We start from the raw sequence: 143,851 nt of genomic DNA, 5'->3' as shown, positions 1-143,851 counted from the left end.
TGCCCTGCTATAGAAATGTCAAGCATTTTCCAAATGACATTTCAGGTGGAGTCCATTGAACTGCATTTCTGAGAAAGCACTTAAAACCGAACTTCAGAAGCAGATGTCAGCCTTTTGGATCCTCCTGACATGATTAAAGGTGCAGGTGGCAGGTGGCACCTGGCGCTGGGGAGGGGACAGGGCGGGAGCTGGCACAGGCCAGAAGGCAACACGGTTCATCATTCCCCCTAAAACCACCAGCACAGTTAAGGAAGCTGGGGAAAGAAGGGCCATAAACTTGAAAACACACATTTTTACTTAAAATTAGGTGTGAGCTCCCATTATAACAGGTAAACAAATAATCCCAGGCTGCCACTGCTCAAGAACTTTCCCTCCCTCTGCCAGCTCTGTGCTGATGGAGCATTGACCCTCTTGGGCTACAGCAGATGAGCCCATGTCTGCCACTCTCCCTTGGGTTGGTCTCCCAAATCTGGATGATGTCCAGGGACCTCAAGCTCCGATCATTCTCTCTGGATCACTGGGTCTCAGACAGAATGTGTGGTGGAGCCGCAAAATGGTCACCTGTCACCTTGGGTTGGGGAAGACCCAGGGTCCCAGCCTCCTGGTGTCTCTGCTCACATTTTAACCCCGGCTGCCTCCATGGGCTGTCCTGTCCCCTGACAGTGCTACCGGCAGGGGGCACATCCTGCCTGGAACAAGGGGCCACTCTGTAGATCCCGTTTCAGGAAGAAACGTGGCCTCTCCCCTAATTGTAGGGGTGGAAGAAAAGCAACCACAGGCCTTTTGTTTGCCAACAGAAAGGCTGAAGTTTGGTTCTCCCTGGTTGCATTTCAAAGAAGTCTAAAAAAAAACACCCCTCATTTTGCCTAAGTGCTGCCTTCACATCGTGAACATGGACACTTTTATTTGTCTCTGCCCACTGGTTTCTCCACCCTACCTGCTTCTGAGGTGGTCGAATGGGAAAATTACTCATGTCCTGCTAATCAGTTCCAGGGTCAGGCACAGGACGGTGTACAGGGCCAGTTACCGCAAGGGCTGATGAGCGCTTTATGACATGCTCCTCCCCGACAGGGCCGTGAACTTGGGGCTGCTCTTGGCTTCCAGTTAGGGCCTGGGCTGCAGCTGAGTGCCCACTGGGGAGCTCTGATTCTGGGCTCACTTGGAGCTCATTTGAATGAGAGCCCCTAGAAGAGCTTTCTACTTAGGCCTGCAATTGGTGACCGGGGTCTGATCTGGGGAAGGAAGAAGCCGTTTCTCACTACCCCCATCAGATGCTGGTGAGCACGGCAGGACCACGGGGTGGTACATGACTCAGCTGGATTATATGTTCAAAGGAGTATCTGATTTATTAAAGTTTGAAAATGTAAAAACCTAGTCTTTCTTACGCTTTTAAGTTGAGCTAACAATAAATCTAGCAAATGATAGCATTCATTTTCAGCTTCAACTGTTTGATCCCATTTTGAGCTGTCATCTCACCCAGCTGGTCCATTTAAGGGCTTGGAAGCCTTCGTGGCTCCTACCTAGTATTCTTAGCTTTCTCTGCAGTTTGGTCCAGGTGGCAACTCGCCTCTCTGTCTCCCTCTCCGGCCGAATGCCTCGTCATCGTAGGGGAAGATAAATGGCTTAGGAAACGCTCAGGGTTCAAACGTGAAGTTACCTCAATTGTAAATATTGAGGCTTGGTTCTCAGTAATTTCCAGTTGCCATGTGTGCTTTGACTACGTGGCAGATGAGTCCAGGGAAAGGTGTTTCTCTCACCATGCCCGGCAGAACGTTTCGGGAGAGCTCCTCTCTGTCTCTCTGTGTCTCTCCTCTTGGCTCACTCTTCATCTGGAAGGCAGGTTAAGGTGGGCCACAGACACTGCACACTTTGTTCTTGGAAGTCCCACAGCCCATCCAGGCACCCACGTCTGTCCATGGCAGAGCTGACATCAGGGTCCAGCTCTGCTCTAGGTGGCCCCAGTCTCATCTCAGGCCTGGGTGCAAAGTGACTTGGCCCACTCACCTGCTGCTCCGCTGTCTTCTACTTCTGAGCCTCCCCATCTTGACCCTGACTCGGAGCTGTCATTTGGAACTTATCATCAGCACACAGCTAGTCTTTTAGGATTCCTCCAGTCACATATTATATATTTTTGTATTGACAGATGCTTCCATGAAAGGTAATTTTTTCGGGTATAACTTGGAAGAGAAATTTATTGCTGGAAAATTGGGAAACCTTCCAACTTTAAACACACACACACACACACACACACACACACACACACTTCATGAACTGTTTCAATAATAGATGATTAAAGAAGTCCATGGAGTGTTCCTAATGAGCCCCTTCTATGTTGTCTAGGAGCAGTGATTGTTAAAACGATCGGGGGGAATTGAATTATAAATTAAAGGCATCCAGGGTGTCCCTGACCATTTACGGGCCTGAACCCCACTAATAACACGGGGCTGGGGCTGAGTGGCCTTCATCCAGCTTGTTGAAAACCAGTAGTTGTGTAAGACTCTGACTAGTTAATTTGAAAGCTGCCCTTTGGGATCGATAGATTTAATTTCAAGACCTTAATTCATGAGAAAGTTTATTCATTGAGGAACAGGTACGGGCCACTGAGCAGACCAAAGAGAAGTGTCCACCAGGCCCACTGCACCAACGCTGCGTCTTTGACAGCTCCGGTGCTGGGCACGGCATGGCTACAAGAAAACGCGTGACCGCTTCCCTGTTTGGTTTGGTTTGTGTTGTGTGTCAGGGCGCAGGGGTTTCTGCTTTCACTCAAGTTGATTTATTTTCCTTTTCCTTGGTAATTGTGAAAAAACAAAATAAAACCTCCTGTGAGCCTTTGGGAACCTCTGGAAAAGTCCCTTTGCTGTGAACCGCTGAATCTGAGAAGAGTTTTGAGCAGGGCTGGAAACCATTTTTCTGCAACCTTTTCTTTCCTGGGGTGTGTCTGGGTGCACACAGGCTCCCCACGAGGCAAAGGCTGTCCCTGGATGGTCGGCAAAATGCATCACACCAGAGTGAGTTTGTGTTGGCAGGAGGCATGAGAAAACCTTGCTGATGGCAGGGGAGGACGGCGACACCACAATGGGAACAAAATCCTCCTCCTTACCTCTAATTACAAAGAGGAAAAAGTCACTGAAAAAAAAAATTTTAAATGTCTTAATGTAAGAGTCACATATAATCCAAAGCTACCAAAGGCCACGTGTTTAGGAGGAAGTTTCTGGTGGTTAACCCCACTTCAGGGGGATTTAACATGGTTGTGGTGAGGATCCGGTTCCAGATATGCGTCCTACCAACCTGGGTGGGTGTTCCCTTTGGTGGAACCTCTTAAAAAACAAGGGAGTGGCCGGGTGCAGTGGCTCACACCTGTAATCCCAGCACTTTGGGAGGCCGAGGTGGCCAGATCACCTAAGGTCAGGAGTTCAAAACCAGCCTGGCCAACATGGTGAAACCTCATCTCTACAAATATACAAAAATTAGCCAGGTGTGGTGGCAGGCGCCTATAATCCCAGCTACTCGGGACGCTGAAGCAGGAGAATCTCTTGAACCCGGGAGTTGGAGGTTGCAGTGACCTGAGATTGCACCACTGCATTCCCGTCTAGGCGACAAAGCAAGACTCCATCTCAAAAAAAAAAAAAAAAGTGAGTGGCTGGGTGCAGTGGCTCCTTGCCTGTAATCCCAGCACATTGGGAGGCCAAGGCAGGAGGATTGCTTGAGCCCAGGAGTTCCAGATTGGCCTGGGCAAGGTGGCAAAACCTGGGCTGTACAAAAACCATAAAAATTAGCCAGACATGGTGGTGCACACCTGTAGGTCCAGCTACTTGGGAGGCTGAGGTGGGAGAGTTACTTGAGCTAGGAGGTTAAGGCTGCCATTAGCCACGATTGTACCTCTGTATTCCAGCCTGGGTGACAGAGCAAGACCCTGTCTCAAAACAAAACAAAAACAACAAATGATGGAGAGTTTTTACTAGGGTTGGTCTGATCAGGGTAGACACTGTGCCTTCAGCCTCCCTGTCTGGCTCACTGCCAGCGTGTTTTTGGCTCTCTGATCTGACTCCATCAGTGACCCCCATGGACACCCCGCCTCCTTCTGGGGCTCAGATCCTAATGCCTGTCGGACGTTGGATGCTGCCCTAGCGGGACGGCCTTGCAGACTCATTCTCTCTGCAGAGCTCTCTGGGTCTGCTTGGGCCATGGAAGGCATGCAAAGCCCTTGTGATGTGAGGGAGATTATGGCTCAGAGTCTTCTAGACACTGAACTCTGCATGGCTCCCCGAGTGCAGAAATTTACCATTTCTTTAGAATTCCTATCTTTTGTTTTTCTACATTAGTACAGTTGCACAGCCCTCAGCCAGACCTTGAGAAGGCGGGAAGTGATGGAAGAAAGCTCTTCCATGGAAGCTCTGCGTACTACAGGAGGTTAATAAATGTCACTCCACATCAGCATGTACCTCTTAGGCAGGTAGGAGAGATCTAAATGGTCCCTTGGCCCTCTCATTGCAGTGTCTACGACATCACCTTGACCATCCCAGAGCTCTCATCTTCCAAGTCCTGCCTTGTCTGTTGTCATAGCTAGCTGTCTTAGTGGGCTCTATAACAAAATGCCATAGGCTGGATGGCTTGTAAACAACACAACTGGCCTGCATGGTGGCTCATGCCAGTAATCCCAGCACTTTGGGAGGCCGAGGTGGGAGGATCACTTGATGTCAGGAGTTTGAGACCAGCCTGGCCAACATGGACAAACCCCGTCTCTACCAAAAAATACAAAAATTAGCTGGGTGTGGTGGTGTGCACCTGTAGTCCTAGCTACTGGGGAAGCTGAGGTGGGAGGATAGCTTGAACCCGGGAGGTGGAGGTTATTGTGAGCTAAGATTGCACCACTGCACTCCAGCCTGGGTAACAGAGTGAGATCCTGTCTCAAAAACAAAGCAAAACAAAACACACACACACACATGGACACACACACACCACACCACACGCACACACACACAATTTATTTCTCATGATTCTGGAGCCTGGGAAGTCCCAATCAAGGCCCCAGCAGATTCTATGTCTGGTGAGAGTTTGCTCTCTGGTTCATTGACAGCTACCGCCTTCTTGTTGGGTCCTCACATGGTGGAAAGGATGAGGTAACACTCTTTTTATAAGAGAACTGATATAGTTTGTCCCCTCCAAACCTCACATTGAAATGTGATCCCCAGTGTTGAAGGTAGGGCCTGGTTGGAAGTGGTAGGTCCTGGGAGCAGATCCCTCATGAATCACTTAGTGCCCTCCTTGCAGTAATGAGTGAGTCCTTGTTCTATTGCTTCATGCAAGAGTTGGTTGTTTAAAAGAGTCTGGTGCTTCCTCCCCGCTCTCTCACTCCCTCTCTAGCTGTGTGACACACCGGCTCCTCCTGAGCCTTTCACCATGATTGGAAGCTTCCTGAGGCCTCACCAGAAGCAGACACCAGCACAATGCTTCTCATACAATCTGCAAAGCTATGGGCCCAAATCAACCTCTTTTTTTTTTTTTTTTTTTTGAGATGGAGTCTTGCTCTGTTGCTCAGGTTGGAGTGCAGGGGTGCGATCTAGGCTCACTGCAACCTCTGCCTCCCGGGTTCAAGTGATTCTCCTGCCTCAGCTTCCTGAGCAGCTGGGATTATGGGCATGTGTCACCATGCCTAGAGAATTTTGGTATTTTTACTTGAAACGGGGTTTCACCATATTGCTCAGGTTGGTCTGGAACTCCTGACCTCAGGTGATCTACCACTTTATAAATTACCTAGCCTCAGGTATTCCCTTATAGTAATGCATATAGATGGATACAGACCAAATCTCTTTCATGAGGTTTCTGTTCTCATGACCCAGTCCCCTCCCAAAGGCTCCCCTTCCTAATACCATCCCCTTGGAGGTTGAATGTCAGCATTTGAAGTTTGGGGAGACACAGTCATTCAGACCATGGTGCTACCACTTGGACAGTTTTCTCATGGGATCTGGCACTGTCTGGGGACTGTCATATCTTTCTATGAGACCATGTCCTGTTCATTTTTTTGTTGTTGCCTCACCTTCGCTTCTCAACCTCATAAGACCTGGTCCAGTCTTCTGCATACCCACTTCTAGAAAGCACGTAAGGTGATTCCTAAGATACAGAAAATAGAGTGAGATGAGATAAATAATTTTCAGATTAAATAAATTCTAGTTCTTTCTAGATCTGAGAACCTAAGAGTTGATGCCTACAAGATGCCTTCTACATAGAAATACACACATGAGGCTGGGCACAGGGGCTGACGCCTGTAACCCCAAAACTTTGGGAGGCTGAGGCAGGTGGATCACTTTAGGTCAGCAGTTCAAGACCAAATTGGCCAATATGGTGAAACCCTGTCTCTACCAAAAAAATACAAGAATTACGTGAGTGTGGTGGCAGGCACCTGTAGTCCCAGCTATTCAGGAGCCTGAGGCAGGAGAATCACTTGAACCTGGGAGGCGGAGCCTGCAGTGAGCCAAGATTGCACCACTGTACTCCACCCTGGGTGACAGAGCAAGACTTTCCATCTAAAAAAAATTCAAAAAAAAAACCCAAAAAACAAGAAAGAAATACACACATGAGTGCATCAAAATCTCAGAAATCACCACTAAATAATTTTTCCATGTAGCCCCAAACCACCTGTTCCCCAAAAACTATTGAAATAAAAAATTTTAGAAATGCAATTACCAGAACAGCATCAGGGTTTGACATGATTGACTCTGATGTTGAAAGAAGCTCTACCATGGGTAAAATGCTATCAGACAGTGTTACATGCTACAGGGAGAACTTTCACGAAAGGAAGAGTCAATTGATGTGGCAAACTTCATTATTGTCTCATTTTAAGAAATTGCCACAACCACCCCAAACTTCAGCAGCCACCACCCTGATTACTCAGCAGCCATCAACATCGAGACAAGACACCCCCACCAGAAAGAAGATTACAACTTGCTGAAGGATCAGATGATTGTGAGCATTTTTAGCAATAAAGAAGATCCAGGGTCTGGCACTGCACACTTGGTTAAATGGAGATGCTTGTTTTTCTCCAGTTTCATACATGCGCATCTTTTTCACTCACTGGATTGTTTATATAGCACTTAGAGAGGTGTCGCGAGCTACATTTGCATCCATCATAGGGCACACCAAAACTTGGGCCTACGGGAGGTGTGCAATCCAACCTTTGGCCTGATGGAAGCCCTGTCTTGAAAATAAAAGTTGCCCAGAAAGGTTACAGGAAATACTATAATGTTTTCATTACTCACTCCCTTGCTGCATGTCCTTAAGTCTTTTACAATGTTTGTAGTGTTTTATGGAATATCCAATTTCTGCACCAGTTAGGGATCTGGATTCCAAGTGCAGAAACTAACTCTGGTGAGTTTATAAAGAAAAGACATTTAATGGGAAGATGTGCGGTGGCTGACAGCATCTGTGGGAGGCGTTGAGAGCCACACTCTGGAAATAAGCAGCAATGAGGGGCTGGGGGAGCAAGTTCACTCCACAGGGACTTGGTCCTGTTGCGGGTGTTCATTTCCACTAGCGGGTCCTTGTCATAGGCATCCTGGAGTCACAAAACTGCCATTTCCACAGCACTTTCTCAACTGGCTCAGCGGTGGGGCTCACCCCTTCAGGAGTTAAACCTGGGGCTTCAGTCAATGCCTTCAGAAGCAAACTTAGTGGCCGGGCACGGTGGCTCATGCCTGTAATCCTAGCACTTTGAAAGGCCAAGGCAGGCAGATTACTTGAAGTCAGGAGTTCGACATCAGCCTGGCCAACATGGTAAAAACCCATCACTACTAAAAGAAAAAAAAAAAAAAAAAAAATAGCCAGGCATGGTCGGAAGCACCTGTAATCCCAGCTATTCAGGAGGCTAAGGCAGGAGAATCACTTGAACCCAGGAGGCGGAGGTTGCAGTGAGCCAAGATCGTGCCATTGCACTCCAGCCTGGGCAACAAGAGCAAGACTCTGACACACACACACACACACACACACACACACACACACAGGAGCAACGTTAGTGATTTAACTTTGTTTTCCTCTCACATAAACTGTCCAATTCTATTACAGGCAGCCACCTCACCCTAGAATCCCTGAAATCCTTTGTGCCCTGCACATCATTCGATGGCAGACTCAGCCCAGTCCCCCAAGCCCTGCCCTCAATAAGCACTTCAGTTCAGATGACCTCAGGTCATAATTTAGCTAGCTATTTCCCCACTGGACTTCAGAATCCCATCTCAGCGTAAGGGAATTTTTCTGCCCTCAGCCAGATAACAGTCTGGCTTTCCCCTGGAGTTGGTTATGGGCAGCCCACTCACAGTTAGCAATGTCTCTTCTGCTAGATTGTGAACTTCATGGGGCAGGAAGTTTATCAGTCTTGTTCATTAGTGTGGGTGGTACCTTTGGCTAGAATATTGTGAGACAAGCAATAGGTATTTGATCAATGTGTTGAATAAATGATTTGAATAGCATTCTGCATCACAGGACTATGCTTAGGAAATTATTTACTGGAATTCTAAAATCCTCTATGTATAGCCAAATCAAAAGCACATACATAGTTTGTTTGTTTTTTTCTTTCTTTTTTTTATTTTTTGAGACAGATTCTCACTCTGTCACCCAGGTTGGAGTGCAGTGGTGCGATCTCAGCTCACTGCAATCTCTGCTTCCTGGGTTCAAGTGATTCTTGTACCTCAGCCTCCTGAGTAGCTGAGACTACAGGTATGTGCCACCATACCCTGCTAATTTTTGTGTTTTTAGTAGAGACAGGGTTTCACCATGTTGGCCGGGTTGGTCTTGAACTCCTGAACTCAAGTGATCCACCCACCTAAGCATTCCGAAGTGCTGGGATTACAGTCATGAGCCACTGAGCCCCGCCTCAAAGAGCACAGATATAGTTTCTTCTCTTTCTTTTTCTTTTTTTTGAGACAAAGTCTCGCTGTGTCACCAGTCTGGGGGGGCAGTGGCACGATCTCAGCTCACTGTAACCTCCACCTCCCAGGCTCAAGCCTCAGCCTCCTGAGTAGGTAGGACTACAAGTACGTGCCACCACGTCTGGCTAATTTTTGTATTTTCAGTAGAGATGGGGTTTCACCATGTTGGCCATGCTGGTCTCGAACTCCTGACCTCAGGGAATCTGCTTGCCTCAGCCTCCCAAAGTGCTGGGATTACAGACAGGAGCCATTGCACCCGGCATAGATATAGCTTCTAAGGGAGCAGTAGCATCATAGGCAAGCAGGACCCATGGTTCTCTGGTAAAGGCCGTAGAGTAGCCATCCCTGGCTGTAATGTCTAGACCCACCACTGCTTCATATAGGTGATAAAAGAAAAGGTGGATTTGATTGCTTGAACCCATCCATGCTAACTTGGGCAAAGAGGTCCCATGATCTGGGTTTCTTGGTCCTCAGTGAAGTGGATTCAGGCATGGCCTGGGCCTGTTCACTCAGGTAGAAACTTTTCATACTGAGTTGTGTCCACTGAGTGACCAACTGAAATCCCCAAAATATTCAAGTCTGTGAGTATTTGATACAGCAATTACTTGCACGGCATTGCTTAGAAGTTTTTGTAGATAAATGATGGACTGAAGTGTTTTGTTGAGTCTTTGCTGAATTTACAGGGCATTGCTTAGAAATTATCCTAACAAAATTCCACCAGTTCTGAAGACACATTTATTTGTCTGCTACTGAGTACTAACAATTCAAACAACGTTCACAGTAGTTTATTTGTTGTTACTCAACTTCTTCATTTCTGGGGAAACGGTGAGTCAAGTACTATTCAAGGGAGTTAGTATATGTTAACGCATCACCATAGAAAGATGCTTATTGGTCAAATGGATCACAACCAAATTTAGAGAGTCTCAGAAAGAGATGACCCGAAAGGGAATGATATACTTAGGCTTTGTGTCCCCACCCAAATCTCATCTTGAATTATAATCCCCATAATCCTGGTAATCCCCACGTGTCAAGGGAGAGACCAGGTGAAGGTAACTGGATCATGGGGACAGTTTCCCCCATGCCGCTCTCGTGAGAGTGAGATCCCATGAGGTCTGATGGTTTTATAAGGAGCTCCTCCCCATTTGCTCGGCACTTCTTCCTGCCGCCTTGAGAAGAAGGTACCTTGCTTCCCCTTTGCTTTCTGCCATGCTTGTAAGTTTCCTGAGGCCTCCACAGACATGCTGGACTATGAGTCAATTAAACCTCTTTCCTTTATAAATTGCCCAGTCTCAAGCAGTTCTTTATAGCAGTATGAGGACGGATTAATACAGGGACCTTAGAGATCATCCATTCCAACGTCTTCATTTAAGAGGATACTGAGTGGCTCACACCCATAATCCCAGCACTGTGGGAGTGCAAAGTGGGAAGATCAATTGACACCAGGAGTTTGAGAGCAGCCTCGGCAACATAGTGAGACACCATCTTTACAAAAACAAAAAAAAAATTGTTTAAATTAGCCAAGCATGGGGGTGTGCACATGTGGTCCCAGCTACTCGGGTGGCTGAAGCAAGATGATCACTTGAGCCCAGGAAGTCAAGGCTGCAGTGAGCTGTGGTCACACCACTGCACTCTAGCTGGGCAATGGAGCAAGACCCTGTCTCAAAAGAAAAAAAAAGATAAAAAGAGGAAGTTGAGGTAACGCTACTTACTGGCCTTTGCTGGACTGGAACTTAGATTCGTCACTTCTTAGAACTCTAAGACTGTTGGTGTAGGTTCTGGCCAAGGTAACTGGGAAATTAATAACATGAGCGGCCTCTTTGAAGCCTAGAGCCTGGAGAGTTCTCAAGCCTTTCTGACGGCTCTGTGCTTTCTTCCCTTTAGACTCGCTGTTTGCTTTACCAATTGCCTTCTTCCATAATGCGCTAATGCTGCCTTCATTTTGAGGAGTCCCACAGGGCTCTCTAGACTTGGCTGGGCCCTCTTGGTGTACAGTCAGATTTCTGCATCTGGCAAAAACCCACCTGCTGTCTGTGGTGGTTCCCAAATGCCCTAGCATTAGGAGGGAGGAGTTCTTCCCCCAAAGTGGGATAGAGGCAGTCAGTGACCAGCGCTGCACAGCTGGGATCCATTCAGCAGGAGCCTGAGGCGGGTGGGCCCCACCCTAAGTGGAAACTTGTTCTCTGTCAAATACAAGCCAATGGCATCTGCCCCACACCTTCTTTACACGAAATGTTCTCTCGGTTTCTTTGGAAAGTAACTTTACATTAGCCCATCCAAGCTGAGGCAAGGAGTTGAAATCTTAGGATAGGCCCACTGGGAAGCAGGAACAAAACTTAAACAGCCCAAGATATTATCCTTTTTGTCCATTCCAACGCTGATTACACGGCCTCCCGCTGGGATGTGGAGCATGAACCGTGTAGCACAGACTCAACAGCTGGAATTTATAAGTGGACCCCATATTAACCCATTGATTCCAGGAGCTGGGATTTCCTGAACCCAAAGAAGTAATTTTGCAATTTTTTACCTTTCCTTTCCATCTTTTAAGGAAGCAGGGAATGTGTGTGGGCAGAGAGGTCGATCTGGGTAGCAACAGATTACCTTTCCATGTGCTTTGTGAGTGAACTTAGGAGCTGGGAGAGAAAGAAAAATGAAATTAGAACAGCCCACTTGTGTATTGTTCCTGGCTCACAGAAGGAGGCCTCTCTGGTCCTAACTTTGCTTCTAGCCTTTGGAAAACAAAACCCTGAATAACATCGACCCTCATCATCCCTCCTTGAAGGGATGAAATAGACAGGGGGATCTTGGCCTGGAGAGGTGATATTCCCTGTCTCCTAGGAGGGGCACAAGGATGGAGTACCAGGAGAGCGAAGTTCCGCTTTCAGATGGGCCCAGCACAGGCCACGGCAGAGGAACAAGAGTCAGTGGGTGCATGGGCTGGGGGTGGGCTGTAGGGCTGGGTGTTAGAATAGTCCAGAACATAGCAGGTGGACTTCTAATCCCCTGTCTCCGTCGGCCTAATGTTCCTCTTGCCCCCTCTTCAGAGAGCTGCGTGGAGCTCATCCCAGGTACTTGCTGATGGTGGGAATATAAAAGGAAACTAAATTTCAGCAAGGTGGAAAGTGAATTCCCACCCTCACCAGTTAATCTGCTTCCACATCTGCTAAACAGCTATAGCACCCCTGGCTCATGGGGCCCCGGGGTGGGTAAGTGAGGGAACACACCAGACACTCCCAACCCAGTGTGGGCACGGGGTCCAGGCCATGGCAGTGCCCATAGCCAGGAAGGAACATGTGCATCTCCAGCAGAAATTTCCCTACTAAAGCTCCCATAAGGTGCATACAGGTTGGTAAAATGGCTGGAGAACAATCCCATGGGCATTTCTCAGCAAGTTGCGAATATGGCTCGGAGCTCCATGGGCAGAGTCCTGTGCACACAGACACTTGTGTTGCCTCCTTTGACTTCCCTGTGGCTTTCCTGGCCACTCTACCTCATCTCCTGTGGCTCCCTGTCCTGGTCCAGGAGGTCCGAGGCCTCTGTTATCAGCAAGCTCACCAGCTAAAAGGGGCTGCCTGTGAGACACTGGTGACACTCCTCCAAAGTCCAGAAGAGCAGGTGAGGCACCCAGGGTTTGACAGGTTATAGCAGGGGCCACAGTACTGGCCTTGTGGAGTAAGAGGGTCGGGGAGGAGTGGTTCTCTCGCAAAGGATGGTGTTCTAGACACTTCTCTGGGGTCTTAGGGTTGCAGTGCCCACATGTGTGAGAGGTCACAGCTATCTGGAGATAAGGACCAAGGGGAATGTGGTGACCCCATCTTCTGGCTGCAAGTCTGGGATAAGGAGGAGGGAGAACTGCAAATTCCCTGGGGAGGGTGTGTGATCAGGGCCGATGAGTTTAAAGACCATTTCCTCTGAAACAGGAGCCCTGGGGTGCTGATATGGAGGAGGACAGAGAGGAGAAAGAAGAGTGTGCTGCCATAGTTTATCTTCTGTACATTTATGCCCTGGGCAGCCCAGGGAGCAGATGGGAAACCCGTTTTTTTTTTTAAAAAAAAATGTGAATAAGAAAAGGAAGGCAGGAAATCTAATGCTCTTGCCCTTAGATCTGTCTTTCATTTGCTTATAAGCACCTTAAAGACAACCTAGATTTATTTAGAAGACCAGGATAATATATAAAGAGGTAGAAAAGCAGGCAGGAAACTAGCAGGCTTGCCAGTGACACAGAGGAAATCAGAGGTTGTCGCCGCTGTTGGGGGCTTTGCTCCAATCCTGCAGGGATGGACTCCATCTCTCTGTGGGGACACGAGACAGCAGAGGAGACTCCCCATAAGATGAAAGGCTGGCCTCACCACTGACACCCAAGTGTCGATAAATTAGACACCGGGCCCACACCCTCATCACCAGGCTTAGCGCACGGCTTCAGGTAAAGCCTGTGAACTTGACACCGGCACTGTTCGGAGAGCTGCTCTGATCATGAATACAAAGGAAAGGTAGAGAATATTGAATTTCTGATTAAGCTACTGCTAGATGCTTACCAGGCCCGCTCTGATTTCTCATGGGCCATGGATCATTTTTATGACTGGTGAATAAATGATTATAATATCCATCACATTGCTTCTGCAAAAAAGGGCTCAGCCTGCAGCGAGTCTAGCCCTGTCCTGCAGTGAGTGGGAGGTGGGAGGTGGGCTGGGTGCTGGGAGGTGGGCTGGGTGCTGCAGGCGCTTTGTGCTCCGTGGTGGCTCCAGGGCTTCCCGACAAAGCCAGACCAGGGAACGCTGTGGATGCAGGCAGCCAGGGCCTTGGCTTCTTTCTAGCCTGGCTGGGATGGGCAGGGTCTGACTGAACAGGTAGAGGGGTGATGACCACTGTGCTGCTCTCTGTGGTCTGTAATTGGCATTGAGCCTGCCTATCAGGGACAGCTCTGCCCACGCCTCCCAGTCCCACAGAGGAAGGCGCAGCCACAAAATCTGTTCTGGGAGGAGGAAACAAAAAGCCCTAGTCTGTACCAAGGAATCGCCCATTTTTGCCTTAGCAGAAGCCAGGCTCTCTTCCTAGCAAGCGTCCAATCAATCTCTGAGGCGCCTCCTGCAGGCTAAGAGGCAGGGCCTCATTTGAGTTGCGTTTGGAGTGATAAGGGACTGCTTGCTGTTTGATAAGCGGATGGGCAGGCACCTTCCTAAATGGGCGTCTGTCACAGCATATTCCGGTCCTGCTGTCCCTCCGGTGCTGTCACTAGACCCAAAGGCAGCAGAAGCCGCCGGCTGCCCGCTGGGACCAGATAATGCCGGCACTGTGCTGCAGTCGCATTTAATTTTCGTGAGCTGTCACATCTCATGGGTCCTCAGCCTTGGGAAGGTTCTGCTGCCTGGAGAAGATCTCAGCCTGGCCTCCACAGTCCCCCTTCTGGGCAACAAATGGGTCCAGCTCCTGACTCCTTCTTGGAGCTGACAGCTCGCTGGGGGAAGTCAGAGGACGGACTGCCAGCCCGCAGGCTCACTGTGCCTTCCTCAGTCTACAATTTCATCTGCAGAATGACCAAGGGGCAGCCTGAAACGAAGAAAAGACCCAGGAAGGGGCTTTTAAAAGCCGACACAAGCTCCATGAGCCTTGGCACTGTCTCCCAGAAAGCAGAGCTTCTTGGTCCCTGTTCCCCCTTCCCGCCCTGCAGTTTTCTTCCTTTGGTTTTGTTATCTCTGTTCATCGCCAAGGCACTTTTCGTTGGATGTGACTTCATCGTGGACATAAGGCTCTGTCAATTCGTCAAGTGGGATCCAAGCCAAATACTTTTCTGATCAACTGCATCCTCCAGCTGGCTCTGACCCGGCCTGCCACAAACAGGCGTTTCTTTCCCCTCGCGCAGCTCCAGCTCCCTGTCCGAGCCTGCAGCCCCCTCTGCTGGTGGCCTGTCTCTATGACACGCAGGAAGTGCGTCCCCGTCGGGCCATCCTGTACCTATTATAGGAGATGTCATCTCAGAGGTTTAATGCACATTTTTTTCTTGGCACTTTGAAATAACTGATGATGGAAAATAAATACGGAGAATTTGTCCAGCTGGTCCTACTTCACTTCCCAACACTTGCTTTCCTAAGCTGAGCTACCAACATTTGAGCAGCCTGGGTCTGGGAGCCACTTCTGCGCAACGGTGGTTTAGAGGCATCCTCAGCAAAGAGGAACCGCTCACCTCGGCTTTGCACGGGGCGCAACTTCTCACGATGTGCGAATGTGTTTTGTTCTTTTTTTTTTTTGTACTTTAAGTTCTAGGGTACATGTGCACAACGTGCAGGTTTGTTACATATGTATACTTGTGCTATGTTGGTGTGCTGCACCCATCAACTAGTCAGCACCCATCAACTCATCATTTACATCAGGTATAACTCCCAATGCCATCCCTCCCCCCTCCCCCTTACCCATAATAGGCCCCGTTTTGTGATGTTCACCTTCCAGAGTCCAAGTGATCTCACTGTTCAATTCCCACCTATGATTGAGAACATGCAGTGTTTGGTTTTCTGTTCTTGAGATAGTTTGCTGAGAATGATGGTTTCCAGCGGCATCCATGTCCCTACAAAGGACACGAACTCATCCTTTTTTATGGCTGCATAGTATTCCATGGTGTATATGTACCACATTTTCTTAATCCAGTCTGTCACTGATGGACATTTGGGTTGATTCCAAGTCTTTGCTATTGTGAATAGTGCCGCAATAAACATACGTGTGCATGTGTCTTTATAGCAGCATGATTTATAATCCTTTGGGTATATACCCAGTAATGGGATGGCTGGGTCATTATAGTGCTTTGTTCTTTCGGGTCGATTTTCTCTGCTAGTTTCTTTCACTCAGAGCTCTTCCGGAGAGGCTGCCTTGAACGTGGAGCCTACACAGCAGCTGCAAATACTTCTGGAAAAACGTGTTCACAACTCAGTCAATGGTTTGTGGCCATGTGGGAGAAAGATCTAGTCTACTGAAATATTGCAAAAACAAAAAGGCCGTGCTTCTGTCTTGTAGCGCATTGGGAGAATCATCAATTTCTCTCAAAAGTTGTCCAACCTGGGACCTCACACACAGATGGCTTATGACTTTCTGAACTCTGCTAGCAACTCACAGGTGTGTCCATGTTGGAAATGCTGAGAATATCTTCCTGAACACACGTTGGTTTAAAATTCTCAGAGGTGAACAATAGGACCGGTGCCTGTGCACCAAGCAACGACACATAGAATAAAAGTAGACCAATGACCTGCACATGGTATGGGTTTTTTCGATCTTCTCTCAGGCTGGATATCCCGAGGAGTGGAAGTGTAAAAGCTGTGGGCATTTGCTGCCTGCCTCAAGAAGTCCTGACTCCCCAGATAGTGGTTACAGCAAATACCTCTGCACCCTTATTCTCAGAACCCAGAAGAAGCCGAATCCAGGACTCGTTTGCTTGTTGTCTTTGGAGGGCTTGTGGGAAAAGAACAATAGCTTCTGTGATAATTGGCCAGGCTTAAGGAGAAGTCATTGGCCACAGCTTCTGAGCAGAGCTGGACTCAGAGATGGACCTCAGGCAAGGCTTTGCATGCAACTGCCTCACTGCGCCCTTAATTGCTACCAAGCTTTGCGTATGTAGCACCTTTCTTTGGTGACTCAGTTTCTTGTCCCTCCAGAAGTACTAGTGGAAAGCAGAGAAGGCATCCCCTTCAGGTCACAAGAGAACTCTGTTGTTCTAAATGAATTTCTCACACCAGGCTTCCTGCACATCTACCAGGCAGGTCTCCAACACCCCCATGCCCCCATGATCCTGTGAGGACCAGCCCTGCCCAGCTCTGCTGAGCCTTCAGAGCCTGACTTTGTCCCGCATGAGGTTCAAGTTCTTCTGACGGCTCCCCAGGTCCTGAGTCCCCTGTCCCCTCACCCATCCAGCTTCATTTCCCCTCTTCCACAGCAGACCCCTCTGTCCTCATCGCGCCCCTCTGTCCGTCTTCATCGCACCTTGTTCCTTCCGCTGCAACACCTCCCATGGTCTTCCCCCTGTTTTATCTCCCCTTCAGCCTGCAAGATCTGGGCCACATTCCATCTCCTTCATTTAACCGCCTCGTCCAGCCTGAATTTCATCACAAATGCTCCGTTTTCTGAACTCCTACAGCATTTGTGTATCAAATAGAACTTGCTAGTATTTTTGCCTCTGCAACTCTGTAACAACTCCTTTGAGGAGAGGGAGGTGCAGTGGTGATAGGGGGTGAGCCATCTGCAGGCAGGGGCTCTGGGGCTCTAGGGGTCCAGCCTTGGCCTCCCTGCTCCTCATTAGCTGTTGAACAAATGACCCCTGCCCAGTGATTCTCAACTTGGGGGCAATTTGTTCCCCTAGAAGACCATAGAGACCAGAGACTTTTCTGGTTGTCACAACCAGGCTGGTGCTACTGGTCTTGGAGGCCAGGGATGCTGTTAAACATCCTGCAATGCATAGAACAGCTCCCTATAACAAAAGACTTTTCAGCCCCAAATGTCAGTAGTGAGAACCCTGCCCTACCTTATCTGCTGATCTCCTCACCTGTAAAAAGAAGAAGAGTGTGAAAAAATAAACTGAGATGAAAATGTGTGAAAGCAGAGGAAAACTGAAAAAACTGAAAATACTATATCCACTGAAGTTATTTATATTAGACTTCTTGCTCTCGACACCCTTGTAACAGTATTTCTTCATTTGTAAAGTAGGGTTAGTGGGATGATGGCTGGAAGACCGAATGAAGGCTCATTGTGGATGATCTCATTTGATCCTCAGAGAAGCCCAACTGCATTGGCACCAGCATGGGCCCTGCTTTCCTGCAGAGGGACGCGTGTCGAGCCACACAGAGGCAGCTCAAGGGCACACACTCAGGCAGTGGAGGAGCAGGGGTTTCTTAGTTCCTCTTGTGACCAATGGTCACATCATCTCAAGACAGTGCATAGAAAAGCAATTGGAAAACGTTGGAATGCTGTACACGCGTGGTTGCAGTTACACATCCGTGACCCTGTCCCGATAGCATGATGTTGTACATGCCTTGGAGATTCAGTGAATGCTTGGAGATTAATTAAATGTGAATTATGGCCAGGCACGGTGGCTCATGTCTGTAATCCCAGCAATTTGGGAGGCAGAGGTGGGTGGATCACTTGAGGCCTGGAGTTCAAGAACAACCTGAGCAACAAAGCAAGATGTCATCTCTACAAATCATTTAAAAAATTATATGGGCATGGTGAACATCTATAGTCCTAGCTACTTGGGAGACTAAGATGGGAGGATCACTTGAGTCCAGGAGTTCGAGGTTGCAGTGAGCTGTGATTGCACCATTGCACTCTAGCCTGGGCAAAAGGGTGAGACTCTGTCTTTTAAAAGGCACAGGGGAGGGTGGGGGTGGGGAGTTACTATATTGAGTTAAGAGAGGCTGAAAACTGAGAGGCTGCTCTGTGACCTGAAAGCCACGTCATGAGCATCTAGTGCTCGGAAAGTACTAGATGTTAGGACAAGTCTCCGTGGCCTCAGAGGAGCCTGAGGCCTTGTGAGACCTTGTGAGAAGGGTGACTTAGAGCCTGGGTCCTGCCTGACTGCCATTCTCAAAGGATGCTTAGCCCCTGTGCACTTTGCCAGCACGCTGTGTACAAGTTCATGTAGCTGTTGAACAGAACCAGTGCGACCAGGGTCCCAGGAAGCTTTCCTTCTGGTTCCAGCTGCAGCAGAGTACACAGACCACAGTGCTTGTACCCCAGGGGTGGGCCGAGAGCCTCCAGAAGTGGGAGGTTCATGACCTGACTCTGTCTCCTGCAGTAATGTCATGCTCTCCATTGAGCAAGATTTTAATTTCCAGGGAGAGCTTGCTAAGTTCATTGTCAGGATGCTTGTCCACGGGGCTGGAAGGCCCAGCCTTGATCAGCAGCACAGCATCCACTGAACCACGGTTACCTATTGTCTTTCTGTATTCAAGGGGGTGAGGGGTGAAATCAGGCCTTGCCTGTCATGACACAGCCAGTTTTGGGAACAAAGTTACTCGTGGTCATTTATCATTTCCTCTTTGTTTTTCTATTTGGGAAGTAAGAGATTAAATTGTATCTAAAGAGAATCTCCTTCCAAGGCCTTCCTCTGAAAACCATTCTGGGACTAGAAAGGGTTATTCCTATGCCCTGGGCATTAAAGCTTTTAAGACTGATGACATTGACAAAATTCTCTGAGTGACACGCAGGAGGCAACATAATCCTTCTGCTAGGAAAAACATCAGTCCAATAAGCAGATAACATATTGCCTGTTCCTCTGTAAATAAAACAGGCCACATCAATTTCTCTTCTGCCTGTGAATGATGACCAATTTATCAAGTGTACACTGAATAATGACTTTCCGTGGGGACAGCAGCTCTTAAGATAAAGTGTTACTGCTCTAGCTACATTATTATAAACAACATCCAATTTATGGAGTTGGGAAGCAGATGCATTTCTCAGTCATATGTCACTATTATCTAGAATGAGCCATAAAATCTAGGCTGTCGCATATTTTCCTGGCTGCAAACTTCAAGCAATTAATAGTCCTATAAAGCAGTCTTGATCACAGCCCAATTTAGAAATTAGTTGTTCAATATGATGATTAAATTCTAGAGCTGGAACTTGTGATGGCCGACTGTGACAAATCTTATACAACTTTTCAGACGGAAGGAACTGTTTGAGACGCTGGGAGTTTTTGGTGAATTTCAAATGAGGCACCTTCACCTTAAGAGTGTGCTGTGATCTGGCCCAGCCTTCGAGAGGAGGAGGAGTCACCAGCATTTTCCTGCATCCAAATGCCATGGCTGGTCCCCAACCCTGAGTCAGTGTTAGGGAGGCAGCAGACACACAGCAGACGCACTCTTCGCTCTGATGGATGACAGTCTCCACACTGCTCTCTCGCAAGGTTGTTTTTTTTTGTTTGTTTTTTTGAGACAGGTTCTCGCTGTGTCACCCAGGCTGGTGTGCAGTGGTCCAGTCATGGCTCACTGCAGCCTCAAACTTCTGGGCTCAAGTCATCCTCCCATCTCAGCCTCCCAAGTAGCTGGGACTACAGGCATGCACCACCATGCCTGGCTAATTGTGTGTGTGTATGTGTGTGTGTGTGTGTGTGTGTGTGTATGCATTTTTAGTAGAGACAGAGTTTTGTCATATTGCCCAGGCTGGTCTCAAACTCCTGGGGCTCAAGTGATCCTCCCACCTTGACCTCCCAAAGTGCTGGGATTACAGGCGTGAGCCACTGCAGCCTGCCAAGAACTTTCACTACCACCCTGCCTTTCTCCCCAGCACAAGGAAGCCATAGAACGCTGTAAGTCTGCAGTACCTTAAGTGAGAACTAGCAGACATAAGGGGTTGGGAGAACAAACCTTGGAGTAAGATTTGAAAACGTGACCCTGTGCGGCCTGAAGTCTATGCCACCAGAAACAGAATGGTAAGAGTGATAAGTGCTGGGGACGTTGTCGCTCACTAATAGGTTATTTTAAACATATGGGCAGGACCACACTTTGCGCTGTCATCTATAATGTGTGAACAAAAACAGTTCTGTGGCTGGGTGCGGTGGCTCATGCCTATAATCCCAGCACTTTGGGAGACCAAAGTGGGTGGATCACCTGAGGTCAGGAGTTTGAGACCAGCCTGGCCAACATGGTGAAACCCCGTCTCTACTAAAACTACAAAAAACTTGCCAGGCATGGTGGCTCATGCCTGTAATCCCAGCTACTTGGGAGGCTGAGGCAGGAGAATTGCTTGAACCCAGGAGGTGGAGATTGCACTGAGCTGATATTGAGCCACTGCACTCCAGCCTGGGCAACAAGAGTGAAACTCTGCTGGAAAAAAAAAAAAAAAAAAAAAAAAAGTTTTGTTCTAGCCAGATGCAGTGGCTCACGCTTTTAATCCCAGCACTTTTGGAGGCCAAGGTGGGTGGATCGCTTGAGCACAGGAGTACAAGACCTGCCTGGGTAGCATGGCAAAACCCCGTCTCTACAACAAATACAAAAATGAACTGAGCATGGTGGCACATGACTGTAGCCCCAGCTACTTGTGGGGCTGAGGCAGGAAGATCACTTGATCCTGGGAAGTGAGGTTGCAGTGAGCAGAGATCATGCCACTGCACTCCAGCCTGGGTGACAGAGCTAGACCCTGTCTCAAAAGAAAAAAATAGTTTTGTTCTGTCATTTGGTTGACAAAACCTATGTCAGCATTCCATTTGCCTTGAAATAGGTCCATTTATTTCCGTGGTTATTCAGAAGTGCTGTCTTTTGTGCATCTGTGGGCTGCTCAGGACGGCGATGCAGTCTGAAGATGGATTTCACCATATTGAACGTGTACTATTGCATTTAAAATTAAAGAGCCAAGAGAAAAACCACCACTCACTGATGACAAGTGTCTGGTGAAATGCACACTTGTACAGGCTGCTTGTAAAAGTACATTCTGTTATGAGACATGGGAAAAATAATTTGGCAGTAAGTATCAAAACCTGTGTTGTGGGTGCTCATGCAATCCCAGCACTTTGGGATGCTGAGGCAGGAGTTCGAGACCAGCCCGGGCAACATAGTGAGACGCTGTGTCTACAAAAAGTTTAAACATTAGCTAGATGTCGGCCAGGCGCGGTGGCTCATGCCTGTAATCCCAGCACTTTGGGAGGCCGAGGTGGGCAGATCACAAAGTCAGGAGATCGAGACCATCCTGGCTAACATGGTGAAAGCCCATCTCTACTAAAAATACAGAAAAATTAGCCAGGAGTGGTGGTGGGCACCTGTAGTCCCAGCTACTCAGGAGGCTGAGGCAAGAGAATGGCGTGAACCCGGGAAGCGGAGCTTGCAGTGAGCCGAGATCGTGCCAATGCGCTCCAGCCTGGGCAACAGAGTGAGACTCTACCTCAAAAATAAATAAATAAATAAATGAATAAATACACATAATTTTTTAAAAAGCTAGATGTCATGGTGTATACCTGTAGTTCTAGCTACTCAGGAGGCTGAGGCGGGAGGATCCCTTGAGCCCAGGAGTATGAGGCTGCAGTGAGTTAGGATCGTACCACTGCACTCTAGCCTGGGTGACAGTGAGACCTGTTTCTAAAAAACAAACAAAAAACCCTATCTCCTTTGACTCAGCCATTTCCTTTCTGGGATTTATTCTAAGGAAAAAAGTTAGTGGAGAGTTGCTGAGTACAGCACCACTTGCATTGTCAAAATTTGTACAGAAAACACATGTTCAGCTTAAGGGGACTGGTTAAGTAAGTATTGAGACATCCATGAAATGTAACAATACACAGTCCCACAAATCACGTTGTGGAATGTATTTTGGATCCATTGCTCAATGCAAAAAGTCACTTAAAAAGCATTGTATCATGTGATCTCAATTTTACAAGAGAAGGATATGTGGTGTATGCTTGTAGTCTATAATATATATCATATTATATATTATAATATATATATCATATATATAATATATCATATATAATATGATATATGATATCATACATACATTCTGCAGTCATGAGGGGATGGGAGGGGAACTTCTTAGCAGTTCTATTTACGATCAGATGATCTTGGGGAAATACAGGGAAAGGAAAACCAGGGTCAGCTGAGCCCAGGGAATTTTCTAAAGAGCATCATTTATGATGATCGCATCTTGGAAAGAAGATGTAAGAAGTGTACTGGATATGTTTTGGTTTAGAATTCACCATCAATTAGAGAGAAATAGTAGACTTAGATATCCCATAAAATAGCTCTGGATCCTGGTAAGGTTAATTAAATCTCTATCCATGCAAGATAAAGTGGAGAAGCCAATCCTAATTGTACCTCTGCTGCCTAGAATGGGTCTCGTGCATAAAAACAATAACAACAAACAGGAAGAAAGGAGCCTGGCCTTGGAGCTGGAGTTGGTGATCTACTATCCACCCTGGCTGGAGGCTCCATGAGACCCAGCCCTACACCCCCAAGTCTACCCAGAAAGAAGCAAGGATGCTAGAGGTCGTCCTCATCAAGGAGGTTCCATTAACACCACCTCCTTTGTCAGCCGTGCCCATCCACCTGTGTGTGTGCCTGGGTGCCAGTCACAGGCATCACTTGTGTGTGTGTGCCAGCCACGCCCATCCACATGTGTGTGTGCACATGCCAGCCACAGTCCATCCATGTGCATGCTTGTGTGCCGGCCGTAGTCCAGACTGTGTGGGTTGTGCTTTGGCACCGGACTGGAAATCCCAGAACGGTGCAGCTGTGGGACCACTGCCTTGTTCCCTGTACCTTCATAAACAGCTGTTTCCTCATTTCGTGCTGTGGCGTGCTCAATACCTTAGAATCGTGAGTGTTGCTCAGGGGGACAAGTAATAGTGTTATTCCTTCCCCACCCAAACTCCTCTTGGTATTTCTCACCAATGTGCAACTGGCATTAGAGCACGGGACTGTTGCACGGGATTGCCCCAACACTGAAGCCCTTTTAGATTCCCTGGCCCTCCTAGTGAATACAGTGGGACCATTTCTGATCCTGTGATAACCCCAAATGCCCCTACCACTCTTTCAAAGCCATGAAGGGGCCATGCTGAAATGACAGGTGTGATATCCAAATTGAATTGGATTAGCTCAAAAAGCCTTTGGGCCGGACTCCTCTCCCAATCTGTGACCTGTCCTCCAAGTGCCCGAGAGTGACTGAGCATCACACATTTGCGTGATGGCTTTCCTATTGGTGACTCATAGCTTTGAAATACTCCATCTTTCCGACAACATATATCTGTGGATATTTGGAACGTGTGGCTTTGACCAATTTTGGGATGCCATAACTCTTAGATTATCAGAAGATGAATCAAGACCCCAATATTTTAACTCACTCATTTATTCATTCATTCCTCAGTCAGGATTTGTTAAGGACACAGTGTGTTAGGCACTGGGGCTCAATCATGAGCAGAGAAATGACTCAAGCAATCACATTAATAATACATCATTGCAAACTGGGATGCATGTCCTGGGGAAAAGAAAAGAATAAGTTAGAGGGGAGTTTGTTATAAACTGCTCAGACTGAGGTCAGAAACGGTTTTTCACTAAGTGGTGTTTGAGTGAGATCTCAATGCCAAGCAGGGGCTGGCTAGAAAAAGGGGATGTTGTGGTGGCATTTGATCATTCTAGATGGAAGACAGAGCGTGTGCGATGGCCTGTCTGCAAGGGCTGCCGGGCGTGGGAGGAACTGAAAGGAGCCAGTATGGTTGAGCACAGAGAACCGTGGGCATTTGAATAAGGGCCTTATGGGATTCTTAGGGAATTGGGGTTTTTAAAACAGCAACAGGGAGCCCTTGGAGGGCTTTAAACAGAGGTGCTAGGACCAGATATGCATTTTGGAAAGATGATCATAGATGCAGTGTGGGGATTAGATTGGAAGAGAATCTGACTAGATCCAAAGAGGAACCTTCCACCCTTTTCAGGGCAAGAGATGAACACAGCCTGGATTAAGGGGGTGGCAGTGGAGGTGGTAAACTATGGGTAGACTTATGAGATCTTGAGGAGGTAAAATGATTGGTGCTTGGAGATGCATTGGTTTGGGTGATGAGAATAAAGGAAATGATAAGGATGATTTTCAGTTTTCTTGTTGGGCAACTTCCAGAATGGAGGTTGATGCCATGCATGCCCCTGGGACCTCAGAAGGGATCAATCACATGGCACTGGCCGGGAGGGCTGGGAAGAAAGCATGAGTCCGCCACTGAACAATTTGGGCTTCGGTTGTCTTTGAGACTATTTAAGGAGAAGTCAAACAGGGAATTACCTTGATGGAGAGAGGGGCAGGAACAGGGAGGAGACGAGAGAAGATATGGCCATGGTGGACTTGCAGGTCTCTGTGAACCTTGATTTTCTGTCTTGTTTTCCTTTTCTCGATGGTTCTACTAGATGATGGGGTGGTTGTCCAGTGTGACAAGCAGCAAGGGAGGCTCAAGTCTCACGGGCAGGAGGAGAACAAGAACTCAAACTCCTCAAAAAAAAAAAAAAAAAAAAAGATTGTGTGCAAAATAAGATTAAAAGTATCATTGTCCCTCTGTATCCATGGGGGCTGGTTCCGGGACCCCCACAGGTATCAAATTCCTTGAACGCTCACGTCTCTGATAAAATGGTTTCCTATTTGCACACAACCTGTGCACATGCTCTGTGTACTTTAAATCATCTCTAGGTTACTTACGATACCTCATACAATGTAAGTCTATGTAGATAGTTGCTATACTATATGGTTTAGGGAATAATGACAAGAAAAAGAGAAGCCTGTGCATGTTCAGTTGACACAAACATCCATTTTTTTCCCAGAATATTTTCAAACCATGGTTGATTGTAGCCACCGGTGTGGAATCCGCAGATACTGAAGGCTGACTGTCATATGTCCTTTGGAAACATAAAATAATAGCATCACCTGTTGACAGTCTAGGGCCTTTCAATGATCCAACAATACTGATGAGTTAGAGATTTAAATTGGTTTTTAATTTTTAGAAGCACTCTGATTCATTAAGACTCTCTGACAAGAGCTAATGGCCTGTCTTGTTGGGAAAGATAGCCTGGCCTTTCCTAATATGAGTGAAGACCTGTACAGCCCCAAAGGAAGGTTCTCGGCTACGTCCCTGATCACTTTTTGGCCCCTGTCTGAGGCCATTCATTAATGCGATTGTGCTGAGGAAGGAAAAGAATAGATTAAAGGAAATATCACAGATGTTTCCCTCACTCCCTGGGAGTGACTTCCTGGTCACTTTGAAGTTTAGGTGGTGGGGTATTTTCCAACACTATTAACCCATTATCTGATTCTCTAAACACCGAGTGTTCAAAAATTTAATTCAGTTCCTGTTTTAGTTGCTAAGGATGATGGCCAGACAAGATGCTCCACACATGCCTCTGCAAAGAGCATGATCTCATTCTTTTTTATGGCTGCATAGTATTCCATAGTGTATATGTACCACGTTTTCTTTATCCAGTCTACCATTGATGGGCATTTGGGTTGATTCTATGTCTTTGCTATTGTCAATAGTACTGCAATGAACTATGCAATGAAGCTGGGATTACAGGCACACACCACCACGCCTGGCTAATTTTGTGTTTTTAGTAGAGACAGGGTTTCTCCATGTTGGTCAGGCTGGTCTCGAACTCCCAACCTGAGGTGATCCACTTGCCTCGGCCTCCTAAAGTGCTGGGTTTACAGGCGTGAGCCACAGTGCCTGTCTAATTTTGCTTATTTTTCATACAGACATGGTCTCTCCATGTTGCACAGGGTTGCCTTGAATTCCTGGGCTCAAGTGATTTCCCCACCTTGGCCTCCCAGAGTGCTGGGATTACAGGCCTGAGCCACTGTCCCTGGCCTATGTTTCTCATTATGGCACAGGTGACTGGTCCACTCTGGAGGTGCTCCCTGGGTAAGGGGCGCACCCATGGGAATCCTAGCAGCGATTTGCAGCCAAATTCAGCAGCAGCTCTCTCTTGTCCCCTAGGAAGCAGCAGCTTCTGGCCAGCACCCTTGCCTGCAGCAGCTGATCCTGTCCCTGTGGAGGGACTTACTTTCCCCAGACTCTGTCCAAAGCCGTGGGCTGGTCAGAAAGTCCTGAATCTGGACGGCTCAGGACTTGCCTAGGGAGAGTGTGTGGGGTAGGAAGGGGCCACATTCAAGCTGCACGGTCATATCTGTGACCAACGACTGTCTAACAGAAGTAGGAATGCTTCCATTCCAAGAATAAGGGTGCTGCTCACTGTTCACTGAGCGTCCGCTCGGAGCCAAACATTGGCATGCACGCTTGCCAATCCTGAAGCCCTGGAGGGAGGCATGGGATCCCCCAGGTTATAGGTGAGTTACTGGAGCCCCTAGAAGTCAGAAAACCCGCTCGAGGTCACAGAGATGTCAAGAGGCAGAGTCAGGATTCAAACCCATGTCTGTCTGTCGGGAGCCAAAGTCTGTGTCCTTTCTTGGTGCATCCGTATTCATGTGACGGGGACAGAAACCAGACCCAAGAGCTGATGATCCCTGGAGGCCAGCCAGACCCACGCAGCAGTGGTTGACTTACCCCATAAACTAAACCAGGGAGACAATAGCCTAGAAATCCCCATCAGATTTCGTTCATGGTGTGGGCGATCTGAGGCGCAGTTGGCAGCCTTCACAGGTCAGACAGATGCAGGGGACTTCCTCTGATTCACTAGTTTTCCTCCTGGTGTCTATGGGATCCTGTGTGGAGACTTATGGGTCTTCAAGGATGCAAAATTTCCAGCCGGGAGAGCACCACATGGGCCTCTGTTCTCCCAAAGACACAGCCAATCAGGATAGCTGGGGAGGCCTCCAGGTGAGAACTGCTATGTAGGAAGTCTGCTAGCTAGTGTAGATAAGCCCAACTGTCCAATACACAAACACTTAACCTCAGCTCCTCTCGACCCCCAAGGAGAAGGATGGGCTGCCTAGTTCTCTCCTGCGTCTGCTTCTCATGCTGCCTTTAGTAGCACCTAACTCATTTCTTCAGCAAAAAAAGACTGGTGAAGGGGGGGAACACAAATGGTCCCACTGGAACAACTCTGTCCCTTTTATTCAAATCCATAAATGGGCCAGGCACGGTGGCTCATGCCTGTAATCCCAGCACTTTGGGAGGTCATGGCGGGTGGATCACTTGAGGTCAGGAGTTCAAGATCAGTCTGGCCAACCCCGTCTCTACTAAAAATACAAAAATTAGTTGGGTGTGGTGGCGCGTGCCTGTACTCTTAGCTACTTGGGAAGCTGAAGCAGGAGAACCGCTTGAAGCCGGGAGGCAGAGGTTGCAGTAAGCCGAGATTGCGCCTCTGCACTCCAGCCTGGGTGACAGAGCGAGACTCCCTCTCAAAAAAAAAAAAAAAAGAAAAAAAAAAAGAAATCCACAAATGGTTCAACATTTGCTTAGACACCAGCACCTCTGCCAAGCCTTCCTCAGCACTCCAAGACCCCACACCTCCCTCCTTTCTCTGAACCCTAACACTTCCTAGTTGCACCATTATCTTTTTAAAATACTAGGTGCTTAAGCAACCTTTCAGGGAGAAAAATAAATAAATCACCAGATGAGCATCCAACTTTAAAGTCCTTCCATCCCTCTAAGTTCTTTTTTGACCTCCCTGGGAGACTTTACATGGATTTTCACATCTTGGGAAATCGTGTGCACATGTTGTTCTGTGATCTCCTTCTAGAAACCTTTATTTTGGAGGCACATTTCCATGTATGGACATCAGCGCCATGCCTGTTTCCAGCCGGCTCTGCAAGGGTCTGCCGTGCTAACGTCGTGGGGTTTGCTTAGTCATTACAGGATTGCTGGGCATTTGGGTTACTTCCAGCTTGTTGCTATTATAAATAGCTGTGCTGCCTCCGGTCGCTTTTGCACTGAATCACCCACTGCTTAGCTGTTTAACTGTTTCCTGGGAATAGTCCTAGCTCACCGAAGGTAGGGATGTGGTTTAACCTTTTGTATCCCCCTCACTGCCCACAGGAGTGCAGGCCTCTAAGAAGAGCTTTATAACAAACACGGTTGCCAAGTGCAGTGGCTCATGCCTGTAATCTCAGCACTTTTGGGAAGCCAAGGTGGGTGGATCACCTGAGGCCAGGAGTTCGAGACCAGCCTGACCAACATGAAGAAACCACATTTCTACTAAAATTACAAAATTAGCCAGGTGTGGGGGCACATGCCTGTAATCCTAACTACTTGGAAGGCTGAGGCTGGAGAATCACTTGAACCCGGGAGGCAGAGGTTGTGGTGAGCTGAGATCATGCCCTTGCACTCCAGCCTGGGCAACAAGAGCGAGACTCCATCTCAAAAAACAAACAAAAACAAAAACAAAAACAAAACAAAACAAAACAAATCAAAAAACACAGTTAGCAATGGACTGCACTCTTGCCATGTGGCAGACGCCGGGGTAAGTGACCTCCATCTATCATCTCATTTAATCTACATAGCTGCCCCACACAGTAGGTACCACTGTGATTCTCATTTTATCAAGGAGGAAACTAGCACTTAAGGTGATCACATGCTTTTCCCAGAGCTACATAGTCAGTAGAAGGTGGTGGGTGGAGTTGGCTGAGGCCACTGACTCCACACACCCCTGCTCAGCCTGTCTCATGGAATGTAGCTGGGACCGACAGGTGGCTCCTGTAGCCCTTCCAGGACACTCCTGGCTGGTCCCAGGCTGAGGCTGGGCAGTCTTTTAAATTTATTTATATATCTTAAAATTTATTTTTTATTTTTTTGAGATGGAGTCTCACTCTGTTGCCTAGGCTGGAGTGCAGTGGCGTGATCTCAGCTCACTGCAACCTCTGCCTCCTGGGTTCAAGCAATTCTCCTGCCTCAGCCTCCCAAGTAGCTGAGACTACAAGCACACACCACCATGCCTGGTTAATTTTTGTATTTTTCGTAGAGATGGGGGTTTCACTATGTTGGCCAGGCTGGTCTCGAACTCCAGACCTCGTGATCCACCTGCCTTGGCCTCCCAAAGGGCTGAGATTACAGGCATGAGCGACCGTAGCCAGCTTTATTTGTTTATTTGTTTATTTATATGCAGGATCTCACTCTGTCACTCAGGATAGAGTACAGTGGTGCAATCTCAGCTCCTTGCACCCTTGACCTCCTGGGCTCAAGCGATCCTCCCACCTCAGCCTTCTGAGTAGCTGGGACTACAGGTGTACACCACTACACTTGGCTAATTTTTAAGTATTTCATCATAGAGACAGGGTCTTGCTATGTTGCCCAGGCTGGTCTTGAACTCCCGGGCTCAAGCGATTCTCCCACCTCATGCAGAATCACAGGATTGAAAGTTACTCGTTTGCCTGTGCTGCTGATCCCATGTAGAAGACCACCTTCAAGTGCCTGCACCTGTTTGCTCCCAAGCTCCGTGTCTGCCATGTGAGATATCTGTCACTGTCACACCAGGCTCCAAGTGGACTCAGCATTTCCATCCCAGCTCCTGGGTCCCAGACAGCATTTTCTGAACAGAAGAGCCTCTCTTCCTCTCATACCCAGTAAAGGGAGAATGGAGAAGAAGGCGGGGTTCTGCTTGCAGGGCCCTTTGCACTTCAAATATTTTAGAGGAAAGGGATTGCAGATGCGCCCTCTGCCGAGGAAGCTTTAAGGGCCAGCATCACACAGCCCTGTGTTGAATGAGAGCTGGCAGGGTGACAGTCTGCGAGGAAGGAAGGATGGAACTCCGACCCCTTCGCTTTCTGAAACTCCTGCTTGAGTTGGCTCCACGGCCCTGGTAGGTCTCCGGCAGCTGCTGCGGCTGAATCAGTCCTCTGTCGTCACCCGCTCGGTGCCATGAAGTGGAAAAGTGGCCTCTGGCCTCCTCGTTCCTCCAATAAGCCCATCCTAATCACCCTTATCATGCTCCTTCCACACCCTGAGAAAAAATGGCCTCACAGCCTCACAGTTTGAAGACATCAAGACTGGAAAAGTCTTTCAAATGGCACCTGATTTGGCTACGTGCCTGCAGATAGGTGAAAGTTAGTGCTCCCATTTCACAGGTGAGGCCACTGAGGTTCAGAGAAGTCAATCCATGATGTGAATATGCTCACACATCCCAGTAGCGACCAAATATGCAACGTTCATACGCCGTGAAATAGAAACCTACTGATTATCAAATGTCTTTTATTTTATTGTGATTCTTACTTTTTCTTTTTGAGACAGAGTCTCACTCTGTCACCCAGGCTGGAGTGTAGTGGTGTGATTATAACTCACTGCTGCCCTGAACTCTGGGACTCAAGCGATCCTCCCACCTTGGCCTCCTGAGTAGCTGGGACCACAGTCAGGCAACACTACTCCTGGCTAAGTTTTGTAGAGGTGGAGGGGAGGTCTCACTATATTGCCCAGGCTGGTCTTGAACTCCTGGCCTCAATGATTCTCCCACCTGGGCCTCCCAAAGGGCTGAGATTACATGCCTTGCCCCAGATGTCTTTTTTTTTTTTTTTTTTTTGGCCAAGTCTCCCTCTGTTGCCTAGGCTGGAGTGCAGTGTTGCAATTTTGGCTCACTGCAACCTCTGCCTCCCAGTTTCAAGCAAATCTCATGACTGAGGCTCCTGAGTAGCTGGGACTACAGGTGTGCACCACGGCACCTGGTTAATTTTTGTATTTTTAGTAGAGACGGGTTTCACCATGTTGGTCAGGCTGGTCTCGGACTCCTGGCCTCAAGTGATCAGCCCGCCTCGGCCTCCCAACATGTTGGGATTACAGGCGTGAGCTACTGCACCCAGCCCCAAATGTCTTTTTAAGAATAGCATAATTTTTATAATTAGAAAAGTAGTACATTCCCATTTTAGAAACTGTAGAAAGAATACAAAGAAAGGAAAATAAAAACTGTGATAACTATATGTGTTTCGTTGTATATCGTGCTAAACTTTCCACAAATATTTCCTTAGCTGGTCAGTTCTAATTTTCTGTTATTATAAACAACACTGGGATTAACATTTTGGGAGTAGAGCTTTGTCTGTATTTTGTGAACTTCCATAATCTAGATTTTCCAGAAGTGTAATTACTGGGGCAAATGACATAAGCATTTCCAGTTTTCATGGCGGATGCTGTCTAATTGCTTTTCAGAGTCAGTGCCTTTGACATCCCTACTAACAGTGCCTGTTCACCCCACCTTCTACCATTTGAGCGCAAATTAGCCTAGTACAGTGGTGCACACCTGTAGTCCCAGCTACTCGAGAGGCTGAGATGAGAGGATCGCTTGAGCCCAGGAGGTCGGGGCTTCAGTGAGCACTCTATCCTGAGAGACGGAGCAAGATCCTGTCTCAAACAAGAACAAAAAAAAACAAATAAATAATTTAAAAAGACTGCCCAGGGTGGTGTTTGGCATGATAGACAACAAAACACACACAGTTATCAAAAGCGTGTTTACAAAGCTCTCTTAATTACTAGAGAAAATGCTTATAATGTTAAGTGGGAAAAGTCAGCTACAGAAATTTTTATGTAAATGAACAAAATTATGTGAAAAGTACATGCATGAAGATTATATGATATACTCAAGTGTTGACGTTAGGTTCTCTCCAGGTGATGAAATTAATAAACTTGTTAAAACGATCAAAGTTCATCAACATCTTCCATCATGGTTTCCTCTATGACTTCCATCCTTGTTAGTCACTTCATTGTTAATAGCTAATTTATCGAGTGTTTCCTTCACACCAGACTCTGCTAAGCACCCTACATGTGTTATCTCATCTAATGTTCCCAGCATTCCTGAGCTGGTCTTATTATTGCCTTTCTCTGCAGGGAAGAAACCTGAAACACAGAAAGGTGAAGTGAGTTGCCCAAAGCTCATAGCGTGTAAGTGGTGAGAATTCAAAATCAGAGTCTGACTCCTGTCTCTGGGATCCCCACCACCAGTCCTGAATGCCAAGGGTAAGCTTAGGGGTAGGCCTGGGTCACTCTTCCTGATGTGATCTTCATTACTGGTTCTAGGCAAGGAACCCCCGAGGAACTTCCCACTTGGCTACATGACAGTGAAGTCAAGGGGTAAACCTGCCAGGGCCAAACCAGCAAAACCAGCATGCAACGTTCTTTTCTGCCAAATGCATCCAACTCCACAAAGGGTTGAACTCTGTAGTGGGCCAAGCTCCCTGTGGGAGATTAAGAGAGAAGAAAACATCATTCTTTCTCTCAAAAGCTTACCAACTAGTTGAGGGGTGGCAGTAAACACATGGATGACTGTTCTATAAAGTGGAATGCAGGAAGGGCCATAGCAGAGATGAGATTGGAGGACCTTGGGCACTCAGAGTGGGACATGACAGCTGAAGGGTTCCATGGAGGAGGCACAACTTAACCTCCCCAAAGGGCAAGGAGATGGCAAGAGGGGACCCCATGCAGAAGGCGTAGGGCAGCCCAAAGGATGGAAGGTGTTGGAGGAGCCGTGGGACATTCTGGTGGGAATGAGGAAGGTGGATCTGAAGGGAAGTGTTTGCCAAGCTCAGGGTCCGCCCTTGGTGTGGGCTGCAGGACCGGAGGTTGTGTCCACTGTTCAGAGGGGGATGATGACAAAAGCCCATGGGGATGGGAGGGGATGTCAACTTCAGGTGAGCAGTGAAGAGGCTTGAACAAGGGAGATGGATGTGAGAATGGAAGCCAAATGACAGATTTGAGTTTACAGAGATGGAGTTGACACTACTAGATGACGGAGGGTTGGAATTGTTCCTGGTGGCTTGATCCCCCCTCCTCTTTCCTTGGTTCCCAGGTCAGCCAGGCGCAGTCCCACTGGCTCCACCTCTGTAACACGTCCTGAGGTCATCGGTTCCCTCCAGCTCCAAGGCCATCACCCCATCATGGCTTGTCCACTTCACTGCATTCACCTCCAACTGACCTCCCAGTTTCCCTCATGGCCACTCTAACATCTCCTCTTCACTGTGGCCAGAATCAGGGGGACCTTGTGATTTGTCATCTGAACAAAGGCACTTGTGTAAGTGGAAGGGGGCATGGAAGATAATGACAGCAGGCAAAAGACATAAACCAGGACTGTCCTGAGCAAATGTGGACACATGGACTCCCTAGCCAGAGGGATCATCTGCAAACCGAGGTTACACCACCACATCACTCCCCTGCTTAGTGACTTCCCTTTGCAGTTAGAACAAATCCCTGCATGTCCTCACCCAAGGTCCCTTTCCCAGTCTCACCTTCTGCCTCTTGCATCCTTTCCTCTGTGCTCCGGCCACATAGTCCTTCTTTCAGCTCCAAGAACTTCCACTTGCCAATCCTGCTGCCTCTATGCCCTCCCCCCATTCAGGTCTCCTCCACATGGTGTCTCCCCAGACAGGCTTCCATGACCTTGATGGTGACTCACTCTTCTCCCTAGTCCATTCTCTGGTACTCATCACTATCTGAAAGTAAGTTATTTAGGGACTTCTGTTTGAAGCTCCAACACATAAAGAGCTTGGGAGTCATCACTCATGTCCTTACAACAAGAAAGAGCTGAGCAAACAGAAAATCAATGACTTTTTGGAAGGACCCATTGGAGAACTGAGCTTGCAGGGCAAACTACCATCCTGAAATCTTGAAAGACAGATAAATCCAGAGTCAGAGCCAAGATCTACTGACCTAGAACAGAAACCACTGGACTCATAAACTGGTAGAAACACTTAAGTGATCATCTTAATGAATTTTGGAAGCTGAGTGTGGAGTAGTGTGAGAACAACAAACTCCTGGGGGCTGCAGTCTTGAGGAGGCCCTCACACTTTTGGACTTTACCTCCAGAAACCCTACCAAGTTCTCATGGTGAAGATCCAAGATGGCATGATGGATGGAAGAGTAATTCTTGTGAAATATACCTAGAGCGTTCTCTAGAACAAAGGCCTACCCTTTGTGGAAAAGTCTTCACCAGAGCCTTATTCCAAAGCTATGGGGGAAGGACACCCCTCTCACCCCACACCCCTCTGGCTTCCCTGCCTTACCTAAGGTGGGTGGAGGTATATACAAGAAGAAACACTTGGATGTCACAGGCCAGGGTCACAGGCCCAATAAAAGCCTGAGATTTAATTGGAAGATTATAGAACTCTCCCGACTCTCCTACATATTATCACCACACCAACAGGGCTGCATGTAATAATAGTGAATTGCAGCTGAAAGAGCTTTGAGACAGAGACTCTCTTTGAGGAGGAGTATGTAGGGAAGCCTGAGGTCAAGAGGGGAGAGAAAAAACACAAACAAGGACATTGGAGGAATTAAAAGCCTCTGGCACCTTTAGTTTTTTTTACAAAAAACACTAAACAAAAAGACCAACTTCTAGCCAGCTTCTCATAAATTGTTACATAAGAGATCTATTTACCTCAGTTCCCATTACCTAATACAACTTGTCCAGCTTTCAACAAAAATGTACAAGTTCCACCAAAATCAAGAAAGAAATCACAAGAGACAAAGCAATGATCTAAACCAGACTCAGCTATAACACAGATGTTAAAAATTATCAGGCAGGACATTAAAGTAACTATGACTAATATGTTAAGGTCTCTAATGGAAAAAGTTGACAACATGCAAGAATACATGGGTAATGTAAGCAGAGAGATGGAAAACAGAGAGATAAAACTAAAAAGGAAATGCTAGAAATTAAAAAAATGGTAACAAATGAAGAATGCCTGTGATGGTTTCATCAGTAGAATCAACATGGCTGAGGAAAGAATCAGTGAGCTGAGAATGTTGAAAGAAAATTCCCAAACAGAAATATTACAACAACAATAAAGAAACAACAAAAAACACAACGTCCAAGAACTGTGGGGGCAATTACAAAAGTTGTAACATACACATAATTGGAATACCAGAAAGAGAAGAGAAAGAGAATAGGGCAGAACAAATATTTGAAGTAATAATGGCAGAGGGCCTTCTAATATTAATGACATACACCAAACCACAGATCCAGAAAGTTCAGTGCAATTAAATTAGCTACATTTCTGTTTGTTGCCTAATTTCAGCTTTAGTCCCCTCCAATCCATTTTTCACCCTTCAGCTTCAGTGATCTTTATCAACAAAATTTTATAATTTCAGACACTTCAATGGCTCCTTATAGCCTTAAGTATAAAAATCCAAATTCCTCAGCATGGCAAACGAGATAGTTCACTATTTAATCCACTGTCCTGGCCAGTCTCAATGCCTGCTTCAGTCTCAAGACTGGTTCCTCTCTGCCTTCAGCTGTTTGGAATTATTAGCAGTTCTATGGAGGGGCCATCAAAAGCCTTTGGGATCTGTGAGGCACAGTGGCTCAGGCCTGTAATCCCAGTGCTCTGAGAGGCTGAGGAGGGAGGATGGCTTGAGCTCAGGAGTTCAAGACCAACATGGGAAACATAGCAAGACTCTATCTCTACAAAAAAAAAAAAAAAAAAAATAGGCTGGGCATGTTGGCTCATACCTATAATCCCAGCACTTTGGGAGGCTGAGGTGCGAGAATCACTTGAGTTCAGAAGTTTGAGACCAGCCTGGGCAACACAGAAAAATCCCATATCTAAAAAAAAAAAGAAAAAAAAAAACTTAAAAAAAATTTCGGGCGTAGTGATACATGCATGCTTGTGGTCCCAGACCTTGGGAGGTTGTGGTGGGAGAACAGTTTCAGTCTGGGAAGTTGAGACTGCAGTGAGCCATGATTGCACCACTGTGCTCCAGCCTGGGCAACAGAGTGAGACTGTCTTAAAAATAATAATAATAATTTTAAAATTAGCTTGGAATGGTGGTGCATGCCTGTAGTCCCAGCTACTCAGAAGGCTGAGGCAGGAAGATCACTTGAGCCTGAGAATTTGAGACCGCAGTAAGTCTTAATTTCATCACACCTGGGTGACAGAGCAAGACCCCGTGTCATAAAAGAAAAGAAAAAAAAAGCACCTTTGTGTTGTTTTCTCCTGCTTTCTTCTGCTCATTCCTCCCCTTTTCTTTGTCATACAATATTTTAACTGGCTATTTATTTAGTTCCCTCTCCCGATAGAATGTAACTCCTCAAGAGAAGTGTTAATTATCTACAACTTGGAAGTGAGGCGTAAAGACGATTACATGCCTATACCTGTGCATTATCCAACATGCCTGCCTACAGGTATCTGACTCTCTAGGGAATGTTGTCTTTTCTGATTCACAGTCTACTATTGATCAGGCCTAGACTCTAAAGTTCCATGTAACTTATAGAAAACTGATAAACTATAGATGATTTTTGTCCAGTAGAGGTGTAAAGTATTTCTGGCCAGTAGAAAATCATAACTGTGTGTGTTACAGTTTTATTACCTTGTAGGATGTTAACCAATTTTGAATGTTGTTTCAAAATTGTATTCCATCATTCCTTTGTCTATTGTCTCCCTCTGTATACATACGTATCTACGTGTCTGTGTATGTGTGTATTTTCCCCTGGCTTCTTCAGAACTAATGTTACGATTCTGTCGGCTCCATCATTATCGATTTAATGATTTAAATAAGTCATTGGCACAGGCCAGGGCAACTGAGGAAGTGCAATTGCTCAGCAAACTTTAAACGAGAGCCTGTCTCAAGGGGTGTGGTCCAGTCAGCAGCTTCTAGGTGCAGTGCCTTCTGGATTCACTACACCAGGGGTCCCCAACTCCCAGGCCTTAGACTGGTACTGATCCATGGCCTATTAGGAACTGGGCCACACAGCAGGAGGTGAGTGGCTGGCCAACCAGCAAGCAGTACCACCTCAGCACCTCCTCCTGTCAGATCAGCCGCAGCATCAGATTCTCATAGGAGCAGGAACCCCATTGTGAACTGTGCATTTGAGGGATATAGGCTGCACAGTCCTTATGAGAATCTAATGCCTGATGATCTGAGATGAAACAGTTCATGAAACCACTTCCGACCCTCTCCCCTTCCATGGAAAAATTGTCTTCCACAAAACCTATCCCTGGTGCCAAAAAGGTTGGGGATTGCTGCAATACACCTTTCGTGCCAAGGTCAGGCCCAGCCAGTGACAGAGTCCAGAGGGTCCTGGGCCCGGCCATTTCTGACCACTTCCTCCAGGGGACGACTGCTGGGGCTCCCTGGGGGCTGGTCAGACCTTCTCAGAGCTGCCCCTCACTCAGAGGCTCTTTCCTCCCCATTCTCCTTCCTTCCTCTCTCCTTTCCTGGACGCTGCCAGTGAGGCCCTGCGGCCGAGTTACTCCCCAGGCCAGGTGTGGATGGAGGAGGGCAGTTGTGGTCACAGGCTGAGTGGGAAGGAGCCGGTTTCTTCAGGCCCTTGGAAAATCAGGGAGAAACTGGCATGCTAATTCAGAAATTCTCCCATAGCCTTGACAGGTACAAAATCTCAGAAAACCGGTATTTAAAATTATATTTCTAATCATGCCAATTTCTCTGCTGGGTAATTCAGGAAGCTGAATAGGTTATTACGAATCATCCGCAAGTGTGGCTAATTAAATATTTGATCAATAGAATTTAGTGCTTTTCATCTGCAGAGAGCTTTCCTGACATTAACTAATTGAGCCAAAGAAAGGTATCACCTTCATTCTACAGATGGTAAAACTGGCAAAGGGAAGAGGTTTAAAGAAGCCAGCAAAATAAAAAAATTAAAAATTAAAAAGCGTGTGTATGCAGGTGGAGGGAAGCCTGGCTAAGAGGAACTGTGGTTCGCAGACTCCCCCAGCCCTTCGGCACGTTCATGTCACTGCACAATTTATCACTGCTTGCATCAGGGCAATGGGAACGATCCCAGGTCAGCCCATGTAGAGTTCAGGTTCCTTGAACAAGATACAAATGAGCCTGATGGAGCTGGAATTGGCGCCTGGGGTCTTTAGGGGAAGGTCTTGGCCCAGTTCCGTGCCTAAGAGCAGAGGCTTCCTCTGCAGATCCTGACTGCGAGCTGGAGGCGGCGCTGGAGTTGGAGCCTTGGCTTCTGCGGTGAGCAACAGCGCCACCTGCTGACCACAGCCTTCCCTCAGCGCGGCTGCCCCGCGCCAGATGCAAAGGTTTCTCCGTTGTCGCTTCCGTTTCCTTCCCTGGCCAGTCCCTGCATTTCCTTTCCTGGCTTCTCCACCTGGAGGGAGGCAGCTGACAGGTTATACCAAACGTGATAGAAATCCGTTAGAGAGACATTGGATATTCACAGCAAACATCTCCCCCTGACCCTGTCACCCCTGGATAAAATCAGTGTTCATGAGGAAAGGTCTCATTCCCAGGCAGGTCTCGTTCCTCAGCTCCCACTGGAATGCGCCTCTTACCAGCGACGGGAGGATGAGGAAGAACCGAATGTCGGAGACCGTCCTCGGTAAGGGGCACAGCAGGTGCCTCTCGGGGCTGCCTTCGAGAATGTGATGAAATCATGCAGAGAAAGCAGCCGGTTTGGGCGGGGACTGCGATTCCTCTCCCGCCCTTCCCTAAGGCCCTCCCTAAAGCAGGAGGTGACCTCGGGCCTCAGTTTACCTCCATTATTCAACAATAAGCAGGTACAGGGGAATGCGGACAGCCACATCTGGGTGCTGTCCTTAAAGGGCCTCGCCACACCCAGCTCTGTTGTCTTAGCCGAGTCCCGTAACTTTCTTATGCCTTGGTCTTTTGTTCATGACGTGCCCAATCTATCTCCCAGGGCCGTTCAAAGATTTTTTTAAGAGTCAAAATCTAAAAACATTAATCATTTAACATAGCAAGATAAGATTCCAAAACTTCCCTTATTTTCAATGCAGCAGAACAATTTCGTTTCCCTGAGCAACTTATAAGATCACAGCAGCATTTGGTAGAGCTGCCACATGGTCACTGATGTCTACTAAAAACGGCATTGCTGTGTAGGAAACCCAAGTCCGCCATTTTCCAAGTACCATGTCGTTTGCTGGAGATTTCAGAAATATCTTTACATGAAGATCAGGGAGAGGAGGATGTAACAGAGTCAGCACCTCTAATGGTTTCAACATCAAGGTCCAAGGTAGAAGTGCTAGCACAGGGCACAGGATGCTGTGAAACCAGTCCCAGCCCTGGAAACACCTCGGGCCCCATGAGAAAAGGAGGCACTAGGCCTGGGGATCCTGCGGACCAGAGGAGTCAGTCGCAGGTGCGGTTGCTGGGTCATCCGCACATCTGAAGAGCCCCTTTGCCGGGGTCCCCTGGCCCGTCTAAGTCCAAGTCCACTTTCCTTCTGTGTGTCGTCATCTCAGCCTCGAGGCCCTACTTGCTATGCCCTTATTCTGCCAGTGCTACATGTGGGAGACTGGGCGTGCCTCTCCTCTCTCTCTCCCACTCTCAGATCTTCTCTTCGGAGCTGATGGCTGAAGGACTGATATCCAGTTGCAGTGAGAAATCCTGCCAGTCCTTCAAGGCCGACTCAGAGGACACCTCCTCCCGGAAGCCACCCTGATTCCTTCCCCTCCCTCCCACCTCCAGCCAGAAGTCCCTCCTTTGGACACGATTGGTTTCCTTGGGCTGTTGTGACAAAGTACCACAAACTGGGGTGCTTAAACAGCAGAACCTTTATCGTCTCGCGGCTCTGGAGGGCGGAAGTCTGAGATCAAGGTGTGGGCAGGGTTGGTTTCTTCTGAGGCCTCTCTTCTGGGCTTGCGGAGGGCCGTCTTCTCCCCGTGCGTCTGCACACGGGCTTCCCTCTGTGCACGCCTGCTGCCACTTCCACATTTCCCCTTCATAAAAAGACTAGTCAGATCCGATTAGGCCTACCCTGAAAACCTCATTTAACTTAATTACCTGAGTATCTTCATATAAGGTCACATTCTGCAGTACTCCAATCTTTTTTGAGGGAATGGGTAAGGGGGAAAAAGTGGGGCACAATTCCACCCAGAACAGATTCTTATTGCATTGCTATTATTATTATTATTTTTAGAGACAAGGTCTCACTGTGTTGCCCAGGCTGGAGTGCAGTGGTGCAATCACAGCTCACTGCAGTCTTGAACTTCTGGGCTCAGGCGATCCTCCCACCTCAGTCTCCCAAGTAGGTGGGACTACAGGTGCACCCACCATGACTGGCTGATTTTTAAATATTTTTATAGAGATGGAGTCTCACTATGTTGCCCAGGCTTGTCTCAAACTTCTGGGCTGAAGCAATCCTCTTGCCTCAGCTTCCCAGTGTGCTGGGATTACAGTGTGAGCCACCATGTCTGACCCTGCATCATTATTTATACTTCTTGGTGTATTATCATTATTTTCACCTCTCCTGGCATGCAGATCCCTTGGGGCATCAGAGCCTAGATATAAGGTGTATTTGTGTTCTGTTGACCCATAAGCTAAGCACACACTCAATAAGTATTTGAACGAACAAGTAGTAAATATAAGTATTCATGAATGAATGTGGACCACTGCAAATAATGAGGGGTCTGGAATGTGCAACATGATGCTAGAAATAGACTTCAGCAGATGCTGTGGCTGTTGTGATGACCGTATGTGAATCTGTGGAAAGACCCCATCCAACCAAAAAAAAAATCTTCCCCATTGGGACCTTAGATGTCCTCACTGGCCAACGATGCTCCCTGCGAACTCTTTGCAGTTCCTGATTTTAATAATGGAATGGCCTCCTTCAGGAAGGAAGCACGGAGGGTGAGCGTGGAGGAAGAAAGGAAGTCATAAGGAGAAGTAGGGTCCTGCTGCATCATCGTCTTTTAGGACGGGCTCTGACACTAACCAAGTCCTGCAATCCCAAATGCACTCTCCTGCCACTTGCTGTCTTCCATATGTAGAAACCACTACTAAAAATTAGGCTTGTTTTATTTTTCTTTGCTTCAATACGGGCTCTTGGTCAGTAGTTGCTCAATATTTTTTTTTTTTTTTGAGGCAGGGTCTCACTTTGCCACCCAGGCTGGTGTGCAGTGGCGCAATCACAGTTCACTGCCGCCTCAACTTCTTAGGCTCAAACAAGGTTCCCACCTCAACCTCCCTAAAAGCTGGGACTACAGGCATGTGCCACCACACCTGGCTAATTTTTTAATTTTTTGTAGAAACAGGGTCTCACTATGTTGCCCAGGCTGGTCTCAAACTCCTGGGCTCAATCCTTCCTCCCATGTCAGTCTCCCAAAGTGCTGGAATTACAGGCATGAGCTGCTGCACCCAGCTAATATTTCTTTACCCTTATGGAGCTAACAAATCATGTTCCAACCATTGCACGATGAATGCTAAAACGGTGTTCAGATGGTAAAGTTGGACTTAATTCAGTGAGATTTAATAATAGACAATTTATGTCGATTTCCAAATAATACAAGTCAGTTCCAATATATCCCTTAAGAGACTTCCAGAACCCCATGGCGTCAGATGTGAAGAACAATCCCCACAGCTCTGCTGAGACTGTGAGGGCGCTGGGGCTGCGGCGTCCTCCGCGCTGCCTTCCTTTCTGTTAGCTTGCATTCACTTCTGCTCCTGCGGCTTCCTTTCCAATCCCAGCTGCACAACAAAAGCTCAGTAGAAGCCAGTTCAGTATTAGAAACGAGGGATGCTGGTCTGTTAATCTTTCTTCTCTATTAGTCCCCAAGGGTCAGCTTTAGACACTGTGAAACCCGTGGGGCATTTCCATGCAGGCTCCACACTCTCATCGCATCCGTGGTACTGATGGTAGGAACAGAAGCCTCGGACGCTTTTCCCTGGCAGGTCCATCTTTCTGATCTAATCCTCGGGGTGCATCCATTGTCAGAGGTCTGAAGCAGCCCAGCATCCTTTCTCTGAGGAGAAGAGCAAATGCATGCAATGCAACGTATTTACTTTTCAAAAGGAGGAAGGCTTCTTTGGGCCAAATGCCGTACCAATATAGTTAATTCTCAGTTATTTGCGTTTGAATTACCTTGATATTTCTGAAAATAGAGCACTGTACTTTTTTTAAGAGACAGGGTCTTGGTCTGTTGCTCTGGCTGGAGTACAGTGGCAGGATCACAGCTGACTGCAGCCTCCACCTCCTGGGCCCAAGTGATTCTCCCGTCTCAGCCTCCTGAGTAGCTGAGACTAAAGGCATGCCCCTACCACGCCCAGCTAATTTTTAAATTTTTTGTAGAGACAGGGTCTCACTATGTTGCCCACACTGATCTTGAACTCCTGGCCTCAAGTGATTCTCCCTCCTCAACCTCTCAAAGCACTGGGATTCCAGGCATGAGCCGCTGCCCTGGACTTGCACCAGTACTCTTGATTGACTTCTTGGTAATGGCCCCCCGTTATTAGTGGCTACATTAGTTCAGAAAGGATTTGCACAGAGGCCTGTTTTGAAACATATGTGCTTTACTCTGGATCTGAGATCAAGAAAGGCCTGTGAAAATGATGCCAAATTCTCTGTCTGGGCCATGGCTCGATCCTCCTGCTGCAGCCTCCTAAAGTGCTGGGATTACAGGAGTGAGCCACTGCGCCCAGCATCAGTGAGTTTTAATCCTTCATAGAGCTGTGCCACCATCACCACAATCCAGTTTTAAAACATTTCCATTGCCCCAAAAAGATCATTCATGCCATTTGCAGTCAACCTCCACTCCCATCTCCAACCCCAGCTACCACTCATCTTGCTGTGTGCACAGATTTGCCTTTTCAGGAAGTTTCAAATAAAAAGAATCAAACAATATGCGGCCTTTTGTATCTGGCTTCTTTCATTTAATGCTTTTGAGGTGTATCCATGTCGTAGTGAGTATCACCTGTATATCATGTATATGCAGGAATATCTGTCTCTTTGCCATCGGGGAGGACGCCATCGCATGGAGGTCCTGCATTTTGTTTTTCTGTTCCTCAGTTGACAGTCACGTGGGTTGTTTACAGGTCTGGGCTAGCACAAATAATGTCACTATGAACATCTGTGTCCAGGTCTCTGTGTGGACACACACGGCTAATTTTATAATAAAAAAAAACAAAACCAAAGGACCAAAATGAATTCTGGAACTGTTTCTGGAATACGTTTCCTCTTACCAAAATGGGAATTCTAAGAGTGGGGCAGGAAACGTAAAGTAGGAGAGAAGAAGCAGGCTCGCAGCAGCCTTTCCCCTCCTCGGATTCGGGAACAAAGGGGCACGATTGTCCCACTCTGGAAGTGGCTCATATTCGCACAGTTCATCCAAAGCTCCGGAACACGCTCAACATCCCGTCTGCCCCGCGGCACCTCTGACATCGATCTCAACCCAAACATCCACCCCTCTCATGAGTCCCTTCGTTCACGGGCAGCAAATGAAGGACATCCCACTTCCCTGCCCCTGCTGCATGTAGTGAGAGCAGGGGTTTGAGTTTGGAGGACTGTGGAGAAAAGCCCCAGGCACCAGTGTCAATTCAAGGGCTGAGACTTGAAGGTTTAGCAATTTGCATGTTTCAGCTTCCCAGTGCACAAAGGTCAAAGGTTGCAGTTATGGAAGGAAAAGGATCAGAAAAAAAACATGGAAAATAGGAAAATAGAATCTGGTTCTATAAGCAGGAAAGAGATGCAGGAAACAATTCAGAGGAAAAGAGGCAAAAAGTAAACTGGCACTACAAGCTGGGGTGTCTTATTCACCAAGAGAAGCAAACGGACAGCACATTTTGGGGGACAATGTTTAACACAAGTAGATATTCATGATTTTTAAGCACTTTGGGAAAATCTGGTGTTAATGGATATTAATGAGGACACCTGTCTTGTTTATTGATTACAGCAGCTCTCCACTGGAAGTTCCTGTAGCAACTCGAGCTATGTCCTGGGTATCTAAGGATCCAGGTGATTACTGGAACCTGCTGCAGAGGTTGCAACCCTGCCTCTCTCTTTCGGACCCTCAGGTTGCCCTAGTGACTTTTCTCCACGCCTCTTTGCGTGCTATCTATGGGACATAGAGTTTGAACCTCTCTCTCTCCTTTTTCCTCTCCTTGCTTTGCTTTAATCCATCATTTCTAGGTGCGTGACAACATTCCCTAACTTAACCCCCCTGCTTTCCTATTTCAGCTACCGTCACAATGATCTTAATACCATTAGGTATCTAGCACTTGGCAATTTTCAAAGAGCTTCCGCTAGATCCTCCCTTGGAATCTTGTGATGCAGGTGAGATAGCTAGGAGTGTCTCCTTTTTAAAGGAAATCATGGCAGAGAAGTTCAGTGATAGCCCAATATTACACAATCATAAAGTGGTGAGACCAGGAGCAGGTTACAGGTCCCCACCCTGGTGCAGTGAAAGGGTGGGGCACGTAAGTTCTGAAGTTTCAGGCAAGTGTGCTGTGATGGAATGTGTTAAACTTAGGCTAACAGAGAATAAGGAAGGGCTGTAACAACTCATAATAGGCCTACAGAATACCTTCAAACCCATGAATTTGTATTTTAAGAACATATACGCTCGTTTTCTAACGTTAGAGTTTTCTAACTCATTTTTAAGTTTTCTAGACGTCTTATCCACATACTTTTTTTTTTTAAGGCACTGAGATCTTGAAATTGAAATGTAGATAGAGTTGTGGGGTAAAGAACTTCTGTTGAGGCTAGGTGCAGTGGCTCAAGCCTGTAATCCCAGAACTTTGGAAGGCCAAGGAGGGTGGATCACTTGAGGTCAGGAGTTCGAGTCCAGTCTGGCCAACGTGGTGAAACCCCGTCTCTACTAAAAATACAAAAAATTAGCCAAGCGTGGTGGTGGGCATCTGTAGTTCCAGCTACTCAGGAGACTGAGGCAGGAGAATTGCTTGAACTCGGGAGGCAGAGGTTGCAACGAGCTGAGATGGTGCCATTGCACTCCAGTCTGGGCAACAAAAGTGTGATTCCATCTCAAAAAAAAAAAAAAAAAAAAAAAAGCAAAAGGAAAAGAACTTCTGTTGAATGATGATTTGCAAAAATATGTCTGCAATATAGTACTGAGTACTAATTTTACGGGGCAAATAGCTCTTTATTTAATCTTATGACCTTGTATAAAATCTTGCCCTAAACTAAATTCAAATGTATAGCCATTAATATTTAATGATACAATATTGGTGCTAGGTTAACATTTACCAAAAAAAAAAAAAAAAAAAATTTCCAGAAAGGAACATGCTTGGAATTGAATATGAACCCATCAATTAATTGTTGTGTTTATTGTGTTTATTCTGATGCTATTATTTCCAAAAGCACAAGACAAAAGTCCTGTATCACAAAATAATGTGTACTGTTTATAAGAGGTATTAGAAATTGAGATGTTTTTATTTTGACTATTTGAGAGTAAAATCGTAGATAATGTTCCAAACCATCATCAAAGACGCAGAGCAAACTGTTCTGTATAGAAACTGTACATCAAACAAGGCACTATACATTTCGGGGGAGATATTAAGGTAGAAAGGCTGATTCGCATAGATTCTCCAGAGTCCATGCCATTAAGTACAAATTCTTTGTTCATTTTAGCACTGGAAGCAGTACTCAGAACAAGTCATACCTAATGCTGCAGGAAACGTTTCCAAACGTGTATGAAGATACGCATTGGTGGCAGAGCTAATTCAACAGAAGCAACTCCATCTACCTTTTCATATTATTTTGACATTAAAAAAAAATCTTGAAAGTGAACGAATACTTACTGCTTTGTTAAATACTTACTTGACTTTTATGGTGTTTCTATAAGTATACATATATTTTAGAATCCACAAACTATCAAAATAACACTTTATAAAGAGAACTGCTTCCAAAAAAAAAGAAAAAAGAAAAAAGCATTGCTTAATTGGAACAAGAACACAGTGCTATCTACAGCAGCTGCGGCTTAAGTGCACATAACATACTTTTATTAATTCTGATAACCTGCTGAATGGTGGAAAGAAGTTCCCAAATAGTTCCCTTGAACGTTTACAAAATACACAACTCCCAGACAAGTAGTATCTTTAACAATGTCAGGTTCTGAAAACTCTGATTGAAAAATACTTTGTGGAAAACACCAGTCCATGGCCGGGCGCGGTGGCTCAAGCCTGTAATCCCAGCACTTTGGGAGGCCGAGGCGGGTGGATCACGAGGTCAGGAGATCGAGACTATCCTGGCTAACATGGTGAAACCCCATCTCTACTAAAAATACAAAAAACTAGCCGGGCGTGGTGGCGGGCGCCTGTAGTCTCAGCTACTTGGGAGGCTGAGGCGGGAGAATGGCGTGAACCCGGGAGGCGGAGCTTGCAGTGAGCCGAGATCACGCCACTGCACTCCAGCCTGGGAGACACAGCGAGACTCCGTCTCAAAAAAAACAAAAAACAAAAAACAAAAAACAAAAAAAACCCCACCAATCCAAAAATATATACCCATTTCCCTGGTGTGATGGTATTGGACGTGACTCCGAGGTTCCTGTGGCGTCTCCCCACTCAGAACAGGCCTCCTGTTTTCTTCAGGTTCACCTGCTTCCAGGAGGGCAGGGCATTGTATTCTTTCCTTGTCATGTCTAGTGCAAACTGGAAACATTGGGAGAAGCGCCCCGCGGCTCAGTGAAAGGAGCCAGGCATGCATGTGTTGTTTTACTCCCGTCCCCACCCCACCGGAAGAACTGCTTACCTCAAAGTCTTCATCGGTGAGATAGATCTCAAGCTTCAGAGGATCGACCCCCTCCGGGAGTGGCCTGGCCAGGAGGTCGGCCAGCAGATAAATGGTTTTACAGAGCTTGGCTAAGACGTCTTCCACGAGGGTGATCTGATTGGAAACTTCCGTGTCCTAGAGAAGAGGAGGGGGCAGAGCGGAGAGCTTGTGTCCTACATTTGAACTTGTTTCATTAAGTGCTTGCAAACACAGCCCTGTGCCATCTGCACACAGCCTGAGGATGCATGGCTCCACACCACTGAGGAGGAAATGGCTCTGAAAGATAAGGGATTGCCCAAAGCCCTGCAGTTGCCTTGAGTTTTAATTTTTTTAATTTTTAAATTTTAAATAAAAAAAATATTTTGGAGACAAGGTCTCTGTTATCCAGGCTGGAGTTCAGTGGCACTATCACAGCTCGCTGCAGCCTCGAACTCCTGCACTTAAGCGGTTCTCCTGCCTTAGCCTCCCAAGTAGTAGGAACTACACATGTGCATCACCATGTCCGGTTAATTCTTTCTTCTTTCTCCTTCCTTCCTTCCTTCCTTCCTTCCTTCCTTCCTTCCTTCCTTCTTTCCTTCCTTCCTCCTCCCTTCCTCTCCCCTTCCCTCCCCTCCGCTCCCCTCCCCTCCCCTCCCCTCTTGCTCTGTTGCCCAGGCTGGTCTCAAACTCTTGGCCTCAAGTGATCCTCCCACCTCAGCCTGATAATGCGCTGGGATTACAGGTGTGAACCACTGCATTTGGCCCCTTTTTATTATTATTATTTTTTAGAGACAGTATCTCGTTCTGTCACCAGGCTGGAGTGCAGTGGTGCAATCATAGTTCACCATAGCCTTGAACTCCTAGGCTCAAGTGATCCTCCCACCTCAGCCTCCTGAGTAGCTGGGCCTGCAGATGCATGCCACCATGCTCGCCTAATACACTTTAAAAATATTTTGTAGAGATGGAATCTTGTTTCTCTGACTTTTAGATGTTTTCTCAACTTATCACAGAGTTTCAAACAAATCTTATCTCAGGACTGCCACTGGAAAAATGTTCACCATGAGTGAATTACAGACTAAGATTAGTAAATTTTACGTCTAAACACCAGAGACCTCCAAATAATGGAATTTGTTTAAAAATATTTTTTTTTTTTTTTTTTTTTTTTTTTTTTTTTTTGAGACGGAGTCTTGCTCTGTCGCCCAGGCTGGAGTGCAGTGGCCAGATCTCAGCTCACTGCAAGCTCTGCCTCCCGGGTTCCCGCCATTCTCCTGCCTCAGCCTCCCGAGTAGCTGGGACCACAGGCGCCGCCACCTCGCCCGGCTAATTTTTTGTGTTTTTAGTAGAGACGGGGTTTCGCCGTGTTAGCCAGGATGGTCTCGATCTCCTGACCTTGTGATCCGCCCGTCTCGGCCTCCCAAAGTGCTGGGATTACAGGCTTGAGCCACCGCGCCCGGCCTAAAAATATTTTTAAAATAATTAAACTGAAAAGAAATCACACCCTCCTCCCCTCCCCGGCCTCATTTATTTTTTTTCTTGTTTTTTCTTTGTTTTGAGACAGAGTCTTGCTCTGTCGCCAGGCTGGAGTGCAGTGGCGCGATCTCGGCAATCTCCGCCTCCCAGGTTCAAGTGATTCCCCTGTCTCAGCCCCCTTAGTAGCTGGGACTACAGGCGTGAACCGCCACGCCTGGCTAATTTTTTGTGTTTTAGTAGAGACAGGGTTTCACCATGTTGGCCAGGATGGTCTCGATCTCCTGACCTCATGATCCGCCCGCCTCAGCACCTTCTTAATCCACAATAGAAAAAGAAGGTCAGAAAGTGCATCCAGAATATTTTGGAGTAGAATCAAGTTTGCTTTTAAACCATTGTGTGAATTTAATCTGAACAAGCTATTCTGGGTAAATTCTCTTCCTCCATTAAACTTGGGACCCCAGATTGGCTTCTCTCTTTTTGGGTGGGTAGATGATGGGAATGCATGACTAATAGCTGTTGCCCAAATCACAAATATATGGGGGGACTACTGGTCAACAGGCAGGTTTTGGGCTGGGCATGGTGGCTCATGCCTATAATCCCTGTACTTTGGGAGGCCAAGGCAGGAGATTGCTTGAGCCCAGGAGTTTGAGACCAGCCTGGGCAACATAGTGAGACCCCCCATCTCTACAAAAAATACAAAAATCAGCTGGGCATGGTAGTGCACACCTATAGTCCCAGCTACTCAGGGGGCTGAGGCAGGGGGATGGTTTTAACCCGGAAGTTCCAGGCTGCAATGAGCCATGATGGCATCAGTATACTCCAGCCTGGGTGACACAGCAAGCCCTTGTCTCAAAAAAAGCGAGACGAAGGCAGGTGTTTGAGTGATCCTGCCTGCATCTGAGTACTGACTTTTCTACTCCCTGAAAGTCACTTCACGTTTCTGTGCCTCTGCTCCCACGCCAGTAAAATGGGAATAAGAAGAAGATAGATCTTGATGAACTGTTGTGATAATTAAACGAGAGAATCAGTGTAAAGTGCTTGGAGTTATGCCTAGTGCAGAATCAGCACTTGGTGAGTGTTAATTATTTGTATAACTTGCTGGCATGGGAAGCACGACTCTTTTCTGGCTGGAATCCCATGGGCCCGCACAACAGTAAACAGCCCCGTTGCCAACCCTCAGGATCTATAGTGAATACAGAGAGAGAATGGTGAGTTACCTCCTTCTGAAACTGGCTAAACTGTCCCACAGAGCTGATGTTTATGGTTTCTTCGAATAAACATCAAAAATTTGACTATCCCAGTTTTGAAACTTGAGAAAGTTATATTTGTCTTATCTGAGTTACTTTCTCAGGAAATCAACCATCAGGCCTCTCTGAGAGTATCAGAAAGCCAACAGTGTAATCCTAGCACTTTGGAAAGCCAGCCTGTAATCCTAGTACGTTGGAAGGCTGAGGCCAACAAATGGCTTGAGCCCAGGAGTTCAAGACCAGCCTGAACAACATGGCAAAACCTCACTGAAAATACAAACTTAGCTGGGCATTGTGTGTGCTTGTAGTCCCAGCTACTTGGGAGGCTGATCTGGGAGCATTGATTGAGCCTGGAAGGTGGAGGCTGCAGTGAGCTGTGATTGTGGTACTGCACTCCAGCCTGGGCTGGAAGAGAAAAGAAAAAATGGAAGCTTACCAGGCCCCTCACCCTTCATGATGCCCAACTGACTCCCTGCTTCCTGTTGACCACCTCCTCTTCCTCAACCCTCCTTCATTCCTGTTTTCCCACACATGGTTACATTTCTTCCCTGCTGTAAAACAGCCTAATTTTAGTCAGTCAGAGACACAAATTTGAGACAACAAAATACACTTGGATCATTTCCCCAATCAAAGCAACTCTCCTACATGGTAAAAAAAAAAAAAAAATCAAAACGGAAAAACACCATCTCCCATCAAACCAAAACAAATCCTCGGAACTGCTATTCCTAGCAATGCTAATAGCTCATCAATAAGAAATTCAACATCATTATAGGTAACTTCTTTTCTGTGTGGTTGGAAAACATTCTGGATAACAATATATTTCAGTAGATAGAAGTTATGATAAATGGCTCATGTGGAAGTATCAGGTGGTCTCATAAAAGACAACATGAATGAGATGTTGAGTGATATCTTCTCATAAGTGAGTCGCAGTACATCCATTCATTCAGTTATCTGAACACACTAATTCATCAGATTTTGTTTGTGTCTCCTCTACACAAGGTTAACGTCTGAAACATAAGGGTTTGGTTGCACATCACATGGACACTGGAGACAAGCGATGCCAAGCAACAGGTTCTTGGCAAACAGAATGAAGAGTTCGCAGCTTTTATGTACATATATAGTCAGCATGATTAAACTCACCTTTGCTTTTAAGTTTTTAAAATTTGGGTACACTGTGTAGAAAATTACTAAAATAGTTCAATTGATTTCCCGTTAGACTTCTCTTCTTCCTAAGCGAATTCTATGACATGTTATCATGTTGCAAAATAAAAAATATTTTCCCACTTTGACAGTGCAACTGGATGCTCTCCCCAAAGTAAAGTCAACCCACAATCCAAAAGGCGCAAGAGCCACCTTCACAGGGCAGGAAAGCGTGCTCACCATCTCTGTGATCTCAGCAATGTCCTCTCTGTGCTCCCAGCTGGGAAACATATTCGTGAATGTCAGGGGCTCCAGGCCAGCATAGATAAGGTAAGACTTGGGGGGTGATTTCTTGAGATTTTTCCCTGTAGTTACACAGAACAAAATGTCAGTAGGCCCAAGGGAGACCCTGTCTTTCACTGATTTCCCTTGAAATCTTTTCTTCTTTGTCAGAACTCATGACTTCATGCTTAAAATGCAAGTTACGAGTAGTTCATAACAACACATGGATAATGTTTATATAAGATGTTAGTTTCATGCCTCTGACTACAATTGTGACCTATAATCAACCTGAGTCTATACTTCTTGAACCTAACAAAACGCTCTGTATTCCTGGAAGGGAGAGCTCCTCTGTCTGCAGCTTCTGGCTGGAGCATTTTCTTCCTCCTGAATTCACTGTAGCGGCTTCCCTCTGCCTTCCTACCACGGGATTAACTCCAATATGGCTGACAGCGAACGACAGCATCTTATACATCTACGTTTACTATAACATTGGGTGGAAGGTTTCATATGTTATTTATTGTTGAACAGTTCTTCAGGAAGAGAATCAATTGCACATACTCAGTGATGTTAAACTAATAGTATCAATGAAACCATAAAAATGTGATATTAATTACTGGTATTTTCACTTTACATAAAGGACCAGAAATTTCATGTGGATGGTATATGAAAAACTACAAACTTACTTTTAGGATGTAATACTAAAAATAATAATAAATAATAAAAAGGTTGGCAATGGCCATTCACCATTTGGGGGAGACTTTCATTCTCCAACAGCATGGTAGTGGTTGCAGATAATGTACATGGCAGAGGCCAACTTGTCTCTCAGCGTGATCAACCCGGAGTACAACAGGGTTTTAATCTGCCTGGGGCGTTCCACAATATAGCCTTTATCCTTGAGGGTAACATGTCAGATGGCCTCATAATACCAGAGAGAAAAACTAGTTGTTCTTCATGCTGGCAGCTGAGAATGCACTAATCTAAAAATTAATAAATCTCAAAAAAATTAAAGGGGGGAAAAATGGGTTTCATTACCACCTGCCAGGCTTTATAGACACTGGCTGACCCATGCAGAAGAGAAAGAGGGTCTAGGGCTCCGGGGAGCTGCTGGCGAGGCCTCTTCTTTGCAGTACTGGAGTACGGTCTCCATCGTGCTCTTCCGGTCAGAGGCAGGGCAGATGCGGGCAGAACCAGTGATCTTGTTCTCGATGGGCCACCAGCCTTGCCAGAGGTACACCTCGTGGTGATTGTCAACAGGGAAAAGCACTGTGAGGGCAGGGACAGACCCCGACCGTCAGGAGCTCCTTCACGGACACTTCCAGCTCACTCCTCCCCAAACCTAGTGGATGCTGTTCCTCCCCGCTGCTGTGTCATGGGGGAAACCCCCTTGGCCGTCAAACCAGGGGCAAAGAGGCAAACAGAAACCCAGGACACCCCAGCCCTTTGAAAGGTCAACTGGGAGAAGCCTCTAGGCAGAGAAAGGTGGCGTCAAGGAGTTAGTCTCTTTCATTCCTCGTCCTCCAGGTCCTCCTCCCTTTGCCCCAGCTCAAGCTCCTGGCCCTTCTGGATACTGGCAGGACTGTGCTAAGAGTGGAAGGGATAATGCATGTGCCACTCAAGGGGCTGTTAGCACCACGTATCTCCAAAGAGCACAATCAACACTGGAGCACACATCTCACGGCAGACAGGTCAGAGGCGTTCCTGCCCTGCGCGTGACTGCTTAGCGGTGAGGTGAGCTCATGGTTCTCTTACAGAGAAATGGGCTTTAAACATCAAAACTGTGGCCAGGAGTGGTGGCTCATGCTGGTAATCCCAGTGCTTTGGGAGGCTGAGGAGGAAGGATTGCTTGAGCCCAGAGGTTGAAGACCAGCCTGGGCAACATGATGAGACCCTATCTCTACAAAAAGGAAAAAAAAAATTAGCCAGGTATGGTGGTGCATGCATGTAGTCTCAGCTACTCAGGAAGCTAAGGAGGGAGGATCATTTGAGCCCAGGAGTTTGAGGCTGCAGTGAGCCATGATTGCACCACTGCACTTCAGCCTGGATGACAGAGTGAGACCTTGCCTCTAAAAAATATAAAATGAAATAAAAATCAAAATTGTTCTACTGCCTTTTCATCCTAACTTTTTCTCCTCCTCAAATTGTCAGCCTGACTCTTACTCCACGAGGCAAAACGCCTCTCACTGTTGCTGGTCGGCTCACCGTGTGTCCTTTCCCAGCATGTGTTTCAGGATTCTGTGAAAGCCACATTTTAGAAGCCCAGTGGAGGTTGATAACCCGCCCTGAGCCCCAGGATGAAGGGTGTGGGCACAGCCTCTCTTTCTGATGGCTAAGATTTTCCAAGCATGACATGTGCACTGGTCAAACTTTCAGTGGTGTCCTGGGCTCTCAGTGCAAGGTGAGGTCCCTGGCTGCAGCTCCAGGCTCTTGTAATGTGAGAAGCAACAAACACAAACTGAGAAGCAGCTGACCTTGGCTTCACTGGAGGGTGGGCGGGACGGGCTGTCAAGCCCAGTCTATTGTGACTTTCCCAACCAGAATGAGGGCACAGAGGTTTCTGTCTTGAGGTGGTGGCCTGGTGGAAACAGCCCTGACCTTGGGATCAGAAGACCTGGGCTGGAGTCTTGCCTCTGCTGTGGAGACTTGGTATGGCAGACCCCGTTCACTGGCTAATGTAGCTGTTACCTCAACACTCTTCTCCCCTGCCATTTGCTTTCCCAGGCTCCCTTGCAGCTGGGGTTGGCCATGTGACAAGCTCTGGCCAATGGGATAAAAGCAGAAGTCTGCTGGGGATTTCTGGGAAAACGTCTTTTTTATCTGATTAAAGAGAGAGATGTGGCTATTAAGTTCCCTTTTTTCCACCACCCTTCTTTCTCTTTCTGTCTTGAATGCAAACATGATGGCTGGAGCAATGGCAGTCGACCAGTGACCATGCAGCAACAAGACTGAGAGCAAGGCTGGGAGAAGAATAGAGACGCCAGGCCTGCCGCTGTGGTGCTCAACCTGTTCTTAGCTGACGTCTTTCGGTGGTTTAAGTAACTGAGCCTCGTTTCTTATGCTATAATGTGTGGCTGATTTCACCCTCCTTCCTTTTGGTGTAGGGGTGAGGATAAGCATATGTTCTGGGTGTGCAGAAGCACATGGAAGGTGTGTCTTCTGCTGCTTAGCAGCAGAAATGTGTCATAGCTGCTTAGCAGTGTGTCATAGCTGCCGCCTGCAAGCGGTACCCGACTGGGGCACACTGTACAGATCTTCCTGCAGGAAGGGCATGGAACTGACCACAGACGGGGCTCGGGCAGGGTACACAAACTCCGTGGCCGCGAAATCCCCAGAGGAGCTGCTGAGGATGAACAGGCGGGGTGCGAAGTTAAAACTTCCAGGATCTTTGAAAGAAAAGAGAACAAAGCTAAAGATACCATAGGAATTAAAGTAAATTCCAGATGAAGAATGAATGTAAAATAAGAAATAATTCAAAGCATTGTGGAAACAGGTAGAATTTATCTGAGCTTCGAGGTGTAGAAGACCTGTTAAATTGTAATAGTAAAAACTGGCCAGGTGCAGTGGCTCATGCCTGTAATCCCACCACTTTGGGAGGTCGAGGTGGGCTGATCATTTGAGGTCAGGAGTTTGAGACCAGCCTGGCCAACATGGTGAAACCCATCTCTGCTAAAAATACAAAAATTAGCTGGGCATGGTGGCACATGCCTGTAATCCCAGCTATTCAAGAGGCTGAGAATCACTTGAACCCAGGAGGTGGAGGCTGCAGTGAGCCAAGATCGGGCCACTGCACTCCAGCTTGGGCAACAAAGTGAGACTCCGTAACAAAACAAACAAACAAGCAAACAAACAAAAAAGACTGGAGTCTCTGCTTCTATATCACCTCAATTTTTCCTAGCTTCAATCCCATTTCCAACATTACAACTGTATTGGGGTTTGAAAGGAAGAAGAAAATTCATTTAAGTTCCTAAAAGTTCAGGGGTCATATTTATTTGATGTTTTCAGCCATTTCTTTGGTAAAGTATCTGTAACATAGGTTCCATAAATGATTCTAATAATTTCTTAAAGTATTTTCACTAAAAATGGCCTTTCCTACCATCCACTGTAGATCTGAACTGGCTAAGTTTGTATGTTTTCGAGAGGGCAAAATAAAATAGGAACCATCAATGACTACATTATAAATACCTAAAATTAATTTGGAAGCCACTCAACTGAAATTTCTGCTAACTTAGCAAAAAATTTTGCCTTTGATTAGCAATCTTATTCCTCAAAGTAGTGAAAATGTGTTGCACCAACTAGATTACTGGGGAAAGAAAGGCATGTTTCAAATAGAGCATAACAGTTTATAAAGACCTAGACATTTTTAGCACTCAAATACATTGTGTAAATACACATTTACACTTAAATAACCAATATCATGTCCTAACATTCTAAATAGACTTGACCGTATATATCCAAAATACAATTGTATCTCTTTTTAAAAGTATTTTTATTTTAGAGACAGGGTTTTGCTCTGCTGCTCGGGCTGGAGTGTAGTGGTATAACCATAGCTCACTGTAGCCTTGAACTCCTGGGCTCAAGGGATCCTCCTGGCTTAGCCTCCCAAAGCCCTGGGACTACAGGCAGATGCCACTGTACTGGGCTGATTTTTTTATTTTTTGTACAGATGAGGTTTTACTATGCTGCCCAGAGTAGTCTTGAACACCTGGCCTTAAGTGATCCTCCCACCTCAGCTTCCCAAAACTCAGGGGTTACAGGTGCAAGCCTAGACTTCTATTTCTTTAAAGATATTTTACAAAATGGGCATTTCACTAATTTTCGTTAAGAGTTTTTCTTCACGTATTGAAATGTAGTCCTATATACAAATTCATTTTTCATATGTGTATTCATTTTTAATTTTAGCAATGTAAAGATTCAATTTTTAGTGGGAAGAACTTATGGGGCCATTCTTTTCCTTTTCTTTTTCTTTTTCTTTTTTTTTTTTGTATTTTTAGTAGAGATAGGGTTTCACCGTGTTAGCCAGGATGGTCTCGATTTCCTGACCTCATGATCCGGAGCCATTCTTTTCACAGCCTTGATCAGTTGCCTAATTTAAAGTGTAATACAAAAATTAACGGGGCGTGGTGGCGGGCACCTGTAATCCCAGCTACTCGGGAGGCCAAGGCAGGGAGAATTGCTTGAACCCAGGAGACAGAGGTTGCAGTGAGTCAAGGTTGCGCCACTGCACTCCAGCCTGGGCAACAGAGCGAGACTCTGTCTCAAAATAAATAAACAGGGCCTGGTGCCATGGCTCATGCCTGTAATCTCAGCACTTTGGGAGGCTGAGGCAGATGGATCACGAGGTCAGGAGATTGAGACCATCCTAGCTAACACGGTGAAACCCTGCTTCTCTCAAAATACAAAAAATTAGCCGGGCGTGGTGGCGGATGCTTATAGTCCCAGCTATTTGGGAGGCTGAGGCAGGAGAATGGTGTGAACCTGGCAGACGGAGCTTGCAGTGAGCCGAGATCACGCCACTGCCCTCCAGCCTGGGTGACAGAGCGAGAGCGAGACTCTGTCTCTAAATAAGTAAGTAAGTAAATAAATAAATAAATAAATAAATAAATAAATAGATAGATAAATAGATATATAAAGTGTGGACATGTTACACCATCAAAGCAGTTTCAAGAATAAGTTTGGTACCAGTAGTGCTATTTAGGAATAACAGAAAACAGAGGTGTGAAGACTGCTTATGGTTAAGTATCCTTGCCCCAGAGCCACCTATTTATAGAAATTAAACCCCTATCGTGCCCTGGAGGAGCCTGGCTCAGCATCCCTGGGCCCCTCGAGCAGCTGTCCCCTGACCCTGCTGGAGTGCAAGCAACCCTACCCTGCAGGCGCCGGGCCAGGACACTGACCCCAGCAGGCCGGCCAGCATCGGCCAAGCGGAGGCTCTACCACCTGTGCAGCTGCTGCTTTTTGCTGACCCTCTCCCAGCAGTGCTGCCTGAGCTCTGACTCGGTCCTGATTGCAGGTGTGCTGACCCTCTCCCAGCAGTGCTCCCTGAGCTCTGACTCGGTCCTGTTTGCAGGTGTGCTGACCGTCTCCCAGCAGTGCTGCCTGAGCTCTGACTCGGTCCTGTGTGCAGGTGTGCTGACCGTCTCCCAGCAGTGCTCCCTGAGCTCTGACTCGGTCCTGTTTGCAGGTGTGCTGACCCTCTCCCAGCAGTGCTCCCTGAGCTCTGACTCGGTCCTGTTTGCAGGTGTGCTGACCGTCTCCCAGCAGTGCTGCCTGAGCTCTGACTCGGTCCTGATTGCAGGTGTGCTGACCGTCTCCCAGCAGTGCTGCCTGAGCTCTGACTCGGTCCTGATTGCAGGTGTGGCTCTTGTGGGCACAAGTGATAGAGGAGCCGGACGAGTGTCACCAAGGCGCCAGAGCTTCCGCGTTGGCTACAGAGTGACTGCAAGTGCCATTGGGCTGTGCTTCTGCTGCTGGAGGGATGGTCTGGAATCTGAACGCTCCCTGCTCTATCCTAATTCTCCAAAGCTGGACTTTTCCAAAGTTGTAAGTCTGCAAGAAAGAAAGAAAGGAAAGAAAGAAAGGAAAGAAAGAAAGAAAGAAAGAAAGAAAGAAAGAAAGAGAGAGAGAGAGAGAGACAGGGGCAGGGAGGCAGGGAGGGAGGGAGGGAGGGAAGGAAGGAAGGGAAAGGAAAGAAAGAAAAAGAAAGAAGGAAGGAAAGAAAGAAGAAAGAGAAAGAAAGAAAGAAAGAAAGGAGAGAGAGAGGAGGGAGGGAGGGAGAAAGAGACAGAGGAAGAGAGGGAGGGAGGGAGAGAAGGAGGGAGGGAAGAAAGGAAGAAAAGAAGGAAAGAAACGAAGAAAGAAAGTGCGTGCCTGGGCAACATAGTTAGACCCTGTCAAGGAAGGGAAAGGGAGGGGAGGGGAGTGGGAGGGAAGGGAGTCCCTCCCACTGGGGGTCCTTGTCTGACACCCCACTACTCCCTGGAAGGAGAGGCTGGAGCTGCCTGGGCCCTGGAAGAGCCCATTCCTGCTGTTTAAGAAGCTCCTGAAGTTTGATGCATTCAGCGGCTCAACGTCAAGTCGCCTTGCCGCTGGTTCAACCCTGACCTGCTCCACGGTCTGGTCACTGGGCTCTTCGGCCCATCCTTGTAACCAAACTCATGGCTTCCCACATCCTGTGCTGGAGCCCCACTCTGACTCCCTGCCTGCAGAGTGGGTTAACAGCACAGTTGGGTTTGAAAAGAGGCAGGCCTGGGTGTGAGTGTCCGGCTCTGCTCCCTGCTAGCTGTGTGGCTTCAGGCAGGTTCCCTGATCTTATGGTCCTGTTCCTCATCTGAGAAATTAGCATCACAACAGAACAAGTCTCAGGGAGCCCAGGAGGCACTCAGCTAGAGGCAGGATAAAGCCCCCCCGCATCGTGCCCTGAGGGGGCAGGGGGACCTCTGGGCCACAGCCGGCTCTGCACAGCATACAACCCCATTGGCCATGTACTCAGCGAGGCCCGCCTGCTGGCTGTTCCTGCACTTGCTTTACATCATGGATAACTGTCTTGGAGACAGGATCTGAAATAGTTACTTGGTCCCTAGAAAAAGTGTCTCCCATAGAGTAGGTGCTCAGGAAATGGTGTCAGTTGATGAACAGATGCATTTTATATAAGCCAGGAAAGAAATCACGTGGTTCTGAGCCTGCAGTTTTCTGAAGCAAACAGCTGCCTGTGCTTCCTGTGGCCCCGGGGGCAGGTACACCTGCACAGCAACGGGGCTGTAAAGAGGCGAAAAAACTCTCTTCTGAGTTGAAATCACAGACCTGTGACCTGCATGCTAAACGGGAAGGGGTGAGGAGCGCTATGGGAAAGGCTCCTGCTTGGCAAGGAAAGGGGTGATTTCTCCAGAGCATCCAGGCAAGTGTTTTGCAATGGGGTCTGTCACCATCAGGAACCGAGGAGAGTTTAGACTCTGCATTTACTACACCAGACCCACAAAGCACCACGCGTGCGCTCAGTCTCAGGAGAAACAGACTCTTTCACTTTTCAAATCAATCTTCCGTGCGTGTATTTACTATAATGTTACAGCCCATTTGGTTCCAGCTTTAAATCACGAAGATATGCTGTACTTAACGACTTTAATTGAAGCAGCACACAGTCACATGGGAAATATCATTTAGAGGCCATCATTTAGAGCTTTTCTGTTTCCCAGAAAAGCTCTGGGGACAGGAGCAGGGGAGAGAGAGAGGGAGCCGAGAAGACTTGATGTGCAAGTTCAATTTCTATAGGTGAACACCAGCGGCCTTGGCAATGCTAGGTTGTTAGGAATTCGGCCTTACTTCTTTTCATCTCTGTGGTTTACTAGGTGGCTCTCAAAGGCACATGACTGCAGTGCCCCACTGCACATACCCAGCAGTGAGCACAACAGGGCTCATTGGGGAAGCTGGCTCCTGCAGGGCTGCTGGGCCGACCTCTTTCAGCTGGAAGAAACCATGAGCGTTCACTAACCTGCTGTGCTCACCATGAACTTCCACTTGACCACATAGGCATCCCCCTCGTGGAACTGCCCAATACTCTGTTTGGGGAGCCTGCTATAGTCAAATTCTAGGATGTGCCAGACATCCACGGAGACGCTAGTGATCTCAAACTGCCTCCTGTCATGTCCTTCCACCAGGCCATAGCCACGGCCGACGTTCACCCCGTCCAGGATGGTGCCTGCTGTCGTCTGGGGCATGGACACCATCCGTGTCACATCGTACGGCTTGACATCAGCCCTGGGGTCTTCCTATAGGGGAACATGAAGACATCGGTTCAGTTGCCTGTTTCCACAGCCGTTCCTTGTCACACTCAACGCTGCTTCAGCTGTTCCTGGGACAGCATAAAAATACAGCTTCCATCCTCTATCTCATCCTCGGATGTTTAACTGCAGTCAGGGAAAGGCTGCATTTCCAGAAAGACTCTGGGAGGTCTGAACACCCATTGCCACAACAGCGCATGGATGCCCGAGAACGGGTGCAAACCAGACTCTTCACCTCCCGGAGTCAGATTAGAATTGGAGGCCTGTCTGCTGTTCTACCAGTGATTCCTGGGAAGGCCTCTTAGCTTTAAGGGTGTGTGTGTGTGTGTGTGTGTGTGTGTGTGTGTGTGTCCATGGTTTTTTTTTTTAATTAAAAAAGTATTTTAGTTGACACATTATTATGAGTATGATTTGATGTGTTGATACACGCATCTGTTTTATGGGGAAGGGGTGTGGGAAGGAGACGGGAGAGGGAGGATAGGGAGATGTTGGCCAATGGGTATAAAATGACAACGAGAGAGGAGGAATGAGCTCTGGTTTTCTCCTGCACAGTGGGGTGACTGTTTTCCAATACTGTATTGCATATTTCAAAAGAGCTAGAAGAGAAGATCTGAATGTTCTCACCACAAAGAAATGATACATCTGAGGTGATGACCATGCAAACTATCCTGATTTGATCATTTTACATCAAGGCCACGTTTGTTGGGACCCGAACCAAGCCCTGAGGTTTGAGACTTGGTCACTGGAATACCTTGTGCTGGGCAAGTTCCCTGGGGTTCTTCTCATTCTCTCTCTTCAGTTCTGTCCAATCCAGAAACTTCTCTTTGAACAAAATCGTCTCATTGTGTTCAGTAAGTCTCCCAAATAGCGCCCAGTCGGGCCGCCCCTGTCCTTTTCTGCAGGGTGGGGGTGGGGGTTGGGAGAACAGACAGGAAAAGAACCAAGATTAAGCCAAGCTTAAACAAAGGAATCTAAAACACATGCGGCTACTGGAAAAAATCTCAAAGCACGTAAGTGGTGTATAGAACAAATGGTTTATTTTCCTGCATGTTACCAAATAATGACATTTTGTTATTTTAGTCTGAAGTCTTGCAAAGCTTTGTGTCCATGGAGTTTTTGATGTGCCTAAATGTGACATGAACCATGTCAGGACTAGACTTTTCTTATAATCTAGCAAGTCTTTTTTTTCTTTTTTTTGAGATAAGGTCTTGCTCTGTTGCCCAGGTTGAAGTGCAATTGCACAATCACAGTTCCCTGCAGCGTCGAACTCCTGGGCTGCAGTGATCCTCCTGCTTCAGCCTTGCAAACAGTTGGAACTGCAGATGTGTGCCACCATGCTTGGCTGATTTTTTAATAGAGACCAGGTCTCATTATGTTGCCCAGGCTGTCTTGCACTTCTGGCTTCAAGCGATCCTCCCACCTCAGCCTCCCAAAGTGCTGGGACTACAGGTGTGGGCCACTGTGCCTGGCCACATTCTAGCAAATTCTTGTCTTTGGAATGCCCTCGGGGTGGCATGCTGGGTGGAGATTTTGGCAATGGCAGGAGCTGCGGGCAAACCTCACTTGTCATCTACTCTATGCCACCCAGTCACCTGCAAATGCTCACCAAGTTTCCCTCCAATTAATTAATAGACGTAGGAAAGACGTAGCTCCCCTCCCCACAATTCTCCACTATTTTATTTCATGTTATAGCAAAGCTCTCCAGAGTACGGAGATTCTCCTGTCACTAAAATGAACACACTTTCATTTTCTTGAAGTGCCCTTTTGTACACTTATTTCTAGGCGACTGGCCAGGGCAGCAGACGAGGAGAGCACAGAGAAATAGGAAAGAAAATGGCACAGCCCCAACTGGAGGTCTTGTGTGGGCTTGAGATTTCAGAATTTGCGCTGTCCCCAAGAACACAGGTAATTTAGAAAAAGGTAGAGCTGAGGGCTGGGTGTGGTAGCTTATGCCTGTAATCCCAGCAGTTTGGGAGGCCGAGGCGGGTGAATCACCTGAGGTCAGGGGTTCAAGACCAGCCTGGCCAACACAGTGAAACCCTGTCTCTACCAAAAATAAAAAATTAGCCAGGCGTGGTGGTGGGTGCCTGTAATCCCAGCTACTCGGGTGGCTGAGGCAGGAGAATCGCTTAAACCCGGGAGGTGGAGGTTGCAGTGAGCCAAGATAGCACCATTGCATTCCAGCCTGGGTGACAAGAGTGAGACTCTGTCTCAAAAAAATTAATTAATTAATTAAAAATTTTAAAAAAGAAAGAAAAAGAAATAAAAGAAAAGAAAAGGTAGAGAAGATACGCGTGCTGTGGGGGGCGTAGCCCTGGAATAATATGCACGATCTCATCCCTCCACATCCATCTTCGGTTTTGAATCCGGCCCGGGATGCAGCCACCCCTTAGAGCAACCAGCCCTGCTGCCCGTGCCCTGCTGTGCTACTGCCTCAGTGGCTTCCTGCTTGGTCAAGACCACAGCTGCTGATGTCACAGCTGAGGCACATCAAAAAGGCTGCCTGATTCAAAGAAAGCTGCCGGATAAATCGTAGAACACAGACACTTCCACCTCGTGCTCTTGTGGGACTTCGCGAACCAAACATAAGCACCTATAGAAAATGCACGCGGTCTTGAAAGGCTGTGGTCTTTATCAGAAAATATCTGAATGCCTGTCTCTTATGTCAGTCCTACTCTGCAGGCTTGCTAAGACGATGATTGAAAGGGCTCTTGGTTTCTGCTTTAGAATCTGTCGTTTACGTTTTGAAGCGTCGTGAGCAAGCCACGTGGCAGATTGCAGGGTGAGGGGGACGAACCTGGGCCAGGAGCCAGGTGTGTCTCTCTCCCCCCTTCCCTGACTTATAGCTGGAACTGGGCTCAGTGGTTTCAGCCTCGTTTGCTAAGAAGGGCTGGGTGTGTAATCCTGGCTGCATCTTAAAATCCCCGGGAGCTTTTAAGACATATTGACATGTAAGCTCTAACTCACATGGATTGAAAACACATCTCTGGGGCTGGGCTGAGCAAACGCATCTTTTTAAAGGCCCCTCAGGTGATTCTGTCTCAGAGATGTTGAAAACCAGTGGGTTAGGAGCTCCGTCATCTACTTCCAGATCTGTGATTATGCCATTATTAAATACAGTTGGCCATCACATAGATTTTATGCTTTAGCCTGGTTTTTTTTTCCTTTGCTATACCAAATAAAATCGTTTGAGCTGTAGTTCCAGTCCTTAAAACAACGGTTGTTACCATACTGATGTTAAACATTAGTACATTTGCTTAACAAGGATTTTAAAACTTCTTACCACATTGACATAATTTTAATGATTTCTATAATAATTAATAAGGAAATCAATAATTGGATTTTAAAGCAGGAACCTAGGCAGGAAAGTTGAAATTCATATACCAGTTCAATGGAAAACATTAAAATGCAGTTGTGTGATGCCCAATATTCTACGCTGTTTGGTGGTTCATCGGTTTCAATCTATTGTAATGGCACACATAGTTTAAAAACCTACTTTTTTTTGGTCTAATAGTTGAAAGAACAACAGCAATCCTTTGCATGTAAGAATTCTTTTTTTCATAATCATAATTTCAGAGTTTGTACATATTCTATTGAATTGCCAAAATGACTTTAGAGTCCAGTACATGCAGGGAATATTAAAATTGCAATCATAATTTAAATACCATCTTCTCCCCCTCTTCCCTTCCCAAAGGTATAAAGATATAAACATCATCTGCTGCCAAATAAATCCTGGAATTTGAGGGTGATGCTGGGAAGGTATGAAATTAGAAGGAGGCATGTTGCTTTTGCACTTTCAGATCAATGGCTGAATTCCAGACCCGGGAAGCCTTTCAGATCTGCATGCATTTGTTTCAACAATTGCTGTTCGTCTGCCACAGCAGCACCTGGGACGCCGCAGGGGAACTGGCAGCTTTTCTTGCTCATTTCATTAAATCAACTGTAACAAACCTCTTCCAGAAGACTATAGCATCCATATTTCCACAATAGTTAGATAAAAGTTAAAGAACGTTCCTTTTGTGACTATTCAGAGTCCGCTGCATATAACCGTTTATGAAAACTGAACCCTATAAAGAGCGAGAGTAGAGGACTGTGGTGAGAACGGAGGGATCGAAGGGAATCAGCTCGCTCGGGGAGCCGTCCCCAGGTGGCGGCAGGAGTACCTGGGGATAAGCGGATTGCATTCTCCAGGATCCAGGGGATTGATGTCACAGTTCTCATAGTCAAAGGTTCCATTCCATAAGTGCTTTGCCAGCTGAAATGCTATTTTTCGTTGTGCTAATGTGACTTCTTTCCCATGCCATACGTAAACTTCACTACCAAAATCGAACACCAGTACCTGGGAGAAATGGCACAAAAGAATTTGTTAACTTCAAGAACATGCAACAGTTGAATCAGGAGCAACAGGGTCTCTGCTGACAGCGACTCAAACGGAGGAAGACAGAAATCCCAATGGGGCAACCAACGCAGACACAAAAACGCCAGGAGATCTCAGCTGGCACTGCCCCGCCAAGCCAGCCGCTGCCCTGGGGGCATGATTCCTCCTCCCAGTGTCCTAAGTGGCCAAGATAATGTTCCCACCTCTGAACTCTCAAACTGCTAACAACTTGTGATTCACAAGAGTTCTTTAGGTACATCGTCCTGTCGACGTCCTCCCTCTCTCCCCGATTCCTCCCCCCTCATGTGCTCATTCATTAATATATACATAGGGGCCACTTCATATATGCCAGGCACTCGTGGTCCAGTGGTGTCTTCCCTCCTGTACACAATTCCAAGATCCTTAAGGGCAGGGATTAGATCATAGTAATACATACAGGAGGGATTGATTACTAAGTGTTTGCTGAATGAATACATGAATGTAATGCTATTTCTTATTTTCACAGTTTGTTTTACTCTTTCGATTTCTCCCTTCACTTCCAGCAATTCAAATTTGCTTAACTCTAAACTCGGCTCAATTTCACTTTCTATTGAAAATTATTCCTGATGATTTCTTTTTCTGTGACTTTTCCTCCATGTAAATGCCCATACATATCACACAGTCAACCTTGCTCCAGATTACATTCCTTTTAATACTCTTCCACCCAATAAAACTTAAGGGCCTGTGTGTCTTCCACTTTCTCAACACTTAGTATACTTAATGGTACTGGAAATATATGTAATTAATAAATATTTACTGGTGTGATAGGACAAAAACAGCATATTAATTGAAAAATCCATAAATTATATATATATATGCATCTATTGTTCCTCAAACTTAAGGACTGAAAAATATTCTAGTTAATGTTTATACAAAATGTAAGAGATAGGGCTAATATTTACATTTTGCCTATGATGCTTTCAATGATCCATGCCACCTTTGAACAATATTCTGGATTCCATATTAGCATTTAAGGTGTCAGTAATGGGTTGAAATAACAAATATTCTGGCTGGGCACAGTGGCTCACACCTGTAATCCCAGCACTTTGAAAGGCTGAGGTGGGTGGATCACGAGGTCAGGAGATCGAGCCCATCCTGGCCAACTTAGTGAAACCCTGTCTCTACCAAAAATACAAAAATTAGCTGGGCGTGGTGGCGTGCACCTGTAGTCCCAACTACTCAGGAGGCTGAGGCAGGAGAATCGCTTGAAGCAGGGAGGCGGAGGTTGCAGTGAGCCGAAATCTCGCCACTGCACTCCAGCCTGGCAACAGAACAAGACTGTGTCTCAGAAAAAAAGAAAGAAAGAAAGAAAATCTTTTAAAAAAACTGTAAATGTTCTACAATGGGTACTGACACTGGCTAACCTTTATTGGGCACTTACTCTCTAATTTATTGGGCAGCCTGTGCTGAGTGCTTTCAATGTGCTTTCTCATTGAAGGGCAGAGCCCATGGGCTGTACCTCTTTGGGTTGCAGAAGGGAGCACTTTGGAATTTCCCCCCAGTAGTTGTTATCAGGAACAAATTTGTCATCCATGAGATGGTAAATGCAGTTAGTTTCTATTATGGCTGCTTCATAGAGTTCATCTTCTTTTGGGTCTCCAGCAGCTTGGGGATAAGAACAACAGGAGGGCATCACGTTTTACGTTGCAAAATAGCTGGTTTAGAAGAATGAGCTAAGGGAGAAGAAAGCAGATTCAAGCCTTGTCAATCTCTGAAGTGCAATAAAGTCTTACACTGGTAACTGGTTTGGCCACCCAGAAGCTTCCAGAAGTCTTTGGCTGCATGAGTGTGTATGTCAATTCCTTCTTCGATGGTTTAGATATAAGTAGCTCTACAATCAAACTTCCTCTTTGTCTGAATTAAAGCTGCAAGTTCTGAGGCCTAAGAAAAGAAAGGAATACAATTATCTGGGTAGAGAAGCCCTTGGCTAGACAGAGTGGCACGTGTCAAAACCAGAGGGAGAAACAGTGTGTGCCTGCAAGGAAAGCCTTGTGATCATGGGTGTGGGTGGATGCTGGTTACTGGGTATTTTCAATGACCTCAAGAAAATGTAACTGAAAGACCAGGGAGTATCAATTCTTTAGAGCAACAGTTCTCCATCTTCAATAGGTCACATGTGATGCTTTAAAAAAACATCATTCTTTGGGCTTTACCCCATGACAGTCTCATTCACTAGGTCTATGGCAGAACTTCGCAGCTACCTGGGATAAAGGACTTTAAAGGGGGCCGCTTCCTTTTTTACACAGGAGTAAGAAGAAACCCAGGACCTAAACACTTGGGTGTAGGTCATAGTCCTCAAACACTCCATTTAAACACGTAATGAAGGCTTGTTTGAGAGACATTCAGGACAAGAAATCCTACCTATCCCTTCTCATTTGAATGCAACACCTGGTGTTTGAGAAGCTTTGCGACTGACGCCAGGAAGAACACTCCACTGGTGTGTAAAGGAGAGGTTAGCTAAAGCATTTTTATTTTTCAGGTACCAACCTTTGCCTTTTCTATGACGTTTGCAAACTCTCCTACCCACAGGGAGCAGCAGTGGGGAGAGAGCAGGAGGAAGCAGTCCCCACTGTTGAGCGCCGAAGCTCGAGGTTCCACCAGCCTGGTCTGCACGTGTCTTCTTCCTGAACACAAGGCAGACAATCACCGTCTTTCCAGACAGAACGGGGATAGGACGCACCCACATTGGAAGCATCTCTGCTGCAGACACTTTCACTTCTAAAGAGTCTTGTCTGCTGATAAGAGTGCCCATGCCCAGGGTGGCAGCAGCGGGATTTAGAAAGGGCATCATGATGGCACTAGTGGCTGCTTGTGTGGTTCATGCTTTCCCAAATGTCACCCGCTTCTCAGGACCATTATCAGTGTCACGTGTGTGGGTTAATGAGGGCTCCCCCTTCCAGGGAGATGAGCGCACAGGCTCCTCTTCCTTCCTTCACTCTTCTCCGGGGGCCTTTCTCTCCCCTGGCCACCTGCTGCACCCAATTACATCTGTGGCCCAGGCAAGGGAAGCTACGCCTTCAGGAAGGGTCAGATCTTTCCCTGGGGAGTTTCCACTATGAACCCTAGGGGCCTCTCAACAGGAAGGATGGAGCCACCACCTTCTGTGGCTTTCAACACCTTCTCCTAAATATTTGTTGATTTTGAGCTTTCCACAATTACACTGATCGTGTAGTCTCTGGGTTAGGACTCAGGACAGAGATCGGTTATTTGAGCTTGTCACTGGTCTTTTTAAACACACACAATGGGACAGCGGTCATGCAGAAAGACTTGGGAAACCCTCCCGGAGGGAGAGGCTATTTCCTCCATTCACATCTGGAAGATTCATCTATACAGTGGCTGCCAAGAGGCAGCCGAGTCTCCCTCCTCATGGCCCAGAGCCCCCTGGTTCGTCTTTGGAGTCTCCCTGGCTACGGACAGGAAGGGCACTGGAGTGCAAGGCAGGTGGGCTTCATCTGCATCCACTTTTCCTTGATTCCTTCCCCAAGCTGTGTCTTCCTCCCCGGTTCTGTACTGACTCGGGGAGGACTGGGCAGGGAGCAGAGAGCCCCTCTGATGACGTAGGGCACCTCTGGTAACTGCATGGATGTTTGGCCACCACGTGGGGCACGGGGCACCAGGAGCAAAAGCTGGGATTCCGGAGTGGGGGGACCTGGGTTCGAATCCAGCTCTGCCACCCAGTAGCTGCTGGGACCCCAGACACATTCCTGCCTCTGGAAGCCATGATGGGCAGAATACTTCCTATGTCATGGGATTGGGGGAAGCTTAAGAGACAGGAGGTTGCATAGCAAGGAACACACAGTAGGTTCTCAAAAAGCGTGCGTTCCCTTCCCGGCACAGGCGATAAATTACACAGTCAGGAAGCTTTATGTGACCAGACAGAAACCACGGGCCCTGAGTCACCGTGCCAGGCTGCTCTGAAATACCTTTAATCTGCAACAGCATCAGCCTCTTGTAGGGCACAGCGCTGTTGTTGGAGTTCTGTTCCGTCAGGTTGACGCTCCGCAGGCTGACATTGCTGAAGTTTTTTTTACTGGCTAAACCCGCCAGGGTGACTTCTGAGAAGTTGGAGTTGGAAGACACTGGGTGGGTTGAATAAGGAAAGACAACGCAGGAGGTTCAGTTACAGTGACAATATTTGCAGTCAGAAATTATTCACAACTGACTCAACATCTTTGCCTTTTCAAGTTAATCCTGAAAGGGAAAACGTAATCAAGTTTGATTAAATGTGCAATTCAGTGCTTAACCACTTTGTTAAGAATTAAATACAGCATTGAAAATATAAACTGCTTGTTGACAAGTGTCACACTGCGCTGTGCAGAGGGACAGGAATTGAGTGATGATGTGGACCAGCCACTTTAGTACAAAACCAGGAGCTGGATTCACTTGTTGCAATTCCACTGAAAGCTGTTATAAATCCTAACAACTTTTAGATGCCCGAATGTACAGATGCCAGATGACTGTTAGACAGTTTTCACCAAAACCCTTTATATGTTAAAAAAAAAAAAAAGTAGGCACTCTGTAAGGGATGATTAGGTTCTAATCTTTTGCTGAAGCAAAGTGATCAACTAGACGTTATCTTGAAGTCTACTGCTCTCAGAGTTAAGATAGTTAAGATTGTATTTATAAGATGTCGGGTTTTCAGTGCAAACATCTATGGGTCAGTCAGTCATCACTAATCCAACCCCTGAGCCCCCCAAAACTGCAAGCACAGGAAATGCATGTAAGATTTGTGCTAACAAATCTTTATTTCTCCAACTTATTGTTTTTAAAAATGTATATGCTGGAGAGATATTCAGAACATTTTTTACTGGGATTATGTTTGGAGAAATATGACAATATTTGTCAATTAATTGTGGTGTTGTGATTTTTAAATATGCTTTTTTTTTTTTTTTTTTTTTTAAGAAAGAATCTGACTCTGTCACCAGCCTGGAGTGCAGTGCTGTGATTACAGCTTACTACAGCCTTGACTTCCCGGGCTCAAGTGATCCTCCTGCCTCTGCCTCTTGAAGTGCTGGCATTACAGGTGTGAGCCACCACACCCAGCCTGAAATATACTTTCTTAGTAAACTAGTTATAATGAAAAGACTCAACCACTTCATCTAAATACTACATTTCTAAGAAAAACATGAGGAAATAGGTTTATGTTATGGGAAAACGAAAATTATAGCAAGATTATTCCACAAATCAAGATTATGCATGCTATCACCTCAAACCAAGAAAATCACTGTTTCAGAATGATGGAACCCCACATTAATGGGCAGATGAGAACAGTGTGGCTCAGCCTACAGCGGGAGTGAGAGCCTGAAGCCCATCTCCTCGCCTCCATTCATTGCCCCCAGCCAGCTCCCTCCAGCCCACATCCCAATTCTGAGAAGCTCAGGGTCCTACCAAGAACAATTTGAAAAGCACTGGCATATGTGTTAGTTAATAATATAAAAATCTAGGATTAGAGGCTGGGCATGGTGGCTCACCCCTGTAATCCCAGCACTTTGGGAGGCCGAGACAGCTGGATCACGAGGTCAAGAGATCGAGACCATCCTGGCCAACATAGCGAAACCCCAACTCTACTAAAAATACAAAAATTAGCTGGGCGAGGTGGCGTGCGCCTGTAGTCCCAGCTACTCGGGAGGCTGAGGCAGGAGAATTGCTTGAACCTGGGAGGCAGAGGTTGCAGAGAGCCGAGATGGCACCACTGCACTCCAGCCTAGGCAACAGAGCAAGACTCTGTCTCAAAAAAAAAAAAAAAAAAAAAAATCTAGGATTAGAAACCGCAGTGATTTGAGGTGTTTTACTGTAAGAGATCAAATGACTTGCTCTTGAATAAGATTAAATGAAGAATGGTTGTGTTCAGGATCTACAGAGCTGAAAATGGCTGAATTACCATACTCAGAAATATCCATCTCTTCTAACCTCCAGAAAGAAAACTCAACAAAACAGGATAATTTGTAACCAGGCACGGTGGCTCGTGCAGGTAATCCCAGCACTCTGGGAGATCAAGGTGGGAGGATTGTTTGAGGCCAGCGAGTTTGAGATGAGCCTGGGAAACAGGATGAGACCCCAGTCTCTTAAAAACAAAAACAAAAACCAAACCCCAGGATAATCTGAATTAACCAGTTGAACAGGTGATACACACTGTGAGAATTTCCATGAAAAATCTTTAAAGTCTAGGTAAGCGTGCACATGTACGTGCAAACTTACTCCTTTTTACTTCATGAGGGTCTTCTGAGCACCATTATTGGCCTTCACAAGGCAGAAAACCAAGCAATGAGTAAATCTTCGGAAAAAACCATTCCCAAGCACAGAAGCAGGGTGGGGGTTCAAATACTCACTCTTTTCTACTTTCATCCGCTTTGACTCCATGAAGGCGACGTTTAATCTCTGCTCGGTGTATTCCTGAAGGAGATCTTCTCTTGCCGCCAGCATTTTCAGGGGATTTTTGGAAGCCTGAACCCGGCGCTTGGGCCTACCTGCCCGCTTGTGCTCGGCCACAGAAGACGTCAATCTGCGGATGGAAGCAGAGCCGTGGTCCCAGTCTGCGACACCGCCCCTGGATGACCTGTGGGTCTTGGACTCCACAGGGTATTTCCTGATTTTGTTATGAGTCTTGCAACTCCTCCTCCCACCGCCACTCCCCTGACATGGAGTCGCAGAATCTTGGAGATGGAAGAGGGATGCAAGCCTACTGAGTTCAAATCTCAGCCACGCCCGGACGCCCCTACTCACTCATGCCCCTTGGTCTCTGCCTGGAAGGGTGTGGAGTACTTCCGGGCGGCTCATGGCTCTGCTAGACAGCTCTGGGAGTTAGGAAGCTCTTCCCTCTCCTTACGGCGCCCATGCACGTGTCCTAATTCTCTCTTTGGAATCATACACCCATGTCTACTTGTCTGTCTCCCGCAAGCCCCTAGGGAATTTGCAGACCACGGCTCATTGATGTAATCCTCTTCGCTCCGACTAAACTTTCTCCCTGTGCAATAGCTTTCCGTCCCCTTACTGTCTCTCCACGACTAACTTCCACTCAACTCACTGCCTCCCTCTGAAAAAAACCACTTTTGGGAAGAATATCTGAAATAAAATGGGCCCGCAACCATCTGTGACCACCCCACATTCTCACAACTCTGGGGTGGAAAACCAGACCCGGGGAGGTGAGCAGACCGAGCGAAGCATCTCCCAACAGACTCCCGCTGCCGCTCTCCACCTCCAGCTGCGCGGGCCTCTGTGCCCGAAAGGCCTCTTTACATACCATGGTGTCATATGTGTGTGTCAACATACATACATGTTTAAATTATGATATACAACTATTTAAACAGTGACATTAGGTGGGTGGAAGATTGCGAAGTGGTTAAATAGCTACGTATGCAAATACCCAAAATACTATTTTGAGGTGGAAAATGGCAAAGGGTTCATTTTTTAAGGTAGGAAATTAAAATATGCAAATTGAAACAAATTGAACAAACTTAAACATGCAAAAAATATCTCGAGAGCAGTTTAAATATATGATAATGGAAGAGATTGTCACTCTGACAATTTCGCAGGAAAGACCCGATGGGCGTGGTGGACTGCCGTGGGTGGAGCCTGTCCAGCGTGTCCTCCTCTGCTTCTGTAATAGCATCTGGATTTTCCTTTGGGGAAACCACTTCCCTGCGCCCCCACCGTGGCTCTAGAGGAGACCCAGAGACCCGCCTTTAGCCAGTCGGCATCTTCCATCCCATTGGCCACAGTGACTGGTTTAGGGATGGACACGGGACTCCAGTTGAAGCCAAGAAAATCAAACCTGGAAATTCTGCTGGGACTACTGGGAAGAGAAGCTACCTGTGCTGGGCTGGCCAGGGAGGCAGCCTTGTGACTCCAGAGCTGGGGTGTCCATCTGCCGCCAGGCCACTGCCTGACGGAGAGTGCGGCCAGCCCAAAGCCAAGACAGACTGTGTTCTGAGGGGCCGCTAGAACCCGAGGCCACATCCACACTTTTCAGCGAGTGAGCCGGTCAACCCCTCGGCACTGTTCAGCGAGTGAGACGGTCAACCCATCCGCACTGTTCAGCGAATGAGCTGGTCAACCCCTCCGCACTGTTCAGCCAGTGAGCCAGTAAACCCCTCTCATTTTTCTTTTTGGTTGAAGTCGGTTTGAATTGGGATGTTTTTCTGGCACTTGAGATTGACGGACTCCTAATACTATAATCACTTTTCCTAGTTGGTTTAGTCATGTTCCCGTGGGAAGAGAAACCCTTAGTCATCACTGAGAAAACCCGCAGATCTATTGATTTTGTAAATGATTGGAAGCTAAGTAACATGCCTTACTGATTTTCTAGTGAGCTGTACTAATTTGAGCCCATCTCATCCAAATATTTTGCAAAGTTATGAGTAAGAATTAAATATGTCAAATGAAAGACAGGCGTTGAACTCTGCTAAGTGATGTAAACCTAAAAACTGCAAAACAGTATTCAAGTTATGTGAAAAATCCATTGACACTTTCTTTATGGCACAGGACAAGCACCTGTGGCACACGGGTCTGCCTGCCTGCACATCTGGTCTGCCGTCTGCATGTTCTATCTGCTGGGAGGCTTTGTGCCCCTGGCTCCTGCAACAGCGTGCCCTGGCTCTAGAATACTAACGCCCCTGTGATGGAGTTAGAAGGAGAAGGAGGTCACATGGGGAAAGAGCCTGGTGGATATGCTGTGTGTAGGCGAAGGAAGCCCTTCTCAGTGGAGGAAAGACGCAGACCCAAATAACTCACTTGGGTGCATAAGGATTGAAAATGACATTGAAGTCCTCGTCCAGCTCCACAGGACTTGTGGGCGTATTATAATCCACGCTGTGGTAAGATCTGGCAAAGGTTTCATCATCATCCGCCTTCATCACCTCCTCCACAGACTTGCCAGTGACAGTGAGCACCGTTTCTTGCATCCCGCTTACTATCAACAAACAAGCAAATGACGTAAGAGTTTTATAAAAACAAGGACTCCCATTATGCCTCACAATAGTTTGAAGATTCTATTTCCTCCTAAGTTCCCCGAGTGGAGGAAACATGATTGTGATATACAGGGTCCTGTGGTTGCTTCCCAGGCCCTTACTTAATCTCTGACCTATCTCTGACGTAAGGACTTCCCACCTGAACAAATCTTCTGCAGTAACATGGTGGGAGAGAGGGAGGCTGACCTTACTGCACACACCCACCCACTGAACGCTTCTGAACCTGCACTGGCTTCTGCTGAGGGTGGATGAACCAGCCTCGGCCTCATTCTACATCAAGGGTCAGCAAACTTCTTCTGAAAAGGGCCAGCCAGTAAACATTTTAGGCTTTGCATGGGGAGGGGCGACATGGGGCCTGTGTTGCAACTACTCAGTTCTGCTGTTATAATGCAAAAGCTCACATTGGCATGAATGTGTCTCAATAAAACTTTATTTACAATAACAGGTTTGGGCATGGTGGCTCAGGCTTATAGTGTCAGCACTTCAGGAGAGCAAGGTAGGGGAATTGCTTGAGCCCAGGAATTCAAGACCAGCCTGAGCAGCATAGTGGGACCCCATCTCTACAAAAACAGAAAAAGTAAAAAAATTAGCCAGGCTTGGTGGTGAACACCCATAGTTGGAGCTACTCAGGAGGCTGAGGTGGGAGGATTGCTTGAGCCCAGGAGTTCAAGGCTGCAGTGAGCTATGATGGACCACTGAACTCTAGCATGGGTGGCAGAGCAAGACACTGTCTCTAAAAAACAAACAAAACAAACAACAACAAAAAACAAAAGCAGGTGGGCAGCTGGATTTGGCAATGGCCATTGCTTGCTAACCCAAGGCTAGATCACTGTTCCACATTTGTAATAAATGCTTTGCTGATTGGTATTCCTTGCTTAGCTAGTTTAGTGATTATATTATACTTTCATATTTCTGTTCAGTGGTGGTTTTATTATTTTCAACCTTTTAGTGGTCACTGTCAATAGGAGGGGCTCCCAGTGCCTAGTATTTGGTAAGTTTCCTGGATTGGACATTTTAATCAAGAGATAAAAGGCAATTTCTGCATATTGCTTTTATTTTGTGTATTTCATTGACTTTTATATTGAAATATTTATTTCAATATTCATTTGCCATAATTTTCTTTTAGAAATCATTTGTGATTATAAGAAATAACGTCAGCTTTTAGCTTATTGGAAACTGATAACATACAATTTAAAGTTCACCAGGCCCAAGATCATGTTGATTTGGCCGACATATAATAATCTGCTTTCAGAGTTATAAGCAAAATCACTCAGTTCACAATTCCGATTGGATGGCATCCCAAGAGTTTAGATTCAAGAGCAAATGTGTTTTTGGGGCCCCCAATTTAGTACATTATCAAGTGAATCAGGGGTTGATAGTCTAATCAGTCTTGACCAAAACTTCATTTTTTGAAGATAACAACAAAGATAATGATTACAGTATGACTTAGTAAAGCCATAATGGAAAGAAAACAATTTAGCTGAGGAAGAAAAGCAATCAGAATTTGGATTTAGAGATTCTGAGAGCAAAACCTTCTGGCTTCTGGTAGGTACCTTTGTTATTCAGCCTTCTCAGAAAGGTTTCCAGCCTGTCCAACTTCAGGTCCGATTCCGTTTCCAGCCTGTCCAACTTCAGGTCCGATTCTAACTGCATATCTGGTCTGGCTTCGATATCTAGGCGAGCAGAAACTGTCAGTGAGACCACATCATTGAGGCCTCTTCTGATCAGGCTTGGCATGGCCGGGGCCTTGGCGACTTACCTTCCAGGGGTTTGGAAACGGGTGTGGTGCCTCTTGTTTTACTGCAAATGGGTGAGGCTACTGGGGTTATGGCAGTGGGTGACGCCAAACCTGCGGAACACACAGACGAGCTACTGAGCATCTCAGGGTCACTTCTGGAAATGTCCGGAACCCTGATGGATCTCCAGGAGTCCCAGGGTAGACGGCACAACATATAAGAATGTACACACATGCAGGCGCACACACACGCACTTCATAGGTACAGCGACTGTGGGACAACCAACTGCAAATGTAGACAGGATTTTATTATTTCCAAGGATCGTAGTGGCTGACAAGCTGATATTCCAAAATGAATGCTGAAGACGTGGGAAAACATATTCGTGACATGTAAACTTGAGCAAATGCAGCTGTGAGTTCTGAGGCCCTCTGGGGATGGCGGGGGCAGCTGAGAGTGCTTTAGTGCCATCTGCAGAATGAGCTGTGTCACACTCGCCAGCAAGTGACCCTCAGCACTGGAGCTCTCCTCCAGGCTGAAGGGAGGGAGGGACAGTGGCCTTGGGGACATTACACAGACAGTAACCCAAGGAGGGCCAACCTTTCAGAAGAAACCACAGACCAGGGCAGGTCTGGACTGACTGTGCATGTTGGAAGGTCCTGTCCATCTCCCATGTGGGTGGAAACAGGAAATGCTTTTCCTCGTATATTTACTGAGAAGCAGGGTGAGGAATCTTTAAAAGGGCAAATGGTCAGAGACATACGAAAGGGAAAGGGAGGAATTCCGGTATGGAGAAAGTATCCAGCTGGAAGAAGAAAACTTAGTAAAGAGAAGGATGAGTATCGCTTCCCTAACCTAAGTGGAAGGCACTGGAAAGAAAACTAGTGCATTTACAAAAAACAAAATGAGATGTGAATGTTCTCTGTACTCATTTGTAATAAATGTGAAATCCTTAGATGACATTGCCACTTAGATGACAATGCATCCCTGGACGAACAACATCCAGAGAATATGCCAATCACTATCACAAGGAAAACCAAATGAATGAATGATTCTGTTCCTTCCTCCTGTGAATGGGAGAAGTATAACAGCATAAAAATTTAATAAAAAATACCATTAAATGGTTTAAAACTCAAGTTGCAGGTAACATCCTAGAAGTACTTCTCATTTTGCACATATATTTGGTTGATGATGTCAATAAAAGTTTTAAAATTTGTTTCAATTGCCAGAACTGCAAAGGGTTTATATCCACGAGAAAGTAAACTTTATTGAAAGATGATAAAGATAAATAAAATCTGGTATCACAGGGTGGGGAGGGAAACCATCACTCACTAGAAGGATGCTTAAGAGACATCAGAGGAGTTCTTTAGCACAGAAGCCGTTAACTCCGCAGCTAATAAACAGGGCTGACTCTGAAGGTTGGTTTCCAAAGCAACCGGAGAAATCCCTCCCCGTCCTGGCCGGTGCCAGGCAAACCCGGCTGCCATGGCTCCCCCTGCTGGCGGTTCAGGCAGTGGCACGATCCAAAAGAGCTCTTCTCCCAGCTAGAGATAAGGATCCTTAGGCAATAAATGGCTCAGGGCATAGAGATGCAAATTACAAAACGTTAAAACAAAGATCCCCCGTAGCTCTTTTCGATGAATTCTAGGTACAACAACCAGTCACCTACTCTCTTCGGGAACATTGTCACATCTCGCTTACTCCAGGTGTGGCTGGAGTACTTGGCTTCCAGAAGAAACCTAGAATACCACAGGAACCTTGTGGAGTGCTGTTACACAGAATTGAGGAATATAAAAAAGGGAGAAAGTCCTAAGGAGACTAGCAGGAGAAGAGAGGTTTCTGGGGTGAGAGAATGAAGGTCAGGCCCCGGATGCCTCCTGGCAACGCACTGAGAAGTGGTCACTCCTGGTTGCCTGATGTTCCCAGGAGGTAGGAACCCAGGCTGTTGTGTAGGGGGTTATTTTATTCTTCAGTGAATGTAAATCGGATGCCTTATCACTACAAATCAAAAAAAGGTAATGACTCAAGTGAAACATATAACCCAGGAGGTGATGGCAAATATTAGAAATATAAGAAAGTTTTTTCATTAATTATAAAGCATAAGAAGATAATTTCCTGAGTGAGCCATATAGCACCTGTTAAATCAAGTTCCCTGATATATTCAGGAAAATATGAAAGCGAACTCATTCACAGAGAAATGGGAACTGTTCCTTCTCCAAACCTGCATAAGAGCCAATCTATATCCTCTTATGTCAATGCGGACAAGGGCAGTGGAATTTGGTAGTAAGAACTCACTTACAAATAAATTAGGATTTTTAAGATGGAAGAGGAAAAAAGAAACCAAAGCAGAAAGTCTTCAAGATAAAAGTCTGGGCTAGAAGTTGGAAAACCTGAGGTCTAATTCAAGTTCTCAGCTCCAGTTCTACTTAGTCACTCTGCGCCTAAGGAGGTGCTTCTGTTAAAGAAGGGTTGGGGCTCATGTTAAAGGAGTTTAAACACGATTATCCAGTTCTGTGATCTGATGCAGAAAATTGGCAAATAATTTAATGTGAGAGTAAACTATCTTTTCTTATCTTTTCACAATTCCAAGATGAGGTTGAAGAGATCTGCTGGAAGGGATTTCCTGCTAAGATTTGAGTTAGTTACAATTCAGGGATTTCCCCTCCTTTCTTTCTGCAGACATTTATTATGTACCTATAATGAATTAGGTCCTATTCATGAAAGTGTGGTTCTCTGAAGGTTTTGAGAAAAAGGAAAGCTAAGCCTATAAAGCTGATGACGAGATGTTAAGATGAAGTGAATGTGAAAATGTTTACCACTAAGTTGGGAAATCTGCTTTTAAATAATAGCTTAGAAAATGATGGTATGTGCATATAGGTGACAAAGGGACCCCAAATTTTAATATTTTCCTGCAGGATAGTAAATAAAGCCCCAAACACTCCTATGAAGACTCAAAGCTCTCAGGTGACTTTACTAAGCATTTCATATGTAAGTCAGTTTCATACATGTTTGAATACAGGCATCAAATCAGTTCCAAGAGCTCAGCAGCAGAGGACTGCAGCAGGGACGCCCCACTGCCTTGGAACTGAGCACACCTTTTAGACACTTATTAAAGCATATACGGAATTGGCTTGGTCAGTCAGAGAAATCAGATTTCATGGAGAAGGACCTAGGAATTAACCTAAAAGGAAGAGGGGATAAACTTCTTTACTGGGAAAGGCTGACTTAGGGTATGTGGTTGCTGGGTCACAAGGAAATGGAAATGATTTAAAAGTAATTCTGGGAAAGGACCAATATTTGCTAGCAGATCTGAATTGCTTTTGAAACCTACAATTGCACTCAATTCCAAAGGGGTAAGTTTTGAGATAGTGACAAATTGAAAATGCATTTACATTGAAGATGACATTATTTATGAAGAAAAGATACTCAGTAGGACTATCTCACAGAACCTACCCAAAAGACATGTACAGAACGTCAGTAAGTTTAAAACTTTTAAAGAAGGCTGAGCATGGTGTCTCATGCCTGTAATCCCAGCTACTTGGGAGACTGAGGCGGAAGGATCACTTGAGCCCAGGAGTTTGAGACCAGCCTGGGTAACACAGTGACACCCCATTTCTACATAAAAAGTTTTAAAGGCCAGGCGCGGTGGCTCACGCCTGTAATCCCAGCACTTTGGGAAGCCGAGGTGAGTGGATCACGAGGTCAGGAGTTCAAGACCACCCTGGCCAGGATGGTGAAATCTCGTCTACTAAAAATACAAAAATTAGCCGGGTATGGAGGCGGGCATCCCAGCTACTCAGGAGACTGAGGCCGAGAATTGTTTGAACCCAGGAGGCGGAGTTTGCAGTAAGCTGTGATCACGCCACTGCACTCCAGCCTGGGCGACAGAGTGAGATTCCATCTCAAAAAAAAAAAAAAAGTTTTAAAAAGCCAGGCATGGTGTTGCACACCTATAGTCCCAGCAACTAGAGAGGGTGAGGTGGGAAGATTGAGTTTGAGTTTGCGTTTGAGGTGGGAAGACTGAGCCCATGAGTTTGAGGCTGCAGTGAGCCATTATTGAGCCACTACACTCCAGCCTAGGCAACAGGGCAAGACCCGATCTCTCAAAAAAAAATTTTTTTTAAATAAAAAAATTAAAGAGACCATGGTTTCTTCTTTTAAATTGAGTTATCATGTACCACCATGCCCTCCATGGGTGAGTGTGCTCACAGGTGTGCATTGTGCACACACCACACACATACATAGGCACACATACATAGGCACACACACACGTTGACCTTTCTTCAGCATCCTGCCGGCCACAGTGAACTGGGTGGAATCGTTGGCCGCTCCTCTGCCTCTCGTCTTCCAGGCCTCCTCTCTCACAGTGATGAGCTGCTTCCTTTCCTCAATCGTCATCTGGCTCTCTCGACTTTCTGTGACCCGCTGTTCATAAATGTACAGAACAGAAAACAGGAGAGAGAAATGACAGCGGTGTGGATCTCAGCCTGCAGCATTTCATGAGTGAAAAAAGCAGGTAGACAAAGAGGAGTAAGTATATTGTCCAAAGATGTTCAAAAATGTTCTATCTGAAATGGGCTCGGCTTCCTTACATCCAGGTTGGGTCGGAGATAACCACTGGCGATACTGAAACTTTAGATGAACACCTTTGTCCTGTGACTTACCGGTTTGGGGCACTGGAGCACCAAAAAAATCCTTTGCAAACACAAAGAGTTCAAAATAGATTGTTTTCATGCCCTGGACTCTACAGGATTTTAAAGTTTCTCTGTCTTAACCCATCTAGTTAAACTCTGTTAACTGGGAGATTTTTATCCCTATATACTCACAAAGAACATGATTGATCTAGAAAACTTTATCCACATGAGCAAGCAAGGAACTTGCCCAGTTAGAAGGAGGGAGGCTGGTTAGGAATAAGGGGCAGGGGAAAGTTTGCTGGGGCTCTGTTTGCTTTTTCCTGCAGTCACTGATGTTCTGCGGGCAGGTAGGCAACCAGGAGAGCCCACGGAAGTGGCTTTAAGCTGTGAGAGATCTGACGCTGAAGATGAACTATGCTGTAGACGTAACCTACATGCACGATAACATTCTACTGAAAATGCTTTCAACAGTTTCTGACTGGAAAGTCTCTGGAGATATCTGCTTCTTCCATTTCCAAGCCTTTGGTGATGCTCATTAGACTTGCGGTTGGGGATGTGGCAGGAGGGGAAGGGGAAGAAGCTACAGAGGACTCAGAGGACATCAGGAAAGGAGAAGGGGCTCAGGACAGGCCTGGGATGGGGAGATGGGGCTGAGGAGGGAGGGAGAGGAGCAGGGATGGAGGCAGAGGACAGGGCTTACGCCACTGAGTGATGTGTACTGGGGAGAAGAGTGTAGGTGGCGGTCGCGGGCGATATCAGGGCAGGAGGTCCTCAAACGCTGGCCGGCAGAGTTTGCTTTCCCTCTGCCTTCAAGCCATCCCTCCTTGCACCACAAGACCCCTGACTATGGTGAGGCACAGGGCTGGGTGGAGAGCAGGGGAGAAGCACAGGGGCTATGGAGCTAATGCCAAGGAAGGAAGAGTGGAAAGGTGCCCCCTCTAGAGAAGAAGCCATGTCCCTGGCTGTCACCTGCAGGTCGCCTCTGGAAAGGGCTCTGGGGGCTGAAGATGGCCTCCTGGCTTTGGCTTCTCACTTTCCCCGTCTTTCAGACTGGAGGAAGGCCATTGCTGCTAGTGCATCTGCACTAGCGTCAAACTACATCTGAGCACTCCACACCTTCTTCTAGCAGGTCCCCCAGAAGGCTCCTAGGACATCTGCTTTCAAACTGCTTCTGAGCACTACTCAACATCTTCTAGCAGGTCTCCCAGCTGGTCTGCCTTTCTAAGGCATTTTCCTTGGCATTTTCCGTGGATCGTTGTGATCCTAAGGTCTCACGCTGACACAGGGGAGGACTCGGAGAGCCCCGAGTGAAGCCCACCCCGTAGATTCTCTCCCCCAATCCCTTTCCTCCTCACTATAGCAAACCACTTCCCTTAAGAGAGAGAACTTCCTGATTCAGGAGAGACAGGAAGAGAGCGGAGATGGGGACAGTTCATTTTTTTAACGCCCTGGAATGATGGGGGTTGACAGAGGAAAGGCACCTTCCCTTCATTTCCAGCAGCACAAAACCAGGTCTGCACTGGGAAGATTTGGTTTAAGCTATGAACGTGGACTTCTCCACCATCTAAGTGACGAATCTTTCTTTCACAGGATTCTTTTATAAAACCCTCATAGCCAGAAGGGATTTTGAGGTCCCTGCCAATTTAAATTGGGTTAAAAACCTTTTCTTAAAGAGATATGACAACCAATGATCCTGGCTTGAATCCTAGATGGGGTGGGGGCTACAAAGGGCATTATTGGAGGAAATTGACACAATTTAAGACAGATGTGGATCAGATAAATATTGTATCAACATTAACTTCCTCATGTTGATCACCATATTGTAGTTATGGCAGAAAATATCTTTGACTTTAGGAAATACACACTCAAATCTTGAATGGTAGAGGAGCACAATGTTTCCAAACTACTGGCATATGGTTGGGGTGGGAAAAATGAGATGGGGGAAGAGAAGGCAAGAAAGTGGGATGAGGGCCCGGCGCGGTGGCTCAAGCCTGTAATCCCAGCACTTTGGGAGGCCGAGACGGGCGGATCATGAGGTCAGGAGATCGAGACCATCCTGGCTAACGCGGTGAAACCCCATCTCTACTAAAAAAAATACAAAAAAAAAAACTAGCCGTGCGAGGTGGCGGGCGCCTGTAGTCCCAGCTACTCGGGAGGCTGAGGCAGGAGAATGGCACAAACCCAGGAGGCGGAGCTTGCAGTGAGCTGAGATCCGGCCACTGCACTCCAGCCTGGGCGACAGAGCGAGACTCCGTCTCAAAAAAAAAAAAAAAAAAAAAGAAAGAAAGTGGGATGAGGAGTGGAGAGAGGAAGGGAGGGAGAGTGAAGGAAGGGGCCAATGTCAACGATGAGTGGTTCTGGTGGAGGGTATGAAAGTGCTCTGTCTAGAATGGAAATGTTTCTATAAGTTTAACATTTTATCACAATTAAGATTTACTAATTTTTTTGAAAAAATCCTAACTTTTCTGCTCATGATTGGCGAGAAACCCCTAATTCCAAGTAACTCTCTGAATCATGTATCCTTTTTAAATAAACGATGAGGTTCACTTGCCCAAAAGACCTCATCAAAATTCAACAAAGAGAATATGTTTTCTTTGAAAATGAAGTTTCAGGAGTGAATTTTAATCAAACCAAGATGACACTTGGCTTCAAATATTTCCAAGAAACATACCAAGTGCCAAGAAAGTTGGCGTCTCCAAAGGTCCAGCCATCATGATGGTGATTCACTATTCACTTAGTCAACTCTGTGGTGAATTCTCTGAGGCATCTTGACAGTCCAGGGTGGGGTAGTGGGTGTGGATGGTGACTCAGAAAGATGGTAGCCTTGAGTCAACAATTTTGTTTTTCAAAGCACTGGGATTCCCCCAGAGCCCTTCATGTACATGATGGATATGAACCCTGGGCCGATATGACCATTTTAAAATTGAAAGCTTCAATTTCTTTGCCAGATATAGGTCAAGAAGAAATAATTTTCACTCTCTGCGAAATGATAGTATTAAACATAAGCATTTTTGTTTCTCTAAACATTTCTACTTAACATTGCTACTTAGTAGGGTTGGCTTACAGCTCCCCAATTCCTGCTGTCTGACTTTACATGGCTCTATAAAGAGGTAAATAATATAGGTTGTTTATACTCCAAAGAATTTAATAAAAATTCTTTGCTCTTCTATTTTAGAACTCAAAATGTGAAAACAAAGAAGATGGATATCTTTGTCCATTTGCTTTTTTTAGCTTCTTCATTATTGTCTTGTTTTTTTCCTTCTAATTTTTTCTTTCCTTGTTTAGAGAAGGACATATGTACAGTAATAAGTACTGTATCATTTCCCAGGTTTAGCTGATACACGTTGAGTGTTGACTGGAATAGTAAGAGAATAGGCGAAGAATCTGAACAGAAATCTCTACCCCATCTGTCCTTTATCCTTTCAAAGATAGATCCCATGAATGTGGTGGGAGAGGCAGAGAGAGAGGGTGGAGGAGAAAATGAGTATTTGTGTATGTGTATGCACGTGTGTGTGTGTGTGTAGAAGGTAGTGAAACAGGTAGAAAGGACCGTCTTCTTTCAAAGATGGTCAGAGACTTGGTAGGTCACAGCTGGAAACTATGCAAAGACTGAATTAACATGAATGCTTTTAGGTTGTGTGATGTTGCTGATGGGTTTGCTTCTCTCTTTATACATCGACTGAGAAATCATAGCAAATCTCCCTTAATGTTTCTCACACAGGGATGTGATCCAACAAGAGAGGGTAGAACTAAGACGTATTATAAGGATTAGGATAGATTTCAGGGTAAAACTCCACAACCGGAGAGCTTCATGGGAAGAAAATACTATGATCTGGTTTTTAAATTTTTATCTTATTCACATCTAGTTAAACTAAACTGTAAAGGAAGAAATTATAAGAGCACTTATTAAGCAATAGAAAAATGGTCAATGTAATAAAGTTGTACTTTTCAGTTTTCAAAAACGCTAGCATCATTTCGATTTCTACACACTGTGAAAGAAATTTAGCTTTGCACCTTCCTTAAGAGAAATTTCAGTCCCTCATCATTGCATACAGCCTCAAGTAGCCTGAACAAAAGATGAAGATCACGGGTCTAGGCTCAGATCTCGAAGTAACTGTTTTCCAGTCCTGTCACCATCTACCAGCTCCTAAGATGAAAAGAAGGGAATAAAGTGAAATCTTATTCTGGTACAGTCCTGAGGCATGTGAGAAAGAAGAGAATTCAGGCTGAAGCCTGACACAGAGACAAACAGTCCATTTAGACAGAGCCTGTGTGCTGTGTAAATGCTCTGTTTTCTTCTCTGAACCCTTGTATTGTTAAATATTAAGACACCAGTATTGCTGGAGGGAAGAAAAGGAGTGACTTGACCTCTGAGAACACAGATGAGCTAGTGCTACATACTTGGTATGTAAAATAGTTACATTCGGCTGGGAAAAACTGGTCAGAAGAAAAATATAGAATTTTTTGAAATTTTAATTTTGAAGTGATGAAACATAAATGTATTTGGCAAATGTTATTTTCCCTTAAACTTAACAATATATGGAGATACATTCCATGTTCGTGGATAAGAAGACTCAATTTTGTCAAGATGTCAGTTTTTCCCAACTCGATCTATAAATGCAATGCAATTCCAAAGTCCCTGCAAAGTATTTTGAACATATTGACAAACTGATCATAAAGTTTACGTGGAGAGTCAAAAGAGCCAGAATAGCCAACACAACACTGAAGGGGAAGAAAAAAGTTGGAGGGGCCGGGCGCGGTGACTCACGCCTGTAATCCCAGTACTTTGGGAGGCCGAGGCGGGTGGGTCATGAGGTCGGGAGATCGAGACCATCGTGGCTAACATGGTGAAACCCCGTCTCTATTAAAAATACAAAAAATTAGCCGGGCGTGGTGGCGGGAGCCTGTAATCCCAGCTACTCGGGAGGCTGAGGCAGGAGAATGGCGTGAACCCGGGAGGCGGAGCTTGAGGTGAGCTGAGATCGTGCCACGGCACTCCAGCCTGGGAGACAGTGCGAGACTCCACATCAAAAAAAAAAAAACAGTTGGAGGACCAACACCAGTCAACTTCAAGACTTACTATAAAGCCTCAGTAATCAAGACTGTGTGGTACTAGTAAAAGGATAGACAAATGGATCAATGAAATAGAGTGCTCAATAATCGATTCATGTAATATAGTCGACTGATCTTTGACAAGGAGCAAAAGCAATAGAATGAAGAAAAGATACTATTTTCAACAAATGAGTGCTGGAATAACTAGACATCCACATGTGAAAAAAAAAATCTAGATACAAATCTTCCACCATTCACAAAAATTAACTCAAACTGGATCACAAAGACCTAACTGTAAAATTCAAAACTGTAACACTCCTAGAAGATAACATAGGAGAATATTTATATTATTTTGGGTTTGATGATTAGTTTTTAGATGTAACACCAAAGGCAATATCTTAGAAAGAAATAACTAACAAGCTGGACTTCACTGAAATTAAAAACTTCTGTAAAAGACACTGTTAAAAGAATGAGAAGACAAACTACAAATGGGAGAAAATATTTGCAAAAGACATGTCTGACAAAGGACTGTTACCCAAAATATTTAAGTAACTCTTAAAACTCAACCATGGGGCCGGGGGCGGTGGCTCAAGCCTGTAATCCCAGCACTTTGGGAGGCCGAGACGGGCGGATCACTGGAGATCGAGACCATCCTGGCTAACACGGTGAAACCCTGTCTCTACTAAAAAATACAAAAAAATTGCCAGGCGAGGTGGTGGGTGCCTGTAGTCCCAGCTACTCGGGAAGCTGAGGCAGGAGAATGGTGTGAACCCGGGAGGTGGAGCTTGCAGTGAGCTGAGATCTGGCCACTGCACTCCAGCCTGGGCGGCAGAGCCAGACTGCGTCTCAAAAAAAAAAAAAACAAAAAAACAAAAACTCAACCCTGGGAAAACAACCAGATTAACAAATAGGAAAAACATCTAAATAGATACCTCACCAAAGAAGATATATAGATAGAAAATAAGCATATGGAAATATGCTGAATATCTAATTTGCAAATCCCATTATTAGGGATTTGCAAATTAAAACAACGTGACACTATTACACATCAATTAGGATGGCAAAAACCCAAGCACTGACAACACTAGATGCTGACAAGGATATGAAGCAACAGGAACTCCATTCATTGCTGATGGAAATGCAAAATGGTGCAGCCGCTTTGGAAGACAGTTTGGAGGTTTCTCACAGAACTCACATACTCTTACCATGTGATAAAGCAATCATGCTCCTTGATACTCAAATGAGTTGAAAACTTATGTCCAAACAAAAGCCTGCACATGGATGTTTATATTACTTTGTTTATAATTGCCGATTGTTTATACAGCGAGAGGACAGAGACACTGCGAGAGAGGGGACAGAGTCCCTGAGAGGGAGGGGACAGAGGCCCTAGAGGGAGGGGACAGAGGCCCTAGAGGGAGGGGAAAGAGGCCCTAGAGGGAAGTGACGGGGCAAAGCCCTGCAGAGAGGAGATGGGAGCCTGGCATTCCTGGAAAAGCGGAGCTGTTTTGACACCAAGGACATTCCATGGGGAAATAAAAAAACAACTGTTCACATTTCTCATGTTATTCACCTACAGAGTGGCTCAGCCAGGCCGGGTCTCCCCTCCAGGGTGGGGTTCAGAGTGAGTACAGCTAGGATGGAGGGAAGGGACAGGGGGTCCGTGGTCTCTAGTTTTAATAGGGCCATTGGAACCTGCTCCTTCTGGTTCTTTATTAGGGTCACTGGAGGGGCCTCCCCTCGCTGAGTCTTCCTCCCTGTCCCTCCACACCCCAAACCACCTCCACCATATCCTCCTCCTCTAGGAACTGAGCAGGACAACCTCCCCACTGGGCCGGAGCGAAAAACACGGCCACCTCTCCTGGGCTCCTGACTCAGGATCCAAGCGTGGAGGCTGAAAGGGGACACTCTCCCCTTAAACCAGTTTCATGACTGAGGGGAATTAATGCCACCAAGTCCACCTGAAAATCTGAGCCAAGGATCAGTGTGTGTGTGACTAACCCTAAATACATGAAGAACCAATTAAACACACACCTGTGCACACATTTACAGACACAGACACACTCTCATAGACACACACACACTCATACACACACTCTCATAGATACACACTCAGCACACATATTCATAGATACACACACAATCTCATGGACACACACACACTCTCACAGACACAGACACACTCTCTCACAGATACACACTCAGAAACACACTCATAGATACACACACACTTTCATAGACACACACACTCATACAGACACACTCTCATAGATACACTCTCACAAACACACACTATCAATGATACACACACAGACATTCTCTTATAGATGCACGCACATTCTCATGGACACACACACAATAGTACTGAAACACACACATCCCCCTCTTTCACAGTGAAATGTAGCAAAGAAATTATTCCCCAAATTAAACAGAAGTTCTTCCCCTGCTGCTCAGAAATTGCAGTGAGGCTTAACATGAGTGGCTTTTCCCCACCCAATTAATCGACACAAAAGACAGGTATTTATGGGCAGCAGGAATAGCAGGAGAATAAGTAGAAGCATATACAGGTTCCTACAGAGCAAAGCAAGAGGATTTAAGGTGAAAAGAGAGGATATATCAGAGCAGGGCCAGGCAGGGACATGGGGGAGGGAGAGACAAAACAATGATTTTTTCTAACAGAATGTTAATTGACTCATTGCAATTTCAGTTCTCTTTTCAAGAGAGTCCTCCCTTGAATGCTGATGCTAAAATAAATCCACACAAGCGCGGTAAATATACCTGAGTCAGCTTTGTGCAGTAATTAAATGAGTTAATTTATAGAAGATTGTCAGTTACAGAGAGAGGAACCATCACTTTCATTGACAGTTTTAACATTTAACAGAAAATATCTTCTTAAAAGTATTTTCATTACATGATTTAAAAAATAGTTTAAGGGCATGGGCTCAGCTCTCCACTCCGGGCAAAGGCTGCATCTGGTCTGGAGATAAGAAAAGCACCAGGGAGGGTGCACAAAGGAACCACCCAGGATCAGAAGTGTACACCCACGCGAGGTGTAATACTGGCCACCATCTAGAGGACACCTGTGTTAGAGTCAGGCTTACCCAAAGCAGATTAGAAATGGCAATATCATCCGCAACTCCTCCTTCTTCCTACAGGTTAAAACAAACAGGGAACATTGCAGAGTATTGGAAGAGAAGAGCCTCATCAGGGTGTCGCAATCGCCTTCGAGTATTTCGTGCCTGGGTTCAAACAGCAGCATGCACGTGCTCACACAATGCAGTGATGTGAACCTCAGGCCAACTCATTCCCTGACTGTAGAATGAGCATCTGGAGTTTAGAGGGCGTTCCACCAGCCTTTCTCTCCCTCCCATCCTCGCACTTTAAAGTGACTTTTAAATTCTCCTGAATTGCGATCTGGAATTTCAATGGCAGCAGACACAGAGAATATAAATGTGCCAGATTCAGTTTTCTTGAAATTTCAGGCACTTGTTCTGGGGCTGTCATAGATCTGAGCTGGGTGCACTGACCTCACAGCTACTGAAACACAGTAGGATATCCAGTTCCCATCTGGAATTCAGAAACAGACACAGGGTTTTAATGGCCAAGTCTATGAAGGGTTTTTGCTTCTTGGAAAAGGTCTGATTTGCTGGATGACTATCTTCACAAAAGATGGGGGGTCACCGTGTATGTCTTAATGCCGAACAAGCTGAAATGGTGTTGGAATTGAAAATAACTATTTGGTGAAAATAAATACATAACCCAAAGTTAGTTGTAACAGAGACTCCTGCCAAACCACTTCTTTGAGACTTTGCTTCATTTCGTTTTTCTCTCTCTGGTGAAATGAGTTTCCCTTCCCTCCCCTTCTCTCCCTTCCTTTCTTTTCTTCTCGCTTTGTTGCCCAGGCTGGAGTGCACTGGTGTGATCATGGCTCACTGCACCCTCAACCTCCCAGACTCAAGCAATCCTCCCACTTCAGCCTCCCAAGTAGCTGGGATGACAGGTGTGCACCACCACACCTGGAAACTTTTTGCATTTTTTGGTACAGACCAGGTTTCACCATGTTGCCCAGGCTAGTCTCAAACTCCTGGGCTCAAGCATTCCTCCCACCTTGGCTTCCCACAGTACTGGGATTACAGCGTGAGCCACTGCACCCAGCCCCAATATAAACCTTAACATAAAAGACCCAAAATGGGCCGGGCACAGTGGCTCACGCCTGTAATCTCAGCACTTTGGGAGGTCAAGGCGGGTGGATCATGAGGTCAGGAGATTGAGACCATTCTGGTCAACATGGTGAAACCCTGTCTCTACTAAAAATAAAAATAAAAAATTAGCCGAGCATGGTGGCAGGCCCCTGTAGTCCCAGGTACTCAGGAGGCTGAGACAGGAGAATTGCTTAAATCAGGGAGGTGGATGTTGCAGTGAGCCGAGGCTGCACCACTGCACACCAGCCTGGGAGACAGAGCGAGACTCCACCTCAAAAAAAAAAAAAGACCAAAAATGAGATGCTGGCTAGAGCACCTCAAATATGTTTTCTTTTTGGACCAATCCGTTGACAGAGACAAAACAGTTATAGATTTTTCATGGCATCCTTTAGTATATTTTTAAATGTGACTCTGGAAAATTTCAAAATCACCTATGTGGCACACATTATATATTTTTATAGGACAGTGCTGACTTCCATGCTGCATGTATTTTCATAGGAACAATGGAAGGAACTTCTAGAGTCCCATTTCTTTCCTGCCTCTTCTACATTTCCACAGACTGCACACTCACGGCAGCAGGCTCTCAGCATATAAAAGGAACGCAGGAACTGTGAAGGGCATGACGAAGGGCGTAACTGTAACACCGGCTCCTTTCTGCCCTTGGTGCTAAAGATGGAAGGTTCCGGCACCTGCTCTCCTGGGTACCTCTCCATCAGCAAGGCTAGAGCTACTCCGTGCAGCAAGCGCCCCTGTTCAGGCCCCACGTGTCATGACTGTCTGTCCTTCTCCAAGGCAGCATTCAGACACCCCACAAGCACTGGGCATGTCAAGCCTCTTCAGCTATTGGGGGACTCCCTTAAGACAGACCAGGTTTAAGGCGCCTCACCCACCGCATTTGAGCACAGCCAGGGGGTGACTGAAAACAGTGCCAGCCGTTGGGAAGGAATGAGAAACACCTGACCTCAACAGAACCTGAGATTGCCCAATGTGGGCTACAAGGGCCTAAGACAGATTGGCTTATTTTAACTTCAAAGAGCTTATTGCCTCCAGCCAAAGGGAAGCAGGCCACTGAGGAAGAGTGGGAAAGTTCACCGCTGCTGCAGGAACAGCAGCCTCCACGTGCCCAGAGGCGGCATTTCCCATTCTAGCCTCATCCTGCTTGGAAGCCCCGGGGCTTCAGGTCACTGGGTTTTCTACCCCAAGGGCAACTGCAGCCAACTGGCCTCTCTTGCCTTCTAAAAACCTTAGCCAGCCTCAGGCGGTTCGGATCTCATCCTCCACTCAAAGCCTTCTGGCTTCCACACCTAAGGTGATCCTCCGTTCTTCTACGTTCTTCTACGTTCTTCTACGGGGGTAACGCACCTATTTCACTATTCACCAGGAACCTCTCCTGCTTTGTGCTTTTTGGCTTCATTTAAATTTCCACCGGCTCTCTGGGACTCCCAGTTCCTGATGGGCCGGGGAGTCTCTGCACCTTCCAAAATGATGGACAAGGGGCTAGGCGCTGCTTGGAATGAGGAATGTGTTAAAGTTGTTTTTGGAGCAATGATTTCAAGATTCTTTTAAATAAAGTTTGTGGGTAGTGGGGATACAATATTTGACAGATGAATTTTCTTTCACTTCAGGATCTCATTTTTGAAACCTGAATTTGACACGGTGTATGAAAAATATGTGCATGTTGGTATACTTTCTAAACATCTAGTTATATTTGAGAATTTACAAAAGGCCGAGGGTTAAATTCTTTAGTTATATTATCTTTAACACCACATATGTCTCAAAGAAGAGAATTCAAATTGCCATTCCAGTGTAACCTAAGAAGACACAGAAGTATCGGATGAAATAGTGTCAGAGCTCCTGACTCACCCTTCTATGGGCACATCTCATATTTATGTAAGTTTCTTAATGCATGAAAGTCACACTCATCATCTCTCCCTTCCACAGATGCTTAACTCATTTTAGAGCTAGAAGGGGCCTGGGGATCATCTGGTTGAAAGCATTCTTTTTCTTTTCTGCTTGAAGACTTCTGATCCTAGAAAGTGAGCAGGGAGTGCGCCACCGGTGCATCATTTCGCCTCCAGCCAGAAGGTGCATTTGCAATTGCAGGGCCAGCCAGCAAATCAGTCACCATCAGGTTTGAAAGCGTGCACTACCTGGTCAAAAGTTGGTCATCATCACATCTGTAATTTAACAATCCATCAATATTTTCGCATATGAAATGCTTGCTAGTATTGATCACCATGCATTACCTAATTTTGTTTCAACTTGTAACATATATTACTGTACATTATCAATAAAAGGCATAGTCACTCATGAAACACGCTTAAATGATGAACTAAATACTCATAAACCACAATTAAGTCCTTACTTTTTATACTTAGGTTTAAAATATCTACGTAGGAAAATCAAGTCCATATTTTATATGCAACTTAAAGATGTTCAATTTTTTTTCATTATAAAGGCTTTAATAACATTCTAAAGCCAGACTTCATTTAAGAAGGTTTTTAAACTGAAGAAAAAGTACACACTTTAAAATTCAGTCACTTGTTTCTGACACAGTGTGCATGTGTTGCTGATCCCAGTTCTAAAACATCTCCAGGCACAGCCTTTCACCCAATTTTAGCTGCTCTGTGACAGGCTCTCAACGTGTACCCTAAGGGCAAAAAGGCACAAATGCTTCACAGAGAAGGAATTAGGTGGCACATGCTTGTCTCTTTGATGCACTTCCAAGAGTGGTGTTCGTCTGAAGGCTTTTCCTAACAGGAGGAACGTTACCTTCTTGATGAGGGACTGCCCTGCTTCCTGAGTGTGCAGGCTGCTGGCCGGAGCCTTGCCGCCCTCCTGCCTCCTGCTGAGTCTGTTTCTCCAATCTTCCTCTCCACTTTTCTTCAACAGTGCCAATCTAGGAGGAGAACATGCCAGCCACAAAGAGTTCAGCACCAAACTCTTCCTTATGATGGAACCATAATCTAGGTAAGTGAGAATGCTTTGGCCAAGACACAACCACAGCCACCTCATTTTAACATTTTGAATTTCATTTATTCTGAAAATAGCATGTCTGGAAAAATAATAAAGTCCCTTTTCTAAGATGGCCCCGAAGATTTTACAGTTGATTGAAACACAGAGCCGAAATGTGACTTGCTAGATAAAAGATGCACCGTCATCCCAGCCAAGGAACGTTTTCCCTTGCCCTTGGGCTGAGATCAAGAGAACCGTCCTCAGAGAAAAAATGTCTTCTAGTGACGCCTTCTGTTCACTTGGTGAAATAACATGAAAGGACTAAAGCTGTATCTTAGTTCCTACTTGCAGAAAATAATGCAGACGTGGGCTTAAAAACCTAAAGCTATGAGGCACTTACAGTCTCTTAATATCATCCCTTTCAATTAGAGGTAAAATTTGATGTGTTTATGACTGCTTCTCCTCAGGTATTCTAAGCCCTGTTCTTTTCCTACAAATGAATTTGGTCTTTCTAATCAGTCTTCTTTAAACAGAAACTATTTTCTACCAACCCATTTTTAAAAAATTATCACTTCAACTTTCCTCACAGGAAAGGCATATACAAAAAAAGAATCTAATTAACTGAGGTTGTTACCTAACTCGCTTTAGTTCAACAATGGCATGGCTAGGAATTTGCTTGAATATTGGAATCTTGAGAGGTTATTTTTCACAAACATGAGGCTGTTTCAGCTAACTGTATTGCCATGAATGAAGAAATCTTAGGCACTTGCACTGGACAAACAAACATGGGAAAGATAAAAGGTAAAAAAAAGATGATGATCATTAAACTCATTTGAGCTGCTGTTCAAACAATTTAAAGAGTAGGGAAAAAACCAAATAACTAGATCCCTTCCCCTCTGTGCTGGACCTGATGGGCCAGGTCTTCTCAATATCACTAATGCATAATCCATAAATGTTGTATTTTTTATTTTTATAAATTTGTTTTAGAGATGGGGTCTTACTTTGTCACCAAGGCTGGAGTACAGTGGCATAATCATGGCTCAGCGCAGCCTCGAATTCCTGGGCTCACGTGACTCTCCCATCTCGGCCTCCATAGTGGCTAGGACGACAGGTGTGCATCACTATGCCTGGTTAATTTTTAAAACTTCCATTTGGTAGAGACAGGGTCTTGCTCTGTTGCCTAGGCTGGTTTCGAACTCCTGGCCTCAAGCGATCCACCCGCCTCAGCCTTCCAAACTGCTGGGATTACAGGCGTGAGACACCACGTCTAGACAACAGTGTATTTTAAAGCAGCACATCAGCTCTTGTCCCAATTTGGCCACTAACTCCCTTTGAGTACCTCAGCTCTCCCTCCCGCATCTGCCACATCAGGAACTGGACCAGATGATCTCTAAGGGTCTTTCTTCCAAGCTTCCCGATTCCCATTAAATATATGTTTTGGAGATGGGATGAGATATATCCTATGACAAATGTTTTGTTAAGTTAAAAAGAAAACAAATTTTTTGTATTTAAGAATCCAGTGACGTCTACATATGTGTACACAATTACATCTATACTTGTCTATTCACTCAGTCAAATAATGGGAAGTAAGCTGTGAAGAAAGGAATTCCCCAAAGGAGGCAGGAGTTTTGAACTCTGGACCTGCCCCCTTCCTCAATCTCTTCCTTCTCCTCCCTTCCTTTCTGTTTTCCTCTTTCTCCTAAGTGGCAGCAGATACGATCTCACATGCCCGTTCTCTAGAACTGTGGTAAGGCTGCCTTACCAATCTCATGCAGATCCCTTTGGTCAAGGTCTCATTTAGTCCTAACTCCTATAATTCTCAAAGGTTGAACAACACCCTGCACGCTACAAGAGCTAGTTCGTGGGCTTGGACACAAAGTCCAAATTCCTTCAAGAGTTTTAATCCGCATCATTTCATACTATATAATGACTATGATTCATCTTTTCTCCAATTATTTTGAATGAGTCAGTTTTATTCTAATAAAATAATCTCACAAAATGGAATCATTAAAAGAAATTGGTATTTGCATGCTGTGCTTGAGCTTTCAAAGCATCAATAAACGAGACTTTCAAAAAGTAAGCATGCCAGCACTTTAATACCCAAATGAGAAGGAAGAAGTCCTTCCAGTTCATCATCTCGTGGAGCCAGGCACTCATCTCACTGATATTCTCCTTGCAAACTGGCCCCAGAACCAGCTTCCCTCACTTCACCTTCGACTCAGGCCAGCAGCTACTCCTCTTGACCATCCACCTTGTTAATCAGGTTGGATCCAAATGATGAATTTAAAAACAATCAAATTCATCTTCCTGAGTTTATTAGAAGTCATGAGCTCTGGTCTTTGAAGACCTTCTGAAAAAGAAGCTCTCAAAAGTCTAGGGCAAGGACACCAGCACCTGTGTCATAGGACGGTTTCCCTGGTGGTTGCTTTGTGGCATCTAAAACTGACTTGGAAAAACACAAGCTGTGGCATCTGAGATCACCGCCTCATCCACTTTATACTCTGCGATCTGCACGGTGACCCGAGACACAGGGAACTGTTATCCCCATTCCCACAGACGAGGAACATGGGAACATCCGGGTCAAGAATTCCATTGGCTGAGGTCACACTGGATGTTAGTGGGCAGAGAGACGTGACTGCAACCCTTGCCTGCCTGTGCTTGTTTCACTGCGGTAGAACATTAGCTGACCAGACACATTTTTGTCACACCGTTTTAGGAATGGCATAGGATTCTTACAAGGTTTTTCCTTTCTTATAAGGTTTCTTATAAGGTTTCTCCCACCATGGGAAGGTCTCCAAAGAATTTCTCCATTCCAAAACCCTAAAGTTTTGCTTCTACATGTGCTGGCAGAGTTACCTTTAGGGTCTTCCGAAGACTATAGAGTAACCAGAATAACCTGGAAGAAACTGTGCTTCCATGGAGCCCCCATGACACTTGGAGCCAGCCCTCGCCTCCAGCCTATGGAGCACATGATGAACAACTCGTAAATAACACGCACTAAAGCTTGAGTGGGTTCTTCCTGTCCCTTTTGATTTCCTCATTGGTGTCCACCATGCTGAGGAGGGAGGGAGATCTTCCCAAATGTGTTCCTTCCTCCTGTGAGCTCACAGCCCTCCGGCTCACCGCAGACTTCCAGGCTCTGAGAGGGTCGAGGAGCCGACGTCTGGGTCTACACAGGACATAAATTCCTGCTGGTGCAATTCAAACAACTGTCAGCGCTTCTGACAACTGCCAAGCTGAAGTGCTGTTTGCAGGACTGTGATGCCGGGAGCCTGGGCAGCGGCTTGGCCTGGGGCTGTGTAAATCCAGGGAGTGGAACAACACTGGCCCGCTCACCCAATGCCTGGTCCAGGGCCACCATGACAGGTGCCTGCCAGGCCACCCAGGGAAACGGTGCCTCTTCTTCCATACCTCACACTATTCCAGCAGGGAATGCTGGCCTGAGAGCCCTGCTTGGTGAGAACAAGGACTTCAGACTCAGAGCAGTCAGGGCTGGGTCAAACAGGAGACACGACAACCATGTGCCCCTAATATTAAATAAAGTGTGTTTTTTCTCTCTCTTTTTTAGAATTCTCCCTTCATTTTAGAGAATTATAGGCACCCCATAGATCTCAGATAAGGCTGAACAGCATACATAAATACTTATATTAGATCTTGGTCTTGGCTGGTTCACAAGTTGGAGACACGAACGAACTAAAGTGTCTTTTAAGTGGGAGACAATCAAACATCAGAAAAGGAGGGCTGGGTGTGGTGGCTCACACCTGTAATCCCAGCACCTTGGGAGGCTGAGGTGGGAAGATCGCTTGAGGCCAGGAGGTGGAGACCAGCCCGGGCCACAGAGCAAAACCCTGTCTTTACAAAAAAATGAAAATAAGAAATCAGCTGAGTGTGGTGGTGCACGCCTGTAGTCCCAGCTACTTGGGAGGCTGAAGCAGGAGGACCATTTGAGTCCCAGGAGACTGAGGCTGCAGTGAGCTATGATCACACCACTGCACTCCAGTCTGGGTAACAGAACAAGATTCTGCCTAGAAAAAGAAGAGAAAAAAGAAAAGAAAGAGAGCAAAGGGGAACTGCATCTCTATTTTTATTCCTACATAAATCTGGGGCCCTGTAGTGGCTGAAATCTCCCAGCTACAAGGTAAGAACCGGGAGTTTGGAGACAGGGAGACAGCCTCTGGCTGGATGGGATGGGGAAGGGTGGATGGTTGGGGCGGGGACCGGCAGGCAGGACTGGAACAGAACTCCACAGAGGCGTGAGGTGGATTCTGCGACAGTTCAGGGAGTTCCACTAAGTTCTTACACGCCGCCAATTTCCCGAAGTGAAATAAAGGCTCTTTTATTATTTTCCAATATTTTTCTTCGCCAAATAAGAAAGCCCAGATGCCACTGTTTCTGACATGGTGCAGATCAGATTTCTAAAGGCCTAACGTACTCTTTAAGCAATAGCAAAGGTTTTATCCCTAAATAACTTAAGAATTATTTAATTCACAATGTTTCTCAAAGAAGTTCCCAAACAAGAATCATTGAAACACAAATAATTTAGACAGTTATAAAACAACAATTTTACTAATCCAGTGAGAAAAGTCGAGTGCATCCTATGTTTTACGCTGGTTATGGTTCAGATTTGACATTCACAATGTCAGAAAAGATGAAAACCGCAAAATAACTTTTTGGTAGATTTCCTTGAGCAGCAAACATTTTCTAAAAAAGGAGGGTGTGGAGGGTTTCCTTTAATTTCTTAATTTCTCCACTTTTTGTCTACAAATGGGGATAATATTGCTTTCTTCTGAAGGCTCTCTTCAACATCAGAGGAGGTATCATGTGCAAAATGCGGAAGGCAGTCTGTGATGCTGGGTAGCACTGAGCACGGAGCACTCAATATCGTCAGGCCCCGGACAGGGGAGAGACTGACACAACAAGGCTGAAGCAGACAGACCTGCCCTCTTTAGTGGGCACAGCCATTGATAAAAAACGATAAAGGAAATCTGTAAATTCCAGGCTCTATTTCTTAGACTCTGAAATGTGAATGTGGATGTGTAATTTGAATAAGCGATGTTAAGAGCATGTGCACTGAGAAAATTCATGAAGAAAGAGCGTGTGTCTTTCTAACACTGCTGTCTAGCTGGAATTTCTGTCCTCTTACCGTATTCTCCTGGATAGAGTACACAGGGCTGGCTGTTCTAACATTAATCTGAGCACACTGCAGTTTTGCCGTGGACCAGGGGAGAGAGTTGGAGACATGGCTCCTAGGTCAGTTCTATTCACTACATGGCCCTGGAGGCTACTGGAGCTAAACCCCTCCTTTGGTAAAATGAGGCAGTCAGAGGTATGTAGAATAAAGTCTGGAAGTCCTATGATTTTATATACTTCTTCCTCAAGAAAGAAAAGTAAAGCCCAAATAAATGTAGGAATAGCATTCTTATTTTAAATAGTTTAAGCTTCATTATTTCATTTTCACAAAAGGGAGAGATTAAAGTCTCATTTAGGAAAAAGCTATCATAGATAAATTGTAAAAATATGTGGTTTAGGCTGGGTATGGTGGCTCACGCCTGTAATCACAGCACTTTGGGAGGCCGAGGTGGGTGGTCACCTGAGGTCAGGAGTTCCAGACCAGACTGGCCAACATGGTGAAACCCCGTCTCTACTAAAAATACAAAAATTAGCTGGGTATGGTGGCACATGCCTGTAATCCCAGCTACTTGGGAGGCTGAGGCAGGAGAATCACTTGAACCCAAGAGGCGGAGGTTGCAGTGAGCCGAGGTTGTGCCATTGCATTCCAGCCTGGGCAACAAGAGCGAAACTCCATCTCAAAAAATAAATAAATAAATAAATAAATAAATATAAATAAACTATGTAGTTTAGTTATTTCCAGCAAAGTACAAATAAAAGTACTGTCAAGGTAAGTGGGAAAAGATCACTGGCAATATATTTTGCATTAGTGTAATTTGTTACAAACATAGCTGCTAAATAAAGTGTCCCTTGTCCTTTCTTAAACATATTTTAACAAACTGAATAGCTGAATATCAATCAAGCGTTCCTTTCTATCATGATTCTGAACAGACTGGGCTCAGGGATCTCTTGGAGACCAGGATAAGTTATGGCTTCTGTTAGCCGGCAGGTGTGCGTGCTCACGCATTCAATTCTGAATGCACTTCTGGGCCATTCACAGAAACTTTACAGCCACCCTTGAACGCCCTAGATGTCCACAAAGCCCAAGCTAAGAAGCTTCATCTTTCCAGTGTCTCAGTTTTAAAAATGAGAATTTTACAGTAAGATTAAAACTTTCAGAAAAACACAGATCAACTAAAATTTACCAAAAAACAGGCAAGTAAATCAGGAATTATTGCTTAGTGGGTAGACACAGGACTTCTTCATCAAAAGTCCTAAGTCCTGATGGACAGAATATTCCCAAAGATGGGAAGGCTCCTTTAAAAGCCTTTGAAAGAAAGGGGCATAATATTAGTATTTTCCACTGGGGAATACCCCAGGGATATTTTCTCATGTGTAAAGCATCAGAACTTGTGTATGAGTGACATTTATTGTTAATTTCCTTAAATGATCTCTCTTCTTCCTCACCAAACCAGTTATCAACACTTGGGTTTCTGGGATGAAACTCTCTTCGAGCCCCGTTTCCATGGAAGAGAACTTCAAGCCTCAATAGGCCCAACTGCTTCCCTGACTGAAGACATCCTTTGCCTCACTGCACTGACCCCTCTACCCCTTCCTTAGGCCCCTCAGCCTGCCAGGTCTAACTTTTCATGAATCTTTAAGTAAAGGAGAAAGTCAATCAGATTTAACCATCTTATTAACTTGTCAGTTGAAAAAGATGGCATCTATTATTTTATAAATAATGTTCAAGAAGCTTGGCTTAAAACTAGAAAGAAGGGCCAGGCATGGTGGTGCACGTCTGTAATCCCCACACTTTGGAAGGCGGAGGTGAGAGGCTTGCTTGAGGCCAGAAATTCGAGAACAACCTTGGCAACATAGTGAGACTCCCATCTCCAGAAAGAGTTTTTGTTGTTGTTGTTGTTGTTGTTGTTAATTAGCCAGGCATGATGGTGCACACCTATTGTCCCAGCTACTGTGGAGGCTGAGGCAGGAGGATCACTTGAGCCCAGGAGTTCGAGGCTGCAGTGAGCTGTGATTATACCACTACACACCAGCCTGGGCAACAGAGGGACAGAGGGAGACCCTGTCTCTGAAAAAAGAAAGAAAGAAAAGAAAAGTCTTTTCTTTGTGGTTTGGTATAGTCTTAGGCAGTTTGAAATGTATCTAGAAAAATAACCATGGTCAGTGCCTAACAAAGCACGCAGACTTCTGTGTGGTGGCCGGTGTAAGGAAGGGTCGAGGCTGGCAGAACTGTGGCAAAAGGTGTTGGAAATGGTTCTCCTAATATGGAGTTGACATGACTTTTCTTCACCCAGTTTTCCTGTCACTATTCCATCATGTTTTTTTCCTACTAAAGACTTTTTCCTTTTTGTACAAATTGATGTGGTACATGAGAAATTTTGTTACACGTATGTAATGTGTAGAGACCCAGTCACGGTATTCAGGCTGTGTCCATCACCTGAGTACAGTACATTTTTATTTAGTCACCCTATTCTGCTATCAAACCCTGAATTTATTTCCACTATTGTATCTTTTGGTGCTTAATTCAACTGTGGTTAAAAGTTCACAAGGAAAACATACCCCCAAGGTAATTTACTTCCAATTCTCTGTATCTGTCTCATTTAAATATATTCCTCTGCACCCTACATCATTATTTTGAAAGAAATTAGGCTACTGTGTTATTTGATGCTGAAATGCAATCTTTCAAGCTATTACCTGACATACAATTTCTAAACGCAGTTCAGAAAAGTCATCCATTTTACAATCTGTAAAGGAAACAAAACTTGGATTCTAAGCCCAAAGATGTATGTCTTGTATGTACATTTATCTTCACTCCCTCTACACATACTTCACACAAAGCCACAAGTGGTTTGTGCATTCGATATGAATCCTGTGTATTTAAAAGTGGAAGAGCCAAGATCTCAGCTCCTGTCACTAGATAGTCCAAGAACTTAATATTATAAAAGACATTGGGACAGTGGAAGCAAATAAATAAAGCAGAAATCTGTTTCTGTTTGTTTTCTCATCTGAGTCTGGAACCGGCCCTATTATCATTACCGAACCAGGCTCACGAGCAAAGGCAGTTCACTCTCAAACACCTCAGCTTCCCCAAATTACTCCAAGACAACAGCCCAGCCCTGTTAGAAGCTGAATGTGTGATTTCATCTCTTTGCCCATCACCCAGATCGTTTTCTAAAGCAAGCTGTAAGCTCCTCCCCGAGAGAATTACTTTTCGCTCACCGAATCTCATTACCTTTCTTTAATAGACATGGCTTTGCTGGGTGAGTCAAGAAGGCCCTCCCCTGTCGGCGTTTTGATCTCTCCAGCAGCAAACATCGCACATGGATTCTTGCAGAGCTTCTCCTGTGGCTGTTCCGAAGAACCCTGGGGCTTCCAGGACACCGGGGCTGCGGTTTGAGCAACAGTTTTCCCAGCAGCTGTCCCCGTCTGCTCGGAAGTGGGCTCCCCGAACTCTGCCGCTGGGAAGGAAAAGAGCAGCATCAGCACTGAACTCCTCAGGCGAACGTTCTTCCAGCGATTCGCCCCCAGCAGCGCAGCTCTGGGAGTTCAAGCCGTGGGCACACGGCGGGTGACCCAATCCACTGGGATTTATGCAAATACGCAGCACGCTACACTTCCCGGAGGGTTACCCACACGGCAAAATGCTTCGTGGCAATTGGTTTCTCTCCTGTATGCGAGACACAGGAAGTCAGCTTTAACCATTTACTCCTGAACGATTCTAATTCTCCAAAACAATACTTTTAACATTCAAATGTGCTATACTCACAAACCAAAACCCTTATTATAACTTACACTGTATTGTTTTATGCAAATCCGTAGATTATGTCTGTAGTTTAGAATATGGTTTTCAATCTAATTTTTTAAAGTATCAGTGTCCTTACAAAATCTATAGACACATCAAAGTAGATTTATTGAGCCTAAAAAGGAGATTTTAAAAAAATGTATTTACTGCTTTGCTCCCATGGGTAGCTACTTCTTATTTTACACCATTCAAATATTTACTTAAAAATAAAACTGATTTGCAAAGAGTTCCTAGAGAGTGCAAGGATATACTTAGCTACAAATGCACCAAGAAACTGAGGAGCAACTGGAGGAGGAACTGCAGGCAGCTGATCTAACAGCAGGTCCATAGAACAGGGCACTGACATGGAGTCCTTTTGGGATGTCAGTAACCTAATGGGATGAACTTTTTTTTTCAGGAAGGATATCTATGTGTCCAATGCAAGCACATAAACAATTAAAAAAACAAAAAACAAAAAACTAGCCCTGTACAGTAGCTCACACCTGTGATCTGAGCACTTTGGGAGGCTGAGGCAGGAGGATTGCTTCAGCCCAGGAGTTTGAGACCAACCTGGACAACATAGTAAAACCCCATCTCTAAAAACAAATGCATAAATTAGCTGGGCATAGTGGTGTAGACTGTAGTCCCAGCTCCTCAGGAGGCTGAGGCAGGAGGATCACTTAAGCAGGGGAGGTTGGGGCTGCAGTGAACCATGATTGTGCCATTGCACTCCAGCCTGGGCAACAGAGCAAGAACTGTCACTAAAAAAATAAAGAATATAGGCCGGGCGCGGTGGCTCAAGCCTGTAATTCCAGCACTTTGGGAGGCCGAGACAGGCGGATCACGAGGTCAGGAGATCGAGACCATCCTGGCTAACACGGTGAAACCCCGTCTCTACTAAAAAATACAAAAAACTAGCCGGGCGAGGTGGCGGGCGCCTGTAGTCCCAGCTACTCGGGAGGCTGAAGCAGGAGAATAGCGTAAACCTGGGAGGCGGAGCTTGCAGTGAGCTGAGATTCGGCCACTGCACTCTAGTCCGGTCGACAGAGCAAGACTCCGTCTCAAAAAAAAAAAAAATAAATAAAAAATAAAGAATATAAATTCAAGGAAAGGAAATGGGGGCAGTAAAAAGTCTCTCCTCTGTTCTCCAACAGGACCTACAGGAGGGGCCACTAATGAGAGCCTCGTATCATTGTCAGAAGCGTACACTCATGCTGTGTGCATGAGGTGGCCACAACCAGCCAAAGAATAGGAAGAGAACAACAGGTGGGCCAGAGCCGGGAGGGCCTTAGCATGCCCAGAGGTGCATTAAGTAGGCTGGGGCCATGAGAGTCTCCCCAGCTAAGGCTTATGACTTTTTTTTTTTTTTTTTTTGAGATGTGGTCTCATTATGTTACCTGGGCTGGTCTTAAACTCCTGGCCTCAAGTAATCCTCCTGCCTTGGCCTCCCAAGTAGCTGGGATTACTGCACCAGGGGTCATGATCTCTATTCAAGCATGTTAGTACAGCTTACCCTGAAAAGCAACCTCTTAGGGGTGATGCTCAGCTTGGCTCATTCATCCACCTTTTCTTCATCTGTAAAAAGTCACAAATTAAAAACTGGACATCATTAGAAAAGGTAAGTTTGGTCTCCAAAAAGTCTTTCAGGGCTGGCCTGGAAATCTTTGAGTACAAGAATAGGTGCACCAAAATAAGAATTGGTGGTAGTTTCCCTTTGCAGGGAGCCCATTCTTTCTGCTCAGTGAAAAGGTACTAATTTCCCTTGCAATTCAACCCAGCCAAACCAAAGCAAACTCTGTCCAGAGATTTCTACTCTAACATTTGTCTGATCGATATTTCATGAATATATTTTATGGGGGGAATTTCTTAAAGTTTTAAATAGTAGCAGCAGCACAACAAGAAGAACCTGCTCCTTTGGTTTGAATTAGTTGTTTTTATACTGGTCACTGTATGATTCTCTAACTGCGCTCAGAAAGAAGGGAAACCTCATCTGAAAATTTTCAACTAGATTTTATTATATTCACAGAATGAAAACCTGCAGCAAAGGGAGACAAGATGCTCCATCATGTTATTCTCTCAAAAAGCCAAAAACCTTATTATTAAATCCAGTCTAGATGAGATAATAAAGACAAATGAAAAACAGGGAAACAGGTACTTGCCATCAATAGTTGGCATTTCTGAATGTGAAGTGCACCTAGGAAAGACATTAGCAAATAATAATAATACATTAGTAGGTGGGAGCAGAAGATCAAAACAAAACACCATACTGAAAGTAAAAATAAAAATGCAATTAAATTCTTCTAAGAAATAACTTGGCCAGGCACAGTGGCTCACGCCTGTAATCCCAGCACTTTGGGAGGCCGAGGCGGGCGGATCACGAGGTCAGGAGATCCAGACCATCCTGGCTAACATGGTGAAACTCCATCTGTACTAAAAATACGAAAAAAAAAAAAATTATCTGGGCGTGGTGGCGGGCACCTGTAGTCCCAGCTACTCGGGAGGCTGAGGCAGAAGAATGGTGTGAACCCGGGAGGCAGAGCTTGCAGTGAGCCTAGATCATGCCACTGTGCTCCAGCCTGGGCTACAGAGGGGGATTCTGTCTCAAAAAAAAAAAAAAAAGAAAAGAAAAGAAAAGAAAAGAAAAGAAAAGAAATAACCTCCTGGTAGCAATTCCAGTTGTGAAAACACACATACAGTTGTGAAGTGACACTGGAGCGTGTGTGTACACAATCCCAGCCAAGTACACACCCTGTGGAGAGAGACCAGGCACAAGAACAACTTATTAAACACCACTGATGACAATTTTCTAGATAAATCTTACCATTTCTATGCAATAGTATATGACACTTTAGTATAAAACTCAAATACAACAAGTAGATGGACATTTATAAAACCAATATAAAATTCCTCAGTTATTTTCACTGTAAAATCTGGTGAATATGCAATCTGGAATCTAATTGAACAAGGGGGTAAAAAACATTAAAACCATTAAATGAAGAAAAATAATGTTTCTTACTTCTTATCTGAATGCAACGTAAAATTGTGTATGTATCATAATACCACTGTAAAGGCTAACATTCTTTTAAAAGACTTTTAAGTAAGCCAAATAAATAATGCTTATAGATTAGATGGAAGAATTATGGAATCGCCAACATCCTATATAAATAGCATCAAGGCCATCAGTGTGGTAAAACTCCTGGGTCATTGCCATGTTCCTGGACCAGGAAACCGCACATACGCGTGCCTACCTATCTGATTCCTTTCGTTCTTCTGAAGTTACAGGTTGGGTTGCAAATCTCTTGGAAGTTTTTCTACTTTCACCAGGAGAAAAATAGCGTCTTGGTTTCCGGGACCCTCTCTCCCGTTCCACACTGGTGGGCAAGCCAGGTCCTTCGGCCGACCTCTACACCCGTGATTTGCTTTTAGAATCAAAGGGCAGAGAGTATAAGGAAGGCAAACGAAGACAGAGAAAGAGAAGACAGCAAAGGATTATGCATCTCTGTGAGTCAAGGCACAGACACCGCCAAACCCCTCTTCATGCCTCTACCATGCAGGTAAGGAAGGAGACATTCCAGAGACCCAAACCGCTAGTTCCCCATTAGTAGGCAGAAGCAGAGTGGTAGTTTTTGAGCCATTTTCTGCATAGTGGCCCTGCACACACTTGTGAGCTAAGCTAATATGATTCAATGCAGAACACAACACAGGTCGAGGAGTGAATCATTCTGCCAGGGACGTGCAAGTGACACAGCTGGAGGGTGTGTGAAGCATCACCTAAAGTTGATGCTCCTCTTCCTCCTTTTCTTCCTCCTCCTCCTTCTTCTGCTGCTGCTTTTGACTTGCAGATATGGAGAACTGGGCTATCCTTTCTGTCATCTTCTAGAACCTTCAAGGTAGGAGGTTTGGGGACATTCTGGGTGGCTGATGCTACCCAGCTACACTCAGATACATTTTCTGGGGTTTCTGGCGTCACCAGCTTGGCGGTGTGACCGGTATCTGCGGGTTGGACATAGCCACGGATTGGCTGTCGTGCAGAGCCTGCTGCCTTGCTGGGGACCCTATCAAAGCCTGAGTGCTCAGACTGAAATGACAGGTAAGGGACTGGTGCTGGCTGGTGTCTCTTCTGAGTTACCGACTCTGAGGCGAGTTCAGGGCTGTTTCGAGCACTTTCCTCTCATCAATTTTTCTCTAAGTCTTTAAGAAAGAAAAAGGATTTAAGTTGCAAAGTGCGGTAACAGCCTCACAGGAGGAAAGCATGCGTGATCACAGATTACCAGTGAATGGAAACCGACCTCAAGAGAGAATAACTTGTGAAAAAGCATTTTGGTGTCTAATGTTAGAAACCAACTACTTGTCAGATGCTTCTGAGTTGACTTTCCAATTTGCATATGTATGCCTGGGAGGTGCAAAACTAACTGTAACCCCTGTAAAAGCTGGCAGGGGTCAGGTGCTATCCTGGGGGAGAACGGGTCCCTTCTGACTAAATAAATACCCAGAAGCCACGGAAAAATGCATTAATATACACCACCAGTATGCATTAGGGCACAATGAGGCTGGTCCCTTGAATCAGGAAGCTTTCCTCATGCACAGGCCTGGAACACCGACTGTGGTTCAGGTTCCTGGCATACAGACACCTAATGACCAAACGCGGTAATTTCATTGTTGCCTGAAAATGTAAGGGAGTTTGTGATTATTTATGCTTTTTATTGAGCTCAAGATACAATAATCGCCTCTCTCTCTACTTTTTTTTTTTTTTTTTTTTTTTTTTGATACGGAGTTTTGCTCTTGTTGCCCAGACTGGAGTGCAATGGTGTGATCTTGGCTCACCGCAACCTCCGCCTCCCAGGTTCAAGCGATTCTCCTGCCTCAGCCTCCCAAGTAGCTGGGATTACAGGCATGTGCACCACGCCCAGCTAATTTTGTATCTTCTCTAGCAGAGATGGGGTTGCTCCATGTTGCCCAGCCTGGTCTCAAACTCCCGACCTCAGGTGATTTGCCCCCCCGTGGCCCCCCAAAGTGCTCGGATTACAGGCGTGAGCCACCACACCTGGCCATAATCGCCTCTCTTTTAAAGCACTCAACTAGACATTCACAAGTCTTTTCATGCAATGCAAAGTATATTCATTCATTCATAAGGCAAGTGGCCAGTTTGGGCATCATTATGAATAATTCTAGCACCAAAAGAATGTTAGAGAAAAGATATTTGCTGAAAGAATTAATGAAGTGAGTATTTCCCACCACCACCCCCCACTCCCAGGGACTGCTGTTATTCTTAGTTAAAAACAAATCCAAAAAGAGAGGTCAGGCGCTGTGGCTCACACATGTAATCCCAGCCTTTGGGAGGTCGGGCAGCCAGGCAGGAGGATCACTTGAGCCCAGGCGTTTGAGACCAGTTTCGGTAGCATAGTGAGATCTTGTCACTACAAAAGTAAAACTAACAAAAAAAAAATTAGCTATGTGCAGTGGCGTGTGCCTGTTGTCCCAGCTACTTGGGAGGCTGAGGCAGGAGGCCCACTGGAATCCAGGAGTTTGAGGCTGCAGTGAGCTATGATTGTACCACTGCACTCCAGCCTGGGCAATAGAGAGAGAGACTCTGTCCCTAATAAACAAAAATAAAGTAAAAAAATAAAGAGAGATTGCTCTTGTTGTTTCTAGAGTTATTCAAACGTCTGAGAGCAAAACTGGCAACCTTTTCAAAAGCTACAGACCTTTCTCCATTACTGCAAAACAAACAAAGCAAGAGCTCTGACGGTGGGGTGGGGTCGGACCTCTCTGCTCAGATCCTGGCTCAGTCAGATTGGCCTGGGTGGTGCTGGGCAATCACTTGCCCTAAGTAAGCCTCAGTTTCTTCACCTTTTAAATGGAAATAATAGTGACATAGTGTAATATGACATTTGCAAAGCACATGGCTTAGTGCTGAGCAAAGAGTAAACATTTAATAGTGTTATCTAGTTCTTATTTTTGCTTTTTGAAGTACCATATAGTGGGAAAGGAGACACAATTCCAACTACTTGAGAATGGAAAACTGATTAGGGCTCAGCTTTAAAAGTAAAGAGGGCTTTTGGAGTGGGAAAAGGGATTTCTTGTGGGGAGAGGAATGTAGACACTTTACCTAAGCTTAATTGGCAAAAGTAATTATTTATGATGTGCACTGTATGGAAAAGAATAGTTTATTGAATGACAAGTGAATCCTGCTAAATTTGATAAAAACTCCTATTTTTTTTTTTTTAACATAAGAGGCAGGGCATCTATATATGCGTCATTAAAGGACAATCCAGACAGACACACACATAGGTGGTGACTACGAACAACTCAGGAAAAGAAAACATTCTGAGTTGTTATTTTTCTCAGAGATAAGCCAGTGTTGGAGTTTTTCATACTTAAAACGTTTGTGGCTCAAGCCTGTAATCCCAGCACTTTGGGAGGCCGAAACGGGCAGATCACGAGGTCGGGAGATCGAGACCATCCTGGCTAACACGGTGAAACCCCGTCTCTACTAAAAAAATACAAAAAACTAGCCGGCCGAGGTGGCGGGCGCCTGTAGTCCCAGCTACTCGGAGGCTGAGGCAGGAGAATGGCGTGAATCCGGGAGGCGGAGCTTGCAGTGAGCTGAGATCCGGCCACTGCACTCCAGCCTGGGCGACAGAGCGAGACTCCGTCTCAAAAAAAAAAAAAAAAAAAAAATCAAAAGGAGACTGAAGCGCGGCTCCAGTTCTCCTGTGGAATGCGCACTTCTCTGATCAGAGACAATCTGCATGTTGTCCTCAGCTGAGAACAAAATAACTGTCAGAAACTCTGTGTGGGGAGCTTTGTCCTTCCATGACTTATTCATTCTGACTCCTTCCGCCTCTCCCTGCCCTCAGTCTTAAAAATGAAATGATAGGGGGTTTTGTTTGCTTTTAAAACCACATGCCCTAAATTTAACTGTTGAAAATTAACTTCTGGTTTAGAGATGAGGAGATATGAAAGCAAGGAGGTTGGAAGGGCTGGGAGCAGTGGGGAGTTGAGCAGAGGGGACGCCGGCTGGAGAGTGTGAGTCAGCTCAGGAAAGCAGCCCAGGGCCTGGCTGGGTGCTCACTACTGCCCCTCACTGGCCAGTCCTATGTGAGTTGGTGAGAAGGGAAAAGTAAGAGGTGAAATAAAAGGTTTGTCAATCAAGAAAGCGGGAAAAAGAGGAGGAAGGAGAGATACTATCAGCATGGATTAGGGCATGTGGAGGAGAAAAGCAGATGATTTGAAAGTAACTTCCACATGATTTTCAAGTGCACCGGTATTAAAAAGGGCAAGAGGAGAGCGGGTGTCAGCTGATGTGTGGAACCGCAGGTCAGGCGGGAAGAAGCAACACTCATGCACGTACACCCCAGAGGCCAGCGTGCGGGTACCTGGACGGCCAGGTGATAAGTGAAGGTGTGTCCCCTTCGGAATCTTTCTGGAGAAACCAGTCATGTTTGGGTTTCCCTGTACTATTGTGTACAAAATAGAAAACAACAACAACAACAAAAAACAGATAATCTCTATTAAAATGTCAACATACACACAGATTTTACTATAACTTAAAATCTAAAGGCTGAATTTTATTAAAAATAATCCTCAGCCGGGAGCGGTGGCTCACGCCTGTAATTCCAACACTTTGGGAGGCAGAGGCGGGCGGATCACGAGGTCAGGAGATCCAGACCATCCTGGCTAACACGGTGAAACCCCGTCTCTACTAAAAAATACAAAAAACTAGCCGGGCGAGGTGGCGGGCGCCTGTAGTCCCAGCTACTCGGGAGGCTGAGACAGGAGAATGGCGTAAACCTGGGAGGCGGAGCTTGCAGTGAGCTGAGATTCGGCCACTGCACTCTAGCCCGGTCGACAGAGCAAGACTCCGTCTCAAAAAAAAAAAAAAAGAAAAAAAAAAAAAAAAGAATATAAATTCAAGGAAAGGAAATGGGGGCAGTAAAAAGTCTCCCCTCTGTTCTCCAACAGGACCTACAGGAGGGGCCACTAATGAGAGCCTCGTATCATTGTCAGAAGCGTACACTCATGCTGTGTGCATGAGGTGGCCACAACCAGCCAAAGACTAGGAAGAGAACAACAGGTGGGCCAGAGCCGGGAGGGCCTTAGCATGCCCAGAGGTGTATTAAGTAGGCTGGGGCCATAAGAGTCTCCCCAGCTAAGGCTTATGACTTTTTTTTTTTTTTTTTTTTTTTGAGATGTGGTCTCATTATGTTACCCGGGCTGGTCTTAAACTCCTGGCCTCAAGTAATCCTCCTGCATTGGCCTCCCAAGTAGCTGGGATTACTGCACCAGGGGTCATGATCTCTATTCAAGCATGTTAGTACAGCTTACCCTGAAAAGCAACCTCTTAGGGGTGATGCTCAGCTTGGCTCATTCATCCACCTTTTCTTCATCTGTAAAAAGTCACAAATTAAAAACTGGACATCATTAGAAAAGGTAAGTTTGGTCTCCAAAATGTCTTTCAGGGCTGGCCTGGAAATCTTTGAGTACAAGAATAGGTGCACCAAAATAAGAATTGGTGGTAGTTTCCCTTTGCAGGGAGCCCATTCTTTCTGCTCAGTGAAAAGGTACTAATTTCCCTTGCAATTCAACCCAGCCAAACCAAAGCAAACTCTGTCCAGAGATTTCTACTCTAACATTTGTCTGATCGATATTTCATGAATATATTTTATGGGGGGAATTTCTTATAGTTTTAAATAGTAGCAGCAGCACAACAAGAAGAACCTGCTCCTTTGGTTTGAATTAGTTGTTTTTATACTGGTCACTGTATGATTCTCTAACTGCGCTCAGAAAGAAGGGAAAGCTCATCTGAAAATTTTCAACTAGATTTTATTATATTCACAGAATGAAAACCTGCAGCAAAGGGAGACAAGATGCTCCATCATGTTATTCTCTCAAAAAGCCAAAAACCTTATTATTAAATCCAGTCTAGATGAGATAATAAAGACAAATGAAAAACAGGGAAACAGGTACTTGCCATCAATAGTTGGCATTTCTTTTTTTTTTTTTTTTTTTTTTTTTTTGAGACAGAGTCTCGCTCTGTCGCCCAGGCTGGAGTGCTGTGGCCGGATCTCAGCTCACTGCAAGCTCCGCCTCCCGGGTTCACGCCATTCTCCTGCCTCAGCCTCCCGAGTAGCTGGGACTACAGGCGCCCGCCACCTCGGCCGGCTAGTTTTTTGTATTTTTTAGTAGAGACGGGGTTTCACCGTGTTAGCCAGGATGGTCTCGATCTCCTGACCTCCTGATCCGCCCGTCTCGGCCTCCCAAAGTGCTGGGATTACAGGCTTGAGCCACCGCGCCCGGCCAATAGTTGGCATTTCTGAATGTGAAGTGCACCTAGGAAAGACATTAGCAAATAATAAAAATACATTAGTAGGTGGGAGCAGAAGATCGAAACAAAACACCATACTGAAAGTAAAAATAAAAATGCAATTAAATTCTTCTAAGAAATAACTTGGCCAGGCACAGTGGCTCACGCCTGTAATCCCAGCACTTTGGGAGGCCGAGGCGGGCAGATCACGAGGTCAGGAGATCCAGACCATCCTGGCTAACATGGTGAAACTCCATCTGTACTAAAAATACGAAAAAAAAAAAAATTACCTGGGCATGGTGGCGGGCACCTGTAGTCCCAGCTACTCGGGAGGCTGAGGCAGAAGAATGGTGTGAACCCGGGAGGCAGAGCTTGCAGTGAGCCTAGATCATGCCACTGTGCTCCAGCCTGGGCTACAGAGGGGGATTCTGTCTCAAAAAAAAAAAAAAGAAAAGAAAAGAAAAGAAAAGAAATAACCTCCTGGTAGCAATTCCAATTGTGAAAACACACGTACAGTTGTGAAGTGACACTGGAGCGTGTGTGCACACAATCCCAGCCAAGTACACACCCTGTGGAGAGAGACCAGGCACAAGAACAACTTATTAAACACCACTGATGACAATTTTCTAGATAAATCTTACCATTTCTATGCAATAGTATATGACACTTTAGTATAAAACTCAAATACAACAAGTAGATGGACATTTATAAAACCAATATAAAATTCCTCAGTTATTTTCACTGTAAAATCTGGTGAATATGCAATCTGGAATCTAATTGAACAAGGGGGTAAAAAACATTAAAACCATTAAATGAAGAAAAATAATGTTTCTTACTTCTTATCTGAACGCAACGTAAAATTGTGTATGTATCATAATACCACTGTAAAGGCTAACATTCTTTAAAAAGACTTTTAAGTAAGCCAAATAAATAATGCTTATAGATTAGATGGAAGAATTATGGAATCGCCAACATCCTATATAAATAGCATCAAGGCCATCAGTGTGGTAAAACTCCTGGGTCATTGCCATGTTCCTGGACCAGGAAACCGCACATACGCGTGCCTACCTATCTGATTCCTTTCGTTCTTCTGAAGTTACAGGTTGGGTTGCATATCTCTCGGAAGTTTTTCTACTTTCACCAGGAGAAAAATAGCGTCTTGGTTTCCGGGACCCTCTCTCCCGTTCCACACTGGTGGGCAAGCCAGGTCCTTCGGCCGACCTCTCCACCCGTGATTTGCTTTTAGAATCAAAGGGCAGAGAGTATAAGGAAGGTAAACGAAGACAGAGAAAGAGAAGACAGCAAAGGATTATGCATCTCTGTGAGTCAAGGCACAGACACCGCCAAACCCCTCTTCATGCCTCTACCATGCAGGTAAGGAAGGAGACATTCCAGAGACCCAAACCGCTAGTTCCCCATTAGTAGGCAGAAGCAGAGTGGTAGTTTTTGAGCCATTTTCTGCATAGTCGCCCTGCACACACTTGTGAGCTAAGCTAATATGATTCAATGCAGAACACAACACAGGTCGAGGAGTGAATCATTCTGCCAGGGACGTGCAAGTGACACAGCTGGAGGGTGTGTGAAGCATCACCTAAAGTTGATGCTCCTCTTCCTCCTTTTCTTCCTCCTCCTCCTTCTTCTGCTGCTGCTTTTGACTTGCAGATATGGAGAACTGGGCTATCCTTTCTGTCATCTTCTAGAACCTTCAAGGTAGGAGGTTTGGGGACATTCTGGGTGGCTGATGCTACCCAGCTACACTCAGATACATTTTCTGGGGTTTCTGGCGTCACCAGCTTGGCGGTGTGACCGGTATCTGCGGGTTGGACATAGCCACGGATTGGCCGTCGTGCAGAGCCTGCTGCCTTGCTGGGGACCCTATCAAAGCCTGAGTGCTCAGACTGAAATGACAGGTAAGGGACTGGTGCTGGCTGGTGTCTCTTCTGAGTTACCGACTCTGAGGCGAGTTCAGGGCTGTTTTGAGCACTTTCCTCTCATCAATTTTTCTCTAAGTCTTTAAGAAAGAAAAAGGATTTAAGTTGCAAAGTGCGGTAACAGCCTCACAGGAGGAAAGCATGCGTGATCACAGATTACCAGTGAATGGAAACCGACCTCAAGAGAGAATAACTTGTGAAAAAGCATTTTGGTGTCTAATGTTAGAAACCAACTACTTGTCAGATGCTTCTGAGTTGACTTTCCAATTTGCATATGTATGCCTGGGAGGTGCAAAACTAACTGTAACCCCTGTAAAAGCTGGCAGAGGTCAGGTGCTATCCTGGGGGAGAACGGGTCCCTTCTGACTAAATAAATACCCAGAAGCCACAGAAAAATGCATTAATATACAACACCAGTATGCATTAGGGCACAATGAGGCTGGTCCCTTGAATCAGGAAGCTTTCCTCATGCACAGGCCTGGAACACCGACTGTGGTTCAGGTTCCTGGCATACAGACACCTAATGACCAAACGCGGTAATTTCATTGTTGCCTGAAAATGTAAGGGAGTTTGTGATTATTTATGCTTTTTATTGAGCTCAAGATACAATAATCGCCTCTCTCTCTATTTTTTTTTTTTTTGATACGGAGTTTTGCTCTTGTTGCCCAGACTGGAGTGCAATGGTGTGATCTTGGCTCACCGCAACCTCCGCCTCCTAGGTTCAAGCGATTCTCCTGCCTCAGCCTCCCAAGTAGCTGGGATTACAGGCATGTGCACCACGCCCAGCTAATTTTGTATCTTCTCTAGTAGAGATGGGGTTGCTCCATGTTGCCCAGCCTGGTCTCAAACTCCCGACCTCAGGTGATTTGCCCCCCCTTGGCCCCCCAAAGTGCTCGGATTACAGGCGTGAGCCACCGCACCTGGCCATAATCGCCTCTCTTTTAAAGCACTCAACTAGACATTCACAAGTCTTTTCATGCAATGCAGAGTATATTCATTCATTCATAAGGCAAGTGGCCAGTTTGGGCATCATTATGAATAATTCTAGCACCAAAAGAATGTTAGAGAAAAGATATTTGCTGAAAGAATTAATGAAGTGAGTATTTCCCACCACCACCCCCCACTCCCAGGGACCGCTGTTATTCTTAGTTAAAAACAAATCCAAAAAGAGAGGTCAGGCGCTGTGGCTCACACATGTAATCCCAGCCTTTGGGAGGTCGGGCAGCCAGGCAGGAGGATCACTTGAGCCCAGGCGTTTGAGACCAGTTTGGGTAGCATAGTGAGATCTTGTCACTACAAAAGTAAAACAAACAAACAAAAAATTAGCTATGTGCAGTGGCGTGTGCCTGTTGTCCCAGCTACTTGGGAGGCTGAGGCAGGAGGCCCACTGGAATCCAGGAGTTTGAGGCTGCAGTGAGCTATGATTGTACCACTGCACTCCAGCCTGGGCAATAGAGAGAGAGACTCTGTCCCTAATAAACAAAAATAAAGTAAAAAAATAAAGAGAGATTGCTCTTGTTGTTTCTAGAGTTATTCAAACGTCTGAGAGCAAAACTGGCAACCTTTTCAAAAGCTACAGACCTTTCTCCATTACTGCAAAACAAACAAAGCAAGAGCTCTGACGGTGGGGTGGGGTCGGACCTCTCTGCTCAGATCCTGGCTCAGTCAGATTGGCCTGGGTGGTGCTGGGCAACTCACTTGCCCTAAGTAAGCCTCAGTTTCTTCACCTTTTAAATGGAAATAATAGTGACATAGTGTAATGTGACATTTGCAAAGCACATGGCTTAGTGCTGAGCAAAGAGTAAACATTTAATAGTGTTATCTAGTTCTTATTTTTGCTTTTTGAAGTACCATATAGTGGGAAAGGAGACACAATTCCAACTACTTGAGAATGGAAAACTGATTAGGGCTCAGCTTTAAAAGTAAAGAGGGCTTTTGGAGTGGGAAAAGGGATTTCTTGTGGGGAGAGGAATGTAGACACTTTACCTAAGCTTAATTGGCAAAAGTAATTATTTATGACGTGCACTGTATGGAAAAGAATAGTTTATTGAATGACAAGTGAATCCTGCTAAATTTGATAAAAACTCCTTTTTTTTTTTTTTTTTTTTTTTTTTAACATAAGAGGCAGGGCATCTATATATGCGTCATTAAAGGACAATCCAGACAGACACACACATAGGTGGTGACTACGAACAACTCAGGAAAAGAAAACATTCTGAGTTGTTATTTTTCTCAGAGATGAGCCAGTGTTGGAGTTTTTCTTTTTTCTTTTTTTTTTTTTTTTGAGACGGAGTCTCGCGCTGTCACCCAGGCTGGAGTGCAGTGGCCGGATCTCAGCTCACTGCAAGCTCCGTCTCCCGGGTTCCCGCCATTCTCCTGCCTCCACCTCCCGAGTAGCTGGGACTACAGGCGTCCGCCACCTCGGCCGGCTAGTTTTTTGTATTTTTTAGTAGAGACGGGGTTTCACCGTGTTAACCAGGATGGTCTCGATCTCCCGACCTCGTGATCCGCCTGTCTCAGCCTCCCAAAGTGCTGGGATTACAGGCTTGAGCCACCGCGCCCGGCCGAGTTTTTCATACTTAAAACGTTTGTGGCTCAAACCTGTAATCCCAGCACTTTGGGAGGCCGAGACGGGCAGATCACGAGGTCGGGAGATCGAGACCATCCTGGCTAACACGGTGAAACCCCGTCTCTACTAAAAAAATACAAAAAAACTAGCCGGCCGAGGTGGCGGGCGCCTGTAGTCCCAGCTACTTGGGAGGCTGAGGCAGGAGAATGGCGTGAATCCGGGAGGCGGAGCTTGCAGTGAGCTGAGATCCGGCCACTGCACTCCAGCCTGGGCGACAGAGCGAGACTCCGTCTCAAAAAAAAAAAAAAAAAAAAAAAAAAAAAAAAAAAAAAAATCAAAAGGAGACTGAAGCGCGGCTCCAGTTCTCCTGTGGAATGCACACTTCTGATCAGAGACAATCTGCATGTTGTCCTCAGCTGAGAACAAAATAACTGTCAGAAACTCTGTGTGGGGAGCTTTGTCCTTCCATGACTTATTCATTCTGACTCCTTCCGCCTCTCCCTGCCCTCAGTCTTAAAAATGAAATGATAGGGGGTTTTGTTTGCTTTTAAAACCACATGCCCTAAATTTAACTGTTGAAAATTAACTTCTGGTTTAGAGATGAGGAGATATGAAAGCAAGGAGGTTGGAAGGGCTGGGAGCAGTGGGGAGTTGAGCAGAGGGGACGCCGGCTGGAGAGTGTGAGTCAGCTCAGGAAAGCAGCCCAGGGCCTGGCTGGGCGCTCACTACTGCCCCTCACTGGCCAGTCCTATGTGAGTTGGTGAGAAGGGAAAAGTAAGAGGTGAAATAAAAGGTTTGTCAATCAACAAAGCGGGAAAAAGAGGAGGAAGGAGAGATACTATCAGCATGGATTAGGGCATGTGGAGGAGAAAAGCAAATGATTTGAAAGTAACTTCCACATGATTTTCAAGTGCACCGGTATTAAAAAGGGCAAGAGGAGAGCGGGTGTCAGCTGATGTGTGGAACCGCAGGTCAGGCGGGAAGAAGCAACACTCATGCACGTACACCCCAGAGGCCAGCGTGCGGGTACCTGGACGGCCAGGTGATAAGTGAAGGTGTGTCCCCTTCGGAATCTTTCTGGAGAAACCAGTCATGTTTGGGTTTCCCTGTACTATTGTGTACAAAATAGAAAACAACAACAACAAAAAAACCCAGATAATCTCTATTAAAATGTCAACATACACACAGATTTTACTATAACTTAAAATCTAAAGGCTGAATTTTATTAAAAATAATCCTCAGCCGGGAGCGGTGGCTCACGCCTGTAATTCCAACACTTTGGGAGGCAGAGGCGGGCGGATCACGAGGTCAGAAGATCGAGACCATCCTGGTTAACACGGTGAAACCCCGTCTCTACTAAAAATACAAAAAACTAGCCGGGCGCAGTGGTGGGCACCTGTAGTCCCAGCTACTCCGGAGGCTGAGGCAGGAGAATGCCGGGAACCCGGGAGGCGGAGCTTGCAGTGAGCCGAGATCAGGCCACTGCACTCCAGCCTGGGTAACAGAGGGAGACTCCGTCTCAAAAAAAAAAAAAAAAAAAGAGGCCAAGGCGGGTAGATCACAAGGTCAGGAGATCAAGACCATCCTGGTTAACACAGTGAGAACCCGTCTCTACTAAAAATACAAAAATTAGCCAGGCGTGGTGGGGGGCCACCTGTAGTCCCAGCTACTCAGGAGGCTGAGGCAGGGGAATCGCTTCAACCCAGGAGGCGGAGGTTACAGTGAGATCGAGCCACTGCACTCCAGCCTGGTGACAGAGTGAGACTCCATCTCAAAAAAAAAAAAAAAAAAAGAATAATCCCCACTCATAAGTGGGAGTTAAACGTGGATTACATATGGCCACAAAGAGGGAACAACAGACAAGAAGGCCCACCTGACGGAAGAGAGAGGAAGGAGGGCAAAGATCAAAACACTACCTGCTGGGTGCTGTGCTTAATACCTGGGTGACGAAATATTTCATACCCTCAACCCTGGTGACATGCACTTTACCTATATATCAAACCTGCACATGTACCCCTGAACCTAAAGCAAAACTTAAAAAAAAATTATGCTATTAAATAAAAGAATAACCTTGGTTTTTGAAAATGTATAAGCACATTTTACCATAGAGTTTATATTCGCTTCATGGAATATCCAGGACATGTGACTCGACTCACTACTAAAAGCAAGAGGTGGAAATAAATGTATCTAAGGCCAGTAAATCATGTGTTTTCCCAAGTAATTTTAAATTATTATAAAGGAGTCTGTTATAATCACACTCTGCCCAAAAATACCAGGATATTCTCTTGTAAGTAGCTGACTAAAAATAAAAGGAAACTTAATTTCCCTAAGTTTTGTTGAGGCAGATGGGTAAATAACCTAATATAAAAATAGCATCCATGTAAAACAACACATTTCAAATAAAGAGAATAATAAAAGTAAATTCTAAAAAATTCAATGAGATTATATTTTAGTTGCTATTATACACTTGCCTTTTATAGTTATCACTGAGTAATGCAACCAACGCAAGAGTTACAAGTACTAACTCGGGTTCGTTCTACTGATGTTTATTGAGCGCCTACTTCGTGCAAGTAATAAGCTAAGGAAGGACAAAGATGAATCAGAAATCAACCCAGCCATTAAAAACCTTATACCACAGGTAGTCAAGGTAATATACAATCCACACATTCATTTCTTGACACACAATTGAGTAATGACGCCATGCGGAATGTGACCGAGTAATTATGCCAGACTGAAGGTATTTTAGCGAAACATCATGGGTAAGGACAACGTTGTTTTAACAACGTGGAACAAGTCACAGGAGGAACACTCAGATTACTGCCCTGTCTCTTCTTAAAATTTAGAAAGAAAAAAAAAAGTAAATTCTACAGGCTAGTTACAATGTTTTACCAACTCAAAATCTTATGATCCTATCGGCAAGAGTTTTTAAATACCAGGCTGGAAACACATTCCAGCTCAAAGCAATTTCTAAAAGAAAATAAGAGTTATAATCAATTAATTTTCTAAAATCATTTTGGTTTGAGTTTTGGTTGGAGGGGACAGGCAGGTATCAGGAACTGCTGTTGTACTGACCTCTGTCTCAGTCTGGGCTTGGACTGATCTGTTTCTCCAGTAAGATCCTCCGGCCTTGCTACTCCTAAAACTATCACCCCACCTCCCAATCCTCTGCATCACATCAATTTTGCCCACAGCAAATAAAAAGTGAAGCTGTATCTAGAGCCATTTCATTTCCAACTACAAAGGGTCCAATTTCTCAACTTTTATTTGATGGGAAGAGTTTGGCACATCACCCGCAGCCAGGAACGAAGGCAGCGCAACTCAGTCCAGCGTGCAGAGGGAAGAGGGGCCAGCAGACGCCTGCTGTTAGAAATGACATCAAGTTCCCATAACGAATCTGCCGCCTTCACAGGGTTATGTTTAGGCTGAACGCTTTCCGTATAATAGAGGGCTTTGTAAACGAAGTACAGTACAACTTTTTGAATATAACCTTCACTGGCAAGAATAAAACTTGGTCAGCATCACCATCAAACTCCATCAGGGGCTTGTGGAAGCATGTTGGGTCAGTATTTATAAAATGGAAATCCCACACAGACACTGGGGACTTACTGGACTCCATTTGCTTGTTACACCTGAGATATGGAACCAGCCAAAAACCAAAGGACTACTGCCAGGGTGGAGAATACTCAAAGTCTGAGTATATAGACAGTCTCAGACTTACAATGTAAGATTTATTGACTTTAAGATGTTGTGGAAGCGATAGGGATTCAGGAGCACTTGTGCTTAGAATTGTGAATTCTGTTCTTTTCCTGGGCTGGTGGTATGTGGTGTGACGCTCCCCTGCGATGCTGGGCAGAGGCAGTGAGCCGCCGCTCCCAGATTGCCACCAGCCACACAACCGTGGGGGGAACGACCCGTCCCCACAGTGTGCTGCATGGCCAGATGGCTCTGTCCAAATCCAAGCTAACGTGAGTGTTCTGAGCATGTCTGAGGTAGGTTGGGTGTATTAAGCGCATTTTTGACTTAATGTTTCCTTTATTTTTCTCACTTGCAATATTTTCAAGTTATGATGTATTTATTGGGATGCAACTCTGTCATAAGATGAGGAACATCTGTAAAATAAATACAACTGTATGTAGTAAGAAACAAACAGGCCAGGTGTGGTAGCTCATGCCTCCTGTAATCCCAACCCTTTTGGAGGCTGAGGCAGGAGGATCTCTTGAAGCCAGGAGTTTGAGCCAGACTGGGCAACATAGCGAGACCCCATCTCTATAAAAAATTTAAAAATTTGTCAAGCGCGGTGGCACGTGTCTGTAGAACTAGCTACTCAGGGGGCTGAGGTAGGAATATTGCTTGAGCCCAGGAGTTTGAGGTTGCTGTGAGCTAGGATTGCATCACCACACTCCAGCCTGTGTGATAGAGTGAGACTCTGTATCTAAAACATAATAAATAAATAAGAAATAAACAAATGTATGTGAAGGTATCATTCCTAGAACATAATAAGCCTTTTAAAATGCTTGCTTCTTATCTTCTTCCTTCTTCATAGTCAACACAGCACAGAAAGTTTACAAATTTCTCTTTTTGTGTTTTGAAGACATAATACTTATGGACACCCAATTCAGAAGTCATGCGATTTTAAGCAGGGTGAGTCCAGCCTCACCAGGAGGGCCTGAGTTTGTCTTTAGTACATGTAAAGCGGAGTGGTCTAGGAAAGGATTTCTCCAAGTAAGGCTTTCAGGATCCTTGAGGTTGGCTCCTGCATATATTTGGGTGAGGTTATCTGCCATCCAAAACGGAAAAGAGAGAGGGATGAGGAGAGGCCTAAATCAGATACTGATGGTGCACAGGCTCTCCTGGGTGCTGCGAGCCATGATCTTGCAGAATGCAGCCACTTCTGAGTTGTGCAGCAGTGTCGATACTTCGTCACCCCCCTCTTCTGTCTCTTACCTCCCCCATCAGCCTTCTTAGCTGAGTTCTCCTCCCCACCCCCACTATACAGAGCCCCAGGTGCTCTTGACATTTCAACTTGGATATCTAATAGACGTCTTATATTTACACATCCAGAAAATGAACTTTCAACTTCCCTCTGTTCCAACTTGTACTGGAGTCTTCCCTATGGCAAATCTCTGCTGTGAGTTGCCTTGGCCAAAAAATTGAGACTCACCTTTGATCCCTCTGTTTCTTTCAAACCCCACCCCTACCTCATCAGCAAGTTCTCCTGGTTACCTTCAAAATATAACCTCTTTCCACCACCTGTGCTGCCATCATTCGAGTTCAAGCCACCACCGTCTCTCACCTATGTCACCAGGATGACCCCCTCATTATTCTACCTGTTTCATCCTGGCCCCCTAAAGTCTATCTTCCGCTTAGCAGCCAGCGTAATACTTTGAACTGTAAGGCAGATGGATCATTCCTCTTGTTGAAACCCTCCTATGGCTCCACATATCAAGTAGCGCCAAACCCAAAGCCCTTGCGGTGGCTCTGAGGCCCTCCCCGATCTGTGGTCTCACTAACATCATCCCTACCGCCCGCTCCGTTACAGCCCTCTCTCCTCACTAGGATGTGACAGCCTCTGGAGAGAGAGACTTCGTTCATGTTCATCTCCTCCGCACTCAAAGCTATGTGTGGCGAACAGCAGGTCTCAGATGCTCATGGAATGGACGAACTGGTGAATGACAATCTCCACAGCAACTCTATGAGGTCTTCTTGTTCCCACTTCATAGATGCAGACGGTGAGGTGCAAGGGAAAAGGACATTAACTGCCCACAATCACACAGCTGGTAACAAAAGGATGGGGCTCGGACCCAGTGCAGCAGGAACCCCCAGCCTGCACCTTCCAGCCATCCAGAGCAACAAGCTTCCACATTCTGGAAAATGGCTGCTCCCTTGGCTTGAATGGGTAAGAATGAGGTTGGGATGCCAGTGTTCATGGACTCCAAGGTTAAGCAAGGAAGACACCAAGAACTTCCCGATCACAGCCACAACCCTGACCGGATGTGGATCTCTCTCTAGTGCCGGTTCCACCGTCAGCAGAATTACGCGATTACCTATGAATTCTGCAGAACCCAATTACCTTGTTCCTTTGTTTCTCCAATGAACAGCATAAAAATCAATGGAGACAGGCAGTGGAAGGTTGTGGACTGAGCTTTCCACCTCGGAGCAGCACAGCCTGATCATAATACTGAGGGGTTGGCAAAGCGATGCTCAACTCAGATTTTAAAATATATCATCCATCAAAGTACAAACTTACTTCTGGGGCCCAGAGGACATTGTTTTACAGAGACAGTAAAATAGTAGGTGAGTTTTTAAAAACATGAATAAAAAAAGAGATCACATCTGAAGAGTGGTATTTTTCTTTTTATTCTTCTTTTTCATTTATTTTCATCTTGTGTGCTGTTATTTTATGAAGTATTCCTTAATATTATGCTTATTTTTGATAAATAATTAAGGTCTGGTTAAGAAATTAACAGTGGGTGATTTGCTTTATACAACATAATGAGTAGCACACAGGATACTATGAGGCTACAGCAGTCTTTGCCCATAGAGTCAAGAATCAATTCTGGTGGACAGAGGCACACTGTCCTGTCCTGTCCTGACTGGGATAATGGTTATACATTTACCCAAACTCACCAACCTGCATCTTTAAAATCTGTGCATTTGATGTAAATTGTATCTCATCTTAAAAATATGTCAGCTAGGCATGGTGGCTCATGCCTGTAATCCTGGCACTTTGGGAGGCCAAGGTGGGCGGATCACTTGAGGTCAGGAGTTTGAGACCAGACTGGCCAACATGGTGAAACTCCATCTCTACCAACAAATACAAAAATTAGCTGGGCGTGGTAGCGTTGGCCAGTAGTCCCCCCTACTTGGGAGGCTGAGGCAGGAGAATCGATTGATCCTGGGAGGTAGAGGTGGCAATGAGCTGAGATCACACCACTGCACTCTGGCCTGGGCAACAGAGTTAGACCCTGTTACAAAATAAATAAATAATCAAATATGTCATCATTGGGTTACAGAGTAAGGACTTCTTTAGCAATGAAAATGTAGCATTTTCCGGGGGCAGAAGCAGGATAAACATATGAGATAACCAATTTCTTCCAGTCTCTCTTTGAGCTCATCTCAGTGCTGAAGGCCCGAAATCTGTAACCGCAGCCCAGAAAGGAGGGAGAGAGGAGGTATATGCAGACAGCACAACTGTCAGAAAATTCTGGTATCTGAGGAAGATGCGAGGCTGGATTGGCATCCCCTCATCTCCTGATTTGAGCCACCACTCCTAGAACAACGTAATCGGGGACTTGACAGCTTTCCTCATGAGACTAGACTAGAATCAGCCTTTCAGGGCTGTGGACTCAGTTCACAATGTTCCACAAGTGGCCGATGATTTTCTGCTCACTTATCACGATTTGCATTTACTGTTTAATAATATTTATGAGCAGCCTGACTCAGACCACATACAAGAACCCCAATCCCAGACAAAGTAGAAAGAGCCTTGTCAGATAAACAAGTGCTGCTCACAGTGTGTTCCGCCGATCGGTGTCCCTGCTCCATGATTAGATAAAAGGCTCGCACCGGAAGGGAAATTAACAACATCACTAAGCCTGCTGTTTAGTTCAGCTGACATTTTCTTCACAGTATGATTTTCTCAGTGAAGGAAACTGTACATAATTTACATTCAGGTGCAAGTGTCTCATAGGTTTTTTGCAGATTGTTTGCAGATTGGCTATTTCAAACAGCACTGCAATAGTTTGGTGACACTTTAAGCAAACAGAAAACAGCAGAACATTCATTCAAAAATTATTCACTAGGTCTCTCGGTATTATTGGATATGGCCAGTTGCAGTGAAGGAGATATGAAAATGACTAAGGCAAGGTATCTAACCTTCTCTTAAGGCTTTTATTCAAGTAATGCTATCACTGCAATCATCCTTACCAGACTTATAGATGGGCTTAATAGCAAATTCACAGTGCCATGTCTGGAGGAATCCTGATAAAATTGCTAAAATCCTCTTCTGGGTTTGACAGCCATGATCCAGGGTGCTTGGCATTTGTTTTTTGTTTTAATTTTTAATTTCTGTGGGTACATAGTAAGTGTATGTATTTATGGGATACCCGAGTTTTTTTGTTTTTTGTTTTTTTGAGACGGAATCTGGCTCTGTTACCCACGCTGGAGTGCAGTGGCGCCATCTTGGCTCACTGCAAGCTCCGCCTCCTGGGTTCATGCCATTCTCCTGCCTCAGCCTCCCGAGCAGCTGGGACTATAGGCACCCACCACCACACCTGGCTAATTTTTCTATTTTTAGTGGAGACGGAGTTTCACCATGTTAGCCAGGATGGTCTTGATCTCCTGACCTTGTGATCCACCCGCCTTGGCCTCCCAAAGTGCTGGGATTACCATGCCTGGCCGGTACCTGAGATGTTCTGATACGGGCATGCAATGCGTAATAATCACATCATGGAGAATGGGGTATCCATCCCCTATTCTTTGTGTCACAAACAATTGAATTCTACTTTTAGTTATTTTAAAATACACAATTATTACACTATTGTCGCCCTGTTGTGTTATCACCAAGCAGGTCTTATTCAGTCTTCTATTTTGTACCCGTTAGGTGCTGGGCATTTGAATATCCTTCCTATGACATAGGGTGCCCGTGAAGTGGCATCTGTGGGACTCCTCATTTGGCTCACGACCTCTTTCTCCTCTTTTCCCTTCCAGTACAATCATCAGCAACCCGGAAGCCAAACTGATAAGATCAGGGCTCCCTATGCCAAGCTGAGCCAAGCTCCAGCTCTGATGTCTCTGGGAAACTCATAGTCTGATGATGGCAGCAGACTGGTGTAGAGTCCAAACACCACAGAAAGTGGAAGTGACTCCACAAATGATTCCAGTTTCTATTAAGACAGAGAGAAGTTACAAAACAAACAAAACAAAAACAAACAAAAAAACAACCTGGAAAGGTCAGGAAAGCAGGGCAGATGGGAAGGTGGACTCTTCTCTGGACACATTTGTCAGGGCCTCTATTAGAAAGAGATACCTAGATGTAATCTGGCCACTGCAGGATGCAGGGAGACCATTGCCTACCTGTGTTATTGGCAACTCACTTTCATTAATGTCCCCCAAGATTGGAGTAATCACTTTGGCAGTCATATAAAGAACTTGCTATCAACTAAAACCCCTAGGTCTGTTTCCCATGAACTGCTGTTAATCAAGTTTCCCCAGTCTTGAACTTGTGCACTGATTTTTTTCCCCTCTAAATACAGGACTTTATTAAATTTCACCTTGATAGTTTCTAACCATCATTCCAGGTACATGTGCTCTCCTGCCTACATGCTCCTGTTCTCTATCTCTTTCTTCCTCTCCTTCTTACCTCTCTTTGCCCTCCATCTCTCTCCTCTCCCCTCTCTCTTTTAGTCATCAAACTTATTTACAATTCCTCCTCCAGAAATCTGATCACCCCTACCATCAATATCTCCCAGACTATCTAAAAAAATGCCAAATAGGGCCATGTTAATGACAAAGCCCCAACTGGAACCAGAGACCTCATTATCTCAGGCCTGGGCAACTGCAACCACTATAATGGACCTCCCTGATGGGAATCAATTATCCTTCAGAGCAATCCTCCACACTCCTTTGGAGCAATATTTCCAAATTCATGATCAATCGTGCTTGCTTCAAAATCCTTTAGGCACTTCCCACTGTCCACACAAAAAAGGACAAATGCCTGGTCATGTCATCTGAGGTGCTCCATGATTGTCCCCACCTGGCTCTCCACTTCCTCCTATATTCCTCCTTCCAGGTCTGTGTTGGACATCTGTGCCTTCCTGCTTAGGGCAGCCTCCCTTCCACATCTAGCAAACACACCGTATCTTTAAGGACTTGGTTCAATTAAGACCACTTCCCCAAGGGGGAATAATTAATACCCCATCCTCGGTACTCCCATGTCACTCAAACTTGACCTGGAGAATCATGTTTGCCCCACTGTGTGGTAGTTATTTCTCATACTCAAAACCAAATGGATATGCCCAGCTAGGAGCAGAGCGCCTGGTACACAGGAGGCTCAACATAATTTTCTCGAGTGATTAGCTAAACTACCTTGGAGTTGAAGTTAACCCTCGAATCAACAGCGATGAGATATGGATACGTGGAAGGATGCCCAATGAGTTCGAATCGTCCTAGACTACAAGTTTTCATTTTCTTTTTGAGAAGGCTTTAAGTGGCTTATGCAAATCCATAAGTATGGATGTCTCTATACATATGTTTCTATAATGCCCTCATCTTCTTTCCTAAAATATCTAACCTCAAAGGGAAAAAACCAGCAAACTCTTCTTCCACAATGATGAAAAATAGCATTGACATAAATGGAGAGTGGTGTGCAGTGGAAAGAGCTCTGAGAGGTGCAGAGAACTTGAATGAATGGACGAATGATGGTCTCAGTTTTGTCAAAGAAGCTCTATGGTCTCGATCAAGTTACTTTTTAAATCTTTAGTTTTTCCCATGTATAAATGGGTTTTTTAACTAAACAATCTCCAGGGTTACTGCTGTTTCTGAGAGTCTAAGATTCTTTATGTCAGTGCTATTTTTCATCATTGTCGAACAGGGAGTTTGTTGGTTTTGTCCTTTGAACGTTAGTTTCAGGTCAGGCGTGGTGGCTCACACCTGTAATCCCAGCACTTTGAGAGGTCCAGGTGGGCAGATCATTTGAGGTCAGGAGTTTGAGACTATCCTGGCCAACACGGCCAAACTCCGCCTCTACAAAAAATAAGAACATTAGCCTGGCGTGGTGGTGGGTGTCTGTAATTCCAGCTACTCGGGGAGGCTGAGGCAGGAGAATCACTTGAACTTAGGAGGTGGAGGATGTAATGAGCCGAGATCACGCCATTGCACTCTAGCCTGGGCGACAGAGTGAGACTCCATCTCGAACAAACAAACAAACAAACAAACAAAAGTTAGAGAGTTTAGGAAAAAAGAGCAGGGGCCCTGTAGAAACAGTTTATCTGGATTTACTTAAAGGTACTTAAAAAGCCTTTATGTACACATAAACAAACAGATAATTTGTTTTGTGGAATCTTGGGGTGAGCCAACCCTTCACAGGGCAGAGGTCACCTACAAGGGGAGGGGCTTACAGGGTTACGGGGGACCAGAACAAGGAAGTGGTGACTTCAGGTGTATCAGAACTGTTTTGATGCAGCAACTGGCTGGCAGGGAATTATATTACCAGGAAATAGTAACTCACTCCAAGTTTTCATAAAGGCCAGGGGTTGCCCTTGCGTTGTATCCCCAAGTATATAATAGTATATAATGATACACTTTAATTCCCTACAACTCCCAAGGGTCTATAGACTAAAAAGTGCTTCCTATTACCAAAGTGAAGTCAAATCCAGCACAGTCAAATTAGTTTCACCATGTGGGTGTCCAGCTCTAATTATATAACAGCTTCTAATTATAAAACGTTAAGAATGGCTATTAACTTCTGAGTCTCATTAAAATTAAGAGTTAATTTGCTAAAAGTTGCTTGTTTGGAAAAACTGCTAATGACTGTTCTGCAGATACGCACAGGTACAAAATCTGCAAGGACACAGGCTCAAGGACAAAATTTTGCATTTAAAATCTCACACTCCTTTGAGTTTTTAGCTAGTGTACATAGTAGCTAGGGTTTGAGGAGATATATTTATATTTAATCCAATGAATAGGAATTGTCTGCCAGGTGCAGTAGCTCATGCTTGTAGTCCCAACCCTTTGGGAGGCCGAGGCAGGTGAATCACTTGAACCCAAGTGTTCGAGACCAGCCTGGGCAACATGGCTAAACCCCGTCTCTACCAAGAAGTACAAAAATTAGCCAGGCATGGTGGCATGTTCCTGTAGTCCCAACTACTCAGGAGGCTGAGGCAAGAGGAACGCTTGAACCCAGGAAATCAAGGCTGCAGTGAGATTGTGCCACTGCACTCCAGCCTGGACAACAGAGTGAGACTTTCTCTTACAAAAAAATTAAAAAAGAAAGAAAGAAAGAAAAAGAAAATTGTCACTTGCCAACAAGAACAGAATAAAATGAAAAAAAAAATGGAAATGACTTACCCATCTATTTTGACAGCTGGGATTCTAGAGTATGGCAGGGAGCAACAGGTGTTTGGGGGTACAGGGACTGAAAGGTGAAGCCAATTCCATTCCAGTAATAGAACAAGCTGTTAGGAGGACCTAGAGGTCTGTTCTTTACAGAGTGGCTCCCGAGATGTGTGTTTCTCCATGATGCGCTGTCCTGAATCCCGCAGCCCGTGTCAGAAAACCTGCCTGCTAGTGGACACGGGAGCGTGGAAGGTCAAGCACGATGCTCTCCTGCAGACACCTCTCTCAGTGCATGGAAACAGAACACTGAGCCAAGAGAGCTTGAGGCTCTGGAGTCAGTTTTTAGACTAAAACCTCTCATCGGGAGATGAGCAAATGCAACCAGAAATAAACTCCAAGTGCCTAGCACAAGCCCCTTCCTTTCTTAGTGACTCAGGCTGCACCGTGTCAAGGTGTTGCAGAAGCTGCATTCCAGAGGGTGCCCTGATCTATTTCCTGAGCGGATCCGCAGCTGTCTGGCATCCATGGCAGCCCTGCCCAGACCATCATCCACCAATGGCAACTCTCCCAGGGGTCCAGTGTCAGCCTCAGCTCTGCATGAAACCTCCATGTCGTGTTCTGACCACTAAGGATAAAATTTGCTAAGGAGAAAGGAGTGGTGAGGGGCTGCAGTACAGTAATGACAAACAAAACTAACAAACGAGGGTTTTCTAGAGTGGATCACCACTAGAAAATGAGGTCTGCCTTCCATTTCACTCTCTTTGCCAGTCACATAGTTCCCAGAGAATACAGCGTGACAGCTGGATGCTCAGCAAACACAGCAGCAGGACTGGAGATAGGGAATTTCTCCATTCATAAAAGTAACAAAGACAGCGCATTTCCTTTATACATCAGATGCATAAAGTAACAAATTCAACAAGAGCTTTGGATTCAGAATTTTCAGTAGTAGCAGAAGCTCAGATGTTTAAAAATTTAAATAATCTGTAGGACTCAAATCCTTTTGAATTTTATTCTAAAATTCACAGTGGTGGAATTAGCAAAGAATGGTTCCTATCAGTAACACTACCTCTCCTGCAAATATTACAAAATTCCAAGTTTACAGGTTTGGAAGGGTTAGAGAGGTGGGGCTGGAAGTATCTTATTATTCTCTACTTCACCTATTTCGTTACTATGTGTATTCTTAGTTTTCTTCAGAACAATGTATTCATCTGAATTCCTGGGCATCTAACAGGATTTCTGAGCTAAAGACCCTGTAATATCAACTAATCAATTAACTAATTAAAAAAAATCTTCTTTATCATATACACTGAATACTAAAGAATTGTAAAATAAATTTATTACTTAGGTAAATATTGTCCTAAAGACTGTCATTTAGCCTGTAATGTTTAAAAGGAGTATAGTACAGTGAAGTATGAGAATTAATGACTATTCCGTATATATGCACAGGTGTGTACAGGTGTTAGTGTACATGAGCACATTCAAAAACAGCATTGGAGATGGGACTCACATTTGAATGTTTAGGACATTATAGGTGGTCTTTTGAAGGTATATTCATGAGTGTTGTATTCATATTTAAATAATAAAAGAAAACAGCCTCTTGCTAGTTAGCACAGAATAAAATGATTAAATGGGAATGAGTTGCTTCAGAGATTTAACAGCCAAAATGTTTGGCAGAGCTAGCTGATAAGTGAGTGTAGCAGTGAGAAAAGTATTCCATTTTAGTGACAGAGCAAATCCACAAAGAAAAACCCCACAGCATTAAAATTGTTATTTAAGGATACTTTGTTTCTTCGCTTGTTATCTTCTTAAATTTTTCTGCTACATTTTTCCATATCAGATGACATTATTATTTTCACTTATGGTTATTTAGGTCACCAAAGAGGTTTCTTTTGTTATTGTTTTAGGTTACAAAGTATGTTTCAGTTTACCTTACTTCCCCCAAATGGAAATCAGACAATGACTTTCTGAAACTTGGATTTCCTGGCTCCAGATAAAGAATAAGCAGAATTTTAATACATTTTAAATCCATTTTTAAAAGCTGAATAACTGCCGTCATTACAATGTAAATCTTATTTTTATTTATTTATTTATTTATTTTGAGACAGACTTTTGCTGTTGTTACCCAGGCTGGAGTGCAATGGCGCGATCTTGGCTCACCGCAACTTCCGCCTCCTGGGTTCAAGCGATTCTCCTGCCTCAGCCTCCCAAGTAGCTGGGATTACAGGCATGCACCATATAAAAATTAGCCCAGCTAATTTTGTATCTTTAGTAGAGATGGGGTTTCTCCATGTTGGTCAGGCTGGTCTCGAACTCCCGACCTCAGGTGATCCGCCTGCCTCGGCCTCCCAAAGTGCTGGGATTACCGGTGTGAGCCACCGCGCCCAGCCAAATCTTAATTTTTTAAAAATGTCAAATTTGTCACATATTTTCCATCCCTCTTTATGTAAATGTATTTCAGGTATTTTCCTAATATATAGAAACTAATTTGTGTGTCTTTGCCTATCAGTCATAGAACTGTACACCTTAAATAACTTAGAAAATAAAGGCTGTGCCTCTTCCAGAAGTCCTTTACAATCTCTTAATTCTTTTAAATCTTTTTCATGGAAGTAAAGTACTGTGAGGCTAAGCCTTGGCTTATGGAAACTTCTAGGTAATATGTATCATCCAAATAACTGTAAAGAAGTGGTTTTATTTTGTTACAGGCCTAAATATATCAACAATGCTTTTTGCTAGGTCTTAAGTTATATACATTTTAGAATATTAAGATTTTAACTCACACAAAATATGAAGTATCCTGTCCTTTTATGAGGACTGGTCAATAAAGTCTTAATTACTGTCACAACTGATTAAAAATCTTATTGAAGCCAGGCGCGGTGGCTCACGCCTGTAATCCCAGCACTTTGGGAGGCAGAGGCGGGAGGATCATGAGGTCAGGAGATCGAGACCATTCTGGTTAACACGGTGAAACCCCGTCTCTAGTAAAAATACAAAAAATTAGCCGGGCGTGGTGGCGGGCGCCTGTAGTCCCAGCTACTCCGGAGGCTGAGGCAGGAGAATGGCGTGAACCCAGGAGGCGGAGTTTGCAGTGAACGGAGATCCGGCCACTGCACTCCAGCCTGGGCAACAGAGCGAGACTCTGTCTCAAAAAAAAAAAAAAAAAAAAAAAAAAACTTATTGAGAATCTATTATATGTGATCTAGGTGACTAACTCAGATACCATGATAACGACTTCAACAGTTATCATATGGTAATCTGAAATTAGATTCCTTATTTCTTTTAAACCAGTGTAAAAATATATCTCTAATAATCTTATTTTAATCTTTTTTTTTTTTTTTTTGAGATGGAGTCTGGTGCCTCCCGGGTTCATTCCAAGTAGCTGGGATTACAGGCACCTGCCACCATGCTCAGCTAATTATTATTTTTTTTGTTTTTGTTTTTGTTTTTGTTTTTTTTTGGAGATGAAGTCTTGCTCTGTCACCCAGGCTGGAGTGCAATGGTGTGATCTCGGCTTACTGCAACCTTCGTTCAAGCGATTCGCCTGCCTCAGCCTCCTGAGTAGCTAGGATTATATGTGCATGCCACCATGTCCAGCTGATTTTTGTATTTTTAGTAGAGACAGGGTTTAATAATGTTGGTCAGGCTCGTCTCGAACACTTGACCTCAGGTGATCCATCCACCTTGGCCTCCCAAAGTGTTGGGATTACAGGTGTGAGCCCTCACGTCCGGCCAATATCTCCAATAATCTTTCTAAATTGGAGTCTGTTGGGTTATTTGTCCTCCTCACAAAACATATGAAGGACTTCCTTTGGTAGAGAATAACTAAACAAAGAACATGGTTTCTACAATGAAATGCAAATTCCCCAAACAAAAGACCTTCATTTCAAAATATTAGACAGTAACTCACAGTCCCTACATTTCCAGTAATTAAAGCAAAAGGCTGAATAAAGGTCCTCAAAGTGCATCCTTGGGATCTATGGTATTTAATTCTGTTGGAAGCTGATCTCTCCAAATATTTTAGTCTGGATGATTGAGTATGCGGTGACAGGTCTTTGGGTTAAAACTTTTCAATACCACAAGGGTCTGCTTCACATGTGTTACTGCCACTTAGAGATGACCAGGTGTGCACCCCTCTGTCCCAGTGGGAAAGAAATAGGGGTGTTGCCCACATATGAGTCTTTTTCTTTCAGAATGAATCTGCCTGAGCTTAGGTTCTCATCCCTTTTCAATTCACTTGGGAAGTTATTGCTGTCTGAACTTGAGTCCATCTAGACAATTACCCCAAACCTTTAAGCAGGACAGTTAAGTAAATTGCACTTTTAATATGGTCATCACACTTTTAAAATTAAAATTTGGAAATAAACATACTGTCTCTTCTGGCATCTGACTTTCTGATTTCATACCTTTTTCAATTTCTCCAAATGGGAGCTGCTCTTATCTTGAGTGGATCCTTTTACACAGTGGTTTTTCTAATGGCTGATCTTTATAATGCAGGGTTCTCACACATATCTGTGTCCTAGTATGTGATATATTTACAGAACGAGGCAGTCTAGCTCTGTTCCGTGTATATTGCAGTGATACTTCTGTGCCCTGCGCTGAGATGCTTCCACTGGTTAGTGGTGCTGCTTCTGCTCTGTGATTCTAACCACAGCAACAGAAGCCATCACCAACAATCATCAGTCTCTGATATGATTACAGAAAAGCCGTGAAAAGACAAACTATGAAACGGGGGTGAGACATCCAGTAAGAGGGTCCTGAAGTGAGGAGTCCATGAAAGTGTCCCCATGATACTTGTTCAATTTGTTTTTAAAAAGAACATAAGAAACACACACAAAAAAATAACATGAGGCTTCCTGCTTTGGCAGAACCTGTTTTGATATTGTGGAAATTTAAGGATCTTAGGCCAGGTGTGGCCTCATGCCTGTAACCCCAGTGTGTTGGGAGGTCAAACAGGAGAATCTCTTGTGGCCAGGAATTCGAGATCAGCCTGGGCAACATAGCAAAATCCTATCTCTACAAAAAATATAAAAATTAGCTGGGGGTGGCACATGCCTGTGGCCCCAGCTACTTGGTAGGCTGAGGCAGGAGAATTGCTTGAGCCTAGGAGTCAGAGGCTGCAGTGAGCTGTGATGGCACCACTGTATTCCAGCCTGGGCAACACAGTGGGATCCTGTCTCCAACAACAACAACAAAAGAATCATATACCATGGTATTTCTCCAATGAGCCTCAACCTCCACAAGATGCTAAGAATACCCAAACCCTATCACACAGAGAGGCAAAAAGAAGGTATTCTCCTGCCTTCAGGGTGGTTATCGTGGGCTGGATGCTTACCTGGGTCGGGCCTCAGGGGATAGCTGTGGGTCACCGAAGGAGGGGTTCCGGGGGGCCGCCTGCTGCAGGGAGGAGCTGTGCACGTGCTTTGGGGACCGTGGCACTTCGGTGAAGGAGGAGTCTCGCCCAGACAAAGAGAAGGTTGAGGAACTCTCTGCTGCTGGGGACAGGTCATGGGCCTGCCGGGTGGCACTCAGCTCTTGACCTCGTCTTTGGTTTTCTACGTTCGGCAGCACCTCCGGGTCGGAAGCACCGTCACCCCCACGGAGGGCATAGTCCTTGGATTCACCTGCACAGGTCCTGAGCCCCATTGTCTCGGTCCTGGGGTACGGAGAACTCGCATCTCTGCTTGACTCTTCCTGTTTGTCACTTTTTCCTCCTCGTTTCTCGACAGCATCAGGCTCCTTCCTGGACTTGGTATAGCGGGATACTCAGTCGGCCTTGGGATGCAGAGTCAGCGCGTATTTCTCTGCCAGCTGTCGCCTTCTTTCTGCATTGTACCTTGCAGTTCTTTTGGCTTTGGACTCCAGACTGTGGGTGTCCATGGTACCTGAACCGTAGGGTGAGTCACTGTAGACGCCGGAGGTTGCTGTGCAGTATTTAGAGCGAGCCCGCCCTTCCCTTCCCTTCCCTTCCCTTCCCTTCCCTTCCCTTCCCTTCCCTTCCCTTCCCTTCCCTGCCCTGCCCTGCCCTGCCCTGCCCTGCCCTGCCCTGCCCTGCCTTGCCTTGCCTTGCCTGTCCTTTTTTCAGAGTCTCGCTCTGTCACCCAGGCTGGAGTGCAGTGGTGCGATCTTGGCTTGCTGCAAACTCTGCCTCCTAGGTTCAAGCGACTCTCCTGCCTCAGCCTCCCGAGTAGCTGGGATTACAGGCACACGCCACCATGCCCAGCTAATTTTTTCTATTTTTAGTAGAGATGGGGTTTCACCATATTGGTCTGTATGGTCTCAATCTCTTGACCTCGTTATTCACCCGTCTTGGCCTCCCAAAGTGCTGGGGTTACAGTTGTGACCCACCGCGCCGGACCAGAGTTTGCTTTTCCAGAGGAGAATCAGAAGTTTCCTCCTCTTCATTTGATCGGCCTACAAGAAGGTCACGTGGATGAGAGGTGCAGATTTCAAGTAAAGACACGTATTTACACATAGAGTGACACTCTCTACTGCACACAGCACACACCCGGGTGCCCATGCGGTGAAGGACCAGTTTCTCACTGAGGTGTGTTCACCTAAAGTGACTATTTACCTGGACTGCTGAAGAAGTCTGAGATCTGCAGTGAAATCTACGAAGGCTGTGAATGTGCATGTTCTACAAGCCCCGTAAGGCATGGCTTTAACTTAAGCTCAGCCCCTTCACTCCCGAGTGCCTCCATCCTTGTTCAGTGATTATTTCCGCTTATTGACTTACCCTTTTTTATAGAGTTTAGCATTTCATGTGGGAGACCACAGGATGAGTTGAGTCCTCTGGGAAAGACAGCAGACAACTGAGGTGCTGTCAACGGACAAGTGATGGTTGCTGGTTTCCCAGGATCTGAGAGTAACCATAACAATGTGACCCATATCATTATTCACCAGGCTTTTCTTTCTTTTACAGAAGTGTTTTTTTTCTTTTTTCCTTTGCTTTTTTTTTTTTTTTTTTTTTTTTGAGATGGAGTCTCGCTCTGTCACCCAGGCTGGAGTGCAGTGGCGTGATCTCCACTCACTGCAAGCTCTGCCTCCCAGGTTCATGCCATTCTCCTGCCTCAGCCTCCTGAGCAGCTGGGACTACAGGTACCCATCACCACACCCAGCTAATTTTTTGTATTTTTAGTAGAGACGGGATTTCACCGTGTTAGACAGGATGGTCTTGATCTCCTGACCTCGTGATCTGCCCACCTCGGCCTCCCAAAGTGCTGGGATTACAGGCATGTTTTTTTTCTTTTTGTGATGGAGTCTCGCTCTGTTACCCAGGATGGAATGCAGTGGCCTGATCTCGGCTCACTGCAACCTCCGCCTCCTGGGTTCAAGCGATTCTCCTGCCTCCCTCTCCTGAGTAGATGGGATTACAAGCATCCCCCACAATGCCTGGGTAAGTTTTTGTATTTTTAGCAGAGACCAGGTTTCGCCATGTTGGCCAGGCTGGTCTCAAACTCCTGACCTCAGGTGATCTGCCTGCCTCAGCCTCCCAAAGTACTGGGATTACAAGCGTAAGCCACCGCGTCCTGCCCTTTGTTTCTAATTATAGCACACGTGCCTGATGTAGGGAATGTCTAATATGGGCCTGGCATGGTGGCTCACACCTGTAATCCCAGCGCTTTGGGAAACTGAGGTGTGAGGGTGGCTTGAGGCCAGGAGTTTGAGACCAGTCTGGGCAACATAGTGAGACCCTCTTTCTACCAAAAGAGTTTTTTTTTTTTTTTTTTTTTTTTTTTTTTAATTAGCTGGGCCTGATGGCATGTATCTGTAGTCCCAGCTACTCAGGAGGCTGAGATGGGCAGATAGCTTGAGCCCAGAAGTTCAAGACTGCCATGAGCTACGATACTGCAACTGCACTCCAGCCTAGGCAAGAGAGCAACACCCTGTTTCTAAAAAAAAAAAAAAAGAATGAAAGAAAAGAAAATGTCTAACATGAAGACAAATGAAAGTAAAAACCCAAATAACCAATAATCACCCTACACACTAATAATGGCATTTTTATATATTCCTTTTTATATATTCTAGTCTTTTATAGAATTGATTTTTTCTGTATAAAATATTTAATGAAGACCAGGTGCAGTGGCTCACGCCTGTAGTCCCAACACTTTGGGAGGCCAAGGCAGGTGGATCATGAGGTCAGGAGATCAAGACCATCCTGGCCAACATGGTGATACCCAGTCTCTACTAAAAAATTAGCTGGCTGTGGTGGTGCATGCCTGTAATCCCAGCTATTCGGGAGGCTGAGGCAGGAGAATCACTTGAACTAGGGAGTCAGAGGTTGCAGTGAGCCAAGATCGTGCCACTGCACTCCAGCCCGGTGACTGAGCAAGACTCTGTCTCAAAAAATAATAATAAAATAAAATATTTAATGTTATTAATGTTTTATATAAAAATTCTCCCACATTTGGAAATCTATTTTGAAGACATCATTTTTTAAGGATTGTAACAGTCTAACGGGCATTCCATTATGACCTGAATCCTTCCCATATTGCTGGGTATCTAAGTTGTTTCTAACTTCGAATCAGTTTGATATTCTGATTTCTTTCACAATAGACTCATAAAAATAGAATGGCTTTATCAAAGGGTACATCATTTTAAGACTTACTAGAGTGTCAAATTAATTTCCATAAAGTCTGCATCAATTTACGCTTGCATCTGCAATATATACTTCCTCATAAACACAGAGTGTTTTTTAAGTCCTTCATTACTAGAAAAAGAGAAGATATGCATTTATTCATTTGTGTATCAGCTATTTGTATTTTCTATTTCTTCTCTGGAATGCCTGCTTATGCTTATTGCACAGTGTCCTATTGATTCATAGTGGGTTTTTAAAATTGTTTTGTGTAAACTTTTTTTCTTTTTTGCTGTTTCTCTGCTTTACCTGAATTAAAAGTTCATCTCGCTTTTCCATTATTTACTTTACATTAATCACATGAGTAACTGGAAGTAACTATTGGGTTTGGTATGAAGTGAGAAGAGGAATATGCCTCTCCCCATCCCCTGGCGAACCTGTTTTTCCACTACTATTTCATTAAAAAATTCTTCCTTTTCTCACTAGTGTGTGATGCTTAAACTATCGTATGCCACACACAGTCTTACTCTGTCACCCAGGCTGGAGTGCAGTGGCATGATCTTGGCTCACTGCAACTTCCATTTCTCGGGTTCAAGCAGTTCTTGTGTTTCAGTTCCCTGAGTAGCTGGGATTACAGGTGTGCACCACCACGCCTGGCTAATTATTGTATTTGTAGTGGAAACGGGGTTTCACCATGTTGGCCAGGCTGGTCTCAAACTCCTGGCCTCAAGTGATCCACCCATCTCGGCCTCCCAAAGTGCTGGGATTAGAGGGATGAGCCATTGTGCTCGGCCTGTTTTGTGTAAACTTTTAAGAATATGAGCCCTTTGTCTTCTTCACAAATATTTTCCAACTCGCTTGTGGATTAATTTTGTTGTGAAGTCTACGTGCTTGTAAGGTTCCCTTAAAATGTACAGATGTTGATTTTTATATAGTCAAGGCAACTGACTTGAACTTTTGGTGATTTCTTCAGCTGTTTCTGTGCTTTACCTGAATTAAATGTTCACCTCTCTTTTCCATTATTTTCTTTACATTAATCACATGAGTCACTAGAACTAACTATTGGGTTTGGTATGAAGTGGGAAGAGGAATATGCCTCTCCCCATCTCCTGGCGAACCCGCTTTTCCATTTACTATTTCACTAAATAATTCTTCCTTTTCTTACTAGTATGTGATGCTTAAACTATCGTATGCCACACAGATTAACATTTCACATACAGTAGGGTTTATTCTGACTACAAATTTTGGGACTCTGATCTGTCTATTCTTGATTTTTCATGCTTGTAATTTTTTTAAGAGGTGGGGTCTGGTTATGTTGTCCAGGCAGGTCTTGTTCTCCTGCGGTCAGGCTATCCTCCTGCCTCAGCCTCCCAAAGTGCTGGAATTACAGCCATGAGCCACCACGCCCAGCCATATGTACATATATATTTAGATCTCTAGTTTTCTGACCACAGAAAATTAGAAACTATAGAGACAAACATACTGATATCATCATGAAGTGAGATCAACAGCTCTCTCTGAAGAAGAAACTAGAAAACACTGGCTATAAAAAGCAGCAGAATGGCCAGGCACGGTGGTTCACGCCTGTAATCCCAGCACTTTGGGAGGCCGAGGCGGTCAGATCACCTGAGGTCAGGAGTGCGAGACCAGCTTGGTCAACATAGTGAAATCCCGTCTCTACTAAAATACAAAAAATAATTAGCCAGGCATGGTGGTGGGTGCCTGTAATCCCAGGTGTTTGGGAGGCTGAGGCAGGAGAACTGCTTGAACTCGGAAGGTGGAGGTTCCAATGAGCCGAGATTGCACCATTGCACTCCAGCCGGGGCAACAGGAGTGAGGCTCCATCTCAAAAATAAATAAATAAATAAAATAAAAAATAAAAAGCAGCAGCAACAGCACCTCAGAGCCAGGGACTGTGGTGGGAAGAGCAGCCCTGTGTGCATCCTCCTCTCCTAAGGTCAACTTGAATATTTGATGACAACAGTGACTGAGTGATTAGGGAAAAGCTGAGTCATGCGCCCTCAACATACTGTTTAAGATGAAAGAAGTACGCAACTTATTTAAAATTACCTACATTAAAATAACTTAAATAGGATGTTTTGTTGTATATCCAGAGTAAGAACCATAACCATTCAAGGTGCAGCTTTGCCTCTAATGCTCCCTGCTGAGAGCAGCTGCTCCCTGTGCTGGCTGAGAACCTTGAGAGGCCCCTATCTCAGAGCACAGATCTTGTGCTGGACCCTGAGGGTGCAGAAAAAGTTACTGCCTTTGAGGGCCCCAGTCAAGGGAGGAAAATGACTGGCCCTCAGTTACCCAACAATGTGCCGAGAGGAATCATTTCATACTGCTGTGACATGGAAGGCCATATCTGTGAGGCGGGGCAGAGATGACATACATGTTGTTGCTGTTTTTAACAAATACTTTTAATAGTTGGGCATGGTGGCATACGCTGGTAGTCCCAAGTACTCAGGAGGCTGAGGTGGGAGGATCATTTGAGCCTGGGAGGTTGAGGCTTCGGTGAGCTGTGATCAGGCCTCTGCACTCCAGCCTAGGTGACAGAGTGACACTCTGTCTCTAAAATAATAGTAATAATAAATAAACAAAAACCAAATACATTTAATAAAAAATTAGGCCAGGTGCAGTGGCTTGCACCTGTATTCCCAGCACTTCGGAAGGCCAAGATGGGAGGCTCACTTAAAGCCAGGAGTTCAAGACCAGCCTGGGCAACATAGTGAGACTCTACCTCTACAAAAAAGTTTAAAAAAATTAGCCAGGTGTGGTGATGCACACCTGTAGTCCCAGCTACTCAGGAGGCTGGAGTGGGAGAACCCTGGAGCTTGAGCCCAAGTGTCAAGGCTGCAGTGAGCTATGATTTTGCCACTGCATTCCAGCCTCTGTGACAGAGTGAAATCTTGTCTTAAAAAAAATTATATCCACACAATTCACTTCTGCGGAATATCTCACGTTCTGATACCACTGGGTGGAAAAGGCGACGTGTAACCAGCCAGGCAGCCTGCTGGAAAATGGGCCACCCAGCTCCACGCTCACCGATGTGGGGGCTGGCAGGGTCGCTGGCTCGCATATATTGAGGGGTGTCTTCCTCCAGCAGGCGGTGAGTCACCAACCCTGTGCAGCTCTGCAAGAGGATGGGCTGGGTGTCATTTTCAATCCCTTCCAGGCGCTTGGCAATTCTTTCTTTTCTGTGAGATACACAAGAGGCAGAGTGAGCAACAGCGATCGAGTCTAAAGGAAAATGGAATACTGCTTTGCCAAGCTCTTCTAATAACTCCGTACTATGAAGATCTTACCTGCTTCACCTGGGCGCGGTGGCTCACACCTGTAATTCCAGCACTTTGGGAGGCTGAGACAGGTGGATCACCTGAGGTCAGGAGTTCAAGACCAGCCTGGCCAACATGTTGAAACCCCATCTCTACTAAAAATACAAAAATTAGCCAGGCATGGTGGCGCGTGCCTGTAATCCCAGCCACCTGGAAGGCTGAGGCAGGAGAATCACTTGAACCTGGGAGGTGAAGGTTGCAGTGAGCCAAGATGGCACCATTGCACTCCAGCCTGGGCTACAGAAAACTCCATCTCAAAAAAAAAAAAAAAAATCTTAACTTCTAATTTCTAAGAATTCTTTTCTCTTTGGTTCAAAAATTTGTCTTAATTCACAACTGAAACAAAAAAAGAACAAGATATAGTATTAGTAGTTATATGCTCGCTTTATTCACTCATGCAACATCTTTATTGAACTGCAAATTTGAGTTCTTGGTTGCTATGTAACAGTGACATGCAAAGCTGACCAAGTTCCTGCTTTCTTGGAGACTGTTTTTCATGAGGGGAGGCAGATGCCAAATGAAGAAGAGTTCACACACACACGGATGCATCATCCTCTCCTAAGATCAAGTTGAGTATTTGATACTCATAACAATGACTGAGTTATCAAGGCAAAGCTAAGACATGTTTTAAGTCAGATCCTCAAAGTATTGTTTAATATGAAATAAATATGTAATATATTTAAAATTGCATACATTAAAATAATTTAAATAGAATGTTTTGTTGCATATACATTGCAACACCTATATAGGTGACTCATGTAAATGTCACATATATAGGTTGGCAAGGAACTAAAATCATACAGGGTAAGGGAGAAGGTTCTGTTTCATCTAGGGGAATCCAGGGAGACCTGACGAGCAAGATCTCTCTAGGAAAGTATTTAGGCAGAAATCTCAATAACTGTTACTAACTTTTGTTTGATTTAACAAAGTATTCTAAGCTTTTACTATGGAAATCATTTACAGAAGTGTAGACTAGGAGTGTGAACCCCACAGGGCCATCGGCAAGCTATAAGCATGAACTCACAGCGGCTCCTCCTCCTCCCTCTCAAAGAATCTGTCAATGGCTGTAACTATCTGATTGTTTCCCACAGTGCCTAAAGTGGCCGCTTCAATTAGCTACAGTTTAGATGAACACAGGTCCTCCGCCTCCATGCACAGGCTTTTGCTGGAAGGAAATGTTAACAGTGGTTTCCTTGCTATAATTTAGGTGGATGATGGGCAAGGTAATGACCCCAATGTTTCTGGCAGCAGTGGAGAAACAGAACAAACGATGTGCTGAGGATGGGAGGTTCTCACATGATACTGACTACCAGCATATTACTGAGATGCCAGACAACTGTTTCTTTGGAGAAATGGCCACAGTTCTCTCTTCTTGCCTGCTCCTCAATCGCTTAAATTCATAGAGGCTCATCCGTGTGGCTCTTATGAAGGACTCAGGAAGGGTTGGGAGAAAGAAAGGGAGGTGGCCGGACAGCCCGGGGCCAGGGCCAATGAGAAGTTTTGAAAGGCTGAGTCACAGGAGAAACTCAAAGGAATTTGATTTTTGACTGCTTCAATTTCCGTTTCTTTTCTCAAAGTGGTAATTTTTAGTAGTGAGTCAAAACTACACACACACACACGCACACGCACATGCACACACACACGTGCACACACACATATAGCTTTTATATTGCCCTTTTTTTTTTTTTTTTTTTTTTTTTGAGACGGAGTCTCGCTCTGTCGCCCAGGCTGGAGTGGCGTGGTCGAGTGGCGTGGTCTCGGCTCCCTGCAACCTGTGCCTCCCAAGTTCAAGCGATTCTCCTGCCTCAGTCCCTCAAGTAGCTGGGATTACAGGTGCCCACCACCATGCCCAGCTAATTTTTATATTTTTAATAGAGATGGGGTTTTGCCATATTGGCCAGGCTCACTGAAGCCTCAACCTCCCAGGCTCAAATGATCCTCCCACCTCAGCCTCCTGAGTACTTGCCTGCCTTGGCCTCCCAAAGTGCTGGGATTACAGGCATGAGCCACCGCGTCTGGCCTTATATTGTCCTTTGACTGTGTTCAGAGATGTCAGCCTTGCTTTTCTTCATTTATTTTTATGTGATAGCCACCTTAAAACTAGTTGAATTGGCTTTTGTTAGGGTAGCTGGCTTCAAAATGACAAAGTCTCTCTGTCTGTGACTTCAAAAAAGTCTCTCAGTTGGTCTCTGCAGGAATCAGAATAGCTGGAAGCAGAGTTGCTTGTCTTATAAAGGTCATTATGTTGCTATTTAGAAGACAGGGGTATAGTGAGAATGGGGCACCCTGCCACACAGCCTCGGGAGAGGAGACTTGGCCAATAACAACAGCTTCCCCATCAACAAATTAGCCCTAGTGAGATTATGGTGATAAAACTTTAATGGTTGTTAGGACATATTTTGAAAATATTTTCAAAGATGACAAAAAGCAAAACGTTTTAATCAGTTATTTAAACCCCAAAGAGGAGAGTGGAGCCAAATTTTTCAAAAGGCCACTCAAGAAGCCATCGAAACCAAATTCCAAGGGCGCCTCAAAGGTACGACTTGAACCCATGCCTCAAACCCTAATTGAGAAATAGAAAATATTAGTAGGGTCCTAAGTAGCATTATCACATTTCCTTCATTTCCTTTTCTTTTCTTTTTTTCTTTTCTTTCTTTTTTTTTTTTTTTACAGTGTTACGGCTTTTGTAGTTCGGTGAGCAGGAGGAAACAGTGCCCAGTGGCTTTTTTCTCCCTGCTTGCTTGGCGGGAGGGAGGGTGACAGTCCCTCGGTGCCACTTCGCCAGCCAGAAATCTCTGCAGTTGTGGTGACCTGTGTCCAGGGCCTTGCTTGGGCCTACAGGCTCACTCTGCCCACTCGGCCAGCAGGCTGTACTCCGTGGTTCTACCAACCCAGATCCTGTGCCTGCTAAGGCTCCACCCTCAGTCCACGGCTGGACCAGGTGTGCAACAAGCAGCTTCTGTGTTGGGTGCCACCGTCTAGACAAGGGGAACACAGTGGCACCAAAAAACTTGGAGATGCCAGCAACCATGGAGCTCCAAGGGATGTTGCAGCTCTCGACTGGGGAGTCCCAATGTCTGAACTCCCAAGAAATGCAGCTCTTCACTCCCGTAGCTCAGTGAGTGGGAGCTTTGCCATAAGCCCTTTTATTCCAGCCGCTTGCAGCTTGGCGAGCAAAAGGGTGTGACACTCAGCGGCTTTTTTCACTCCCACAGTTCAGGGAGCAGGGGCATTCTACAGCTTTTTCACTCCTGTTGCCCACAGCTTGGCAAGCAGGGACACTTACAGCTCATATCTACCTGCTGCCCACAGCTTGGCGAGTTCAGGGTTCTTGTCCTGTGACCAAGAAGAATAAGACGGGCAGCGCTGGAGAGTGAGTAGGGCAGAGAAAAATTTTATTGAGTGACAGAAGGAAAGCTCTCAGCGGAGAGGGGACCCTAGAGTGGGCAGCACTCATCTGCAAGAGGGGCCCATGAGCAGGTAGCCCTCTGTGAGGCTGAGGTCAGAGGCTTTTATGGGCTTAGAATGGGGTAGCGCATGCTGACTGGTCCACAGGCAGGTTTTGGAAAAAGTACCATTTGACTGGTTAAAAGGCATCATCCACTTTGGGAGGCTGAGGCAGGCAGATCACGAGGCCAAGAAATCGAGACTATCCTGACCAACACAGTAAAACCCTGTCTCTACTAAAAATACAAAAATTAGCTGGGTGTGGTGGCTCGTGCCTGTAGTCCCAGCTACTCGGGAGGCTGAGGCTGGAGAATCACTTGAACCTGGGAGGCGGAGGTTGCAGTGAGCCAAGATCATGCCACTGCACTCTAGCCTGGTGACAAAGCGAGATTCCATCTCAGGGGAAAAAAAAAAAAAGGTATCATTGAGAAGACAGGGTAAGATGGTGATAGAAGTTCTCAGGCTGGTTATGGGCTCTATCTGGAACCAGGAGCTTGGTTTTTGGGCTTTAGGCTCTCTTTGGATTGAAGGTCGGGTTTCACCGGGGACCTGTCCCTGTCTGCCTAGGAATGTGTCTGTCTCCTGTCACCATCAACAGGGTCTCTGTCACAGAGGCTGGAGTGCAGTGGTGTGATCACAGCTCACTGCAGCCTCAACCTCCCAGGCTCAAGTGATCCTCCCACCTCAGCCTCACATGTTAGCTGGGACTACAGGCACACACCACCACGCCTGGCTAGATTTTTGTATTTTTGTAGAGACAGGGGTTTCACCATGTTGCCCAGGCTGGTCTTGGACTCCCGGGCTCAAGCGATCCCTCGGCCTCGGCCTCGGCCTCCGAAAGTGCTGAGACTGCAGGCACAGCCTGATAGTTCCCTTCTCCCCCCCACACTATTTCATCTGGGTAAGGATCAAAACCATTAACACACACACAGTGTCATAATCAGTAGTTGAGTGCCAAGATCATTAGTTGATCTTTCCTTCTGGAATGCTTCCTGCCATTCTCTATTCCCTGTATTCCAGAAGGAAAGGTCAGCTAATCGGGAGACTGTGCAAGCCTCCTGCCCACAGGAAAGGTAGACTTTCCTGCCAACCTTACTGCCCTGTTTCAGTATTCTATAAGGACAAAGATAACATGAGAAGGAAGCCAGGATGCAGTTCATCACAGAAGCTGAACCTCAGCCAGGAGTAGCGAGAACCAAGAGAAGGACAGCGGACAGGCTGAGTCATCCTATTGCCCATGGAGATCTTTGTCCTCTTCTGGACAAAACAGGATAAGCAGCCCACCAGTGAACACTGCCCTCTGATAGCCATACACTTCTGGGCATAAGACGGGAAGTTCTCAGGATAGGATTTAGCAGACACACAGATGTACCTCATCAGGGTCATGAACTCAGGAGGCTGGCTCCAGAGAACTCGAAGATCACTACGGGAGCACTAACGGCTTCTAAGTGGGAAGTGGCTTTGCTCTGTACTTAGGATGTTGAATGTCCCAGGTTCTCCTACTAAAAGCTAAATCACCCCCAATTGTTGCAACACAAAAATGTCCTTCTAAAGCCCCGTAGGGGCTATCCTAGATTGAGAACCATTGAGAATCACTGATGCCCCAGTACTAGAATTTCAAATACACAGCCTATGCCTTAGACACCCAGGCCCTAGGTTACACAGTATAGACGCCACTAGCCCAGCACTGCACTCTTTTCAGTCAAGCCCAGATTCAAAGCAAAGCTATGCCAAACCTATTGCTCCTGGAAGTTAGAATCCATCAACGTAGTGGGTATTTGAAGGGACACCTTAGGGTCCTCTCTGATCGTTCACTGAGGAATTTTTTTTTTTTGAGATGGAGTCTTGCTCTGTTGCCCAGGCTGGAGTGCAGTGGCACGATCTCAGCTCACTGCAAGATCTGCCTCCCGGGTTCATGCCATTCTCCTGCCTCAGCCTCCCGAGTAACTGGGACTACAGGCGCCCGGCTAATTTTTGTATTTTTTTTTAGAGACGGGGTTTCACCGTGTTAGCCAGGATGGTCTCGATCTCCTGACCTCGTGATCCACCCACCTCGGCCCCCCAAAGTGCTGGGATTACAGGCATGAGCCACCGTGCCTGGCCTTCCCTGAGGAATTAAATGAGCTCATAAATTAAACTGTCCTTTAAATGTATTGGTGAGCTTATTAATTCTTATTG

The 143,851-nt window shown here is 45.6% G+C and overlaps 4 protein-coding genes across 4 annotated transcripts; 1 reads left to right on the top strand and 3 right to left on the bottom strand.

Annotated features, from left to right (window-relative positions):
* Positions 1 to 45,914: 45,914 nt before the first annotated feature.
* LOC114680580 (supervillin-like) lies at positions 45,915 to 51,808 on the bottom strand. The gene is made up of 3 exons (XM_077946162.1): positions 50,779 to 51,808; positions 46,682 to 46,837; positions 45,915 to 46,581 (listed from the first exon to the last, which is right to left on the bottom strand). Exons 1-3 carry the CDS (start codon positions 50,827 to 50,829, stop codon positions 46,495 to 46,497), a joined length of 294 nt encoding a protein of 97 aa, XP_077802288.1. The 5' UTR covers positions 50,830 to 51,808; the 3' UTR covers positions 45,915 to 46,494.
* Positions 51,809 to 53,886: 2,078 nt separating this feature from the next.
* LOC698300 (supervillin-like) lies at positions 53,887 to 100,324 on the bottom strand. The gene is given in 15 exon segments (XM_077946160.1): positions 53,887 to 54,200; positions 59,303 to 59,579; positions 60,343 to 60,487; positions 63,755 to 63,930; positions 65,468 to 65,613; positions 65,742 to 65,889; positions 66,496 to 66,632; positions 67,932 to 68,087; positions 70,338 to 70,510; positions 72,739 to 72,916; positions 74,528 to 74,647; positions 74,734 to 74,823; positions 78,985 to 79,132; positions 91,365 to 91,491; positions 99,910 to 100,324. Coding segments are annotated over 15 exon segments (2,451 nt in total). The 5' UTR covers positions 100,158 to 100,324; the 3' UTR covers positions 53,887 to 54,018.
* LOC144331037 (uncharacterized) lies at positions 56,456 to 59,986 on the top strand. Its single transcript, XM_077945634.1, has 3 exons — positions 56,456 to 56,492; positions 56,585 to 57,357; positions 57,800 to 59,986. Exons 1-3 carry the CDS (start codon positions 56,456 to 56,458, stop codon positions 58,070 to 58,072), a joined length of 1,083 nt encoding a protein of 360 aa, XP_077801760.1. The 3' UTR covers positions 58,073 to 59,986.
* LOC144331421 (supervillin-like) lies at positions 100,286 to 141,257 on the bottom strand. The gene is given in 9 exon segments (XM_077947950.1): positions 100,286 to 100,344; positions 104,230 to 104,628; positions 107,724 to 107,837; positions 111,522 to 111,663; positions 115,271 to 115,376; positions 131,649 to 132,274; positions 132,672 to 132,727; positions 137,937 to 138,164; positions 141,083 to 141,257. Coding segments are annotated over 9 exon segments (1,905 nt in total).
* Positions 141,258 to 143,851: the final 2,594 nt, after the last annotated feature.

Source organism: Macaca mulatta, chromosome 9 (assembly GCF_049350105.2).
Source record: "Macaca mulatta isolate MMU2019108-1 chromosome 9, T2T-MMU8v2.0, whole genome shotgun sequence".
Lineage (NCBI taxonomy): Eukaryota > Metazoa > Chordata > Mammalia > Primates > Cercopithecidae > Macaca > Macaca mulatta.
This window is presented reverse-complemented; position numbering and strand designations above follow the sequence as displayed.

What these genes read in the sequence shown, in the direction of transcription:
- LOC114680580 (XM_077946162.1), bottom strand. Translation starts at nt 50,829, where the DNA reads ATGTTTCCCAGCTGGGAGCACAGAGAGGACATTGCTGAGATCACAGAG. An exon ending in TTGCTGAGATCACAGAGATG is followed by an intron (nt 46,838 to 50,778) that starts GTGAGCACGCTT and finishes CCTCTTCTCTAG; the next exon opens with GACACGGAAGTTTCCAATCA. An exon ending in TCACCGATGAAGACTTTGAG is followed by an intron (nt 46,582 to 46,681) that starts GTAAGCAGTTCT and finishes CAATGTTTCCAG; the next exon opens with TTTGCACTAGACATGACAAG.
- LOC144331037 (XM_077945634.1), top strand. Translation starts at nt 56,456, where the DNA reads ATGTTACACCATCAAAGCAGTTTCAAGAATAAGTTTG. An exon ending in CAGTTTCAAGAATAAGTTTG is followed by an intron (nt 56,493 to 56,584) that starts GTACCAGTAGTG and finishes ACCTATTTATAG; the next exon opens with AAATTAAACCCCTATCGTGC. An exon ending in AGCTGGACTTTTCCAAAGTT is followed by an intron (nt 57,358 to 57,799) that starts GTAAGTCTGCAA and finishes ACTCCCTGGAAG; the next exon opens with GAGAGGCTGGAGCTGCCTGG.